The sequence below is a fragment of the Colossoma macropomum genome, unplaced genomic scaffold (genome assembly GCF_904425465.1).
Source record: "Colossoma macropomum unplaced genomic scaffold, Colossoma_macropomum, whole genome shotgun sequence".
NCBI classification, from domain to species: Eukaryota; Metazoa; Chordata; class Actinopteri; order Characiformes; family Serrasalmidae; genus Colossoma; species Colossoma macropomum.
This window is the reverse complement of record NW_023494788.1, coordinates 30,649,363-30,793,541: the sequence shown is the minus strand read 5'-3', so window position 1 is coordinate 30,793,541 and position 144,179 is coordinate 30,649,363. Positions and strand designations below refer to the sequence as shown.

The following is a 144,179-nucleotide window of genomic DNA, read 5'->3' as shown; positions in this document are numbered from 1 at the left end:
CCATCTTCACATTTTCTCCTTCTCTCTCCCGGACACCCGCAATCTTCAAGTTCCAGCGCCGCCTGTATGCTTCTAGGTCATCTAGCTTTTCCCATAAGCGTTTGTTTTCTGCCTCCAAAGCCACCACCTGTTTCTTCACCTTTTCAGCCTTTTTTTGTTGCTTCCTCTGATATTTTGGAAACAGCTTCCATCTTCTCAGAGAGTTCAGGAATTTGGTTAGAGTTAGAGACCTTTCAATTTGCAAGAGCTTGTCCATAAAGTCATCCTGCATTTTTCCGAGCCTCTCGAAAGCCTTGAGCAGAACGGCATTCGAAGGCTCTGCTACATGGCAGCGCATTTTGTGCATGGGGCTGCTTATTGGTGTGTCCGGTAAAGTGGAGAGGCCTTCCATAAGATTCTCTTCAGCAGGAGACCTTACATAATCATGTACCCACTTTATCGAGTCAAGAGCTGCAGCAGAATCCATCATTTGATGGCTAGTTGTTAAAAAAGGGTTGAGGGTCCGAAGAGAAGAAAAATACCTTCTGCCAGATAGCCAGCAACTAACTCGCACTACTCCGTGCCAGAATCAAACACAGGAGAAAAACATAGATGTTGTTGGTTTCTTATTCTTTTTATCAGATCTCAAGGGTGAGAGAGATGTTTTCTCAATACTTGTGTAGTGAATTAAATCATAGGGGTAATTTAAACAAGTTTTGCACCAATTACCACAAGAGCATTCCCAAAAACCATCTTTGACTGGCGCCATCTTGCCCAGCCTCCGCTGCAGGCTTTAGAGCCAGTCGCTGCCGTTGCTTCCCACGAGCTGCGTGAGCTGAAAGATGGCTTGATGACAACAGAGCTTAATCCTCATTGGCTAGAAGCTCTGCTGACACCTATGAAGTTTGTTTGTTTTAATTCCAAAATGTAAATCTCCACTATAACTATTAAAGGCCCTGTATTTACGCTAAACTCTCTAGTAGCATGACAGTTTATTTTTAATTATTCAACGTATTTCATGTTGAATAATTATCATTTTATGTCATGAAAAGACTTGTGCCTGACATTTCTTTAATCTAACCTATCTTTTTATTTTGATATTTTTCTAGAACTTTTAATGATCTTTCTATTATTTTATTTTTGAAGCACTCTGAATTGTTTTTACGATTTAGAACTCCTTTTTAGAAGCACTATTTTACTATTACACTTTGATTTATTTTTCTTTCTGCTCTATAAACTTTGTAAATGTTTTAAAATATGATAAACAAAAAAAGCTGTGTGAATGAGCATGGTGTTATGGTTTTTACAAGAACCAACACGAGACGGTAAGCTGTTCTGGAATATAAGAGCAAAACAATGTGGTGTTCAGAAGATTATCGTGTTAAGAAATTCATCTTCAATGCCTGAATAATTGCTTTGTCTGTGCCTGAAGAAGCAGACTTCTACACAATCACACAATGTACAAATAAACCCCATTATTCATTAGTGACTTATATCAGGCATATGTGTGCCTACTGAAGTATACTGTTACGCAATACATCCATAAAATAACATCCAGTATTGCATGTTATGTGATTAGTTATAATAGGTTAGTTTTATCCCCCCAATAATTGAATCATACTAATGTCATCACTGATGCTGAATTTATGAATATATGCACTTACAAACTGCAGTTTTATACATACCACTTAGGAGTAGGATAATTAACGTAAATGGCACACACAATGGCATTCACTGCTAATTGAGATGTGTTCAGTTTGTAGGGCAAAGACCACTCACTAAATCTAAAAGGCAATCACTGCTCAATGGAAAGATGCGTTTTGAGTGCCAATTTGGCATATTGTAACAAATTAAGAATGACAATCTACACATTTAGAACAAGTGTGCACTATTTCTCTATTAGATCTTTATAAGGCCACTGTTTTATGTTATACGTGCCATAACATCACAACATGGACAACATCCTTATGAATTTAAAGGACAGCCAAGGAAATATCACCTCATGTGTACCAAAAACTGTTGCAAAAGGCTGAAGAATGGTGAGTGGACAATAAGCGCATGATGCGACTGCAGTGGTTTTGGGAATACTTTATTCATTTTGATGTACTTTTCCAGATAAAGAGTATTTGGCCGACACAATGAATCAAATAAGAACTGCAGGGAATACAAAAAACTCTGGGCCTGCAGGTAGAAATGACCTCTAAATTCTGAGAAACTATAGAGAGGGATGACATTGTCGGTAAAATGTTATATTTTTGGAACAAGCCTAAAGAAGGGGAAATGTGATTAACTTTTTAGACAAAATACATAATTAGACAGTTTGGACCTAAAGCCACTTTGACACAAGATAATTGCAGTCTATTCAAACGTTTTTATGTGAAATGATTCAACAGACAGTCTTTAATTTAAATTGTTATTGACAGATCAGGAATATTTTGTTTAGCCTACAGACGATTATATTAACGTTGTTTCACCTTCGTTATTCATCATACTCGATTTCATGCATATGACAGAGGGATTTCTACTGCAGCCACTTCATGAGCCACGAAGAACGCTAGTTGTGGCTATAGGTGACCACAAAGCGTCAAACACAAATGGTTTTATTCATCATTCATTTAACATGTAGATTGGTGCAAAAAAGTTTTAACAAACTGTTATCCATGTTTATGAATAGCATTAATATTTGTCAATAAGAATTTAAATTAATAGACCTAAACTAAGTAGTCTGTTTTTAAGACTGTCTATTGTATCATTTCACATTAAAACGTTTGAATAAATAATTCCAAATATATTCCTTTTGTTCAAGGTAGAATGAGTGAATATTGATAAACAGTGTATATACAAAATTCTAGAAATTATTAAATGGAAATGATCAAGTGTACTCAGATCTTAATCATTAAGGTTGCGTATATGGTAGATAGACTCCAATTATATTGTGTCAAAGTGGCTTTAAGTCCAAACTGTTTAAATAAGCATTTTGTCTACATAAGGACTTTTAAATCCCTTTTTAGGCTTGTATCCAAAAATACAACATTCAGAGGATGCTGTCCCTCTCTAATAGCCTCTCAGAATTTAGAGGTCATTTCAGACTCTCCTAAGGACAAGTAGAGGTGTGTAGAGTATGTGGAGCCACATAACCATCCAAATGGTTTTAATGTTATTATGATAACCTTTTTCCTTTTACTTACTATTTAGGACCTGATAAACACCCTTGGCCCTCTTTATATGAATCCACAGCAGAAAAAATTGCCACTGACAAAGACTGTCCTAGCCTGTCTATGGACACTGTCGAAGCAGGAGTCATATAGGGGTATAGCAGAGTGTAATAAATACTGATTGTACCTGCAGGCCCAGACCTTGCCGTTCTTATTTGAATAATTTTGTCAGCCAAATACTCTTTATCTGGAAAAGTACATTAAAATGAGTATTCCCAAAAACATTGCAGTAGCATCATTCTTTTATTGTTGACTCACCATTCATCAGCCTTTCTGCAACAGTTTTTGGTATATAAGGTGATATTTCCTTGCCTGTCCTTCAAAATGACAAAGATGTTGTCCATGTTGTGGTGTTATGGCACATAAAACATGAAATAGTGGCCTTATATACCAAAAGGTCTAATGGAGAAATAGTGCGCACCTGTTCCAAATGTGTAGATTGTCATTCTTAATTTGTTATAATGCGCCAAATTAAAGGTTCTAGAAAGATATCAATATAAAAATATAGATATGTTAGATTGAAGAAATATCAGGCACTCATGTCTTTTCACGACATGAAATGATAATTATGACATTAAATATGTTGAATACTGTACGAAAATGAACTGTCGTGCTACTAGAGAGCCTGATAGTATTGGCGTAAATATAGGGTCTTTAAGAGCTACAGCGAAGATTTACATTTTAGGAAAAAAATAATTTAAAAATAAAACGAAACACACGTCACAGGTGTCAGCGGAGCTTCTAGCCATAAGGATTAAGCTCTGTCGTCATGAAGCCATCTCTCAGCTCGCGCAGCTCGTGGGAAGGAACTGCAGCGACTGGCCCTGATGCCTGATGTCTGCAGCCTGCAGCCGCCTCCCTCTCGCGACATTATTACGCCGTATGTCATCGTGACGCGCCGATGGCGCCGACGCAAGTCGGACAAAAAAAACTAACCGGCATGCACTGTACCGAGCCAGGCGGCGATCGGTCTGCTCAGCGCCGGGTTAAGTCGAACACGCCTTATAATGAAGTGAGATTTTGGTCGAGAATATGACGTCGATATAACATTGAAATGCGGCTTGTATTTTTAGGCGTTTTAACAGTTATGTGGAATAATGGTTGGGGTTTCAAATAAAATGCTGCTAAAGGTATATAGAGTATAAATCAGTATTTCTGTTGACACATTCCTAAACGTTATTTTTATATCCTTGCGTTGTTATCTACTTTGTGTATTTTCTGCCATTCACATGTAAAAGTTTGGTAAAATGAATCGTACAGCAGTTCATGAGCCAGTCGCAGTTGTTTTCATTCTTTTTCTGAAAACTAACGTTAGCTAGCTAATGTTAACCAACTGGAAACGTAGGTAGTTAGCTCGCTGGCTAGCTAGCTAGCTATATGTTTTACCTACATAGGTATAAATTGTCAGCTGGCTAAAATTAGCAGGCATTAGATAAGGTAATATTAACTTATTTTAAAGTTAACTGGCTAGCGAACTAAGCCCGCAATTAACTAGCTACCAGTTTCGCCTTTGATTTTTTTGTAACGTTAGTACTAATGTTATATTTGCTAGCTAGCTATTTAACCTAGCTAAATTCCATTTCTTTTTCAGTGTATCATGGCGAGCGAAACGGACCACAAAAAGGTAAGTATATATCTTTGCTTGGGGCTGGTAAAGTGCATATGTTATTTAAGATGTAACATTATTGGGGCAGCGTTTCCCAACTCCAGTCCAACTGTTTTGTGTTTTCCCTGCTCTAACATCTACACATAAAAGGCAGTTGATAATTAAGTTATGATTCAGTTGTGTTAATTGAGGGAAAGCACACAATTATGCAGAGGGGGGACAGAGACATAATTAATTAACTAAAGAAGTACTTCTCTGAGAATCTATAACAGGAGTACACAACTCTGGTCCTGGAGGGCTTGTGTCCAGTACAGTTTGGTAGTTTTCTTACTCAAACACACCCACTAAACCTGGCAATTAACAGATGAATGTAATCATCTGTTTGGGTGTTTGAGCAGGTAAATCACAAGACTGTGCTGGACACTGGCCCTCCAGGTCCAGAATTGTGCACCCTTGATCTACAGCTTGTGTGTCTGCTGCTTCCTATTGAACTGTACTGAATTCTCCTACACAGCATCTATATGTTTTTTGTGTGTAGAGGGTGAGTGTCAGGTTAAAAGTAGATTATTATGCTTCTGAGATAAAGATATTGTAATCTATTACTTCATGTTTCAATATGGTCATTCTGTGCCGGCTAACGTACATCTTGTCCAGTCATGGTAATGGATAAATGCCATTTTGAGCCTGTTTTTTCAAAAAGGTCGATGTGAGGTAGAATCGAGCAGGAAATCCAAACAGTCTGTGGAATCACATGCCTTTTGTAAAAGTGAAATATAACAAAACAGCAGACTTAACATTTTAGAATTTCTCAGATGTTAGATACAATGACAAGTAACGTATATGTGAACTGGCAACAAAGATGCAGGTTTGTTTACTATGCCACCTTTAACCAATGATATCTTAAGAAAACTAATCATAGCACAGCTTTGGAATTTTGTATGGTTACATGAATTAAAATTATTTTTTTTAATTTTTTAATTCTTATTTAAAATCCATGACATGACTGGACAGGCCCTAGCTGTGTTGACATAGAATGGCCATATGTAATGGTAGTGGTTAAGTGGGTTGCGCCATCAGGGATTAAGCTTAAACAAGGTTTACTTATTAGTTCACTTGCTTCAAACTTCAAACCTAATTTTAAAATAATCAGGGTCCATCAATTTAATCCTGGTTTTAAAGTCAGGTCTCTGTGGTGGCCAATTCATGTGTAAGAATAAAATCCTCATGCTTCCTGAACCGTTCTTTCACAGTTTGATCCTGATAAATCTTGGCATTGTCTTCCTGGAATATGCACATTCCTACAGTGAAGAAAAAAAATCCATTGATAGGATAACCTGGTCATTCATTACATTCAGGTAGTCAGAGGGCTTCATTTTATCACCATGTAATGTTGCTGAGCCTAGACCTGACCAATTGAAGCAACTGAAGTTTTTTTTTTTATCTTCAACCACATTTCTTGCACAGAGGTTCACCACTATTCTTCTAGGTTTTAATAATGCGTTGGACAGTTCTTAACCCAGTTCCAGTAATTTCAGCAGTCTCCTTAGTGTTTTCTTTGCTTGATGCAGGTCTAATAGCAGAGGGATTTTTACTGCATCCACTTCATCCGCTACAAAGAACGCAAAAGTCGCGAGATCCGCCATAGCTCACGTGGGTTTCATGTGGCCCTTCTGAAACACAGTAACATCTTTTCCACAACCTTGAGATATGTCTTCCAACATGGTTTTTAAGAAATGAGCAGTTACTCAGTGCAACAGTTAGGGTTAAAAGAGTTGTTGCTAGCTGAATCATATTAATTAGTGCAGTAATTATCCAATCACAGGCTCTTAAGTATTTCTTTATTTAAATCCAAATGGTGGGTATATGAAGGGAAATGGCTCCCCCTATTGCCAAGCCTGTGCCTAAGGAGACTGTTTAAATGTCTTTAGAAGTCCTTCTTTGTGTGTGAGAAGTGTTTTTTATGTAATCCTGTGTAGTTTTCACCCAGAAAAAGCAAAAATGATCAATACCTGGGGGGGTCACATGGGCTCTCGACGGAGATGGCAGCATAGAATGTCGCTCCCTGAAACCCGACACTGAGTTCACCGGAGAGGTCACTGCTCATACATCCAAACAACAAATTGAAGCTATCCAAAAGGAAATGTGGAAATTGATGGATCATATCGATGACTTGGATAACAGAGGACAACGTTCTAATGTCAAAATTTTGGGTATACCAGAGTTAAAAGAGGGAGATGATATGATTCAGTTTCTGCAATGGGAGATTCCAGCAATGCTGGAGCACCAGTTTCTGACCCTGGAGATACAGCGAGCTCACCGTGTTCCCACCGGCCCACCGAGACGAGACCAGAGGGAGGGGAGTCGGCCGAGGTCTGTCATGGTCAACCTGCTACACTATCAAGTGAAAGAGGAGACGCCTCGAAGGGCCCAGGTGAAAGGACAGGTTCTATGGCAAGGTGCCAGGATTATGTTTTTCCCGGACTACTCCAAACACGTCATGGATCAAAAAGTGTCTTTCAAACAAATCAAGACCGATTTGAGGAGTAAAGGCGTGGAATACACACTCCGTGTTAGATTTTTCTCAAACAAAGCAGGTTGTCATAATAGTCCTCATCCAGTGCAGGCTGACAAAGACTACACTTAATTACTTTTTCATTTAATATAACAGATAGGGGTTTAATAGACGTAAGATGTTGGGTGGAGGGAAAGTTGAGTTTGGGTGATCACCTCAGGTTTTTCAACCGTAGTGAGCCTATGTTTTGGTTCACGCTTTTGTGTGAACCACAAATGACTGGGTTTGTATATAGTTTGTTTTTCCCTGGTTTAGGTTTATGTGTTCGTAAGACCTGTTTGCCATCACACTGGATCACTTTGCTGATAATATTTATGTTTGTGGTACATATACGATCTATGCATATCTGGTTACACTATGGCAAACACAATTGATTTAAAAATGGCCAGCTGGAACCTTAAGGGACTTAATAACGTAATTAAGAAAAAGAAAATCCTGGTATATTTAAAATCATCTAAAGTTGGCATAGCCTTTGTTCAAGAAACACACCTAAATAAGAAAATCTTTAAAGCTGAGATGCTCATGGGTGGGAAAAGTGTTTTCAAGCCCAGGTACCGGCAGAGGGGTTTCTATTTTGATAAATAAGTCAGTTCATTTTAATGAAACAGAGATGTTAACTGATTCAGAGGGCCGATTTGTAATAGTACAAGGGCAACTACTTGATATACCAGTTGCTCTCTGTAATATTTATGCACCCAACTCTGATAGACCAGAATTCTTTCATAATCTGTCACAACCTCTTTTAGATCTAGGAGATGTTCAGATAATATTAGGTGGTGATTTTAATCAAATACTAGGTCAGGATCTTGACAGATCCCAGCCCAGATGCAATATAGAGACCAGGTCAGCTGTTGCCATTAGACAACTAGCCTCTGATTTGGGTTTAAGAGATATCTGGAGGTTGATGCATCCTGATGGAAGAGATTAATCATTCTTTTCACCCCCCCATAATGTCTATACTAGAATCGACTATTTTTTAATCTCTCAGTCACTGGTGGATTACTTGGTTAGTACTAGCATAGGTAATATAGATATGTCAGACCACGCTCCAGTTTTCCTCTGCCTAACTACATTCTCACAGACTCCTAGAAGTCGAAGATGGCGTCTAAACATATCCTTACTAAAAGATGTGTATTTCTCGAAATGATAACAAGACAGCATAAATTTTATAGTTGGTGTACGACAGACAGATAGGAACATCTCCACCTTGTCTAAGCAAATAAATGACAAATTTAGATCATTTTACAATACACTTTACACATCACAGGGTGACTTAGACAAACAAAAGATGGACAACTTTTTTATCAACCTTAATCTCCCACAACTCTCTGAAGATGATAAAAAAAAGCACCACTGAAACTAGAGGAGATTATTCAAGCAATTAAAACTATGCTGCTTAATAAATCCCCTGGGCTGGATGGATTTCCTGTCGATTTTTAGAGAGCATTTGAAGATATTATAGGCCCTTTGTTGCTCGAGGTGTATAATGATGTGTGTAGAATCGGCACGTTACCACAATCCATGCATACTGCAATTATCTCCTTCATACACAAGAAAGGAAAAGATGTTTTAAATTCATAAGGACCAATCTGGTTTTATTCCAGATCGCTATAGTTCAGATAATATCAGACGATTAATTAACCTATGGTACCTTGTATACGACTCCACCCACCCAACAATAGCTCTATCGCTAGATACTTCCAAGTTATTTGATTGTGTTGAATGGAGTTATCTCTTCGAAACGCTTGAAAGATTTGGCTTTGGGGAAAACTTCATTGCATGGGTCAAAGCCTTGTATGACACCCCTTATGCCTCTGTTCTGATTAATGGTCTTATATCTGACCCATTCCAATTGCACAGATCCACAAGAAAAGGCTGTCCTTTAAGTCCTGGGTTGTTTATACTTGCCTTGGAACCCTTAGCACTGAAGTTGAGGAATAATCTAGACATTCATGGATTCACAGTGGGTAATAGACAGCTTCTCCTATATGCAGATGATATGCTTCTACTGATATGCTTCTACACAACCCAAAAAATCTATCCCTATCTTATTAAACTGTATTGAGGAATTCACACTTTTATCAGGGTATCGTATCAACTGGGATAAGTCAGAAGCTATGCCTTTATCAGGTTACTGCCCTTCCGTTCTGTTCCATCAGTGGAAGTTCCGTTGGTCCTTAAAAGGCATCAAATACTTGGGTATTCTAATAACCCCTGATTACAGAGATATGGTCAGAGAAAATATCAATCTTTTACTTCAGAAAATTAAGTTAGACTTTGGCAGGTGGACTAAAATTCATCTTACGCTCTGGGGGGAAATACATTCCATTAAAATGATGGCTGCACCCGTAATCTACTATTTATTATCCCACCTACCCCTGAATATGACTGACCCTTATATTTTAGGATCTAGATACTCTTATTCTAGATTTTCTTTGAGGCAATTCACAGCACCGTTTAGGAATAAAGAAATTACAAGCACATACAAAGAAGAGGGGATTTTCCCTTCCTAACTTTAAATGGTACTATTGGGCTATTAATATAAAGTATTTGAGAATATAAGTTATGATTCAAGAGATAAACCAAGTTTGTTCCAGATAGAGACTGAAGTTAATGGTGGGTTAACTCCCTGGTCTGAATTATTTGGCACAAAGTCACTTCTACAGAAAGACCACCCTATTATCACTAATACTAAAGAAATATGGTATAAATTGCATAGAGCTGGTCATTGGGACTGTTTCAAGTCCCCCCAAGCACCTTTATGGAATAATAAGCGGATTCCAATTGGAGGCAAAACTGTTAATTGGCCACTGTGGCGTAATGCTGGGATTATTTATGCTATGCAGGTATTCGACAGCAATACTAAATATTTCCTAAGCTTTAATCAAATAGTAGACAAATATAAATTACCACAGAATCAGTTCTGGAGGTATGTCCAATTGCGAAGTACCCTGTCTGAATGGTTAGGGAGCCCCCTTAACTGTCCCACTGGTAGCCCAATTAAAGAATTACTGACTAAATCACCATCAAATAAAGGTATTGCACCCAAGATTTATCGATTACTGCAGGGGCAACTAAGCGACCCATTGCTCAAAGTTAAGAAACAATGGATAGGGGACATGGGGATGGACATTCCTACCAAAGACTGGGAGTCATGTTTAAATAATATCAATACAATGTATAAAGAAATGGGCAATAGGTTTATTCAACTGAAAATAATACATAGATGGCACCGGACACCACATCAATTATATAAATGGAACCTAATGCCAGTAGATTCTTGTTGGAGATGTGAAGGAGGTGGAGCCTCCATTCTGCATGTACTGTGGTCTTGCCCAGCACTTAAGGACTGATAGAATAATATTCAAGAGATTATGTTTGAAGTACTAAACAAAAGGTTCCAAATCTCTGCAAAACTGTCTATTTTAGGTTCAACCAGTGAACTTCAAGACTCTGACCTCTCTTTCTTCGAAAAGAGATGGATTATTTTGGCTCTTACAACAGCTAAGTGGATACTTCTGAGACACTGGAGGAAATGTCATCTGCCTCCTTATGAAGAATGGACTACAGCAATGGCACAGCTGGCTGCTTTTGAGAGAGTAACATACTCTCTACTGAACAGGCTTGATCTTTATATGCTTACATGGAGTCCCTTCACCAACTGGATATCAGCAACTTAAAGACTTATAATTCAGTACTACAGACATGCGGTAATCTGAGCCTAGAAGCAAATGTCAGTGTGGTGTTTTTTTGTTTTTTATGTTTTTTTTTCTCTCCTTCTTTTCTCAGTTTTGTAAGTAAATACTACATATTTGTCAGCGACTATATTATTTATATCACATAATTATATGTTTTAATTTTCAGTGACAAAATAAAATAAAATATTGATTAAAAAATGTTTTATCAATACCTCTGTAGAGTAACAGTGTTTGTTAATGTGTGTTTACTTAATGTTACACTGGCGAATCAGTCATGGTGGACAAATTTATTGCAGGTCATGTTTGTAACTGCAGATTTGTTAATCCTTGTTTAAAATTAAGTGGTGCAGCACAGCTGGACCTAAAATAAAACCTAGATTAACAATTCCTTGATTAGCTCTAAACTGTTTAATACTTGTTGGTGTAACCCACCCTACATGTCTTAAAAGAAATTGTACCACTTTACTGACATTTAGTTTGTATTATGTTTAACTTAAGTTATGGTACATTACAAGAAACACTGGAGAATAGTAGCTTCTGAAATGAGAGAGCTTATAGAATCAAGCACATCGGAGGATGAGGGAGAAAAAGCAATAAGTCAGAGCTCAGGTAGTGAGAGATACGTTTTCTTTGACTTCTTCCCTGTTTTATCTGAGTCCGATGAGGAAGCTGCAAGTTTAGGTTGTTCTGAAGACATTGGTGATGAAACTGGGCTGCTATGGTCAAACTTTCTGGTTCTTGTAAGGACTCTGGCTGCAGCGTTCTGGACTAACTGAAACTTGTTAAGGCCTTTGCTGGAACATCCAGACAGCAGGGCATTACAGTAATCAAACTTTGAGGTAGTAAATGCATGAACTAGCTTTTCTGCATTCTGTTGAAACAGTGCAATTCTTAATTTAGTAATGTTGCGGAGATGCAGGAAAGCTATTCTAGTAATATGTTATAAGTGCTTAGAAGGACAGATCGGGATGTTTCTCCTTTGTTCCTGTGTCTGTTTCTTGTTCTGTTTTATGGCCATGTGCTTTCTGCCATGTGCTTGTGTTTTTGTTTTGTTTTTGCTCCGCCCCTTTTTCCACCTTCCTTATTAGGACCCTCACCTGTCTGTAGTATCTGTCTCCTCCCACTCCCAGGTGTTCCCCATCTAGCCTTTATCAAGCCCTTTGGTTCAGTCCGTGTTTGTCTGGTCTACTCGTCACTTCATTAGATGTAGTTGTTGTGTGCGAAGCTTTTTGAAGCATCAACACAGTTGAACCAATTGTACCAGAAAATGGTTGTGTTTCGAAGCATTTGACACCTGACTCCATGCTGCCATCTACTGTCCAGTTATAATTTCCTACAATGGCTGTTTTCTACTGATGGTCATAAATGTTCATTGAAGCTTATTTGCACAAATAAACCTTTATGACAATACAAAGTGATAATTTGAACATTAAAGAAATATACCACTGACATATGATTTTCTATCTCATATCAACTATGGACAAAGAAAATAAAATTAAAAATAACTTTATTTGCCGATTACATTGGCTTCTCATCATGCATACATCATAAACGTCCTAAGTAATGAAGAGTCATATTGTAATATTTGTGGAAATGGAAACAATTATAATGCCAGACCAGAAGCTGTACATATGTAAATTGGCAAAGTTGCAGGATTCTATATAAGGTTGACAATGAATTTGTAACTGGTTGGTGAAATAGGGGTGCGTTGAAATCAACAACTTAGAGGTTTTTATTGAGAAACAAAATTTGTTCTGCTGTGTTGGGGTTAAGACGACTTCTCTTTTTACTGATCACCTCACCAGTCTTGGAGAATATACGGTCACATGGCACTGATGTTGCTGGAATTAATAAATATTTATGTGCCAGAGTAAACAGATGTGGATAGACAGATGAATGTTTTCAGTTTTTCAGTAGGCATCCCTCAGGTATCTTTTTACTTCTAGAGTGGCATTAGCAGTGGCACTTTGAACCCTCTGTGTTTCACTGACTAGATTGTCCAGTAGTTCCCACAAGTTTTCAGAATCTGAGGAAACAGCCTGTGCTGCTATTGTAACTGCAGCATAAGATGTTGATGGTTGTGGTGATGTGGACAGTTGATCAATGAAGCAAATTCAGAGGTGAGGTACTTCTCAGCTTCCTTGGCATTAGTGGGATTTCAAAATCCTAGGACCTTAAGCCTCGGGTTGAGTAGGGTTGCAACACACAAATGGATTCGATCCCATTATATTTATTGTAGATGCACTGCTGCAGGCTTGATCCCAAGACCATGGTTGTTGGATGTGTCATCTTTGTCATCTTCTCAGCTGTCTTATGCTGAAGCATTCGAACAATTAGGATAATTTTAGATGCTGACACCCGTTTTTCCTTTGACAATTAATTAGTAGCACACTTAATTGGTGCCAGAACTGTAAGACATTGGCTAATAGAATCACATTCGCTGCTTGTTAATGGTGCATTGTCAGTTTTTAGAGTGGCAAGTGCAGCTCCAATTGATTCTTGCTGATCGTAAAAACGTTGCAGCATGTCAAATGTGCTGTTCCACCTGCTTTCCACCTCTTGTACAAGTTTCATCATGGGCCTCCCCATCCTCACTTGTATTTCATGCAGTCTTTCCTCGGCATTTGAGCTTGATTTAAAGTAAGATACAATTTGTATTGCTTTTAAACAGATGCCATTGAGAGATCCTGTGTCTGGTCAACAGCCTTTTGGCTGTTGGCTGCATTGTCAGTAATAAGACAATTGATTTTTGTAGTTAAGCTCCAACTTGCAATGATGCTTGTCTTGTTGGAAGACAGTAGGTGGGGTCCAGTTTGTTCACAAAAGCCCTGAAGCCCTCATCCTCAACCACAGAGAATGGCTGTGAATCCTTCACAACCATGTCTACCAGGGCCTCATCCAGTAGCTCTTGTCGGCCTATGCAAATGTTGCATGTCACTGAGTAGTAATGGATTGAGAACAGTATTCTGAAACCAGATTTAATAATTGTAAAATTTTTGTGAACTATAGTTACTTTTCCTTTTTTTTCAAGCAGTTTAGTGTGACCATGACATGTGCCTTTTGATTGTCTGTATTTTATATAATTTGCAGCGATTCATGAAATACTGTAGCATAACATCAACTATTGTCTACAATCAGTGTGTGAGTTTTAATGCAAACTGTCTTACACAAGCATAGAGTCTTGGATATCCTGGACAAATTTATTTTCTTGTAAAGTTACCTTTGCTGGGTTGTCCAGCTTCTGTGAAAGAAGCACTGTTAGTTGCTTCAACACTGGGATGTTTGGCCCTCAGGTGTCGAAGCACTGAAGAGGTATTATTTGAGTACAATAGTGTTTGGTCACATATCATACATCTTAGTTTATTTTGGCTGTCTAAATGAAAGTGATCCCATACTTGAGACCTGGGTCTCTTTCTTGAGCCTTCCATGATAAATCTATTTAATCAGTGGAAAAATCTCTGTGTTGTTTTCTGTCCGTATATGTGTCACTCAGTCTTTCTCGAAGAAACTCGCGAGTTTGGGTTTTTTCACACACTTTTGAACTTCCTCTGGGGAAGTGGGCATGAATAGGTTGAGACACAAAAATAGACCAATTTTAGATATGTCTTTTTATTTGTGGATCAATGTACAAACAATGCATGAATAAGGTATAAACATCTGAAATATGACAACTGAAAACAACAGAAACCTTTTGGAGTTCACTAGTTTGACCCCATGTAAGAAGCCTGTGGTAGATGAATCGGTTTTATCACATGACTGCAGTGCCTACTGCTGGGTACCATTATTAGTGTTTACTAATAATGGTACCTAGTATATATATGTATGTATATATGTATATATATATATGTAGGTATATATATATATATATATGTATATATATATATATATATATATATATATATATCATATGCATGATATAGGTCCTAAAACAGAGTCTTATGGAACGCCATACTTTACTTTTGCATGAACAGATGAACACTGTTTACATTTATAAACTGATAGCAATGAGTCAGGTAAGATCTGGACCAGGAAAAGAGCTATTACTCCTACAAGGATTTCTAATCTATCAAGTAAGATAAAGTGGCCTAAAACCATACATGGGCATACATTTTCATGCATATGATTCCTTTGAAAATAGGAACTTTGTTGTTTTGCCACAACTTTTTCAGAGATCTTTGATATAAAGAGAAGATTTAGGATAGGTCTATAATTTGATATCTTGATCCCTGTGAACTTAGCTATCTCAAGAGCTCTAATTACTGCTAGTTTAAGAGTTTTTGGAATATAGCCAAGGCTAAGAGAGAAGTTTATTATTGATAGAATAATATTTCCACGACAAATTTATTTGGCTAAACTTGTAGGAATTGGATCTAATATGCAAATAGAAGATTTTGAGGAGGAAATAATTTTAACTAGCTCAGTTTGTTGAAGTAAAGTAAATGATTCCAACCTCTCTTCAGTAGTTACAATATTTTCAAGATCTGTGTTGGCTTTGCAGGGCAGCAGGTTTGTAAATTCTGAATTTTTGGCCTGATATTTTCAATTCTATTACTGATGAAATTCATAAAATCATTGCTGATGGCATCTAGGGTTCAGTAACTGTTTGGTTCTTAGTCAATTTAGAAATTGTGCTAAATAATAATCTAGGATTATTCTTATTATTTTAATAAGAGAGGAGAAATAGGTTGAGCATGCTGCAGTAAGTCAAGTCAAGTCAAAGTTTATTTATATAGCGCTTTTTACAACAGGTGTTGTCACAAAATCCAGGTCTGAGCCCCCATGAGCAAGCCAATGGCGACAGTGGCAAGGAAAAACTGCCTAAGAGCAAGAGGAAGAAACCTTGAGTGGAACCAAGACTCAAAAGGGGAACCCATCCTCCTCTGGTCGAACCGCATTAGCGAAACAGCATCAGTAGAAAATATTATAATACAAAACAGGGAAAACAGGCGGAGCAATGGTTAATTAGATTAGTTTTAGTTTATGCAGCAGCAGCAGCATCAGGAGGGTCAGTTCATGAGGGTGAGGTTTGCACAGCATTGTACAGCATGAGGCTAAATGGTGGTCAAACCAGTCCAGAAGGCTGGCGAGCAGTGGGCACCCGATCAAGGCAGAAAAGTGCCCTCCTATAGCCTATAAGGCTATCTCTTCAGGCGGACTGGAATACTTGTAGTTTAGTCAGGTGCCATTTTCACTCTAGTTGTCTGACAGTCTGTTTTAAAGCTTCAGTATGATTATTGTACCATGGGGCAAGCTTTTTCTGCCTTATTATTTTACTTTTTAGTGGAGCCACATTATCTAGAGTAGAACGAAAAGTATCCTCTAAGCACTTGGTCATAATATATAATTCAGTAGGATTAGATGGACAGCTCATAAAAGCTGAGAGTTGTGGGAGATTTCTGATAAAGCTGTCAGCTGTGGAGGAAGTTACAGTCCGCTTAACACGATAGCATGTTGATGAATGTATTTTAAGACTAAAGCAAATTTCATATGAGATTAGGTAATGATCTGAGACTGCTGTCCTCTAGGCGAGAACGGCTAAATGATCAATGCTTACACCAAAGGTCAAAATTAAGTGTAGAATATGGCTGCAATAATGAGTGCCCCCTTATATTTTGAGTGAAACCTACAGAGATAGACATAAATTCCTTAGTGGATCTTGTGGTTTATCAAAGTGGATATTAAAACTTGATAGAAAGTCAGAAAATTCCTGTAAGAACTGAGAATACGGCCCTGGTGGCCTATAGATTGTAATTGGTGAAAAGGAATTCTTCTTTGTTCCTCGATCACTTATATCAAGAAAAAGATTTTAAAAAGCAGAATTTGTAGTCTACTTTCTGGCTCACGCCTAAAGCTTTTGTATAAATGGTTGCTATACCTCCACCCTGGCCGAGGGCTATGTGCATAACTGTAGCCTGTGGGGGTGGCTTCATTTAGACCAAAGTATTCATCAGGTCTAATCCAGGTTTCTGTAAGGCACAGAGCTTCAAAATCACAATCACTTATAGCTTCATTTACAATGACGGCCTTAGATGTAAGAGATCTTATGTTAAGCAGTCCTAGTTTTAGACCAAATGCCCTGTCACTCCAAACTGGTTTAACTGGTCTGATATTGATCAAATTAGTAGAACAAACTTTTCGAGGATTTTTGATGTTTTGTTTTATTTGGGGAACAGACACAGTCTCAGTTTGGTGGAACCTATGTGGCATCTCAAGTAGGGGTGCAACGATTAATCGAGTTAGTCAACTAAAATCGACAACCAAATTATTTGGCAGCTAATTTAATTAGTTAACTAGGAATGTTTTGATATTACCGCTTACTGGAGAGTTGACAAAAGTGGGATGCCAGCCTCAAGAACAAAAAGTGTGGTAGCATTTCACACTTAAGTTTGAAAAAAGGTTGTCAGTTGTGCTATTTGTAAAGCTTTAGCTGGCATGGTAGCACATCCTCTATGTTGGAGCATCAGAAGAAGGAACACGTCGGCTCACTGGATGAAGAAGACATCTCTGTAAGATAGCTGTGCACATTCCAGAGAATGACGTCTTAACGTCGAGGACACAGGCATGTTCAAATTTGGCAAAGACAGAAGAGCGTTTGCTAACAGTTGCAATTTCAGGCGGTAGTTCTCCACGAACACACAGGGAAGCTGGACTAAGGGTTACTGTCAAAATTAAATGTTTACACAGAATTATTCAAATTTAACTGTTCATAGACAAGTTTGTCACAAACGTTTGCCACTTCGGCACTCGTTATGCTTATATTCATTGTGTTGTAACTGCCTCATACCACTTAGTGCAATACCTGCTCTCATGTAAATGCAACAAATCTGTCTTATATGCTATGTGAATATGCAATAGATATACTTTTACTCTCTCATAGTTTACTTAATTTATGTCTTTTTTTATTTCTGCAAAATATATGTATGTTTATGTGCAATTATATGTCTTGCTACTGTAACACTGCAGTTTACCTTCGGGATCAATAAAGTTTTGTCTGTCTATCTATCTGTCAATCTACTTTCCCCTCCGCTCCATCAGAGCGCATCTGCTCTGCAGTGGAATATCTGCTCTTAGAGGAGAGCGAGCCTCTCACAAGAGCACAGAGAGATGCAGCAAGTTTCAATAAAGACCTGTAATTGTAGAATTTAGTTACAGCAGAGTGTAGACAGATAGCAGAAAGCACAGACTGCACCATTAAAATTTAAATTTAGATTGATTTTTAATTTACTTGATGAAGGGAAAAATGAAGTTTAATTTATATTTGGTATTAGCAGGAAAGTTCATGAAAGTGTATTTGTCCTTAAGTTATTCATCTTTATTTCCTTCATTGTTAGCTAGCAAACGCATAAAACAACCTCTAGCTAAATCTAAAAGCCGATAGCTACATAAGAGTTATTTGGTAATTCAGCAGTTCAAAATCTGAATAATCGATTAGCAAAATCAGCAAACAAACGTCAGCAACTTCGAAAAACAAGAACTACGTCACATCTCAGCTACTCGTACAGTTAATGAGACAAAATATGAAGGACTAAAGGATGACCAACACCAACTGTGCAGCAACAGATTAGCTATCATCTCTGACTTTACATCTACAAGGTGGACTGACAAGGTAGGAGTGTCCAACAGAGTGGACAGTAAGTGGACACAGTGTTTTAAAACTCCAGCAGCACTGCTGTGTCTGATCCTGCTCTGTGGTGGTCCTGTGGGGGTCCAGTCTATTGAAGAACAGAGTGAAAGGGGGCTAACAAAGTATGCAGAGAAACAGATGGACAACGGCCTGTACTATAAAGTGCAACTATATAAATGGAGTGGATAAAATGAATAAAGAGTGTAGATATAAGAAGGTGTACTTAATGATGTGGCCGGTGTTTCTGATAAACTGGCCAATGAGTTTACATGCAAAGTAGACATACCTAATAAACTGACCTTTATCCTTATGTCTTTATACTGTATACCTACTTATGCCAGACCCCTCCCATGGCCAGATAAAATGTTCAGTAATTAGAAGGTTGTCAACTGTTTGCAAATGTACAGGTATCTGTTTAATCAGTGTCTCAATTGCAGAGGATAATGCACTCACGAGTCATTTGTGGCAAAAGTAAAAATAAATTTAAAACAGCTATTTGTCCTTTAATTTTAGTAATTATTCTGTTATTTTATGGCCATATCTAAAATGGGAAAGCTAATAGAGAACAGAAAATCCAAGCTTCACTTTGGCTTTGCCTTTTCTTCATGAAATGCATAATACATGTCAAAACTAAAATCAAAATGCGGTGTTTACGTTCTTATTTCTTTTTCATAGCAACAGGCTGCAAATCTGACAAACTGAAAATGAAATGCAAAATGGATAAATCAACAGCAAAGTGACAGTGATTCAGTTTTTGGCGTGGACATGCTTTAAGTGTCAGAATAAAAAGGCAAATGGAAACAAACACAGGCGCCATCTGTTGGAAAGAAGAACAATTAATATTTATCCATCATTCCCGCCATTCCCTTCCACAGAAAATAAAACCCACTCACTTGCTTTCGACATGTACTGCATAGAAATGGCAGCTCTGGATGAAAACTGTTCACTTGTAAAAGCACAGAAGTCATGTACAAAGCTTACTTAAAATTTATAACAAAAGATTTTATTCATCCATGGTTGTAGCATATTCTGCAGCAATCAACACTAATGTTAGAATAAATACAAATAATACAATAACTAGCGATTCACATTGTGTCAATATGTTTGTTTAACCATTTCCAAACCCATCCTCATGACAGCTTGGTATTAATTGTAGTCATCATGCAATACCTGGTTTGGTTATTTAATACTTCATTATATCAAATCAAATGTCCTGGTGATGGAATTTACCAAACCTATGTGATGGCTGAGGCCATCCAGGAGACATCTGGAAACAGATTTTGTTCTTCAAGCCAGCTTACAAGGTATCAACTTCTTTTTTCTAAATAAGAAATTATTGCACATTTTTACCATATTTATGTTTATTTGCGTCTAGTCCAATGGTATATTGTATAGTATAGTAAAAACACTCAAAAAAAGATTTGAAAATGGTTTAAAATGCGAAAATTGGTTTAAATTGGTTTTGAATAATGTGCTTAGGTGCCTAAGACTTTTGCACAAGTACTGTATGCAATAAACATACATAATTATTTAATTTTGTATAATGCCATCAGTGAAATAGAAGGCAAAAGAGTACCCTGATGCATTTCTGAAACTGTAATGTTTCCAGTTTCCATCCACTGATACTGCATGTATACAAGGTGTACATGCCATGCACAGTAAGGGATCTGTTTCTAAATGTTTCTCTAGATCAAACTTTGCATATGACCACTCCAGGTAAGCACAATGAAATGTGTCCCCCCATATTTTGACAAGAATTAAAACACTGAGGAACATAATAAGTAAGTTGCAAATGTCTTGTTTATAATCAAGGAAGACCATGTTTAAACAATCAGTTCATATTATGATTTCAAAATAAGCGCCCATGTAGTAACTGTTAAACCAAAAATAAAAAAGCCTTAGTACTTTCATCAAGCATCCCAATGAATGCTTGATGTGATAATCCTGGAGCTAGTACTTTTAAATCCACAAAGGAGTGGAAAAGGTTTATCTGGTATATAGTGTGGAAACTGACCATTGCTGACCAGTAACCACACCTCACCAGTTCAGCCAATCCAGTGGTCAAGCTTCTCTGGCACTGACCACAGCACATAGTTGGTAAGGAAAGGTTGTACCATCTTGGAAATAAAGAATATAAAAGAAGATCTTGAATGCATTAATATCTTTTTTTAACCTGATCAACTGCAGCCAACATTTGACAGAACCATCTTACAAAAAACAATAATGGCTATGTTGTACAAGGTGTGAGAACTACTAGAAAAATCCAATTGGAAGAGCAATGATTCTCAGATGTTTATTGATACAGACTCTTTAAGAAAATATAGTGGTAGTAGTGTAAGTGAAAACAAAAGTGATGCATTTACTTGTGTGATGTCACCAGCAGTGGATTTCATGCCAGATTGCATTCTATGTTGTGCAGCAAAGACACCTAAGGTCTTTGTACAATATTACATTTATTTTTCATGTAAATTCCACTTGGTAAAATCTGTTTTTCCTGATAGAAATACATTGCCACTTTACTGTTTTTCTAGTGTATTTATCTTAATCATATTATAATTTTTAATTATAAATTCACTTTGAGTAAAAATGCATTATAACATCTACTGAGTGACATAATGTACATGGTTCTCAGAGGGAGCTGCAACAACCGGCCTGAGAGCCACTAGGTTAGGTTAAAGAAAGAGTAAATGGCATAAAAAACCATTGAATGGCTTGAATGTCTAAAATCCACACTGAGGTTCCAGGCATACGATTTATCATGCCACACTGCTGTTCAAATGTTTGGAATCATCCGTCATATCAATGACTGTTATCTACAATAAAAACAGATAACGTAGATTTCAATTTTACCAAAAACCAAAAATCTAAATATGTTAGGTTGTCTGTCTTGAGATTTTACTCGTCAAATAAATTAATCAAATTACCTTTTATTCCAACCAGGATGTCTTCCTTCGCACTGAACACTATTTGTACACTGGGTGGAGCTGCACAAATTTGGTAGACTGATTGATAACAGCCGAACTAGACACAAATAAAAAATCAAACGAGACTGAAAATGGGGGAAATGAAAGTAAAGAATTCTCACAGTAGTAGTAGCTAGTAACATTCAAATGATTTTAGCTATGAGTATAAAAATGCATTGAGACCATAATATTGTTACACAAAAATGTGACAGTGCGCATCACAGAGGTGTTTAATGTCATCTAATGCAACTGCTGAAAGGCAATATCACCATAACCCACAGTAACACTCCTCGTTTCTCTGAGCCCTAATTTCATTAGTAAGCCATGCAAAAAAGGATACAGTGATGATTTTACTTATTTTAATATTTGTTCAGAATATCAAATCATGAATACAGTATCCTGAGTTGTATCAAATGACTGAGACTATCATTACACCCTATATTTTCACACAATTCAATGAAAAATATACTTACCTACCTCCTTGAGAACATATAAACTAGATAATGGATAACTGGATAATCATGTTTGGGCAGAGCGGGCGATAAAATCCATCAAATATGGACTCCCTGTTGTAAAGGATGTGGTGTGCATGGGGTTTGATGTCACAGTCCTTGCACAGAAACTGCTTTGGTAAACAGTCTTTGCATTGCACCACCGCAGGTTTAACCAAACAAAGCTCACAGACACATGTCTACATGTTCAGGCAAAAGCATACATATATAAAGTATGTTTTTTGCTTTTCCCGTGAAGTTATCATTTTGGATATACAAGGTTTTGTTCTGACAGCAGCTACATATATATATGGAGAGAGAGATAGAGAGTGAGATAGATATATAGACATAAACACATCATTTATATCAAATACTAAACGATACAGAAAACATCTCCGAGACACATTGTACCCCGTTCGCACCTCTTGTCCACTTATGTTCCTGCACTGTTCCTGATTTATGCAGGAAATAAGTACTGTGTTAGAAATTTGGCAGAAAGAGTCAGGAGACTGGATCTTCATATTTTGAGTTTTATTCACATGCATGCAGCGAGTCATGCACAGGCACAGCTTGATCATCAGTCTCTCACCTGAACACGCTTTCTAACATGGTTTAAGTAGAGAGGGGTCGAGGGAAGAAGCAAAAAGGAGGAGAAGTAGTTGATGTGGGAAGGATTACAAGGTTGGAAGAAAGTGAAGGGGGGTCTGGGGTTAGGGGAGAGTGAAGATATTCTCACCTCAGCAGGAACAATACAGTTAAAATATCAAAGGACACACAACTGAAGGCAATACAGCTGACACAACAAAAGGACAACATATGTTGGAGCATAGCAGTAAGCACATGTGAAAGACATATTCTCTCTTAACTGGCACTCAGTATTTCTTTTTAAATTTAGAATTATAAGGTTCTATCTGTGAATAAACCCACATTAGAATGGAATCTTCACCACTGTTCAAGAATCAAACTGTAGTATCATAAATACTTAATACAAAATACATAATTCATGAAATGCATGTATGATAATAAGAACAATGTTAATAATAAAAGGCAATTGGTTTCATACATTGTATTGCACTGTTTTTCGTTAATTTTATTTGTACAGGTATTCATACAGGTTTTATAAGCTGCATCAATATCATATGCATGTTTTTCTGGTATTGTTTATCCTTGTTGATCCTATCTGTCCATGAGCGGACACACAGTCTATATGAAAGGGTCCTTGCTGGTTGGGTTTATGTTTAGCCTGTGTTCTCATTGATGTGTAGTTACATAATCTTGATTTTTTTTTCACTAACTGCCCCAAAAATGTATTTCTGTTTACACCTGCATGGCCCACAACTTGAACTTCAACATGAATTTGAAATAGCTGAATATGTCACTACAAACTACCAAATGTCATTGAATCAACAGCATGTCTCCCACTGATTTAGTTTCAGTTGCATGTCCTATCCAGTAAAGATGGGATTTTAAAAAGAAAATAGAGTGTGTTATCTGTATTAAGATATTACACGTGAGTCATTCTGTAATTTGGAGTACATTCCATGTCCATTGATGATGATTAAATTTATTTTGTCTATTTACTTCAAATATGTTACATGTATTATCGAAAGCATGTTATAATATCACTCAAAAAATGTGAATGCTATGCTTCATTTAGCTTGAAATTTCTCACAATTTTCCTATATTGACAATATTTGCTTTGTCCATTTTTCAGTCGAGGTTGTCTTGGTTTCAAAATAATGAATAAAAACCATTGAAGTCAACAATATTTTTATTTATTTCAAAAGTTTAAATACTAAATCAAAGTAATATTTTTTTTAAGATTTTGTCATTTAAATAATATAAATATCTTACATTATCTATGCTCGCAAAAGTTCTATCAACTATGTTACTAGCAGAACTCCCCCCTGCAACTCAAAAACAGTTTGTCCCAAACCATGTGACCAGCATCACATGAGGTCATTTTCCTCTGTGGTGGGTATATTGAACATACAGTGGTGAATGTCCTCATTTTTTTTCAATATTTTATTTATAATAGCACATTGTCAATGATAATATTAATTGACTATCAGCTATGTTACGTACATTTTTATTGGTTACAATTCTGAATGATTTAAATTCATGTACATGTTCAAATTAGATATTAACCTGTTCAAGAAAATGACATGTGGTCAGTAGGTCAAGGCCTACCACTAAAGATATGGGTTAAAACAGGGAAATTGTCAACTATTTTACCTGTCAACTAAGTTACCTAGTAGTCTACATCATCATTATCGCATCAATATCATTGTCAGTCAACATATGTCAGAACACATATTATTCATATGGGCACATTTTCCCTTTTCCTTTATCAACACATTAAAACAATAGTTTTATTGGATTTCAGCAGCTGAGAAACAGCTAAGATACATGGGCTTGTCAGGATGCTAATCCTGCAAGAAGGGCATTTACATACATGTTAATTTTTATGCATAGTAGTTAAATTCTGAAATTACTGTACTAATATTTAGTTTTTAGGTCAGACTTTTAGACCCATGTGCTGGTTTGAACCCAATACAAAAACTCTACTTTAAAAACTCTGTTTCTCTGGGTTTGTTCATCTGACTTATTAGTCACTTTTGATAAAACTGTCATGTTTGACAATGTAATGTAAACTATTTAGACTGTTCTGTGTGAGCTGAAATACTCTAAATGAATTCTGAATGTATTAATTAAAAGCACCAGTTACTGATAAATGAGAAAACATTAAATTCGTACAAAATACTCAATAAGTTTTAAATTCACACTGTGTGAAACATGTTTCTGTAATAATCCTGTGATAAATCATTTAAATTTATTTGTATGAGTATTTTGAACTCTTCATCTATTAATTGAAAGTTTCAGTAGAATTTTGTGCTTGTCAACTATATTACAGCTTATTGTTTCAAATGTAAAATATTTAAAATGGTGCTTTTGATATATATATATTAAAGTGTACGGCACATCTACACAGTTTTGAGTTTTGCAAGACATCACTTAAAACTATTAAAATTATCCGTATAATAGTTTAATAAAAAATATTTCTGTCCTTGATGACAGTGCTGAACACATCACATGTATATCTGGAAAAATAAAATTCTTAAAATTATTTTTAAAACATCATTGTATATATGGCAGTATAGACTACACAGTAAATGAAATATTTAGAAGCACACTTTTATTGATTCTATACAATAAGAGTGATAAGAGTCTCATAATGAGTTTTTCATACGATGTCAAATACAGCGAGAAGCTAATTAGCAATAGAGGCAGCTCGTGTCTCATAACGACTCTGTTTGTCCTTTTCCATTTGACCTTTTCAGAGTGCCTGCCATTAATCGTCCGATGACTTTTGCATGCTAATAATGTGTGAGGTCTCACAATTTGCCTTATTTCTGTGCGTTATAGTAATTAAAGTATTTTACTTCTGCTGCTAATCTGTATTTGTTGTAAGACATATCTTACTTAGTAAAAAAAAAACATGTTTATGACTGGTTGACTTTTTATATAGTTGAATCAATAATTTTGTTTCAGTTTGTATTTTGTTCAGGCAGGCTTACTTCGCGTCTATTACGGGGTCCGAGTGTGTTTCATAGCGTGTCACCAAGCCATGTGGTGTGTTGGATAGTTCTAGAAGAAGTACATTGACGGAGGGCTGAAGGATTAAGTCACCAATTATTGTCGGCCGTGTGGAGTTAACTGGTGTCATTTAGAAGAAAATTACTTTTTCTTTCGTTATTCTTAATAGTAATACAATAGAGGAAATCGGTATTTACGATACGTAAAAATGTTGAACGTGGGAAAAACAGTTTTAAGAATTCTGTCCAGCTCCTCAAACTGCGCAAAAAGTGTACTACCTGTAGTTAAAAAGGTACGTTGACTGATGTAGATATAATTAATTTTAATGTGTCCTCCAATTAATAGATTCTGTCAATGTATGTGTAGCTAGTTTTGACTTCTGTACCGGTAAGTTGCCTAGTGTCATTTAAGCTAAGTAGTCACTGCTAGCTAACGTTACTAGCAGTGTAACGATGAAGCTAATGCTACCTAACTAGCTACTATTTCAGGAATAATACCCTGCACTCTAATTGGCTTTTACGAGTTATTTGGTTTTCATTGTTCTAATTGCGTACTATTTGATAAAGGGTCATTTTGCTTGTTGGACTCTAGCGTTAATTTGTTTGCTAGGTATTTTGTGAGATAGCTAGCGTTAGCTAGCTAGCTAGCTGGCTAGTGGCTAGGCCGTTTCCCCCAGCTATGATAGCTAATGTTAATTCACGCAGTCTCTGTAAGTGGCCTATTTAAGCTAATGATTTAGCAAGCTGGGTAACAACACTTTCACATGTTTACTTCGTTTTTGTATATGTCTCCAGTAAAGTTATTTGATCGTTACTTGTCCCATGTAGTGTTTTTCGATGTAAGCGGAGAGCTGTGTGCAGTTTGTTGCAGTGTCCCTCTTGGGTGAATATATTGTCCATGATTACATGTTAATGTAATATCAATTCTTGGTTGGTAGCAGATAAGGTTTTACTTACTTTTTTGCTTACTTACTTACTACATCACTTTTGGGCCCGTTGTAGACATTAGATCACCACCTTTAAGGCAGTAGAGGCGATTGAATTTTCATACTGGGTTAATCTCGTAAACGACCTTTTTACTCGATGGTTAATCTGTTTTAATTATTAAGTAGGTTTCCCGTCATAAGTGATATGGAAAACAATCAGCCTGGTTTGAAAAAATTGTCTTTTATTGTAATGGGTTTACTCTTGTCTTTTAGGTAGACTGTAGGATGTCTTGTTAAGCTTATTGTTGTATAGCTTGTTGTTAGCTTGTTTGACCCCAAAAAGGTTTTATCGTCATTGTGAATGTTGTCAGTACTGTATTTGCATTTTGTAATGGCAGTGCTTGATGTTAAGATTTTTGGGCACTTGTGAATTTACTTGTTCATAAAACATTTTACTTGTTCAGAAGTCAAATTGACAAAAGCTCAATGACAGCATTTGTAAATGACCTCTGCGTTGTGTACATTTATTAAAATGATACAGTAAGATACATTTTCTCAGTTCCTTACAGCAGTCTTGTCACTAAGCCTCAGTCAGTATTTTCTTTCTCTCGCTCTGTCTCAGTCGCACACATTTCCTTTCTCTCCTCCCACTGTTTCACAAACTCAGATGATTTTCTGAGGTAAATTAGCTGTCGCTAAGTGACCAACTGGAGGGTTAACATTAAATAAAGATCACTAAATTAAAGGAACAAACTGGTATTAACTGAGCTCTACCTCATAATGCTGTATAAATTTAAAAAATATTGGAAGTTCACTTGAATTGTGAGAGTGTGTCCTATCTTATGTAATGTTTTTATGATTACTTTGGCAACTAGCTTCTATTTGTCAGCCAAGTTGGGTAGACACAGCAGGTAATGTAAAACATCCCTTGTTCTTCGTTCTAGCCCACCCTGTCAACTTCACCCTCTGGGAACAAAGTTTTGTTCTTCCTACAATAGCTTTTCTTATCCTTATTGAATATTTTAATCCATACATACACGTGTGGCCATTGTTCATCGGAGTTGCGTAAAAAGCACATTTATGGTGAGCCATTTAGCAAATGCTCTTAACCAGACCGACTTATAAATTGTGCAAAGAAGCAAAGAATTGGCACAAAATAAAGTAAGGAATGAGGTACAAACTACTTTGTGTCTGTTTCATGGAGCTGCCATACAACTTTGAAACGTGTAGTGATTTGAGTGCAGTTGACGAATCTGGTTTAGCTGAATGAAAACAATGAAATTAAATCTGCCTACTGGTCCCTTTTTTACATATCATTTGCAAAAGACATGCCCCAGTTTAACTTCACGTTCATATGCATGTTATTAAAGCAAAAAGCCATCAAATTCATGCAGGTGTTTAGAGTGAGCCAATAAGGAAAGTCCTCATGCAACATGAAAAGCCCTTATATGCAGCTGTGTGCCAGTAATATGTTGTTTTATGGTGCTTCCATCCACATCACACATGCCAGTCTTTTTAACATTTCAACTTAAAACAGGGTTCGCTTGTGGAAGCATATTTGATGAGGTTTACCCTAAAATTAGCAAATCATGAATGTGCACCAGCCATGTGTCGTATTGTAGCATTTAATGCAGAAACCCTTGCTGTGTAAGTTGTCTTTTGTTTCTGTAACTATTATTGCTACAGTAATGCTAGTGCCTCTAAGATTTGCAATGTTAGCACAAAGGTAACTGTGGTATATGTTCCACACTGAGTTTATTGTTTAGTGTTAAGTTTCTTTCTGTGTACGAGTGTCAAAACTATACCAAAACTATATCAACCAACTATGCCAACCAATTAGAGGTACCCATTTAATGCAATTTCTGGGCCTAATACATAACTAATAATTAACACCTTACTGTGACTGATAGACATCTTAAATTATTTTAATTAAAAGTGGAATATAAGTATAGTACAAATTTTGTTGTTTTTGTTTATTTTAAATTGATAAGTGATAAGGAGGCTAAATGCAGTCATTTCTGTAGGCTTGCTGGCATGGATTGATGGAACAACCACTTCTGATTACAGCCAGACGTGAATATGCGTAAGTCAGTTATTTTAAAGCCTTCTTATAGATGTGGCTGTGTTTTGTCATTGGTTTCAGTTACATTTACTATGTAATGCTGATTTTTTTGCAGTTCAGAAGCAATCAAAGGAGCTGTGATTGGCATTGACCTCGGCACCACAAATTCCTGTGTTGCTGTCATGGAGGGGAAGCAAGCAAAGGTCAGATGCCTTACAATTTTTTAGTAGTTAAATTATCTTAATAGTTTTTGTGCAGAGCGTGTGTGTATGTGTGTGTGTTTATGTATAAACAGGCTTGATTATCTGGCTAATGCAGACCTTATCATAATGAGGTTTCCTTAGAGAACATTTTGTAAAGTTTCTAAAGAGGTCACCATGCCAATTGCAACCCTTTCAGGGGTATAATGCATTGGGCCATGGAGCGGTGAGACTGCGTTCTTCGGAGTGATGGAGCACCATCCAGTACCTTTGGGATGAGCTGGAGTGGATTTTGTAATCCAAAAGTACTTATCCAACATAAAACCTAACCTCACGAATGCTCTTGTGGCTGACTGCATTCAAATCCTTACTTCAGTGTTCCAACATCTAGTGTAAAGCCTTCTCAGAACAGTAGAAGTCCCTTGAATACCCTTACTTACAGAAGAAACATTTGGATCCTGGAAATGCTGGCATGACCCAAATTGGGAGTGACAGCACTCACAGAAAGCCAGTTAAATTTTGTTAACTTTAAAAATGTTCACTTACTACATAGTTTAAACGAATAAATAAAGCAAAAAAAAAAAAAACTCTTGGCCAGTGATTGTGAGAGTTGAAAAGCCTGGATTTTCATCATATGACTGTGACCTGAAGCAACTTAAAATTGTGTAAACTACATTTAGGATGGTTTAATCTTTGCTTTATCTCTTCATTAGCAGCTTTGTCAGTTAAAATGAGGTGATCAGGGAGTTGACTCCAGTTCCACTCTTGAGCCCTCATGTATTCAATTCAAACATCTTCCAGTTGAATGAAACTGTTTAAATAACGGTTGTTTATTGGAAATTTAACTAACTTTTTAAAGCATTGGTTGAACATGTATGTATTTGTCAGTTAATGGATAATTAGTTCATCATTAATATTTCTAGCTGGGTTATGGTAATAATCCAATTTGGGTGATTTATAACCAGGTTAAAAAGTGTTTTGTTTTTTTTTTGGGAGAGAGAGTTTAGTACATTTGATAAGGTTTGCGTAAATGTATTATTTAAATAAAAGGTTAAGTAGAAGCAGGGTGGGTGATGCTCTGTAGTACACTAAAAGAACAAAATTGTGATGTTTTAAGTTTGTTTAATTTTGTTTATTTTGGAATATCATTATATTGCAGTACATGTAGTTTTTGTGAAAAAACTGATCTTTGTTATGCGCTGTGATAGATTTCAAAATAGTAAGACATTGAAATCACTGACCTATGCTATTCCCATGCTCATACTAAAACGCTTGGTTCAATCTGAGAACAGGTCCTTGAAAACGCAGAGGGAGCAAGGACAACTCCGTCGGTCGTAGCTTTTACAGCTGATGGAGAGAGACTGGTGGGCATGCCAGCCAAAAGGCAAGCTGTCACTAATCCTAAAAACACACTCTACGCTACCAAACGTCTGATTGGGAGGCGCTACGATGATCCAGAAGTTCAGAAGGATTTGTGAGTTTTATTTTAAATACTTCTAAAATAAATGATTGAAATTACACGTTTCTGCACACAGGGAGGTAAGTTCTTCTGCAGTAGCTTAGTGGTGCCTTGTAATTTACAGGAAAAATGTCCCATACGAGATAGTGCGTGCATCCAATGGGGATGCTTGGATAGAAGCCCATGGAAAGTTGTACTCCCCTAGCCAGATTGGTGCTTTTGTCCTGATGAAGATGAAGGAGACAGCAGGTAGCTATGAAATATTCAGGCATCTCTTGACCTGCATTTAAAAAAAAAAAAAAATGTTGTAATGAACAGTGCTTATGTGCATGTGTGTTGTCTGGGTTTAACTCCTGTGTTGCAGAGAGCTACTTGGGCCATACTGTCAAGAATGCTGTTGTGACTGTGCCAGCCTATTTTAATGATTCTCAAAGACAGGTAAAGAATGTACAAATGCACAATCCATCTGTAAGTTAATCAGTGTTTGTTATAGTGGTTAGGAAGTAGAGGGCAAAATTTTTTTTGGTTTTGTGTTTTTTTGTTTTTTTTAAACGTTTTTTTAAAATGTTTTTTTATTTAAAGCATTTAGTTTTTGGCAAAAGGTTGTGTTTTATTCTGTCTGAAATATCTAAATATGGCAGTCTGAGTCCTTGCAAGCCAAAATTGAATGTATTTCTAAGATGCCATTTTCATTTTGTAAGAAAATCTCTGCTTTAGTTTTGCGGCATGCTCTAGATTTTGCACAATGTGCATACTCACAGTGCTCTTCTTGAGGTGTTTGAACAAATCTAGGTGTTATTGTCCTGTACTGGGATGACCACTTGAGTCGTGATTGTGTTCTCATTTAGAGGTTTTGAAAACGCTGCTGTCGTAGACAAAATTGTTTGTGATGTTTTTAAAAATGGACAAGTAAGTTTGGATAAGACTTTAGTAACATATAGGCATGGCCAGAAATATTCAGACCCTCGCAATTTCCAGGTAATGCACCCGTTCTTCCAGATAATTGTTGAAATTTAAAATGTTTATTCCTTTAAAATGTGTATTTCCTTTGTTTGCATTGGAACAACTCAAGAAAAGGAGGACTAACTTGTGAAAGACAGCTTGGACTGAAATTTTACTGTGTCATGTATTTTTGACATTTATGCTGACATCTTTAGAATGTTTTACAGAGCTCAGTAGATCAGTACATATGAAATGAAGCATGTATCATATTTGCAGACCGCTGCTCAACAGTTATGGCAAATGAAGACCTGCAGGTTGTCTCTTGCGGCTATATTTTTAGTCTATTTTCCATTGACTTTTCCTTTCATTATGCACAGGCATTTTGAGGCATGCTGAGCTTGCTAGAGGAAGCAAAGGATATGTTAAATGCAGTTATCACTTGAGTTGCAGAAGTTATGAAGAGCTTCTGGAACTTATTAATTTTTATGAGTTTATATTATGAAGTTATATTGCTTACAGGCAACTAAGGATGCTGGTCAGATTGCAGGCCTTAATGTGCTCAGAGTCATCAATGAACCTACAGCAGCCGCTCTGGCGTATGGACTTGATAAGACTCAGGACAAAATGTAAGCATTTGACTTGGCACATCATTAATTTAGAATTTTTGGAGACAATGAGTGCCTCCTAGGTTAATAATATGTTGCAATTCCATCTGTTCTTGTTTTGCAGTATTGCAGTGTATGATCTGGGTGGTGGTACCTTTGATATCTCGGTCCTGGAGATCCAGAAGGGAGTTTTTGAAGTGAAATCTACCAATGGTGACACATTCTTAGGTGGAGAAGATTTTGATCAGCACTTGTTACAGCATATAGTAAAAGAGTTCAAAAGAGAGGTTTGTGTGCCATTCTTTGTTTACTTGTTTTACTAATTGCTTATTCCTTTTTTGTTTTTTTTGCATTTTTGTTGTGTGTGTGTGTGTGTGTGTATATGTGTATATATATATATATATATATATATATATATATGTATATATATATATATATATATATATATATATATGTATATGTGTGTATATATATATATATATATATATATATATATATATATATATATATATATGTATATATAGTTCCACCTTTTGCATTCAGTCAACATTACGTTATCAATGAAAATTTAGAAAATCGATTTTTGACATTTTTGTGAATTGATTTAGCATCGTCCACGTCTGCATCGCGATGCATCTAAGAACTTTTCTTTCTTGGATTATTTTAATTGATAATGTAATGTTGACTGAACGCAAAAGGCGGAACTTGGAAGTGCAGCGCCCGGATAGTCTGTAGCGTGCACACTACATTAAAAGCTAGTGCAGGGGTTGGCAACCCAAAGGTTAATAAGAGTCGTTTTGTCCTTTCAGCAAAAATCAAACCACTTTAAGAGCCACACAATTTTGAGTCCATTTTACCATCTTGGCTGTGCATATGTCTCAGTACGTGCTATATTCCTGGTGTATGCTAAAAATATAACACAAACAAAAATGCAGACTTTGCTCTGCTTTAAGCTTTAGCTCTACTGTAGCCACTTTTCTTGTATCACCATCTCGTTGCAGATTAAATGTATCAGGAGACCAGCTGGAGTGATTTTATAAACGTCTGTTTGTCTCCAAATGATCGATGTTCGTCTTAAATCTTTCTCTTGCCTTCTCGTTACCTACTAGCTAAGTGAACTAGCAGTTACAGGCTACAATAACTACAGTGTTTAAGACCATTTATTGTTAAAACTGTGTCAGCAGAGCTTTATTTTACTGCAAAGGAGGATGATTTTATTTTTACTTAGAAATCTAATTCTGATGTGGAGCCGCACGTTGCCGACCCCTGAGCTAGTGTGTGGAAGCGCTTTGGCTTCTATGGAGTTGAAGGGGAAAAAGGACCTGGACAAGAGCCACACTATATGCAAGTTGCCTGCGTATGTAAATAATCGGACTGGGCAATCAATCGAAAAGTAATCGAAACCGACATTCAGAACCTCTAACCGACGTAATCTTGCCCATATCGGTTATTTGCTGTGTTTTTTGTTTTGTTTTTTGTGTTTGTTTTTTTTTTTTTAAAGTCCTGTTAATCCCCTTTCTCTGCCACTTCCAGTCTGTAACAAATCTGATTTTCTCACCAAATCCGTTTTTTTTTCTGTTTGGCTGTTTACGATATCTTTTAAAAGTGATCTATATGCGATATCAGTCTGAACAGATCAGGTCCTAAACTGACCCACATGCGCAAAAGAACAGCGCGTCACGTTGATTCACATGGCTCATCCAGAGGTACACAATCATGACCATGAACGAATGCCAGCTGCTCCCGGAGCTTTCAGTTTCATCTTTGCCAGCATCACAGGAGGATCATGAAGCGTTTCTTTCGAAATCTCTTCAAACACAGAGGTGCTTTGGATAAGTCTCTTCTAATTTTTGTACAGAAATGTTGCCCCAAATGTTTATTAGGTTTCAGCAGCGTGAAATTATGATGAATGTCAAGTTGGTAAAAGCTGCGAGAATTCCGATCTCGCTGTGAAAACGATTTACATTGATATCACCCAGCACTAATATATGATTAGGCTTTAGGTTAAGCTGACATTTTTCTGTTTGTAAACAATTCATTAACTGTGTGTGTGTGTGTGTATTAAAATCACACCTTAAACCAGATAAAAAGAAGAGAAGTTGACTCAGTCTTTGCATTGTGTGTCTGTGTGTGCCACACTAAGCATGGAGAACAGAAAGAGGAGAAGAGAACTGTCTGAGGACTTGAGAACCAAAATTGTGGAAAAATATCAACAATCTTCCATCTCCAGAGATCTTGATGTTCCTTTGTCCACGGTGCGCAACATAATCAAGAAGTTTACAACCCATGGCACTGTAGCTAATCTCCCTGGACGTGGACGGAAGAGAAAAATTGTTGAAAGGTTGCAATGCAGGATAGTCCGGATGCTGGATAAGCAGGCCCAATCAAGTTCCAAAGAAATTCAAGCTGTCCTGCAGGCTCGGGGTGCATCAGTGTCAGCGCGAACTATCCGTCGACATTTGAATGAAATGAAACGCTATGGCAGGAGACCCAGGAGGACCCCACTGCTGACAGAGACATAAAAAAGCTAGACTGCAGTTTGCCAAAATGTATGTGAGTAAGCCAAAATCCTTCTGGGAAAACATCTTGTGGACAGATGAGACCAAGATAGAGCTTTTTGGTAAAGCACATCATTCTGCTGAAAACGGAATGAGGCCTACAAAGAAAAGAACACAGTACCTACAGTTAAATGGTGGAGGTTCAAAGATGTTTTGGGGTTGTTTTGCTACCTCTGGCACTGGGTGCCTTGACTGTGTGCAAGGCATTATGAAATCTGAAGATTACCAAAGGATTTTGGGTCGCAATGTAGGGCCCAGTGTCAGAAAGCTGGGTTTGCGTCCTAGGTCATGGGTTTTCAGCAGGACAGTGACCCCAAACATACTTCAAAAAGCACCCAGAAATGGATGGAAACAAAGCGCTGGAGAGTTCTGACGTGGCCAGCAATGAGTCCGGGTCTAAATCCCATTGAACACCTGTGGAGAGATCTTAAAATTGCTGTTGGGAGAAGGCACCCTTCAAATATGAGAGACCTGGAACAGTTTGCAAAAGAAGAGTGGTCCAAAATTCCAGTTGAGAGGTGTAAGAAACTCGTTAATGGTTATAGGAAATGATTGATTTCAGTTATTTTTTCCAAAGGGTGTGCAACCGAATATTATGTTGAGAGTGCCAATAATTTTGTCCGGCCCATTTTTGGAGTTTTGCATGAAATTATATCATTTTTGGCTTTTTTTCCCAGTTTTTTTGTGGTGTTCCAATACACACAAAGGAAATAAACGTGTATAACAAAATGTGTAATTGCAATAATTTTCTGGGAGAAATAATTTTCTGGAAAAATTTCAGGGGTGCCAACAATTTCAGCCATGACTCTGTGTGTGTGTGTGTGTGTGTGTGTGTGTGTATATATTTTGTCTTGCTGTTTCATATTGCTGGTTTTAATTGATTTTCAGCATTCTTATTATTCTTATTCATACATTTCTGAAGAGATTTACATATGTTGCCATTGAAACCTATTTTTTGTATGTTTGATGTATTTTTGTTTGTTAAATAGAATCTTCATTTCCTAAAAAAAAAAAAATAATAATAATTCTGATTTCCTTATTAAAAAAAGCTAATTAAAATAAATTTGTGTGTACATTGGCACCAAACTGTAGAGAAATGTAATTTTGGTCTCATCCTTTTCTCTGATTTTTAATGTTTTGGCCCTGAAGAATAAGTGCTACCTGTCTATCTGCCTAGCTGTTTTGTTGACATTGCCACTGTCTAAACTACATTTCTGTATTAAAACTATACTGTAAATTTTGTTTTTATCATTATTATGATGAGTTTCTGCAGTAAACATTATTGTTAAGGGCTGCAATGACAATGGATCAGGTTACCTCACACATGCAGCAAAGTGACAGCAAAAAAAGAAGTGATATCAAACGCTCCTTTTGGTCATTTAATTTCACAATTTACTACTTGTATTTCATGTACTGTTTTATTTCATATTTGTCTAACATATCAATTTCATATAATATTTAAAATAAATTTGAGCATTGTTTCGCAATGGTTTAGTGTTGTGAAATGTATTGTTCACTTGGTGACTTTGACCTGCCACTGAACTGAAGCTTTCTTTTCACATCGTTATTGTATCCGAAAGTAGTATCCTACGATTATTCATTTTAGTAACTTTCCACAGGTTTGTTTATTTATTTTTAAAAACCAAACCTTTCCTTCAGGGTAACAGCATATCTAGTCATGAACTCTTATGGATACTCTATCAATATTAGTCAGAATTCACATTTTTCATAATAGAGTAGTAGTAGTCCTTATTTTGCTTATAAAACACCCAAAACCTTTCTTTTTTCTTTAGACAGGTGTGGATCTAACCAAAGACAATATGGCATTGCAAAGGGTGAGAGAGGCAGCTGAGAAAGCCAAATGTGAACTTTCTTCCTCGCTGCAGGTGGGTCAGTTTTGGGGTTTATTTTGCTATTTATTTATTTTTTTTAATACAGGTTGAGATTTCCTTTTTTTTCCAGGCTTAAAGTGAAAAACGTGTAAGTAGTGTAACATTCCAAAAATTGTAACAAAGAAACGAAAATACAGTCTCAGTAAGGAAATTTTGTTGTAAAACTGTGATTTTACTTAAGTCAGCATGGGGTAATCGACCTACAGAATTCCATATTATGATATGTCCTCTGTCAGCATGTCTGCTTAAGACACATGCCTGTCATGCATTAAAAAAATCTTCTATTAGTTAAAAATTATATATGATTACATGTGTTATATATGGCAACTTCTATAGTTGTTGTTTGTTTAGTTTGTTTAGTCCTAAAGAAACTTCAGTGTCTATGCTTCTGTAAATTTTAGTGTGTGTATCAGTGGCTTGAAGGGTTTTCTTGAATATAGAATTTAATTTGCTCTTGTCATACAGACTGACATCAATCTGCCTTATCTAACGATGGACAGCTCTGGTCCCAAACACCTGAACATGAAGCTTACCCGATCCCAGTTTGAAGGCATTGTGGCAGATCTGATCCGCAGGACTGTGGCTCCCTGTCAGAAGGCCATGCAAGATGCTGAAGTCTCCAAGAGTGACATTGGAGAAGTGCTGCTGGTTGGAGGAATGACTCGTATGCCAAAGGTAAGGTCAAAAGTCTTGAGCTATGCAACCATACAGGGCTTTCGCCAATCCGCATTCTGATTATGCAGCCAAGCTGATGTAACACAGGCAGAATGTGGCTTGGTGTTGTCATGATGAAATCAAAGTGCCCATAGGGGTCCTAATGAGGAGTCATGGAGTAGGTTGTGTTTGATTTTGTGGATAAAGTGCTTTTTTGGCTACTCATCGTATTTTTACATCCATCACATAAGTGAGGAGTGTACAGATGTCTGTCAGGGTCAGTTTCAGCGAGTTTCCAGCATGAATAATGACACTTAAAACTGCTAAACAGAAGCCCTCTGAGACCTGTAGCCAGTCTAAAGTAGATGCTATGCTCTCTGATGAGAAGGCAGATGAGGGTTTAATAGAAGGGCAGAATAATAGTTTGGCTTAATTTGTTTGCATTGAACAAACCCTTCAGGCTGTGCAGGCAATGCAGACTGAGTTTGCAAAGAGGCTTGACACAGTAGCAGAACAAGCATATCAGCAGGAGACTCGAGTGAGCACACTTGAAACAAACATGCATCAAGTTTTTTTGCAACGCAAGATTGACTTGGAAAACAGGTTGGCGTCAAAATAGCATTAGGATTATTGGCGTTCCCGAAGAGGGCAGGGTGAGGGACACCAGCAGAATTTGTATGGATTTTCCACCAGTGTTGCTTGGACAGGAGAACTTTACTTCGCCTACCATAGATGACCGAGCTCACTGGAGTTGCTTGAATTTGCCTGTTCCAGACAAAGGAGAAAATACTATGTCTCAAGAGAGCACCCCTGTCTCAACTTTCAGGGTAGCCCAGTTTCTATCATTCCTGATTACTTGGAGGCCGTTCTACAGAAGCGTAGGCAGTTTTAGGATCTTATGGAAGAACTCAGGAACTGATGGATCTCACACACATACATACACACTCACACACAGAGCGTCAGATTAAAAAAGAAAACAAAAAAAAAAACATGCATAACAATGATTATTCTCATCAGAAACAAGATGCCCAATAGAACAGGCAATAGTAGGGAAATTATGTATGTTCGTCTCAAAAGACAAACACTACCAGTAGAATAGTTCATACTGATGAGCTCTTTAAAACACTGTGGCACTGTCATAGGATGCTACCTCTGCCACATGATGTCAGTTTCAGAAATTTCTGTCCTGCTAGGCCTGCCTCTGTCAACTGCAAGTGCTACAACTGTGAAATCCCCTTTGGGATGAACTAGAACAGAGATTGCGAGCCAGGCCCTCTCGTCCAACATCAGTGTCTGACTTCACAAAAGCTCTACTGGATCTATGGGCAAGAATTGTGGTTCCTACCATTTTAGGGACTTTTTTCGGTGCTTCCAATGGGAGGTGAGCTGACTGGAGTGGGGGGAGCTGGAGGTTTGTGTTTTGGATGTGATATAACTGGGAGGGATTATTTGGTTCCTTTGTTGTTTATTGATTCTATGTATTCTGTGGTTCATAAGATTGATTCTAGCACTAGCAGCATCTCAGTTGTCTTTTGAATGTCAAGGGATTAGGGCACCCGATTAAACGTGCATGAGTGTTCTCTTATCTTGAATCATTAGAAGCGGACTTTATTTTTCTTCAGGAAACACACATGTCCAGCTCATCAGTAAAACTTAACTGTTAATTGGATATTCCAAGTGTACATCTAAAGCCAAGGTTGTTGCCATTGTTTTCAAAAAGAATATTCAGTTTTGTTTGGTTATAAATGAAAGCAGATCCACACGGTACATTTGTTGTGATGTCAGGTTAGATTAGTTGTTTCTCCTTAACCTTAGTCAATATCTATGCCCCTAATTTCGACAATCCTGTTTTCTTTGGCAAGGTTTTTGATCTTATTCCTGACACATCATCAAGTGTTGTTATAGGTCATTTTTTACTGTTTCTTCGATCCTTATCTAGACACTCCCTTAAGACCACCCCATCTTGGCCAGTTAAGATGATAAACATGGTTGCATATGAAGGCTACAGCATCCAGCAGACAGGGATTATTCGTTTTATTCTTATGTGCACAAATTCTATACTAGGATTGATCATTTTTTCCGATTTCTTCAAAGTTAATATCCGGTTTCCAGCACTAAATATCACAACATACTGATTTCAGACCATAACGCAGTCACACTTTGTGTCTGATATTGTTCCCAAACAGGCTTGCAATTGGTGTTTTAATCCTCGATTACTTACTGATCCAAATTTAATAACATGCATCAGTTCAAAGCTGGATGACTTTTTAGCTTTTAATGACACAAGTGAGGTGTCAGACTCTGTACTCTTGGAGACACTTAGTGGTTACGCGGGGCAATATTTTGCCATTCGAATTCTTCAAGAAAGAAAAATCAGATGAATAAAAGGTTAAAAGAATAAAGAACTACTTCCACTGCTTGAACAGGCTTATAGAAAATCTTTCTTGTAGTCAAGACTACAACAAATCATTGCATCTTAAAAGGGCTGGGCGATGAAACGATAACAATTTTCATGATATAATTTTCCTCAATAGAACTTTAAGAAATGTTCAATAAATGTTTGATATAGACCATTCTCACACTTCCATGTTATAGTGATGCCCTGGTGCCATTTTCTACTGCAAGGAAAGTGACACTACTCTGCTGTTGCCACAAAAGTGCACACTTCTGAGTTTTTCAACATGATTAGAGAGAGGGGGGGCGAAAAGTAAAATATTTTGGCAACGTTTGAAACGTGAGGTTATACATTCCCTGAGTGGTGCAATCAGTGATCTGTTCTCCTGTGACCAAGCGTGAGTGATTAGTGGCATAACTGTACTGGCCTACAGGGAACTCACTTCTAACATCTTAACAAGCTTTAGCAGCTTTCTATCACTATGTTGCAGAGTTCAGTCATAGTGAAAAGAAAAAAGTGGGTTCACGCTAGTTAATCAGCAAACAAACTAATGAGCAGAACAAGCCTCGCTGCAAAGATATTTAGCTCTGAACAGCTCTCAGCTGTTCATTATTAGAGCGAGATGAAGGTGAAAAGAACGTGCTCTTTTCTACTGTTTACAGGCTTCAGCTTCTGTTCAGTGCTGCTGCCCTGGTAATGCTGAATGATGGCGCACGTGCAGTGAGAAAAAAGCACATAATTCCTATCTGATTATTCACGTTAAGGTCGCATGTCCACAAATTGGATACATATCCGATCTAGGACCACATATAAAAAGTGGCTCAGATCGGATTCGAAAAGATCAGATTTGCATGTCCACACAGCCCTGTAAACATCAGATCTGAGTCACATTTGGGCAAAAATTAGGATTTGTGTCACTTCAACCTGGTAATGTGACGTAGCCTTTGTTGTTTGTACTACGATGACGTTGTTGACAAACTAAACAGTTTACTACTTGTAACCAGATAGCCTACCACTCTCACTAATAGTAAAAATAAGGTTTTCTTTTTATAATTATGAATATTAAAAAATCTTGGCTGTACTTTCTCACACTATGTTAGCAAGTGTTTGTCATGTTCCGACTATAAAGGATAGTTTAAAACCACAATTAACCACTCGGGAGCAAAAATCAGCCTTAACGTTTTGACATTTATCGTGATTATCAATATCTGCTGATATGAAATTTGTGTTAATATTTTAGAAATATCGTTCAGCCCTTGTCTCAAATATGAGTACTATTCCATTTTGAGTAAGCACGTTGAATCTTTTATTGCTCAAATTAAAACAAGTACTTCAGATTTGGCAATAAGCCTGATGATTTATTGGCCAGACAGCTGCAAGGTGTTTTAGCAAAACAGGCTATTTACAAAATAAAGTGAAAAGTCTTATTACTGATCCAAAAGGAATAAATGCTGCTTTTAAAGAATTTTGTTCAGATATCTATTTTACTAAATGTACAGCTTTTAGATACTGATTTTGATAGTTTCCTAAAAAAAATTTCCCATCCGGCAAAGCTGCTTTCTTTAGTAGGTTTGGTTGAGAGTTTTGTCAAGGTTTTTCTTCTAAGCTTGCTCCGCTGATTTTGAGAATGTTGACATTCTTTGGAAAATAAAAAAAACTTGTATGAGGCAAATATAGGCCTCATCTTAAAGAACGGGAAGGATGCTACTAGCTTTATTGCTAAAGATTCTTTTATTGAATATTGACCAAAAATACTTTCCAAGATTCTAGGACATATGACTAGCAAAACCTCTAATGTTGTACATTTAGACCAAACTGGGTTCATACTTAATAGATTTTCATTTTGTAATGTCTCCCTTTCGCTTATTATCCTCTATTCAAATTGCAGTGTGGATTCAGCTGAAGCCATAATCTCACTTTATGCTCAAAATATTTGGTGAAATAGGATAGCCATGTTTAATATTCTTAATTGATTTGAATTTGGACATTTTTCATTGCTTGTGTGAAGATGCTATCTGTCCCCAACTGTATTAACCAATGGTGACTGCTCCTTCCCTTTTAAGCTTCACAGATGCCTGTCTCCCTTGCTTTTTGACATTGCTTTGTCATTGGAACCACACACAAATACATGGCATTAAAGTGGAATGTTTGGTTAGTCTCTCTGCCTATGACTTACTGTTGTATATCTTGGATCCAGCCTCGTCGGTTCCTAAACTTTTGAACTATATAGATTTGTTTAAGTTAAAGATATACATTTTATTGGACTAAGTGAGTTTTTGCCCCTCACTAGAAACATGGATCCACTTTTATTAAATGCATTGCTGTTTAAAATGGTAGACAAATATTGTACATATACAAATACATTTTCAATTTCTTAAGCATGTTAGATAAACCTAGGGCAGATATTCAATGTTGGCATCTGCTTTGTCTGATATGCCAGGTCAATACAATTAAAATGGTAATGTTACCAAGAGTTTTATATATATATAATTTTCAAAACCTCCCCTTTTTTTTGTTCCTGCTGCTCATTGGCATGGGCTTAGAGAACAGCACATATTTCTAAGGTTTATTTACAAAAACCCTATGTAACTGAAGGTTTGGCTGCCAGTGTTTAAATGTTACTGTTGGGCTGCAAACACTAGTGGTCTTATGCTTTGGAAATTTGGTTCCCCGTGTGACCTAGTTTCAAAGGATAGTCCGTGAGTCTGTCCATGATTTCATACTGCTCCAGTAATTCACAGTACAGGTTGATATAATTCAAGGTCCTGTACAGACTTTATTATAAAATGAGACTATAACATCTATGGACGGGTATCTCTACTTTGTGGCATGTATTGGTAGTTTTACTTTGACTCATCTATTCTGGTTTTATCCAGCTTTGCTTAGTTTATGGTCCAATATATTTGCATTCTATTCTGATTTACTTGACACACATTTGCCCCCTGATCCTGTTATAGGAATTTGTGGTTATTCAGAGTCTGTAGCTGAGTTTGGGAAAACTCAACAGCAGGTTCAGTGTGGTTGCAGCTAAGAATATTATTCTTCCTGTCTGGAAGTCCTTTTGGCCCTTTGTTTTATAGAATGGATATCTGAGACAACATACATTCTTCAGATGGAGCAGTTGAGATGTAATGATAAAGCTTGGTGGGATTATCACCCTGATGTGTTGTGTGGATTTGTGTTTCTGTCTGATATTTGGAAATAGTCTAAGTGAAATGAATGGTCCTCTTCTTCTTTGGCCCAGAACCACAGTTTTGTTTGTTTCCGTAAACAATCTGAAAGGCTGTCAAAATCTGTTTTGACATATTTTCATCTCTGATTTCATATATGCCATAACTTGTGGCCTACCTGACATTCCCATAACCTACTGATATGGAAGTACCATTTATTTATTTATTTATTTTATTTTTCTTCCTAGCATAACTGTTGCAAGATAGATCCAGTTTCTCTGCCATCTATAGATATCTTACAATGCTTTTCATTTATGGTCATCATTTCTGGACATCTCTGTAAATGCTGAAAATTGGCAGCATTCCTTTTAAAAGTGCTCTCATCTCCTCTTCAGTCTAGTTTACCTCTCTGCCATGTTTGTGTTTCTTGTGAGAAGTGCATGAGGGGAATCTGTAATGACACTAAATTTATGCATAAATGTTATTTTTTTCTGAAAAAAAAATCCAGTGTAGGATTTTGTGACATTTTCAGATTTCAACAGATAATTTTTTTTTTTGACTTTCTTTAAAATATTACCAATAAATTCCATTTGTGTAGCCTAAATCGCCAAACTTTTTGTAAAAAGCTAGTTTGGATGGAAGCTTAGCTACAGTTACAGCTAGAAAAAACAAACCGTAAGGTCAAAGCTGAGTCTGTAATTTGCAGAGCTCGTAGTTGTAATGACAAACCCAGAGTGACCTAACCTTTATCTTGCACATCAAGGTTCCTTTTCCTTAGATTAACCTTATGTTTTACTTCAAACGATAGTTGGAAAATCTATCAGCAGAAGTAAAAAAATATTTTTAAAATATTTTTCCATGTCCACTTTTTAGGTTCAGCAGACAGTCCAGGACTTGTTTGGCCGTTCTCCTAGCAAGTCTGTAAATCCAGATGAAGCTGTAGCTATTGGTGCAGCAATCCAAGGAGGAGTACTAGCTGGGGATGTGACAGATGTGCTCTTGCTGGATGTCACTCCACTTTCTCTGGGCATTGAAACTCTAGGAGGTGTCTTTACCAAACTGATCAACCGGAATACAACTATTCCCACCAAGAAAAGCCAGGTGGGTCAAGATATCTTTCACAAACTGATAATAAAAGGAATTTGTGGATTGGTGTTTGACCTGTGAAGTGCATGTAATGCGGGCAAAAAATGCAGAAGTTGTCATTTAATGCTTGAGTATTTGATCAAGTTCTATTTAAGCAGGACCCAGAATTGATTATATTCCATCATTACCATATTCAGCTTTGTACAAGTAATATCCAACTTTATCTGAATGGTCCAAAAGCATGCATGACTGTCTTTCCGTTTTACTTTGTAGGTGTTTTCTACAGCTGCTGATGGTCAAACACAAGTTGAAATTAAAGTTTGTCAGGGTGAGCGTGAGATGGCAGCAGATAACAAGCTCCTTGGACAGTTCACTCTGGTAAGCTTGAATTTGTAGGTAGATTGTTTGCATCATTACAAAAAAAATGTAGTGTTATTTATGATCTTTTTAAAATCTTTTTGTAAGCCGATTTTTAAAAAAGATTTTTGTAATATATAACTTTAGTTTTTTATATTTTGATTTGGTGGTATTTTTTTAGAAAAGTAAGTTTTAATTAGGTAATTATCACTAATTTGTGAAATCTATGGCTGTTGATAGGTTGGCATCCCTCCAGCTCCTCGTGGTGTCCCACAGATTGAAGTCACCTTTGATATTGATGCCAATGGAATTGTGCATGTTTCTGCTAAAGACAAAGGCACTGGACGTGAACAGCAGAGTAAGAGGTCAAATTCTCCCATACAACAACAAATACGTTGAAAATATGTTAGTGTATTTGAAAAACAAACGATGTATTTATTTATTGGAATATACTGACAACATATAGAAGTTTTTCAATTCATTTTCATAAGGGTTCAAGTTCAAGTTTGCCCCAGACATTTTTTGTTAGTTTGTTTCAAGAGCTCAAGTAGACTATTCTCATTTGTTTCTCAATCTGTATGCAGTTGTCATCCAGTCCTCTGGTGGCCTCAATAAGGATGATATTGAGAACATGATCAAGAATGCAGAAAAGTATGCAGAAGAGGACAGAAGAAGAAAGGTTATTCAAGCTTTTCTTATTGGTTTTACTTTTTAGTTTTGTTTTTACAACCCCAATTACAAAAAGTTGGGATGCTGTGTAAAAAGTATATAAAACACAAAAAAAATAAATAAAACAATGCAATGATTTGCAAAATTCATAGACCCATATCTTATTCACATTAGAATGTAGAACATACATTAGATGTTGAAAGTGAGACATTTTACCATTTCAGGAAAAACATTTAACTCATTTAGAACTTGATGGCAGCAACGCATCTTAAGGTTGGCACAGGGGCAGCTAATGGCTGAAAAGTAAGTGGTCCTAATAAACAGCTGGAGGAACAATTTGCGACTAACTTATGACTGGGTATAAAAAGAGCATTTTAGAGAGGCAGAGTCTCTCAGAAGCGAAGATGGGCATAAGTTCACTAATCTGCGAAAAACTGTATCTAAAAATTGTGGAAGAATTTCAGAAAAATGTCAAAATTTGAATTTCTTTTTGGAAGCCACAGACGCTAAGTCCTGCAGACTCAAGAGGAGAGGGACCATCCAGCTTGTTATAGCGCACAGTTCAAAAGCCTGCATCTCTGATGGTATGAGGTTGCATCAGTGTCTGTGGCGTGGGCAGCTTACACATGTGGAAAGGGACAATCAGTGCTGAACAGTATGACAATGCTAAACCAAATACTGCATCCATCACAACAACATGGCTTTGCAGAAGAAGAGTCTGGGTGCTGAACTGGCCTGCATGCAGTCTAGACGTTTCACCAATAGAAAAATTTGCCGCATCATGAAATTAAAAATCTGGCAAAGACGACCCAGGACTGTTGAGTAGCTAAAATCCTACATCAGACAAGAATGGGAGAACATTCCTCTCCCAAAACTAAAGCTATTGGTCTCCTCACTTTCCAGACGTCTACAGAAGAGGGGATGCTACACAATGGTAGACATGGCCCTGTCCCAACTTTTTTGGGATGCGTTGCTGCCATCAAGTTCTAAATGAGTTAATGTTTTTCATTAAATGGTAAAATGTCTCACTTCCAATATCTGATGTGTTCTATGTTCTGTTGTAAATAAAATATGGATCTCAGATTTGCAAATCATTGCATTCTGTTTTTATTTACATTTATTTACGTTACACAGTGCCCCAACTTGAATTGGGGTTATAAAATAAGTTATGCTTTGTTCAGACAAGCATCACAGATCTGATTCAACGGCATATGCAGTTCAATTCAGACATACTAGGTAAATCCTCTTGTGGGTCACGGAAACTTTTGTGGTCGTTTGTGTTGGCCGAGAATTGCAAAAGGTTGGGAACCCAGAGAACGCCATTCGATAACCTGTCCGAAAGCAATGGCGAAGCAAGTAGGTGTTTAGCCTAGATCTAAAAATTGAGACACTGACTGGGAAAATTATTCCAAAGCTAGGGAGCTTTGCAGCAACAAGCTCTTCATTCTTCTGTACCTTTCATAGTTCTAGGTTTAATAGGCAGCTAGCGCCCTGTGATTTAAGAAAGGCATGATGGTTCATACTAGATGTGTTCATTTACTGAGAGGCAAGGCCATTAAGAGCTTCATATGTCAGTTGAGTATGCACAATGATATCTGGATCATATTTGTACTAGAGATGAAAATTAAATTTCTCTTTAATGCTGTTCCAGGTGGATGTAGTCCCAGTTTCTGTAGTTCATAAATGTTTGATGCTAATAAACAACGTGAGGAGATATGCACAAATGGTGGGGCATTGGCCTACACAGATGTCCCAGCTACTCAGAATTGTGTAAATTCAAGCAAAGCTTACATTTTTTTTCTTGAGATAAAAGTATAAGCCAAATAAAAATCACAACCCTCATTCTGCTAACGTGCATGCTAAGAACATTAGAATTATTTACACAGTTAACGAACATTGCTCAGCGCTGCCCTTTAAACATTTTAGAGCTAGTTTTTTTGTTTTTCATAAGTCCCATAATGTCTGTTACTGCTTTTTTTATTTATGTTAATTTGTGTCAACCCAATACACCCAATTTTCACATTTTGCAGCCTCTTCTTCACTTTTCTCCCCAGTTTAGTCATATTCATTTCCACCCTCTAGTTAGGAACCTTCTGGTCACACAATACCACCAGCACTAGGAGTGTGAAGGCAAGCACAAGCTTCCTCCAAGTCACGTGAAGCCAGCCACTGCTGACCTGCTGCTAATGCAACGTCATTGGACCAGCTAAATGCGCTTGGAGGAGAATGCCAGCCACCAATTTTGTTAAGAGAGGCCTCCGCTAGTTAAGATCATGCTGAGTGAAGAGGGAAGAGAGAGGGCCATTCTGTCCACCCAGAGAGAGCAAGTCCAGTTGTCCTCTCTTGGACTCCTGGCTACAGATGACTGCAGCATCACTGGGGATCGAACTTGCAATCTCCTAATGATAGGGCCAACGCTTTCACAGTTGCACCACTTAATATAGTTGTGAAATCCAATGTAGAAAATGATTGCGATCAACTGAAGATGAGTCCTGAATATTGACTGGAAAGTTATTCCAAAGCTGGGGGACTTTATATGAAAAGGGATATTGTCTGCATCATCTGCGCAGCTCTAAAGAAAATCTCGGATGACCAGGGTGGCCTCGGAGAAATACGCATACTATGGCTTTAGTAGAGGCCAAGCCGTAGTCCGTGATTACAAGAATTACCGAAGTTGAGAAATGGATGGAATTTCTGGAGTCGGTGTCATTGTGAGTGTACTGTTGTTGGTTCTGTTGAATTTGCTTTTAATTTTAGTTCCTCTAAGTTGTATTTGTCCTGGGAATTATAAGACATGGATACCAGACCGGGCTAATTTTTAGCACCGGTGTTGCTGAGATGCACTGCCTGTCTCAAGAGGAGAGTCACAGCCTCTTTAGGTTAATGGTAGGAGACTTTTCAAAGGGAAACGTGAGCATAATGTTAGAGTTCAGGCTCTACTGTATTCCTTTTTTTCTTTTATGCTAGGGTTCTTTGGGTCGTTGTTGAAGTATCTTATATTTTTTTTTTCTGGCCTTGGCCTGGTTTGCAGTTATGTTTTTATACTTGGTACAAGTATCAGAAGAATCAGCAAGACTACATTAAGGTTGGGTTGGACATGTGTTCCACAGTGTAGGATCTAGTAAGAGCAGGAGAGTCATAACACTAATAAATAAGCAGTTACAATTTAAATGTTGAGGGGGGAAGAATTGTGATTATTATTCTGATTATGTAAGATGCATGCAACGGGGATGCACAATATTATCCTTGGGGGAGACTGCAATCTGGTAATGGATCCAATCTTGGACTGTAGCAGCAAAATGGCATAGAGATCCCCTAAAGCCCTATTAACTGTCCAGAGGATGTGCAAAACTCTAGTGACAACTGATGTTTGGCAAATCATGAATCCAGCTGGGCGTGACTCTTCTTTTTTTATTTATTTATTTATTTTTTAAGTGCACCTGATTGTACTTGTTTAATCAGTTGGTCTTAGTCTTCAAACATTTCATCAGATGACAACCAGCTTTGTTGGAGTGAAAATCTGCGGCCACATCGGCACTTTGCGGATAAGACTGGACACCACTGATTTAAAAATTAAGAAAAAAATGCACCGGTGATAAAAAAAAAAAAGTGTAAGACTGGACACCCCTGGTCTAAATCTACCGAATTAGCTATTATGACCAAGTGCTTAGAGGATACTTTTTGTTCTACTCAAGATAATGTGGCTCCATTAAAACACCGGCCCTCTGCGGATAAGATTGAACAGTCCTGTTCTAAATATTTTAGTTCCGATCGTGCTTAGGTAATTTTGGAGTTAATACCTCAGATTGCCAGGTCTCATACAGGTGGAGATTTAACTCACTGCTTCTTCAGGACTCAGAATTTTGAGAGGCTTTAAGAACACAAATTAACTCTGGGAATTAATCTGGCTTCAGCATCTTCTGCAGGTGTAGTTTGGGAAGCAGTTAAAGCAGTTCTAAAGGAAATATTTTTCAGTATGCCTCACATATTAAAGACATAAGTGCAAAACATTTTAGACTTGGAAAATAAAATTAAAAAGGTGGAAACAGACTTGAAATGTCAGGTTTCACACAATGGCTTGAGGGAGCTAATTTATTATTATTAACTTATTTAAAAATATCAATATAATGGTTCATTATCACAGTTTTAGTTTATAATAGTTTATTATCCCAATAGAATTCTTTCTGTTCATGACAAAGCAGACATATTTTGAGTCAGGGGATAAGGCAGGAAGGCTGCTTGTTAGATACATAAAGAATTATCATGCATTATTCCCACCATTAGGTCTCCTGGAGGCACCATTTTAACTGCAACAACAGATATCAGTAATGTTTTTAAAAATTTCTATGTTGATCTTTATCAGTCAACTTGTGTCTCCACTGCCCAAACTGACACAGCAGAGAAAAACTGTCTGGGTTTGCCCATAACAGTAGAAGGGATTATTGAGGTTATCAGGGCTGTGTCTTCTGGTAAGGCTCCAGGACCAGACGGATTTACTAGAGTGTTTTTAAAACCTGTGCATCAGAACTTGCCTCACTCTTGCTTGACATGTATACAGAGGTTTTCGAGACGGGTGAACTGCCCCCTACTCTGTCACAAGCACTGATTACTTTCATTCTTAAGAAAGATAAAGACCCCTGTGAATGCATAAGTTATCGTTCACTATCTTGAATTTCATTAGATGTTAAAATTTTTCCTAGTGTAGCATTCCGATTGGACAGAGTGATTACTTCTTAAGTACATACCGATTTCTTAATTCGTCAATTTTGGGGGAAAGCTATTTAGAAATATTGGTTATATGTGCATCGAAGGACAGATCAGGATCAGTTGTGTCACCAAGATTTTTTTACAGATGTACCTGATGCAACCGAGAAATTATTAAATTATTATTAGCCAGTTTGTTTCTAGCAGCTTTTGGACCAAGAAGAAGAACCTTTGTTTTGTCTGAGTTGAGTAAGAGGAAGTTGTATGGTATGGTGGTATGGTCAATATATCCAATTTTTTGTCATCAGTGTAGCAGTGGAAATCTGATCAGTCAGGTAATTATCTGAACCAGGAAAGAGCTATTCCTGTTACTCCCACAAGTGTGTTTTATATATAGATAGTAAGATAGTGGTCTATCATATACGCTGCTCATGTGCTGCTCGAAGATCAAGCGGAACCAGCAAAGAAACATTACTTGGTCAGAGGATAATAAGAGATTATTTACAGTTTTCTCTAGTGCTGTCTCTATACTATGATGAGGCCTAAAACCAGACTATAATTTTTATGTATGTGATTTCTATTCAGATATGAACTTAATTGTTGTGCCACAGCTGTTTCCAGAATCTTTAATATAAATGGAAGATATGAGATATATAATATGAGGTATACAATTTGACACTTCACAGGGATCAAGATTAGAATTTCAGAATTTCTTTGAGTAAACTTGTAGGAATTAGAGCTAATATACAAGTAGAAGTTTTTGAAGAGGAAATCATTTTAACCAGCTCTGTTTGTTTCAAGTAAGGTAATACAAAATAATAATCTGGGATTATTCTTATAATTTTCAATCTGAGAGGACAGAAGTTGAGCGTGCTGAAGTACATGCCCTTCTGTAGTCTATTAAGGCTGTCCTTCAAGGCAAACTAGAATACGTCTAGTTTAGTCAGGTGCCATTTATGCTCTAGCTGTCTGAAAGTCTCATCAGGATCATCGTTCTGTTAGGGAAAGCTTTTTCTGCCTTATTCTCTTACTTTTTTAATGGAGCCACATTATCTTGAGTAGAGCGAAAAGTATCCTCTAAGCACTTGGTCGTAATAGCTAATTTGGTAGGTTTAGACCAGGGGTGTCCAGTCTTATCGGCAGAGGGAGATTGCACACCCCTAGTTTAGACAGACATCTGATAGAAGCTAATGGATCTTTGAGGTTTTTGATAAAACTACTAGCTGTGGAGGATGTTATAGTCCACTTAACATAATAGCGTGGTGAAGATCATATATTGCAAATAAAGCAAATTTCATATGAGATTAGGTAATTATCTGAGACTGCTGTGCTCTGGGGAAGAGTGTCTAAATGGTCTGTTTACACCAAAGGTCAAATTAAAGTGCGATTGCAATAATGAGTAGGCTCCATTAGATTTTTAGTGAAACCAACAGTCTGAGATGGATACAAATGGCTTACTTGGTGAATCCTGTGGTTTGTCAAGGTGGATAGAAAGATCTCTGACAGAAGTGCTGTCATTGCAAATTGGTTTAACTGATTTGATATTCATTGGATTAGTAGAACAAGCTTTTCAATATTTTGTGAAATTTTGTTTTATTTGGGGAACAGACGCAGTCTCAATTCAGTGTAACCTGTGTGGCATCTCAAGACAGCAAGCAGATGGTCGGTTTAACCTGTTTGTGTGTGTCTGTCTGGCCTTGGCCCTGATTTGTTAGCGTCTGACTGTCCTACACTGATGACTCTCTGAGAAATTACATGCTGTGCTACAAGTTGGGACGGGGGGTGGATATCATCCAGACTCAAAAGACCTCAAAAGTAGACTATCTACAAAGTCCATGTTGTTTTCTGAGCGCCACTTGGACAACCAGCAAATTAGCGACCATAATCTGCCGTAGATTTTGGTGCCATGTCGAAACTGGGATAGGGCCAAACCATTATTATGGCATCAGTAATCGTCTAAGCCAATTTGCAGACCTCTTATTAGTATTATTTATTTTTGACTGCCGAACAACAATAGTAGCTACATAAATGACTATCTTAGAATACCAACAGCTAGCAGCTTCAGGTTTCCTCTAATGTCTGGTGCCCTGGCTCCTGATATACAGCTAACTGCTACTGGCACCCCTAAAAGAGAAGCTGTTTTCTTGTGCTGTAAAATAGCCTCAACTATAACTTCAACAGGCGTCTCAGAGAGTGTCTGAGTGGGGCAAGCCTGTTGGAGGAGTGGTGTTTGTGGGGGGAAGCTTTAGTATTAGCTTTAGCTTTGTGACTATGCCGCCAAGACGCCACCCGTTCGCCCTGCTGTGAAGGCTCAGGAACTACTGTAAAGTCAGTTTATTTATATAGTGCTTTACAGCAGGTGTTGTCACAAAGCAGCTTTACAGAAAAGTCCAGGTCTGAGCCCCCATGAGCGTCGCCAGTGGCGAGGAAAAAGTCCCTAAGAGCAAGAGGAAGAAACCTTGAGAGGAACCAAGACTCAAAAGGGGAACCCATTCTCCGCTGGTTGACACCGGATAGCAAACAGCATTAGTATAAAATATTATAATACAAAACGGAGTGGAGCAGTGATCAATTCGATTAGTTTTAGTTTATGCAGCAGCAGCAGCATCATCAGGAGGGTCAGTTCATGAGGTTGAGGTATGCACAGCATTGTACAGCATGAAGCTCAATGGTGGTCAAACTGGTCCAGAAGGCTGGCGAGCAGTAGGCACCCAATCAAGGCAGAAGAAGCAACAGCATCAGACCGCACAGGATGGGGACGTGTTCAACTCGACAAAGAAAAGGAAAACACAGAGTTAGTTCTGTAAAGAGTGACTGATCACAGATTACAGTATTAACAGAGTGCAGCACAGAGTCCGGCAGGTCTAGTTATTACAACCTAACTGAAAGGGAGTAACCAGAAAGGTAAAAGGGACATAAGGGCTCCCTGAGATGTCAGCGCCCCTCCGCTCCACCGTCAGCAAACCTGAGTGAACGCGTGAGAGCAGCGGGATGACGGCACCAACACTCCCAGTTTACCATAATACTCTATGTCCATGAACCCCCAGATCTGCACCTTTTATCTAACGGGGAAAACTAATTACCAAAGGCTTGACTAAACAAGTAAGTTTTTAGCCTAGACTTAAAGACTAAGGCTGTGTCTGAGTCCCGAACACTGACTGGCAGATTATTCCAAAGTTAGGGGGCTTGGTATGAGAAGGCTCTTGCCCCTGATACAACTTTCTTAATTCTAGGTACTAATAGTAAGCCAGCACCTTGTGATCCAAGTAGGCGCGATGGTTCATAGTGTGAGAGAAGTTCACTCAGGTACTGAGGGCCGAGTCCGTTTAGAGCTTTATATGTCAGAAAAGAATTTTGTAATCAGTGTGAAATTTAACTGGCAACCAGTGTAGGTTTGGTAAAACTGGGCTGATATGGTCAAACTTTCTGGTTCTTTTGAGGACTGCAGCTGCAGCGTTCTGGCTAACTGAAGCTTGTTAAGGCTTTTGCTGGAACATCCAGACAGCAGGGCATTACAGTAATCTAGCTTTGAGGTAATAAATGCATGAACTAGCTTTTGTGCATTCTGTAGAAACAATGCATTTCTTAATATAGCAATATTGTGGAGATGCAGGAAGGCTATTCTAGTAATATTCGTTATATGTGCGTCGAAGGTCAGATCAGGATCTATCCTGATTTTTTACAAATGAAACCTGAGGCAACAACTGAGAAACTATTAAGTTTGTGTTAAATTAGACAGTTTGTTTCTAGCAGCTTTTGGACCAAGAAGCAGAACCTCTGTTTTATCTGAGTTAAGTAGGAGAAAGTTACTCGACATCCAGTCTTTAATGTCTTTCATACAGTCCTCGATCTTGCTGAGTTGAATTTTATGATCTGAATTATATATACTGTGTGTCATCAGCGGAGCAGTGGAAATTGATGCCGTATTTACTGATAATGGTGCCCAGTGGTGACATATATAATGTGATCAATATAGGCCCTAAAACAGAGCCTTGTGGAACACCATACTTTAGCAAGGACAGATGATTCACTGTTTACGTTAAAAAAAAACTGATAGCGATCAGTGAAGTAAGATCTGAATCAGGAAAGAGCTATTCCTGTTACCCCTACAAGGTTTTCTAGTCTATCTAGTATCATAGAGTCGTCTATCATGCCAAATGCCGCACTAAGATGAAGGAGGACTAGCAAAGACACATTTCCTTGGTCAGAGAATAATAAAAGATCATTTACAATTTTCACTACTGCGGTCTCTGTACTATGATGTGGCCTAAAACCAGGCTGAAATTTTTCACGTATATGATTCCTATGCAAATAGGAACCTAATTGTTGTGCCACAACTTTATCCAAGATCTTTGATATAAAGGGGAGATTCGAGATAGATTTGATAGTTCGCAGGGATCAAGGTTAGTTTTCTTAATCAGAAGTCTAATTACTGCTAGTTTAAGAGTTTTTGGGATACAGCCAAGGCTAAGAGCAGAGTTTATTATTGACAGAATAGGCTTGGTTATTTCTGGCAAAATTTCTTTAAGTAAACATGTAGGAATCGGATCTAACATACATCTAAGTAGAAGATTTTGCGGAGGAAACAATTTTAACTAGTTAAAATTGTACTCCGCTGTACTCAGAATTATCTACCTCTTGAATACATTCTACAATGGAGTAGTTTTCTGAGAATTTAAACTTTTTTAATACTGGAAGTTTGATGTATGTAGACATTGAAGAGGAACAGAGCTATGACACTTACTTGATGTGCTGTGGTGCTGCTCCCCACTGTCTCTGACACTTCTTACACACTTCGGGAGCCTCACAACTGTGGCCAAGTAGTCCACATTCCAGGAGACAGCGGGGCATAAACCTACATTGCCCTGAGCTTGTTTCCCAGTCAAAGAGGTAGGAGGAGGAGGAGGAGGAGGATGAAGGCACTAGAGAAAAAAACATTATCCTTACGGTGGTGTCACCTTTGTTCAGGTGTGAGTGGGCTCTGTGGAGCATGTTGTCCTCAATGGGGGTCGTCCCCTAGAGTGCAGGAAGGGGTAGTGATGAATTTTGAATGTTGCTTTGTTAACTTCACAAATGAAAGCATTTGCTCAACTTGTAAATGCAAATAAGTTTATTTATGCTTTCTTAGCTTCTGTCTTGTACGTTCTAAATTAAAAATTAGTTTTCACCAAATACCAAAAAAAAATTTTCTATGATGTACTTATGAGATTTTAGTACTTAACGCAACAAATTTAATTTTAAACACAACCTCATTCACATTCACCTTCATGTAAAAACTTTTCAAAGGGAATATTTAATCATTGTTTAATCTGAAACAAACCTATTTGAAGCGGTTAGCCGATTGTTTGGCATGTTTTTCTGGACTGTTTTGCTGCTCAAAAAGAAGGAACTTCACAGTGCCCTTTTAGATAAATTTATTTAATTTCCCTAGGACCGTGTTGAGGCTGTCAACATGGCTGAAGGCATTGTCCATGATACAGAGTCAAAAATGGAGGAGTTCAAGGATCAGCTACCCACGGAGGAGGTAAACAGTGTGTATAATTATTTGTTAAATGCTGTATACTTATTTTTGTGCAAAGCTCATGAAGTAATGTGCTCTGTCTTTCTCCAGTGTAACAAATTGAGAGATGAAATCACTAAAGTACGAGACCTGCTGTCACGGAAGGATACAGAGACTGGTGAGACCATCAAACAGGCTGCTACAAGTCTACAGCAGGCATCTCTAAAGCTCTTTGAGATGGCTTACAAGAAGGTAATTACATTTAGACAAGTGGTCTTTCTGGTCTTCCTTTCCTACAAGATAAAGCAATATAATATAACAAGACAAGCAGTAACAAGCAGTATTATGTTAATGTAAGTATGCACAGTATTCATAAGGTCCAGTCGCTTTAGTAAAGTTCTGTTAATATGGGTCGCCACTCATTTACTTGGCTAGTCACAAGTTTTAATATATCTATTATTACTTGTGATCTTTTCTAGATGGCATCTGAGAGAGATGGCAGCAGTTCAAGTGGAACAGAGACTGGAGAGAAAAAGGAGGGACAACAGTAGAGCCTTTACAATTGTGAAGGAGCTGAAGTGCTTGGGAATGTAAACTGTTGAGTTGCATTCATGTTCTCATATGCTGTGTTTTTGCAGTATCACATAAAGTACATTTGTGTTCACTGTATTACTGCCCCCCATGGAACTTAATTTGTATTCGTCTGGCATAAGAAGTCCTGGTTGCATGAACAGTAGTAATTACAGTAGTAATCTGTCTGTGATTAAGTATGTGCTGTCCTATTTTGCTTTTCCACTTACATGAAGTTTATATTAAAATTTGGTTTATGGAGATAAAAATCCTGCCTACTGATGTCTAAACAGAAGTATGAGAATTTTCTTAGGATGCTTGTCTTTTAAGATATAGCAGTATGAGATACTTTGTTTATTTTAGCATTTTATATGTATTGATCGCTCACTGTGTAGGACTACTCAGAATGTATCCAGAGCTGGCAATATATTAAAGTATTTCAGTGGAAACTAATCACTTTCAAATATTTATATACAGTGAAACTTCATATTGTAGCACTTGCAAGGTATTTTAACAAGTCTGGTACTGTGGAGCAGAGGTGGGGTCACACCTCCAGGAGAGTAAAAAAGGATTTTTACTCTCCTGGATGTTTTCAAATCAAAAATATTTTTACTTCTACTCAAGTGATAAAGGAATCTTTTTACTCTGTTACATATTGCCATTTATATTTAGTTACCAATTCCATTTTTTTGTTTAATTTCAATATGTTTTGAGCTTTGTATTTTAGACCAACAAATCCCAAAAAGAGAAGAACAAAGCTGCACAATTTTTGTATTTCTCAAGTTTTTTGGGAAGGTATTTTTACTTGTGTAGTTATTTTCTGCAAGTATCAATATTTTTACTTGAGTATTGATTTATGCCACTCTACCCACCTCTGTACCTGATCATGAAAAGTGTCCGTGTTTTTATTAATGCTGCTTCAGTAGATGCAGCCTCAGATAGCAATATTTCAATCAACCTTTATTTAATCTCGGAGAACATTGAGGGTGACCCTCATTTACAATGTTGGCGAGTTAGTACAGAGCAAGGGATTGATAAAGAAAATATCAAATAGTAAAAATAAATTTAATAAATAAAAGATAAAGCAGGTAAGTATAAAAAAGTGAAACAATAATAAAAATACATAAAATATAATAAAAAACAATTAAAACAGCTAAAATGTAAAGGTTAAAATCAAAATAAGAGGAGAATAAGATCAAAAAGTAAACAAAGAATTTATTAAAATGACAAAATAATCAAAATAAGAATAAATAAAATAATCAAAAGATAATAATGGAAAAGAAATCAGGTAAAACAGGTGTATGTAAAGTGGAGGTGGTTAGAGAGTAAAGGTTTAAAATGACCAAGTGACACCAGCGAGCTGAGCTTTAGTGTTTCCTGTAGGGAGTTCCAGTTCGCTGGTACTCTGTAACTAAAAGCATTTTTTCCCAGTTCAGTAAAAACCCTCGGTACCTGTCATGTGATCCAACCACTGGAGCGAGTCTGATAAATACCATTATTTACAGATGTCATTGGTTTATTTTTATTTATAAAACACTCTCTGGCCATATGCCAGAATATATTACTTCAAAGTGTTTCCCACCGTGTTGCTAGTGAGGGCCATCCAACTTTTTCATACAGTCTGCAGTGATAAGTGTTATACGGGTCTCCAGTAATGAACCTCAGTGAAGAGTGATAGACTGAGTCCAGTGGTTTTAGGGAACTGGCAGATGCGTGTTTATAAATTACATCACCATAGTCCGTGACTGATAGCAAGGTTGCCTCAACAATTTTTCTTGCATACACGGGGAAACAGGGTTTATTTCTATGTAGGTAACCAAGCTTCTGTCTACATTTGCCAACCAATTTATTCATATGGGGTTTAAAAGTGAGTTTATCTTCCAGCCATATGCCAAGGTATTTATACTCTGTGACTCTTTCGATGCTGGATCCTGCCAGGGTAGTGATATTTACAGTATTAAAATCAGTATTAGTAGATCTGGAAAACAGCATGAACTTAGTTTTCTTAGCATTTAAAACCAGTTTGTGTTTACTCAAAGCAACCTGTAGAGCATTAAGTGAGCATTGTAGTTTTCTTATTGCAGCATAAACAGAGTCAGCTGAACTGTATAACACTGTGTCATCTGCATACATGTGTACTTTGCAGTCTGAGGCAGAGGCAGCAAGTTCATTTATTTATATATATATATATATATATATATATATATATATATATATATAGATAGATAGATAGATAGATAGAATAAAACTAGGCCCAAAATTGAAGATGCAGGAAGTATGGGTCCAGCCCATCTTCACCAGTAGTTTTTCATGGATTAATAGTAGTAAGAGATTTAGCTACTATGATTGGAGAGAAAGGCTGGAGTGTGAAGAGACCATGGCTCTGGGTAGCAGTAGAGTTGTTGTCAGTTTTACCTAACTGCAGATTTGAGTCGGTATTTTCAAAAATGTGCCCAGCTGCAGCAAAATGTATGTTAAAAGCTCTACAGATTTCCTTCTGATCAGATATCAGCTGATCATCAACTATAACGCTGGTTGGAAGGGTAGAGGAATTGGTTTTAAGGGATTTTACAGTTTTCCAAAAGTTGAGTGTTTGTAGGGCTGGTAATCAGGCTGAGATAATAATCTGATTTGGCCTTTCTAACTCTCTCCCACGTGTGTGTGTTTACCACCGTTGGAAATGATTTAAGTCAACATCTGGGATTTTTAGTCTATGGTTGATTTCACTCATTGCTAAGTCAGATAGAAAAGCTTGTTCATTAAAATGTTTAAAATTTCTTCTAACCACCATGTGAGAGCCTGTTTTGTTCTTGTAACTGTTTCTAATGCATCCAATGGGGCAGTGGTCACTAATGCCAAGGTCAAAGACTGCTGAGGCAGTAATTCTGTCCATTTTATTGGACAGAATTAAGTCTAGCAGGGTAGATTTGGTGGGATCCTTCAAATTTGGGTTTGTTGACTCCATGACCAATTGTGTGAGGGTAAGATTTCCTCCTCTTGATTCTCTGTCTGTTCTATAAAGGTTAAAGTCATTTAAGGCCACGTCTTCATCACTTACAGATTGTCTAAGCCAAGTCTGTTAGTATTAAAATATCTGGATCAGATTGTGCAATCAGGACTTTAAGTTGATCCATATTATCCTTCTGAAGTAGGCTTCTAATGTTAAAATGTATTATGCCTAAACCTTTTCTGTTTTTAAAACTCTCAAGGTCTGTTATAGCATTTACTGCAGGGTTTTCTTGTGAGTGTAAAGTAATTGGAGTTGGATCAATAAAAATCAGTTTGTCTGGATAAAAAAAAAACATTAAAATTTTTCGCTTCTTTGTTATTTCTTTTTGATGAAGAGCTAGTCCTGGGTCTTCTACCCAAAACAACAGAAATACTTGAGTTTGAGTTTGAGGTATGTAATAGTCATCTGGAGTTAACAGAGTAAAATATATTGTGGCCTAAATCTGTGAATCCAGCCTATTGGGAAGAATCCCATCAACTCTGTAAAAAGAAGGGCGGTTCCAGAAAAGGTTAAAATTGTCAATAAAGGTCAAGACTTCGCAGAGGCAGGTTTTTGGAGCCAGGTGTGAAGGTTTAAAATGCGGCTAAAACGTCCTGAACCTCTTCCCAGTGACGGAATTGGTCCAGAGATGAAAACAGATTTACCACCGTCTTGTACAGAAGATAGCAGGCTTGTGAAGTCATTTCTCAGCAGTTCTGTGTTTTGATTTCTGATATCGTTACATCCCACATGTATTACCTTCTTCTTCACTGAGTCGTATTTCTTTAGAAGACTGGGGAGCTGCTGTGTAATGTCAGAGACTTTTGCACCAGAGATAGAGTGAACTACGGCTGTATGGTGCTTAATTTTTATGATGATTGAGTGGATGGAGGAGGGTAGCGGGTCAGTCGAGGCTGAGGCGGGGATGGGCGATGGGTTCGTGGCTCGATAACCAGCGGTGGCGGGAAACGAGGGGTCAGCGCGGCAGAATTCCGGTGCGGGGAGCGGCGGTCCGGCTGTCCGTGTGGGAGCTGTGAGGGAGCTCGGCAGGGTGGCCGTGTGGAGGTGGAGATGGCCTGGGGAGGTAGGAAGCGGTTTGGCTGTCCGGCCGCGTCCAGCTGAGAGGTGGAGTGGCGGGCCCGCTGCACAGTGGGGTTTTCAGATGGAGCAGGGGTGAGGTTTATGGCTGGAGAGCTCACTCGGATTTTCTGCACTGACGACTGTTTGTCAGCAAAAGTGTCTTCCAGCTCTTCCAGCACCGAGAATGTGTTGCTCAGGTGAACCTTTCGTGGAATCGCATCGGAGCGCCTACCACCACGAAAACCCCCACCTGCAACGGACCATGGCTCAGCCTGGCGCGGTGCGGAGCAACACACCTTCCTGCCCCTGGGTTTAGCTCCAAGCCGAGGCCAGTGATCCGCAGCCGCTCGAGGAAGACTGCCGTTCTGATCGCCTGCGTTGTAGCCAGCAAGGAGTCGAGGAGATCCTCATCGTCTTTGATCTGGTAGAATACAGAGATTCTTCCTTCAAGTTCACAAATCTTCTGGCTCAACCGCGCACAGCCATCACATCCAGCTGGAGAGCTGTGGGGAGGCATGACCAAAAAAACAACTCGTAGATTTAAACTAGAAAGGGGAAAGTTCATGAACGAACTTTAAGTTGGCTTGAAAAAGCCAGTTAATTTCGTTAAAACGTTAAAATGGTTTAAAACTGTTGATAGTTGTTAAAATGTGCCAAAGTGTTGTTTAATTGTGTGGAGTGTGTGTGGTGTGTTAATTGTGAGTGTGTGTGTGTGTGTTTGTTGAGTGTGTGGTCTGAGGAGTGTTGAGTTTGTGTGGTGTGAGCTGTGTTGAGTGTGTGTGGTTTGTTAATTGTGTGTTGTGGGGTGTGTTAAGTGTGTGTAGTGTGTTTATTGTGTATGGTGTGGGGTGTATTAAGTGTGTGTGGTGTGTTGAGTGTGTGTGGTGTGGGATGTGCTGAGTGTGAATTGTGGGGTGTGTTGTGTGGACTGTTGAGTGTGTGTGGTGGGGGGTGTTTAGTGTTTGTTTATTTTGTGTGGTGTGTTTATTGTGTGTGGTATGGAGTGTGTTAAGTGTGTGTGATGTGTTTATTCTGTGGTATGTTGAGTGTGTGTGGTGTGGGGTGTGTTGTGGGGTGTGTTGTGTGCTTGTTGTGTGCTTATTGTGTGTGCTGTGTTGAGTGTGTGTGGTGTTAAATAAATGGTGTTCAAATAAATCCACTGGTACTTGTTAAGTTAAAAAGTTGTATATTTTGGACTTATGGTTATTATGGTGTCCCAGGCAGATGGTGGATGACTGATATGATATTCCAGGTTGTTACTAGGAAGTTGCTAAGCAGATACAGTGGTATCTAAGGTATTTTTTGTGGTCTTACTAAATAGTTGATATAGTATTTCTAGATGGTGATTTAGATCATTTTCGACAAGTAACAAACCCTGCACGTGCTGTCTTTCATACTAACTGTGATAGAAGTGACCAGGGCCCTTCTCCCCGCTTTACACATACAAAACTTACACGCCACTACACAATCACACTCTGGTTTTAAGCCCTGTAAACTGTCTTCTCCTCTGGATCCCTGAATTACCGCATCGTATCTGACAGTGAAACTACACCACTGCTGCTGAGGCAACGCCGCTGTGCTTCGTGCCTTTCTGGAACCAACCGGTTCAATCTCCATGGTAACAGCGACGCCCCTGATTGGTGCAGCTCGCTGTAAGACTTGTGGGTAATGCATTTTATTATGAGGAATGAGGCAAGAAAACGCGATTTACAGACTCACAATCTTGGTAAGTCTGCGCTAGCTAGATAAAATATTACAGGTAAAAAAATTAAAATCCCTGAGGTGATTATGAATGGGATTTTACTTCCAGAACCAGACCGTTCAGCTCTGCTGTCTGTAATCACACAAAACACTGTTGAGTTATGCGCGCGCAGCTTCTGCCTTCGCGGGGCATATATATTTCAGCAAGTTGTCACTGAGATTATCAGTTCGTCAGTCCTCAGGTCATCGGAGTAAATAACCAAGCCTCAAGTAAGTAGATTATGAAAAAATGAAATCTACAAACTGCTGTGTATACATACATAAATAACTATAAAATAAAAACAAACTATAATAAAAATAAACTAAAATAAAAATAGTTGTTTTTTAAAAAAAAGTTTTATTGATGGGTATTCAGTTTAGTTGTGACAGTGTAAAAATTCAACACACAGTTTTCTTTCTTTGCAACCATTCTTAATGCAATTCAAGATTTTTAGTGATTTTGTGACTAAACATGTATGTGTAACAAATTTATTTAACAATTTTATTTGTCCAGTTTTGAATCCTTGTTTGGCACGACCTGCTTTACTTAGCTAACTAGCTAACATTACCAGAGCCAGTTTATCTCTATAAGTTCTCTGTAGTTACCAAAGGAGGGCTTTATAGATTCCGCCTACGATTAGCCAAGCATACATTTTGTCACAAAACAATAAAAGTATTAAAGTAAATTAAGAACAGCTAGACGAACATCTTTACACAGATTTTTGCATTCCATGACTAAAAGGTGGCTATTCAAATCTCCACAGAATTTTTAGTCAGATTAGCTACTGGGCTAACCACCAAGTTTATTCTCCTCAAAGTCCCCACAGTTTTTCACTCTTCAGGGATCGCCATGGTTACTGTTGCTACATCAAAATCTGCAAAGTGCTATTTGATTGGTCAGTGGACAAACCAATCGCAAAGCTACCTGAAGCCTGAATTCTCGATCAGTGGTGCCGCCAAAAATATTTTTCGGGCATGCTGTATTGCAAACTAATGTTAACCGATTAATAATTAAAAGACAAACCAACAATATAAACATCTCACGACCAAATAGTAGTTAATGTCGTCATACATTATGCAGGTAACGTCTGAAAAACAAGTACACTGCCCATGAGTCCTCACATTCCACACAAGCCATTCCAACAATGCATTCCATAATGTCAAGTTCAAAGCAGACTACAAATCTTGTATTATAGAAATAAAATGTAATGCATCTTAACAATCTAAATAACCTTTTTATTACATATTTCATCTAATATTAGAGTGAACTAAGCAAAAGTGGGACACTTTTTTGGTATGTGCCAGGAGTTCAAATTTCGACCATGCCTAAAACGATAATGCCAAGCCAATTACAACACCCAATACCAAGACATCGTCACGTCAACCACTTCAACGTTACGATATATCAAAAATATTGTCGACTAATGTTAATTCACCGAACTAAAACATTACCATTAACTATTTTACACGATGCTAACATCAAAATATGAAACCCTTCACCATTCCATTATCCATTAGCATCTCAATACCATTAGGGGTAAATTAAAAAATGAACTCACCTTAAAATGAACTCTTATAAGGTGCTTCCGAGCGATACTCAAAAAAATGTGTACACTGATAAATAGAATGATCATTGTGCTCTTTCTTAAGCACAACGCCTGATTTGACCTCCACTTCATTTTAAGTACGTCGTTGCACCAAGCACATATCCTTGTAAACACGATGTTCAACGGGAAATCAGTAAACTGGAAGTAGTGTGCCCCCTAATGGACTGGCACCACTGAACAATTTCCTTTTCCGTCTTACGCACACGCTGACACAAATATTTTTTGGCCGATTTGAACAGTTCAGTTTGATCAGTTTTTTTCTGTTACGTTTTATATACAGCCTTATAGAGCTAATGACACAGCAATAGGCCCACTTTGTCTCAGTGTATGAGAACAATTTACTACACCATTTACTACACGGCCATGGTTTGTTCGCCAACCAATCAACAAGCGAAATATTTGCATATAAACAGTTTAATTGTAGGTAATACAATAAATTCGGTAAAAGAGTATGAATAAAAGAGTATGGCCTGAATGTATTCTTAGTTTGACTGTTTTGCTCTTTTGTTTCCTTAGAATGTTTTCGAAACAGGAAACGCAATACTCTAGAGCAGCTCCTGTCCGAGTGAAATGTGTGGCGAAATACACCATGACCAGGGCCGAAAATCATAATATCGGGAACGACGGGGTGGTCATAAAAACCTTTAGGTGATTTTTACTCTTTCCCGAATAATCTGTTTGTACGTTATTTTTATAGTGATTAAGTACCGTCAAATGGTTTCTGATCCCTGGCGATAATATAGATAGTTTTCCTCCAGAACATTCTTCTCATCTTCTGTTTGGGTCTTGATGCTTCTTAAATGGCTCGTTCACCATTCTTCTGATTCTCAGTTGTTTATATGCCTTCGTTGAGCGCAACGAAGCTGCAACCCACCAAAAGTGGTCATGTGCCGCTCCAAAACGGTACTCTGCACTGTACAGGGAAACGGCTTGAAGTCTCGTGCCGGAGAGAGGTGGTTCTTGCCAAAATAATTCTGGGTGAAAGGAGGACCATCACTCACCTGCGTGTTAAGCGGGAGGTCAAGGTAGTTTTTAAGTCTTATTTAACAATAATGATACAGATGTAAACAAAAACCCATATACTGAAATTTAACAGTAAAACATTTTATATTTGAATTTTTATGATTTATACATCCTTAAAAATGTTGCTAAAACAAATTCATGCGCATAAATGCTCGTTTTAATCATGATTAGAACGATTAGAAGTAGTTTTTAAATATTAATAATATACTTTTCATTTAAATATTAAGAATTTCTTCATCATACATAAAATCATTTATTTTTGTATGTTTGAAAACATTGCAGTAAAGAACATGATTGCGTAACAAAGTTTAGCCTATTATTATTATTATTATTAGTAGTAGCAGTAATAGCAGTAGTATTATATTACACTGTTATTAATTCTTGCCATTTTATGAAAATAGCTTTAAAGAGGTTTTGAAATACCAAACTTGGCAAGTATTTTCTTCTCTGTCCATATAATAAACATAATCATTAGCTCAGGAATGAGGAATTGATCAGGACTGGGTGTCCCAAAAGCATCTTAGCACGAAGACCATTGTTAAATGGTAGCGCCAACATTACATTAATCGTTCTCTTGCAGTTAAGATTATTATAAAGCTTTTTGGTAAACTGGGCGCTGACTGGCTATTGCGGCAGCACACCTAACCACGCCTGAGGGATGTATTCACTTAGCCCCGGTTTACAGCTGCACCGCCCCACACGCCCTTGCGCCGCAGTTTTACAATTTATTTTTGTGCTTGTGCTGTGATCAGAGGGTACTTATGTTTAGAGCTTACTCTCATTAGTATGTCTTGTGCTTTTCGCAGAAGACGGAGATCTCGAGAATGTGTTCGGAGGTGGAGATAGTGGGCGTCTCCACTAAGCCGGACACAAAGGAACCAGTCCTCCTGACTTCCACAATAGAGGAGCTTACTATTCCCCTCGCAGTGTGGAGAGGGGACATTGACGTGACTGTGGCTGAAGCTTTGCCAGTCAAAGTCACAATCACAACAGAAGGAGGAGTAGTACGTGACCTACAAAGTCCTCTTTTTTATGAGGCTTGAGAGGTTTTGTTGTTCTGTTTTGTTTGTTAGTTTGTTTTTTATTAAATATTAATATGCTCTCTTCATATGTGTTTGAGACCTCTTAATAAAAATACATAGTTTCTACTATCCTATCTAAAAAATCATAGAAACCATCAGAAGTTTCTGTTTGTTCCTGCTGGTTTTATAATATTCAGTTATGGTATTCCGTGTTTTTTTCTGATCGGTCGGTATCAAAATGTAAAGAACTGTAATAGTTTAATAGGTAACGTTTTAAATAGGTAACCTGTGTCTGACTCTAGATGGATCTGATGGTTTTCTAATTGGATCTAAAGGTGTTTACAGAAAGCGTCATCTCTAATGGAGTTAAGCCAATTCCCTTTAAAGTGTCATTACATGCTGCACACTAGAGTTTTTCCTAATTGCATTTTTTCAGCAGGGATGGACCATGTCGTTTAGAGTCATATCTGCTTCTGCTTGCGCATAGCCATTTTCAGACATTTAATAAAAAAAAATTGATAACACAATATATGCTACGTAGGTAAGCACTCTGATCTGCACTGATGGACGGGAGCTATACTGGGCTGGAAGGAGGTTTAATCTGTGCTGCACACAACGTTTTGATGTGGAGAAATCCTCAGAAAATTATAAATAATGAAATATACATAAGGTGTAATATAAATCCAAACCGAAGAATGAACCCTAAGGTCAATTATTAGACAAAAACAGTATTTTCTAATGTGTAGTTTTTGTTTCTAATATGTAAACTGATTCAAGGGCAATAGTAAATTAGAATTTTAATTGAATTTTAAAATTATTAAATGTACATATAAATTTGAGAGTTGGTCTGTAGTTGATTTCGCCTGTCCAGTTACTTTATAAATAATAAAACTGAACCGATGGAGTACTTTTATATAGTGGAAACCACAAAAAACAACACCAGTAGATGGCAGTATAATGCTGCGCAGTGTCTGGTCTGACCTAATATTAGAAGGAAGCAGCTGGAAGAGGCTATTTTCACAAACCGGCTCTGCTATTATAATAGCTTAAGGGGGGAAAAATATGAGTGCGTGAGAGTCGGAGTTGTTCTCTAGTACCATTAAGAATTTTAAAATAAGAAAATAGATGTAGAAATATGATAATTCTAAATAAGACTTTATGTCTGTTGAATATCGTTATATGTTGTAAATGAAAATGAATTTAACAAAATTAATAAAATGGAGCTAATAGTTGGCTAATTTAAGAGCTGACTGAGAAATATTTGTCAGTGTTACTTGTTAGCTATAGTTACGTTTTGGGCAATAAATGTTATAAGCAAGTTTTTTCTAATATTGTATTTTTAATTAATATAAGCTAGGGATGTGGTGGCTACTGTAACCTGGTCTAAAGACTTGTATTACCAAACTATTATCTGCTCCAAGCTAATAATGTATTCACAAGTTTCATGTGACGTTATATGATAGCTATCTGGCATGTTTTAAGCTGCGCTACCAGATTGGTTTGTCCTGTAGTAACGTTCGAATGAAGAGATGGTCACTGATCACAGTCAATCAATTAAGTCAGTCAAGTAATCAAAACTGATTACTTGTAACTCAGTTTGCACAAACCACCGATTGCATTTTCTTTAGAAAATAAGTAAACAAAATTGCACAAACACTTGGGATGTGTAGAAGCTTTTTTTTTTGGATTGTTGCACCATTTCCTAGCATTTCTTTAGCCGTGTCCACTTAAGCCCTGGTTAGTTATTATAGTAATTATATCACAGTCATGCAGTAGCCATTCTTATGTATTGTAAACAGACGGTTATCTTTTCTTCATTATTTAGGAAAATTAGACGTTAAGGGGCCCATATAAGGGAAAACGTAGAATAATTAATTTTTGTTACATAAAACCATACAAATGTTATAAGTGGGCTTCATGGGAAAAAACAACACACAACTTTATTTTGTGCTTCTAAGGTATTGTTGTCATTGTTACTGTCACTGAGGTGAGCTATTTATTTTTAGTAAAACATGTATTCGCAGCAGGATTCGACTCTGAACCGACTCCACAGACAGAACTGTGAAGCTGCTAGGAGTTTGATTCAGATGGCCGTGTGAATCGGTTCGACTGATTCACTGAAAAGAATCAGTTCAAAAAAAGGATTCGTCGCTCGCGAGACGAGAACTGACATTCCGCCTCTGCTATCTGAGGACTGATTTCTGTAGCTCTGATAAATGATGGCTTTAAACTACATTTTACTGAACACATGAACATAAGTCACATTTAATTTGATGTCTAGGACATAATTCGGTATATTTTGATATCATTTGTAGCGTTACTAGTGGTACAGTTTGTTGTAAAGCTGCTTATCTTTCGTTAACTGCTAAGCTAACAAGCTAACCGAGAGGCTGCTAGCTAGCGTTAGCAAGCCGACTAACTCCGGACTGCAGTTCCTGACGGTTATTCTGCAGAATCTGCATGAAGCTGACCGCCTGTTTAAAGTTTAAAACAACACGGAGAGTTTTAGTTTGTCTTCTTTTGCTTTTTAACCACATTCATTGTAGCCTATACACAATATAACGTTAGCTAACATTAGCATACATACGCTCACTTTACTTCACACACTAGCTAACCTTAGCTAAGTAAATCACTATGTTAGTGTGTCCTCAGCCCCTAGGTTTCTTAGTCAATTATTGGCTATTGGTTAGGACTTACGTAGTAAATATTAGCATTTTTATTAATTTTTTTGAAACTGGTATGTACATCACATAGCTTGTTATGACAGTAAATAAGGTAACTCTCAAAATATGTGCACAATTTATTTAACTTACTGTGATGTAAACAGAGTCACTCAAAATAGTTCGAGGTAAAACGTTTTTGGTAAATTGTACCAAAAAAAAACTGACTCCTGGTTTCTTTACAGTGGTGGTGACAGGAACCAGAAGTTGGGATGTGTACAATACAAATATAGTTATTTTACATTTTGTAAATGACAGTAAACGTACACATGCCTTCTGAGTTTATATGGAATGTTGATGATGGTAAAATAGTGGTAAATCTGAAATAATAAGTTTTCTTTGGGGACTGTTTTGCCTCACAACACCCTGCATGTATCGCTCCACCATGAATGGACAGATGAAGCAAATTTAGAGGCATTGAACTCTTCAGAAGTCTGGTTCCTGTCGCCATCACTGTTAACAATTCAGACTCAGTATGTTTCTCTAGAATGGAGCATCTCACACCAAACCTGAATGACTCTGTTTACATCTCAAACATGTACCAATGTGCCTGATCCAGCTCATGAAGGGCTCCATAATCAGTTGATGGGCTGGATCAGGTGAAATGAAATATATATTGAAGGAATATGACCAGGATGGAAAAAAAACATGGTCTTAGACAGTTCATTAGATGTACTGTTTATATTTTGTTTTCTTGTCTGCTTATCTTTATAGCAGAGCTACGATACTACTTTGTTTTAGTTCTGAAAGTTTGTCTTAGACAGCTTACTCTGTTCTTCCATAAAGCACACATGAATACTAAATTAATGATTTTTGTGGTGCTCAAATCAAATTGCTCTTCATTTACAATAACTTGCACACTGTGACATGTAAATGTATTTGTACATCATGCTATTCTGCATTTATTTATATTTAATGAATTGTCTTTTGATTTCTGTGTGTTTTTCTTTACAGGACGTCTTTAAGTCAGACAGTGCTGTTCTGTGTAAGTTATTTTGCTTATCAGTCTAACAAAGTTGCTCTTTATTCACAAAACACAGGCATCTCCGCATGTATAGACAAAAGCATGTCTTCATGATATGTATGTGTGATGTTTTAATTACCTTAATCAAGAGGGAGTGCTCCAGTGTTGTCCAGAAAGCAAGCTTAGTTTGTTTTGGACAGTATGTTGTATATATATGATTAATTGTCTTCTTTCTGTTTCTGTGGCTTCACAGACAGTAAGTGTTTAAAATGTCTATCAGACGATTCATTGAGGTACTAGGCAAGCCTACCACACATACCATGCTAATATGTGCATTTCAACAGTGAACATCTCAGAAAGCAAAAAAGAAAAAAAAAACCTTTGCCAGACACATCACCAAAACAGCAATGCATAACGAAATTACTGATTTGTGTAAAACTACATTTTCCCTTTTACTATAATTCTTGAATCATATGACTGACTATGGAGATTGAACTTCTCACGATTCAGTTTTCATCAAATTTTGGTGATAATAGGTGTCAGTTTGTTCCTGCGCAGCAACATGCATATTTCTCTGCTTACTAGATGTACTGTTTATCCTTAATTGTCATCTTGTGTATTTGTCTTTACAGATCTTCATAACAGACAGTGCTGCCCTGTGTAAGTGTTATCCTTTTCTCTCAGTCATGATTTTAAGCTCTTGCATAAAATTAGTAATACATTCTAAAAGTTATTGTTGCTCCATATTCTCAAAACCTCATATATTGGTATTTGACGCCAGTATTATGCTACTGTGTTACATATGTAGAATGTTACATATCTTTTAATGCCATCAATCCAGTAGCAGTAAATGAGGCCAAATTTCTTTTATTTTAGACCATTTTTGTATGTTTTATCCTTCTCCCTGATCATGGAGCTTTGTTTTTACAGGAGTTCTTCTTCACAAGCCTCGCTGCTCTGTGTAAGTTGGGAACATTTTTCTGAAAGGGGAATTGCACTGATTTTTCAAATTTAATAAATTACGTAAGTATATTATTATACGTCCAAAATTTTATTGCAAAACTATTTTTTATTTTTTAGAATAGGTTATTAGATAAGTATATTCTAAAGAGAAAACAGAGTACTTAAATGTGCAATGAAACTGTTGACATTTAAACAAAGTCACAGGGGTTCTGGAGATCCTTAAAAAGTGTTGTAGATGTTGAAAATTTAATGACTTAAAATATGTCTGTGTGTGTGTTGGGGGGGGTCTTTTTAAAAAGACTACTACTTGAAGTGGTCTTGGGGTATTTAGTTCCTATCACTACTGCTGTGAACAATTCAAACTTTCTGGTAAGGTTTTCTTCAGTGAAGCATTTGACATCAAACCACTCTGAAGGACTGTTAATGTCTTAGTGACATAACTATATAGACATTTTGAAAAATCATTGGAATTCTCCTTTAAGTCTAATAGTGCAGTACTAAAACAAACTTGAATGCCTTTTCTTTTGTTAGCATTGCTGTAGACTGATGTCTTTTTTTGTTGTTGTTTTTGCTTGTACTGTTGTTTGCAAACAATTGCAAGCCCATGGACAAATTATAGGTTTTGTTGGTTTTCTAAAGTGAAAATGGTTAACACAATCTGTACCAGGAACACACTTAATATGGCATTTCTGAACATTTTACTGCACAATTTATATTTACAGTTTAACAAAAACGACATCAGTCTGAACAGATCAGCTCCTAAACCGACCCGCATGCGCAAAAGAACAATGCTTCACGTGGCAGCTCATCTTTTCAGTTTCAGGAGCTTTCAGTTTCGTCCTCGCCAGCATCACAGGAGCGAGTTATAAAGTTCCAGTGGTTGACAGCTGGACTCATCACCCAGAATGTGTTTGAGTTCGCCGAAAAAAGGGCAAGTTATTCGGCCACTTCCTTTTAACTGTTGTCTGACGCTGCAGCCTCGGTCTCCTCCGGCCGCGTTCGGCCGTTTCGTTTGAACACGGAGCGGCTGCTCTGAGTCTCTTCTAATGTTTTGGTACAGAAATATCAACCTATATTTCTGAGTCTCAGCAGCGCGAAATTATGACGAATGTCGAGTTGGATTGACGTAAAAGTCGCATGAATTCCGATCTGGCTGTTCAGACTGAGTCGCATTGCCGCGGATCGGATACATATCGGATTTCAGAACCACATATGAAAGCGTCTCAAATCGGAATTAAAAACGCGTTTTCAATGCGTTTTTTGCTGTTCACACAGCCACACAGATGACACATCTGTGTCACATATGAGGAAAAAGATCGGATTTGGGCCACTTTTACCTGCTGTGTAAACGTAGCCTTAGTGACCTACTGACCTTTGATGAGTTACCAAGTACAATACAGACAGACTCACAGTGTTACAGCATTATTAAATACCCACAGAGATTCGGGTTTTTAAAGGACTATGCGCCGCAGGGAATGGACGAGTATGTAATCCTAGAGAGAGCTCTCAGCTGTCTGAGAGGTGATGTCACTGACGCGCTGCTGCTGACTGGAGCCACATGCATCGCCGTGTTCAGAGATCGCGCAAGCAGATTCGGGTTTTTTGATCCTCATTGCAGAACACCTGATGGTTTAACAGCTGATGAGCACATGGGCACAGCTGTGATGCTTACTTTTGCAAACTTAGAAGACATGATTGAAAGGTTGCTAATTCTGTATCAAGTATGCCTTGAACTGAAGGACAATCAGCAATATGAACTCCTTCCTGTATCCTTTGTGAACAGAGATTGGGCCACTACTGCAGACACTCATGGCAATCTATCTTGTGAGATTCCAACAATGGTAGACACATGTTCCAGTCTATGCTCTGACCTTTGCCAGTTTATGGAACAACCCATGGCTAAATAAAACAAAACACAAAGAATGAGGCAATATTTCCAAAAACGCATTAAGAAAAAAGAGCAATCCATCCAGACAGAGGGCAAAAAGACAGGGTTAAATTGGAAAAACAGATATGCAAATGATCCTAAATTCAAAGAAAAGATGAAACAGCACATCCCAGTACATTATACTGAAAATATAAATTACAGTACGTAATTATAAATGTCAAAGTTAATTACATGATTAACACAATATATAGAGTAAAGCAAAAACAGTATGTCACCAATAGCTACAAGAATAATCCAGACTTCAGAGAGAAGCAGAGATGGTACGTTACCGATAGCTACAAGAATAATCCAGATTTCAGAGAGAAGCAGAGATGGTACGTCACCGATAGCTACAAGAATAATCCAGATTTCAGAGAGAAGCAGAGACGATACGTTACAGATAGCTACAAGAATAATCCAGATATCAGAGAGAAGCAGAGACGGTACGTTACCGATAGCTACAAGAATAATCCAGATTTCAGAGAGAAGCAGAGACGGTACATTACCGATAGCTACAAGAATAATCCAGATTTCAGAGAGAAGCAGAGACGGTACATTACTGATAGCTACAAGAATAATCCAGATTGCAGAGACGGTACGTCACCAACAGCTACAAAATAGATGACGCTTTCAGGCAAAGGCAGAAACAGTATTTTATAAAACGGTATAGACATGATCTGAACTTTCGTGAACAAAAGAAACAACAATTTAAAAGACTACATCGGACTGATTTGCACTTCAGGACCAATCACAGAGAACACTGCTTACTTTGGTCAAAAAATAGAGCATCTAGACTTAAAATCCTACACAAGATACGCTGTGCACAACATATACAGAGGAAATACAGAGAAACACAACAATACAAACACAACAAACACCACAGGAGAACAATGAAACCCTGAATCCCAAAGTGCTGAAGGCACTGGTCCACTTTAAGGAGATAACGAAAGCTGGTCCAAGTTATATTTGCACAGTATGTCACAGAGCACTGTTTTCTGATCAGGTCCGTCTGTGTGATCGTACACAGAATCCAGTGATGGTTTCAGCTTGCTTGACAGGAGAATATGTTCACAGCTGTTCTCCTAACTGTCCTGATAACTGTGTAACAGAAGAAAGGAAAAGTGAGTGGATCTGCCACAGCTGCCATGATAATTTATTAAAGGGAAAGATGCCTCCCATCACCTCTGCAAACAAACTCCAACTTGCACAGATTCCACAGGAGCTCTGCAATATAAATATACTGGAAAGACATGTTATAGCCAAATATGTGTGTTTTGCAAAGGTCATCAGTCTTCCCAAAGGTCAGCAGAGAGCCATTAAAGGTCCAGTTGTGTCAGTTCCTTCAGATGTTGAAACCACAATGTTTTACCCAGACCGAGGAGTGAATCACAGCTACTCACAGTAAAACTGAAAAGACGACTGTGCTACACAGGCCATTATCACTTTCAGACAATATCTATGCAGAAAGAAACACTTGCATATTCATAATCCTCGGTTTAGTCCACATAAACACCTCACTAAAACTTTTAAGCTGAAGCCTGGAAATTTTAAAAATAATTGGCAAAATATGAGACACCTACAAGAGTTATTAAAGGGCGACTCAACCACTGGACAAATATGGACCCCTTTGGCCAATAAGATTTCAACAGGCATTTGGAGGGCTTAGCATTGAACAATCATCACAAACAATAAATGATGTGTCCATATAGGCATTCTCTAATAGCTTATGAAGTTTGACCTCAATTGACCATGCAGTGGTGCTATTTAACAAAATCAAGTCTTATAAATCTCATCTTGGATAAAAATAAACTACAACATGCCTTTCACTGAGACTGACTTTTTTCATATGAAAGTCTTCAAATTGTCTTAAACTTAAAATAATCTGTGGAGTCTGTAGGTAAATAATTATTAAAAACATTTTGACTTTAATGCACAGAGTGGCTGCAAGACATCAAACGCTTCAGTCTGGCTTTTTTGGACATAAGAACCTATAATTCCATTAGCAGTTCTCTGATTGAGATATAATTTGAAATCACTATACAAGCCATCACCAGATGAAGCATGCCAGGTTTCATTGAAAGTGGTCAACAAAATCCCCTCTAATGCTCAATCTAGTGCAAATTTATTCAAAATGTCAGTATTTCCTTTTAGGAACAGGAAATATGGCAATTTCACTTGAACACATCTTGGCCACCAAATCAGGAATGGCAGCAGTAACTGCATATTGCAAACTTCAACTTGACAAACAGTCATATGCTTTAATATATCTTGTGGCACAGAAAGTTTCTGAATGTTTTATACTACACTGAGCCTGACAATTTTGCACATACAAGTCTTTAAAAAAATAATAATGTTTTCCAGTAAATCATCAAAGTTTGAAGTGATATTTTCAGATTTTTATTGCATCCCACTAGTGTCTTACCACAAAAGCATCTGCCATTGAAGGCTAAGGTCAGAGGTGTAAGTAACGAATTGCATTTACTCTCGTTACTGTAATTGAGTACAGTTTTCCCCTTAACAGTGCTTTTTGGAGTAGAATAAACTCATAGTACTTTTACTTAATTTTTAATGAAATACTGTTACTTCGCTACTTTATTCATAACGTTACAGAGTAAAAATAAATTATTGGTGTATCAGTTCAGAAACCTATAGGAACAGAGAGCGGTTAAATTTAAAAATTCACCAATCAAAAACAGCAGCTCCGACAGGAAAAACACTAGATAGATGTCCAGTTTAGTGAAGAAGGGCAGAGGAGAACTGAACCAGACCGCGTCCAAACGGTCATCAGTATTCGTTTTCACATGAACTAAAGAAAACGGCGTTATTATCAGCGGCCAAACACGAAACCTGCTGAGATCCGCTTTCACAACTCTACACCAGCCTGAGGGAGCATTAACCGAGCTAGCTGATACGAGCTAAATAGGTAACGTGTTTACGATTTTCTTCTTTCTTTTATAATGATTCTATTACACTGAAAAATCGTTTGTGTATATTTTATTACAGTATCTGTCAGCTACTTTAGTTAACAGGTGTCGCCCATGAATTTTACCCATTTAAAATTCAGCCTAGTTTAGTTGCTGTTTTGGAGATAAACGGTCGTGAACGGCTGCGAGACAAGAGATCTAGTCTAATACAGGCCCTTCATCAACTCTGCACAGTGATTCTGTCACACTGTCATTGACTGGCCTGATCTGATCCCTCCCCACCTCTCCGGCCTCTCACTCTCTGTCTCTCCCTCTCTCTCTCTTCCCCTCTCCGTGTTTCTCTCTTCCTCTCTCCCTCTCTCTGCCTTGGTGTTTGTCTTTAACTGTGAGAGGCTGTGTAGCTGTTTAACTGTGAAATACAGTAATAAGTTTTAGATTCTGTATGAAGTGATCAGCATGATTACTAGTGAAATACAGTAAAAATCAAAGTTGGGTAAATTGCTGATGTTGCTGCTGATTTTAATGGTGTAAATGTTCTGAACTTAATTAAACAGTAACAACCTCTGCACAGTCTTTCAGGGATTCTAAAATACTTTACTGGTAACAGATAAACTAGGACGTCATATATAATTATCTAACCTTGAAACACATGCAATTTAATGTAAACCTTGTTCCTTATACAGTTCACAGAAAGGTGTGTAAATATTCAGTAGTGTACTGTGATCAGTCTCAGCTTTTAGAACTTTAGCTTTAGTGTTTTTCTATACAGATTATTTCCAGTGATGTAGCAGAGTAAGCTCAGAAATATGTTCAGGTTGTGACAGCGGACTAACTCAGCACTAAAGTTGTTTTTGAACAAACTACTTATTTACTCTTACTTGAGTAATTTTACTAATACTTTTACTTGTACTTGAGTAAATTATCACTACAGTAACAGTACTTGTACTTGAGTAGGGATTTTCAGTACTCTTTACACCTCTGGCTAAGGTCCTTGGTTCAATTTCACCATCAGGGATAATGGATGGATGTATAAACCGTACTGCATATATCACTTAAGGGTCATAAGAAATGTAGGTCTTTCTTAAAAATCTGTCTTCTATGACCAATGACAGCTGAGGGTGTAATTGAATTCATTTTCTATTGTACTAATCAATAATCACAATAATTGAAAGTTGGGAACAAGTTCAAATATGGCACTTCAGTCTACAACCCCAGCCATTAAGGCCTGAACTGACTGAGGTCTGCTCCTTCTCAAACAAGCTGAAATGTAGGTAAGTAAAAAATTTCAATACATGAACAAAAAACTTTCCAAAAACAACACATTTGGAATAATTATTTTTCATTATTTTATATTATTATTTTTCAATTATCTACATTAGGAAAAAAACTGCATGAGTAAGACTAAAATTAATCTGTATCAGTAAGAGTTTGTGGCATGGAAGGGTTATGAGCTCCATTACAAGGGCCTAAATAGGATTCATGAAATCAAATGCAGCACAATGATCTAGGAAAACAATAATATTCTCTACACCAGAGATCAGGGGGTTTGAAAATCAGTGAAAATCAGTGGGTAACAAATATAGTTGTATAAAGTATTACATTTTGTAGATTTCCTTATGAATCCAACCCAGGCTCCAAAGAACACAGACTATTCTTCTCAGAGGGAAAAATATAGTTTTACTGATGTGTCATTTTACAGTTGTACAAGAAAAAACAAAACACTTTTTTACTCACACCTTTGCACATGCTCACCCCAAGCAATGAACCCATATCTAGTCATTTAACTTCCCTTCAAGATGATCCCAAGTTTACTTGAATAGTGACATCTATCAGTTTCTGTTTATTTATACCAATGCTTGTTGCAAGGCAGAAATCAAAACTATCAAAGATCCAAGATTTTTTATTCTGAAGATTGTGTAACTATTTACAAAATCCCAAATTTAATTTAGTAGTGAGTGGGTCGCACTCTGTTCTAAATGGAAATTAATTTAAAATGAATGAAGGAGTGAATGATGAATGATCACATAAGAATGAAAGAAAATTTCCTCTCTGTAACTAAATCAATCAAATTAAAAAAAGGAGTTTTGGAAATCTAGCTTTGGATCAAAGATACTAGACCCGTAAAAAGACTAAACTAGTTCTTTCCTAAACAGTTTGCTACAACTTTTCATTAAGTAAGCACAATTACTTAGTAAAATAAAGACAATTTCAGAAATACATTTTCATGTACACAATCAATAAAAAACTCAGGTAACTGATTTTAAAAATACTTGTACCTCTTTCTTTAAGATAATGATCATATTATAATTTGAATAAGTAGAAATTGAGCGGTAGCAGCAGTAAACAAAATAAACTTGGTGACAAAAAAAAGCAGCACAAAACACACTGAAAAAATTCACATATGAGGGGTTTTGTACTCTAATAGTTTTACAGTATTAGATCAGCTATCTAGCAAACCTAAGCCTATACTGTTTTTTTATGTTCATTAAAGTAACTTAATATAGACTGTTATCCATTGCAATAAATAAAGTATTTTAAAGAGAGGACACAAATGAAGTGATGCACAAAGGGACAGGCTGGATACGGACAGCCTGGAGGATATAGTTTTTACATATTCTGTTTTGATTTTTTTTTTTTTTTGATAAAGTATAGTATAATAGCCTTCTGCAACTCTTATCTCAAAGAATGACTCTGGAACTTAAACTGTGATGTATAATTGTAAACAATTATTTATATAACAAACAAATATTTATATAACATTTCAAAGTACAGCTACACAGGCACTATATGTCCAAAAGTATCCCCACACCTCTTCAGTTAGTGAATTCAACTAGTTTACTAGCACTCATTGCTGACACAGGCAATGAACTGCTCACATAGCTTGTAAAGCATAGCCAGTAGAAAATGACACTTCATCTATCAGTATATTCAGTGGTCCACGAGAGCAGCATAACAATCCATTCACAGCACAATGTTTTTAGTGACTTGGCACATTAATACAGAATTCAACTGTTGTGAAGCATAGGTGTGCGTATATGGAGTGTTTTGCAATGGTTTTGAACATGTTTCAGCTAATCAAATTTAAAGACCAAAGGAATCTGTCTTATAATGAACTTTTGGACATATAGCATACTGTTGCAATATCATAGGCCTGTTGAGTACATCAGAAATCTCTCTCTTCAAATATAGGATCTATGGCTACTAGTGCAATTTTACTTTAAATACTACACTAATACCGTACTCATGTTGTGTGGTTGGTGTAGTGTAGTGGGTAACACCTCTGTCTTCTACGCTGTAGACTGGAGTTCAATCCCCGCCTGGGTGAGCACCCTACACTACACCAATAAGATTCTCTGGGCAAGACTCCTAACATTAGCTTCGCCTACCTGTGTAAAATGATCAAATTTGTAAGTCGCTCTGGATAAGAGCGTCTGTCAAATACCATAATTGTAAATGAAAGCTGAAATTTATAACAGATGTTGTAATAGGGTATTTATTAGGGGTGTAATGGTTCAGTGGACCCCTGTTTTTGGGTCATAGTTCAGTTCATATTGTGTGGTTTAGCTAGAATTATTTTGACCAACTCAGAACCGAAAATGTTAGTCATACAAATTTAACACAAGACGTACAAAATGAAAACAAAACTAAAGAAATTACAGAGTGCTATCTTACAGAGTGCTATATTTCTTATAAGGTTCTCTTTTAAAATGGTTGCAAAGCAAAAAAAATGTATCTTTATTTTTTTCAAATATCTCGGCCCCCCCATGTGTGCTAATTTTCACTCATTCTGACTTAAATGCATTTCTCATTTTGCCAGTTTTTGCTTTGTTTCTATTTGCTGATTTTGCTGATATATTTTTCGCTTCTGGAATTGCTCTTTTTCTTCTGACTTTTGTCACTTTTTAACAGGGGGCACGTCTTAGAAGAGGGTGTTTACCTGCTGGTCAACTGATTTGGAGTGATGGGTCTTCTGAACACATAGCCACACCCACTCAGTGAGCCTGATCTGGTGATCTGTTTAGAACATGGCGGAGCCTTTCATACTCGGTGTAGTACTGCCAGAGAGGATTGCGGCAACATATCCGACCTTATGAGCAATGTTTGTTAATATATTTGTTAATGTAACGCACACTCGGGGTCCTATGTCACCCTGTGTAAAATTGGAAATTGAAGTATATTACGTAAACTTAGCTGTGTGCAGCTTTATTTTGCTAGCGCTACCCAGCAAAGCTGTGTCTGCTAAAGAGCTAATAAGCTAGGTGAACTTTGCAGCTGTTAAATCTGAGTTTATTGGCCCTGCTTCTGGAGACCTACAGCTTCACATGGTTTCAACTACTCCTTATATCAAAACACCTGATCCTGCTCATCAACTGATTATCAAGCCCTTCATAAGCTGAATCAGGTGTGTCAGGTCAGGAAATCTGTGGTACTGTGAGGTCGAGGGAAATAATGCAGCGCTAACCTAACCACACTAATAAATGGAAAATACCGATTACTGCCAGCTATGACTTACTGCTGCTGTGAGAGCTGATAAACAGTTTAATCACTACAAAATGAATCAAATCAATTTCTCCTGGTTGGCCGTAAGTTCTGGGGTTATGAAGGCTGTTCTGTCAGTCTTATGTTGCTTCTACCCATAGAATCCCTCAGTGTCAGTCACTGAAACAGGCTTCCTATCTCAGAACACTAGCTTACAGAATGCTACTGCTCCAAATTACTAGTCTTTACATTAATACAGCAAACTAACTTTAGGTATTTAGGCAATTATCATTATCAGCATGAATAGCAGAGTTATCCCTAGCGGACAGCTTCGAACTTTAAAGGTGGTGCAGTTTCGTTCATTCATAAACAACGTTTGTTAAAGATGGTTAAGATGGAGCATTTGAGCAACAATAAAAATTGTTTATACATGGTTAAATGTAAAAGAATACATTCATTTCCTCAACACAGAACAGCATAAAATATTTTAACACCACTGTTATATTTTTCATGACATGAGTGAGCAAAAATAGCCAATGAGCTGCAGCACTCACCAACCAGCACTCAGTAGCAGTGAGTGTAGCAAAACCCTATTGCTGTAGAAAAAGGAAACATACAGGTAAGTTTTTTTGCTTTTTTAGTGAAATACATCCTTATACTTTCTAGAATGAAAGTTCTGGGCAAGAAACTATTTTAACTTTTTGTTTATAGACATTTAGCTCCATTTACTCACATTCATTGAGAACTCACTTTCAGTCATGTTTTTGATATAACGGGGGAAATAGGAAGAGGACAGGCTCCTTATAAATCTGCTGTATTTTTTAGCAATTTTCATTATTTTATTTGGCCATGTAATATAAACTTTTCCCTACAACAGTCATTTTTCAATCTTCAATCTCTTCTGAAATAAATTATAATTTAAAGAGGACATAAACCCCTAGACTGCTGCGTTTTTTCTAATAGAAGAATTAGGCCAGTGTGAAGGGTCAGCCTGTGCCGCCAGTCGCCAGCAGGGGGCCGAAGTCCAAGAATCCCCAGCGCTAATTAGCACACCTACTGGTCTCAGCTTAAAAGCCCACACCAGCTACAGTGCTCTGTTGCACCTTTTAGAGGGGCTAATGGTACAATACTCTACACCAAGGTTTGTATCTGAGAAAATACCAGAAAAGACAAAACAAGAAAAGACAAGAAGAAAAAAAGGGAAAAGAATCCTGCTAAGAACAAAGAAAAGACAAACTTAGGCTATGTTTACACAGCAGGTAAAAGTGGCCCAAATCCAATCTTTTCCTTCATATAAGACACAGATGTGTCATCTGTGTGGCTGTGTGAACAGCAAAAAACGCACTGAATCTTACATTTTCAATTCCGATTTGAGACGCTTTCATATGTGGTACTGAAATCCGATATGTATCCGATCCGCGGCAATGCGACTCAGTCTGAACAGCCAGATCGGAATTCATGCGACTTTTACGTCAGTCCTACTCGATGTTCGTCATAATTTCGCACTGCTGAGACTCATAAATATTTAGGCTGATGTTTCTGTACCAAAAATCTAAAAGAGTGTTCTAAGAGTTTTCGAACGAAACGGCCGAACGCAGCCAGAGGAGGCTGCAGAGAAAAAAAAGTTTAAAGAATCCGAGGACACGAACCAAAGAAGCGGCCATGGCCGAATAACGTGCTCTTTTTACGGCGAACTCGAACACACTGTGGGTGATGAGTCCAGCTGTCAACCATTGGAACTTTATACTCCTGTGATATGGGAGGCAAATCCAGCCAAAAAAGAAATTAAAATTAAAACTATAAAATGAAAATGCAAACTTCTTTTTGCCATTTCTTTTTCCAAACATCTGCGCAAATATCCTGCCAAAATTGAAAATGAAATGAAATGTCTACATTTGCAATTTCATTTTTCACATGAGCACGGGACAAAAATAAATTTAAAACAGCTATTTGTCATTTCATTTTAGTCGTTATTCTGGTTTTTCATGGCCAAATCTAAAATGAAAAAGCTAATAGAGAAAAGAAAATCCAAGCTTCACTTTGGCTTTGGCTTTTCTTCATGAAATGCAGAATATGTGTCAAAACTAAAATCAAAATGCAATGTTCACGTTCTCATTTCTTTTTTCACAGCAATCGGCTACATATCTGACAAAATGAAAATGAAAATGCAAAACTGATAAATCAACAGCAAAGTCACAGTTTGTGATTCAGTTTTCGGCGTGGATGTGCTTTAAGTGTCAGAATGAAAAGGCAAATGCAAACGAACATCGGCGCCACCTGCTGGACATTTACTTTACATTTTCCACTTTTCGATTTCGTTTTCAAACTGACCAACATGCAAATATATGTTAATTAGCACTAGGCGGGGCTACGGTACATTTTAGAACATCCTCAGACCTCCGAGTCAGTGCCTGTGTTTTGGCCATTGCCCCCCTAAATGCCTGTGCACTTTCCAGACTTCATAAACAGCATTTGTCCACAGAGATGCTAGTCAGTGCAAGGTGTCTTTAGCTTGAGCAGAAGCTGCAGTACAGCCCACCTGTAAGGTCTGAAATGCTGCCTTCTGCTACCAGTCTCTGAAGAAAAACTGTCTCATGGTCCACGTTGTGCATGGCCTGCTTCAACATGGTGGTCATAGGTAGATTTTCATAGTAATGCAGTGGTGTCTCCTTCTGGCTGAGGTTGTAGCCGAAGCCTGCTAAGCTGACCTCATCACACAAATAGGTTGCCAAGTTCAGGGCAGAGACACCTAAGGTAGGAATATTCTACAGAGAAACACAAGACCACAGAGAACAAGAAAATCAGAACAACATTGTAAAGAAAACAATTCCACAATTTGACATGAAAAATTAACAGCTTATAATAACTACTGAATAGCAACTAGTCATTACTAGTCATTATATAGTCATTGCTGAAGTGTTTCCTAATGATATATATTGCTATAAATGCATCGCAAAATGCTGAAATATGAATTGTAAACCATTTACTTAATGGTATACAAATGAAGGGGATATGACAATCCACACACTCCTATAAAATGGCAGGTTTTGTGATGTAAGAAAATGAAAACAATCATGTCAGAATTTTTTCCAACTTTAATGTGGAAAACTATAAAGTGAAAATCAGAAAGATTTTTGGGTTAAAAAAAGAAAAAGAAAAAATAATCCAGTTGCACTGCCTTTTATAATTGGGAATGTGGCTATGTTTGGAATCAACCCATTACTTTCAAACTCATTAATTAGTAGCTAGTACATGTCTGTTATCAATTAAAGTAACTAACTAAAAAGTTAACCCCAAATAAAGTTCAGCTGCTCCTGTAGGACTTTGTGACACTTTCTTGGTTGCATACTACTGCAAAAGCCATGATCCACAAAGGATGAACGAGACCTCACTGTTGAAAGATACGTATCAGGAGAGGGGTACAAAAGAATTTCCCAGGCATTAGATATACCATGGAATACAGTGAAGACATCACTATGAACATGTGGAGAAAAAATGGCACAACAGCGACATTACCGCAAACAGGATGTTGATGAAAAGACGATGACAAAACTGGTCATGAAGGCTGCCAGGAGGCATAAGGTAAAATTAAGGGAGCTGCAGAAATTTCTGGCAAGTACTGGTTGCTAGGGTAGGTTGGCAAAACAGAAGCCTACACACACAAAAAAAAACATCACATCCAAACCCAGCTAAATTTTGGATGAAAATACATCTATGTCTCCCAAAATCATGATGGAAAATGTGTTATGGACTGATGAGACCAAGGCTTAGCTTTTCTTCATAATTCATAAACCTTCATAAAAGGTTTGTTTGGTCCAAAAATAATGCAGCATATCACCAAAAGAACACCATGCCCACAATGAAAATGTTTTTTTTATTTTTACAGGGGTGTGTAGACTTTTTATATTGACTATAATTACTATTACTATTTAATATTTATTTAATTAATATTTATTAGAATTATAGATAATTATTAAAATTATAGATGCCTAATCATTAATAATAGATTGCTAATAATAATCATTAATAATAGATTGCTAATAATCATTAATAATAGATTGCTAATAATAACACCAGTATTAAATTTCTAGTTTTACCTACTCTAAAGTTGTCTACAGTTAATTTCAGAGTGTGAAATCTGCCAAAACAGGGTATTGGCTATGAGTGTTACAATCAGTTAATGCTCCTTAAGTGTTGAAACTGTTTTGGGCCCATTCCCCAGTCTTATTCACAGCTGGACAGAAAAAGCAAGAAACCAGAAGTAGTACTGATTAAGACAAGATACTCATTTCACAGAATAATTTTGGCAATTGGTTTTTATCAAATATACAACAAATAGGCATACTGACAGTATTAGGTAAAATATTTGCCTAACCATCATTAGCTTGCCAGCTTCTTTCAGTCACCATTTCACAGTGCCATTAACATTAGCTAACATTAATCAACCAACCAATTAATTAATCAACTTTTATTTTCACTTGGAAATACATTAAGGGAGACCCTCAATTTCAATGCAGCTCAACATTTACAATGAAAAGAGATTGAAAAGAAATTAAAATGAACAGAACTACATGAAGAAATTAGCAGAAAAATCAAACTAAATCTAATAAGATAAATAGAAAGAGAAATTAAGAGAAGAATTATGAATTAAGAGGAGGAACAAGTAAAATAAAAATATTTTACAGCTAATAAATTTCAAATGTAAAGCAATTAAGTAAAAGAACTGTAAAAAGGAATAAGGCAAAATAAAATAAACAGTTATACAATTAAGATCAAATTAAAACAGGATTTTAATCAGTTAATAAATAAATAAATAAATAAATAAATAAGGAAAAACTCAACTAAAACAGTTACTGGCTGTCTGAACGTGGCTAGAGATTATTATGATTGATCGACACCAGCGAGATGAGTTTTTAAGACCCCTGTAGTGAATTCAACTTCGCTGGTGCCCTGTAGCTAAAAGCAGATTTTCCCATTTCAGGAAAAAGCTCTAGTTACCTGACAGGTAATTTTCACTAGAGCGAGTCTGATTATTACTGTTACCATTATTTATAGAGATCAAATATGACATACAAGCTGGCATATGGCCGGAGAGTGATTTATAAATAAAAATAAGTCAGTGTGTTTCCTGGCATGCTGCTTTTTTATACAGTCTGCCGTGGTGAGTGTTGTAAGTTGTAAATCTCAAAGTGGAGTGACAGATTGAGTGTAGCGGTTTGAGGGTACTGGTGGATGCATGTCTATAAACTATTAAAACATATGGCTCTCATTCTTACACTGAAAACAAGCCTTAAGTTAAAAGAATTACTACGATATTCCTAGCTGAATGATTAAATAGTATTAAACTTCAAAGACAATGCAAAATTACAGGCAAGTTGGTCTGTCTATGTTTATGTGTACTTCATAGCCTGCTAGCTACTCAGCACACTTTGTAATGTTTACCAGTCTTTTGTGACCTGGCAAGCCCGTTAAATGTGGTAATTTCACTAGTTCACATGGGAAACGCTGTCCGTTTCAGGTCAACATTTGAGGTCAACTTTCTTAGTTTAAACTGTCCCATCATGTTGCCTGAACAGTTATCCTACATATTTTTAACACGTGGTTATTATTATTAAACCAACTCTCATGTTATTTTCTCATGGTCAGTTTTATGATTTTATGATTTTGACCCGTTATTTTGACTCTCCGGCATAAATATGCAAAGCTGGACAAAACTTTTTCTAAGCTTTGCCATGGTTGACAAACTAACAAAGTCCCCTACATACAGTGGTGTGAAAAAGTGTTTACCCCCTTCCTGATTTCTTATTCTTTTGCATGTTTGTCACAGTTAAATATTTCAGATCACCAAACAAATTTAAATATTAGACAAAGATAACACAAGTAAACACAAAATGCAGTTTATAAATGAAGGTCTTTATTATTAAGGGAAAAAGATATCCAAACCTACAGGGCCCTGTGTGAAAAAGTGATTGCCCCCTCCATTAAAACATAAATTAACTGTGGTTTATCACATCTTTGGAAAGCTGAGTTCAACTTCACCCAGGCCTGATTACTGCCACACCTGTTCTCAATCAAGAAATCACTTAAATAGGACCTGCCTGACAAAGTGAAGTAGACCAAAAGATCCTCAAAAGCAAGACATCATGCTGCGATGCAAAGAAATTCAGGAACAAATGAGAAACAAAGTAAATCAGCCTGGAAAAGGTTATAAAGCCATTTCTAAAGCTTTGGGACTCCAGCGACACACAGTGAGAGCCATTATCCACAAATGGCGAAAACATGGAACAGTGGTGAACCTTCCCAGGAGTGGCCAGCCGACCAAAATTACCCCAAGAGTGCAGCGATGACTCATCCAAGAGGTCACAAAAGACCCCACAACAACATCCAAAGAACTGCAGGCCTCACTTGCCTCAGTTAAGGTCAGTGTTCATGACTCCACCATAAGAAAGAGACTGGGCAAAAATGGCCTGCATGGCAGAGTTCCAAGACGAAAACCACTGCTGAGCAAAAAGAACATAAAGGCTCGTCTCAGTTTTGCCAGAAAACATCTTGATGATCCCCAAGACTTTTGGGAGAATACTCTGTGGACTGACGAGACAAAACTTTTTGGAAGGTGTATGTTCCATTACATCTTGCGTAGAAGTAACACAGCATTTCAGAAAAGGAACATCATACCAACAGTAAAATATGGTGGTGGTACTGTGATGGTCTGGGGCTGTTTTGCTGCTTCAGGGCCTGGAAGACTTGCTGTGGTAAATGGAACCATGAATTCTACCTGTCTACCAAAGAATCCTGAAGGAGAATGTCCGGCCATCTGTTCGTGACCGCAAGCTGAAACGCACTTGGGTTCTGCAGCAGGACAATGATCCAAAACACACCAGCAAGTCCACCTCTGAATGGCTTAAGAAAAACAAAATTAAGACTTTGGAGTGGCCTAGTCAAAGTCCTGACCTGAATCTGATTAAGATGCTGAGGCACGACCCTAAAAAGGCAGTTCAGGCTTGGAAACCCTCCAATGTGGCTGAATTACAACAATTCTGCAAAGATGAGTGGGCCAAAATTCCTCCACAGCGCTGTAAAAGAGTCACTGCCAGTTATCACAAACGCTTCATTGCAGTTGTTGCTGCTAAGGGTGGCCCAACCAGTTATTACGTTTAGGGGCCAATCACTTTTTCACACAGGGCCCTGTAGGTTTGGATTTCTTTTTCCCTTAATAATAAAGATCTTTGTTTATAAACTGCATTTTGTGTTTACTTGTGTTATCTTTGTCTAATATTTAAATTTGTTTGGTGATCTGAAACATTTAAGTGTGACAAACATGCAAAAGAATAAGAAATCAGAAAGGGGGCAAACACTTTTTCACACCACTGTATATGACACTAAACTAGGATCAATTGAGAAATGTAGAGTTTGCATTCTTTTTAACACTAAAATCCACAAAATCAGACGAGTCATTATTGCATCTATATCCAACAATGACCCCAAGTCTTCTTTACCATGTAAAGATAATTGCTAAAATGTCCTAGTTTAGTGCTATCAATAATGAAATTTGAATAGTGAGAGTCATCTTAAATCATCTACTTGCAGGCTTGACATGTTACCAATCAACTTTTTAAAGAAGGTGTTTCACTTAATAGCATCGGACATACTTCAGATTGTTAACATATTGGGTGATTTTCCTAACATATTAAAAACTGCAATTGTGAAGTTTCTTTTAAAAAAGAAAAATCTAGAAGCAACTATATTAACTAACTATAGACCTATTTATAGACCTATACAATGCAGAGGTGTGTCGGCCATGAGAAGCCCATAACATCCAGAGCCTTAAGCATTTCTGGGTGAATCTTATCTTACTGAATGGTTGTCCAGAACCTCTTTGAAGCCAACCAAAAGACTTTTCCATGGCCTCTCTAAACTTCTCACTTGTTACGGATTTTGCTTCTGCCACTGCCGCCAGTGCTGTTTTTTTTTTTGCCTGTTGGTGCCTATTTACTGAATCGGGAGTCCTCCAGGCCAACCAGTTCCAAAAGGGCTCCTTCTTCAGCTTGACGGCCTCCGTCACCACCGGTGTCCACCCGCAGGTTTTTGGGTTGCCATCCTGACAAGCACCAACAAGCTTTTGGCTACAGCTATGGCTGGCAGCTTCCACAATGGAGGTTCTGAACAGGGTCCATTCAGACTCCATGTCCCCTACCTCATCCGGTGCATGAGAAAAGTCAGTTCCCAGTCGTTCCCTGTACACCCTCACTGTGTGCTTGGGTCTACCAGATCTGACTGCCAGTCATCTCTGCTATCTGATCCAACTCACCACCAGATGGTGATCGGTTGACAGCTCAGCACCAATCTTTACCCAAGAACACATGGTCCCAAGTCAGATGAAATGACAACAAAGTCAATCATTGACCTCTGACTCAAGGAAAAATCATAAAAACAAGTGCACAGGGACTTTAAAAAAATTAATTGACAATGACTAACTTAAAGAACTTTGGTACATGGCCCAGGGCTGAGTGAAGAAATTACATCTAAATTACATTTAGTAAAGCCTTCCCAATCACTGGTTATAAATTTAGAACTAAAAGGTATTTAGTCAAGTACATTTACATTTACAGCATTTAGCAGACGCTCTTATCTATCCAGAGAAAGTATCTTCGCTAAGTACACATATGGTAATGAATGCAGAATGTAGAAATGGAAGAATGCAAGAATGTAGATGCTTCATGTATGCCTGTACTGTAAGGAGAGAACCTTTACCTGATCCCAGCCCCAAAGCCGCTGCTTAGGTTTGGGGTAATGAAGCAGGTCCAATGCTGTCTCCCTGATGATTTCTGGATTCAGGATAAGGAACTTTGAAGGATCCAGAGGAATGCTCTCTGGCACTTTCTGCCAGAAAAATATCTTGTCCCAGAGTGACTGAAAAGAAACATTTACATTATTAGACATAGCTGTGGTGTTTGCTTTCTCATTCAACTTCATTTTAAGTAGGGGTTTAACATTTCTCAACATGTAATATTCATTAGATATTGATACAGCAAAAATAATGAGTGGCTGAAATACTGAGTTAATTTTGTGCCAAAATATTTGAGAGAAGATTATGATGTTTGAGAAAGGAATGTTACCCTTTGGGAGGACAATGGTCATCTGAGCGCACAGCAAATGAACTTGAATGTACTTGTCAGCACAAAGTACAAACAAAACACTCTGGTTCCACTCAAAACCTGAAAATCTGCATAACAATGCATCTCCCTCTCAGAACTCATACGTGTAAAACACGTGAGATAAAGGTATATGTTCCAGTTAAAGGTCTTAAATAAAATAACAGCTAGAGAAGCGTTCATACTACATATAGCAGCATAGTTTACACTGCAGAATTTTAGTTAAACAGCTAGGAAAGCTAAAAGCAGGTTATTCTTATCTACCTTCACTGTGTATCTGTTAGCTTTAAAATCTGTGCTTATCAAGTGCAAACAGGTAAGGAATTAGACTGCTGGCTACTGATAACAGACACTTTTCAACTGGTCTATTTTCTATAATCTCTGTAATTGGACTGTATTCTGCCCTCATTATAGAAGATTTACCAGGAGAGATAACAACAAATGATCAATTCTGAACAAAAGCAGAATGTATCAGCCTTAATAAAAAAAAAAAAATTAAAAAAATAAAAAAACAATATAGTAACTTGATCAGATAAGGATAAAAAAAAATAAAAAGCATAATTAATTAAATAAATAAAGAAACAGAAGATGTAAGATAATAAACTGGCAATAAAAAGAATAAAAAGGATAATAAAAGTACAACCTCATTCCAAAAAAGTTGGGACATAAAAACAGAATGCAATGATGTGCAAATTACAACCCCAACTCCAGAAAAGTTGGGACGCTGTGTAAAATGTAAATAAACGTAAATAAAAACAGAATGTAACGATTTGGAAATCTCATAGACCCACATTTTATTCCCAAAGAACATACTATGTACAAACAGGATACAGAAATGCCGCCACCTCCTCTGGGCCGAGCTCATTTAAAATGGGAAATTATGGATATGCAACAATTGAAAAATAACATTTCTCAACAGAAAATAGCTCTTGCTTTGCTTTTCACCATCTACAGTACATAACATAATTAAAAGATTCCGAGAATCTGGAGAAATCTCTGTATGCAAGGGACAAGGCCAAAAACAGTATTTGCTAGCCATGATCTTTGGGCCCCCAGGACATGATTCTGTAGAGGAAATCACTGCATGGGCTCAGAAACACTTCTTAAAAACACTGTCTGTAAACACAGTTCATCACTGCATCCACAAATGCAAGCTAAAACTCTGAAAACGCAAAGAAGAAACCATATATAAACAGGATCCAAAAATGCTGCCACCTTCTCTGGGCCCGAGCTCATTTAAAATGGACTGAGAGGAAGTGGAAAAGTGTTCTGTGGAGCAACAAATCAACATTTGAAATTCTTTTTGGAAATCATGTGTCCTCCGAGCTAAAGGCCACTCAGCTTGTTATCAGTGCACAGTTCAAAAGCCAGTATTCATGATGGCATAGGGGTGCATTAGTGCACATGGCAAACATATATACATGTTTTGGCAACATATGCTGCCATCCAGACAACGTCTTTTCAGGGAAGGCCTCGCTTATTTCAGCAAGACAATGCCAAACCACATTCTGCATGTATTACAACAGCATAGCTCTGTATTAAAAGAGTCCAGGTGCTAAACTGGCCTGCCTGCAGTCCAGACCTGTCATCCACTGATATCATTTGGCACATTATGCAATGAAAAATACAACAAAGGAGACTCTGAACTGTTGAGCAGCTGAAATCCTATATCAAGCAAGAACAGAAAACATTTCACTTTCAAAACTACAGCAGTCGGTCTCCTCAGTTCCCAAACACTTACAGAGTGTTGTTAAAAGAAGAGGTGATGGAGTACAGTGGTAAACATGCCCCCGTCCCAATTTTTTGCAATGTGTTGTTGGCATCAAATTCAAAATGGGCATATATTTTTTCGAAAAACAGTGCAATTTCTCAGTTTCAACATTTGATATGTTGTCTTTGTAATATTTTCAATTATAGGATTTCAATGATTTGCACTTCATTGCATTCTGTTTTTATTTGAATTTTGCACAGCGTCCCAACTTTTTTGGAAATGGGGTTGTAAAATAATAGCTAAAACATACCAAAATTGTATTAAAAGTAAAGTATCAAGTAAAACAGCTGCAGGCTGACTGGAGGTGGTTAAAGACTAAAAGTTTAACATGTATACGTGACACCAGCGAGCGCAACTTTAGAGTTTCTTGTAATGAATTTCAGCTCGCTGGTGCACTGTAGCTAACAGCAGATTTTTCAAAAACGCTCTCCGCACCTGAAGGGTACTAGTTTTGTAAAAAGCATTATTTACACTGAGCATTGTTGTGATGTAAAATGGCATATGGCCAGTAAGCACTTTATAGATAAAAGGAAGCCATGTGTCTCCTGATGCACAGCCAGAGACAACCTTTTCATATAGTACACAGTGATGGGTATTGTATGGGTTACAAGTAATGAATCTCAAGGCAGAGTGGCATACAGAGTCTAGAGATTTTAGAGTAGTTGCACACGCATTTCTGTACATCACATCACCATAATCCAGAACAGGTGATAGCATTGCTTCAACAATCTTTTTCCTCATGTGCATTGGGAAACATACTTTCTTACGATACAGGAAGCCAAGTTTTCTGCCTCAGTCTTCATGTAAGCTTCTTAATAGTGTTTATAAGTGCATTTGTCATCTAACCATATGCCAAAGTATTTGTACTCACTAACTCTTTCAATGTCAGATCCCTTCAGGGTTGTGACTTTAAAAGTGTTAAAATCAATGTTATAGGCCCTGGAAAACAGCTTAAATCGTTTTTTTTCAACATTTGAGACTAGTTTATGATTGTAAAAAGCAGATTGTAGGGCATTAAAAGAATGCTGCAGTTTATTCACTGCAGTACTAATTTAGTCAGCTGAGCAGTACAAGATGGTGTCATCGGCATATAACTGTACTTTGCAATCAACAATTGAGGTGCCAATGTCATTAATATAAATATTAAATAACACTGGTCCGAGGAGTGAACCTTGAACCTTCACTCCAACAAAGTAGATCACCTGATGAAACGTCTGAAGACTAAGACCGCGTTGATGGTGTTAAGATCTTTGGCTACTACGCGAGGAGAGAGGGTGAATTAAAAGAGACCATGTCTTACAGCAAGGTGTCTATCTATTTTATTGAGGGGTGCTTCCACATTAGTATTATCAAATAAATGTCAAGAAGCTGCAAAGTGAGTAATACATGTTTGGCAGATCTCTCTCAGTAATCTGTTGATTATTAATTACAAAATGGGTTGGAATAGGCATTGATTTGTTACTAGGCAAATTAACGGTCTTCCAGGATTTTGAGGAGTTTGTAGCTGAAATTGTAAATATATGAAGGTAGAATTCTGCTTTAGCTTTTCTGTAGGAAGTACATTTATTTCTTACTGCCTAAAGCTAAGCCAATGGTCTTTGTCACCATTTCCTCTTGTGAGGGCCCATCCTTTATTTCTTGCATTGAGAAAGAGCTGAACCAGGGATTTGATCTATCTCTAATTGACGTTTTTATAGTGGGCATGCTTGTTTACCACTGCCAGGAAAGTTTAGCTAAAATGGTCTAGCGCTAAATCAATATCTGGGATTTCAGAAGTGTAGTGGTTGTCACTCAGCGCAAGGATTTCCAAGAGCCTGACTTTATTATGCTAATGTTTCTAATGCATCCAATAGGGCAGTGGTTACTAAAACCAGGGTCAAATACACCTACAGAAGTAATTTTACCAGGTCTGTTGGATAAAATTAAGTCTATTAGTGTTGACGTGGTGGGGTCATGTAAGTTGGATCATGTTGGTTTTGTAATTTGGATCATGTTGGTTTTGTAATTAGTTGTGTTAGTACACAGTTCAAGTGATTCTTCAAGTACTTCTGAAAGACTCAGCCTCTCTGGGATGCTCTTTTTATACCCAATCATGTTACTCACCGGTTGCCAATTTACTTAATTAGTTGTAAGATGTTCCACCAGGTGATTTTTTTTAGTATTACACAACTACCGGTCTTTTGTTGCCTCTGTCACAACTTTTTTGAAATGTGTTGCTGGCATCAAAATGCAAAATGGCCTTTCCCAGTTTCAATGTTTGATATGTTGTCTTGGTACTATTCTCTATTAAATGTATGGTTTGAATGATTTGCATATCACTGCATTCTTTTTTTATTTGCATTTTTCACAGTGTCCCAACCTTTTTGGAAATGGGGTTGTAAACTGATGATGTTTAAGGTAAAGTAAACTCAGGTTTGAGGTGTGCTGATGTCTCAGGATACTTTCATGTGTCCTGGTTTCCCCAGTTCTGTGCGCTCCAAACATAACTAACAGTCCTGTTGTGGTATTCCTGCTTTAGTTCTGCCACACAATGTGGAAGACACTGCAGCACACTTGACACAATAGCATGGGGATGAACATATAAATGAGGTGGAATTCACACGAGACAGGGTAATAATGAGTTGTCATGATAATGTAATACCATGATGTCATGTAATGATCATGGTCTGGGGAGAACAGCTATGGTATTCATGTTGACAAAGATCAATATTAAATCAAGGGTGTGGTTAGAGTAGTGACAGAGCCCCATTATAATTTGATATTCAATTCAGACTTACAGGGAAAGTGCACATTAATAAACTTTTCTGTAAATGGACCTGTTTAGCCAATTTGCCTTATTTTCAAATGTAGTCCCTGGCAATTATAAAAAAACAATTATTGCTTTATCTGTAGAAAATGTTCATATAAAGTCAGCAAATTCTTGTAATAATGCTAATAACACTAATGCTCACCCCCAGTTATAACATAACTGTTCCTCTGTTACCCAAGCTCTCACACAGATTCAAAGTCTTCAGCCAGAAAACACACACTTACAAAAAGCTAACATCCTGCTGCCATGGGCTTGTTTTACATTGCTGTGTCTATGCAATGGCCAATTACCTTGCAGTCTAAAATCTTTAATTACTAATCATCTAGTCACATATCTTTAGTATCAAATTTTTAATATTGGCAATTAATTTGACAGCCTCTTTAAACATTCAATAAAGATTACCTAGCACTAGCAAAAGGTTTATGCATCACCAAGTAGAAAGATAAATAACTACTTGCTATTTGACTACTTTGTTATTTAACTATTTGTTCTTTTGCATTTTTTAAGTTAAGCAAAAATAAACTTTCATTAAAAAAAAAAATGCAGAAAAAAATGTTTTAAAATAATTTGCAGAGCTTGCATTTACTTCTTTTCATTCTCACAAAATGAATAAAATATGTAATTGGGCCAGGGGTGTAAAGCCTTTTGCATACAACTGTATTTATTACATTTAACATACAACCCCAATTCCAAAAAAAATTGGGCTGCTGTATAAAATGTTAATAAATGTATGTTTCAGGGCCTTCCATGGAAGAGACGTTGTCGGGATGGTAGCATATGTTGTTCTAAAACCTCTATATACTGTTCTGCATTGATAGTGCCTTTCCAGATGTGTAAGCTGCCCACGCCAAAGGCACTAATGCAACCCCATGCCATCAGAGATGAAGGCTTTTGAACTGTGCGTTTGTCCTTTGCATACAGGGATTTCTCCAGATTCTTGGTATTTTTTGATGATATTATGTACTGTAGGTGGTGGGAAATCCAACGTCTTCTTTACGTTAAGGAACATTTTTCTGAAACTGTTCCACAAGTTTTAGAGGCAGTTTTTTGCAGACTGGTGAACATCTGCCGATCTTTGCTTCTGAAAGACTCTGTGTCTCTAAAATGCTCTTTTTAAACCCAGTCATGTGAGTTAGTTGCAAATTGCACCTCCAGCTGTTTTTTATTAGTACCACTTACTTTTCCAGCCTTTTGTTGCCCTGTCCCAACTTTTTTGAGATGCGTTGCTGCCATCAAGTTCTAAATAAGTTAATGTTTTTCATGAAATAGTAAAATGTCTCACTTTCAACATCTGATATGTGTTCTCCGTTCTATTGTGAATAATATATGGGTCTATGAAATTTGCAAATCATTGCATTGTGTTTTTATTTACATTTATTTACATTTTATTTATTACAGCATCCCAACTTTTTTGGAAATGGGGTGGTTGTTTTATGTATTTAGCTCCTCTAGTTCAAACAAAATAGAATTGTAAAGAATTATTTGTGTTTTGCATAATGTCTAATTTGCTTGTATAAAAGCATTAACCTTGCTCAATTGCTTTCAAAATTATTCAACAAAAAAGTGTTTTGCCCCATTCTCCTAATTCTTCAGAATGACTATGAATTGTTTATTCTCAACTACATATATGCTTACTATTTTAAGTTACATAATGTATTAGCTGTGCATATCAAATAACTAAATCATTAAACAAATCTAACGCACCACTGCATTATGTATATTACCATATTTTCTGAAAGAATATACACAACAATAAAAAGGATATCATAAACTCACCACTCTTGTTCTTGTGATCACAGCATGAAGCCAGTTGAAGTCCACGGATTTGTATATAACAGCCACAAATTGAAGCTGAGGATCTACATCTTCCCAATGCTTCGGGCTGCCTTCAGGATAACTCATTCTGATGGTGGTACGGTTCCCCACATCTCTGCTAAAGTCTCTCACAGGACCACTGTTCAATCTGTCGAATGTTAAACACACATATTTACCCACAGGTATTGTTTCACAACGTGCATCAGCATCAAACAGCAAGTTCTATGGGTTTCTATTCAACTGTACAAAAAAACATACTGCCCCAAAATATTTCAGATTTTAAATAAAATTTAATCACTGTAGTTTATCTGGCTAGTTAAATTAGTGTTATCTGTTAGCAATGCTGATTGACACAAACACACACACACACACACACACACACACACTTGACATTTTAACCATCCTGCTGTATATGTTTTCCAGCTAGGCATAGTTTTGTCTTGTGCACTAATCATTTGCATTTTTTTTTTAAACAGTGGCATATGTTGGTTGATATTATTAGTCCGTAAAAGCAGGTAACAAGTGATGCCACATTTCTTCTAGGGGCTGTATTCCCTGCATAGGGGGTCATCATGCCCCACTACAGGACATAATAAAGAAATTAAATACAAAATATGAAATCTTTATCTGAGACCCTGCATACCAAAGAAGACTTCTATGGTAGACACCCAAATACATGTGGTATCAAAAAATTACATAAATTGCTTGATAAAAATCTTCCTACATCCCACAGAAATTGTTCAGAAGTGTATAGGGTTATAGGTGGTGTAAAACTATAACACAACAAAACAATTTTGATTTACACAAAGTAAAATAACCCAGCAACTCTTTTGGAAACACAGGCCATGTTTGTTTTATTTCATAGACAAACTCAAAACTTTAACTGACTGATTATGTACAATGCTTAGTTATAGTGGCAAGTCTATGACAATTAGATGCAACAATAGCTCCCCTGTTAGTGTGTTGGCACTTTCCTGCTGTTTGTGTCTATGCCTGTGTTCGAATCCCCTCCTGAAGTTATCATTGGTTTAACTGCTGTATAAATTCCTGCTTTTTGATGTATGTTTGTGAAGCATTGTAGCATATGTGGTTTTCTGTGTAACTTTGTCATGGTTTCTTTTCACACTCACAAGTAGAAAAGGAGATATTTTAGCATGATTTTTATTCACATGTTGACATGAAACGGTCAGTGCACCTCATTCAACCCCAAGAAATACATGTATATCCCCTTTCTTCTAAAATCCTGCTTGCCTCATACAAAAATGAAAATCAATAATAGTTATACCAAAAACAAATGTAATAAGAATAATATCAATGCTGTCTAAAATACTTCAAAAAAATATTGAGGGGACAGCTTAAAAAAACAATATCTTCTCAAACTTTGCACCGTTTCCATTCACTTTAGCAGTTATCAGTGTATATCTCTATGTCACTGTGCGACAGATATAGGCAGCTAATCACACAGTTTAAATGTTCTCCTACAAAGTTTACCTGGGACACAAACAAAGAATAAAGAAGCAATGTCTTTAGAACCCTTTAACGTGTATGTGAGTTCCTATTGTATTAAGACATTTGTTATCAGTCAGTCAACCCTTATTTCAACTTGGAAGTAAACTGAGAGTGACCCTCATTTACAATGTAGCCAAGCAAGTTTAAATGAGGTAATTTGACAATACATCCGGTTTAGTGAAAGTTTAACAGCAGATAAGTAGACATATGTTCTTACATTAAGCTTAGAACATTCACATTCCTCAAACAAGGAATTTGATGATGAAGAGAGGCAAGGTGTGGATGTAAACACTTCCACTTGTTCTGCCTTACTTATTCTCTTTTAATGGGTAAAAACTGACCACACACTCACATACTGCCTCTCAGAGAACAGAGTGGGAATCACACTGAGAAATGTGACTAAATGTCACACACCTCATTGGCCTCCTTGACCAAGCTGTAAAATATTTTAATGTAGTTACACGCTGATGTAAGAAACATGCCGATGCTGGTGTATCTAACAAAACTACTATCTGTCGTGCTCAGGCTGTGCAGATTGGAAACAGTTCCACATATTTACTTAAGTATTTGCCTATCATTAGTAAAGGTGTGTTGCATTACCTGTTTTGTGGAAAAGTTCCTATAAGATCAATGTCTATTGTACATCCAGGTTCAACTACGGGTGTGGATTGCAGCGACCCTGAAAGTTTGGACAATGTTGTTTTGTGACATTGACAGATGCACTGTTGGACTGCACCCATAAGGCTTTACATATTCCAGGCCAATAGGCCCCATTTTGTGAACTCACTTGTTGACAGGTTTGTCCTTGCGGGCTGTTAGACAAGCTTTGGAACACATACACATTATGCTCTACATAGTGTAAAAGGCTGGGACTTTTTTTTATTTTGCTGCGTCCCGTATGGGTTGAAGGGCAGGACGTTTTTTATTAATGCTTGCTAATCTCTTCCCACCCACATGAGGGTTCGAATAGTGGCAGAGGTCACTATTGTCACTATGTTCACTATTTTCACAAAACAGTTTTGTTGTTTAACCCTGTTGTTTTTACCAGCTATTACAAGACAAGAGTCTTTTAACTTCATATGTGTATCATATGTAGCATTTTTAAGACGACCATACAATGTCCAAAAATTCAAAACTAATAAGTTCTTATTCAGTATTTAGCCATTACTGCGTTAGAATAAGACGATCCACAGCCAAAGCCAAAGAAGCTTACAAGAGACTTGAAATTTACATAAAGAAAGACAAAGCTCTTCAGATTAAAAAAAACAAACACTAAAAACAAACACTAATAGTCTCTTATCAAAGCCAACATTATAGCCTTCTTTTTTCAGTTTATAAAGAGTTAGCTAGCTGATACCAAACAAGCTAACTCATGTTAAAAGTTTTATTTAACTAAATTCATACTGTGTGTATAAAAATGATTTTTCTACATAGCAGTACTGTATCTGCTATGAGATGCTGCATGTGCGGTGGCCTTTAGAAGCTGACAAGAATGAAAATGTATTTCGTCACTAGCAGGCAGGTTTAGTGGGTCCCATATAAACTGAAACTAAAATTGTTTTTCTGGAAAAAGGGACAAAAACACATGTAGGCCAGAGATAATGTTACCCATTACATTGCCTTGAACTACCTAAATGAATACGTTATTATTAATAAAAACATATTGGTTGGCATATGGCATGGTTACTAGCAGCATTTTATTTTCTCTGTCTCTCCATGGCTGTTGCTGATTTACAGTGAAAGGTATCTAAAATTTCTCAGCAGTTTGAGATGTCTTCAAACTTTAAATAGTGTGAAAGCTAAAGCATGCCGATGCACGCTCAACAGCTGCTTTAATCAGATGCATCATGACAGTTGAAGAAAAGGCAGCTGCACAGTTTATTTTTTTTGTCTCCTCTCCCATTTTCTACACATTACACCTACAGGAGCTTTTATGACATCCCATTCTAAATCCACAGGAATTAATATGGAGTTGGTCCCTCCACTCTTCTGGGAAGGCTTTCACTATCTCAGGGCAGGCCCCCAAGCACGAATTCACTGTTGTTCTGACCCACACTCATCTGTTTGTTGTTTTTTTTTTCATCCCTCGTTTCTCCCATAGACTCCTATTCATTTTTGCCACCCCACACAATCTATTACTTCTTTGCCTGACAGCCACCAAAATGCACATACTCACTCAGGGCAGGTCCCCAAGCTCTAAATCACAGCCACACTGACCCGCACTACTCTATCTGTTATTTCTTCATCCCTCGTTCCCCGCATACAGTCCCATTCATTTTCACCCAAACCCCAGCCCTATTATTTCCTTTGTCCAACAGATAACAAAACACATGTACTAACTCAGGTCAGATCCCCAAGCTCTAATCCACAACCTTACTGACCCGCAGCCCTTTTTTTGTCATTTTTTCATCCCTCTTTCCTTCCAAAGGGTCCCATCCATTTTTGCCTAAACCCAAGCCCTATTATTTATTTGTCCAACAGACACCAAAAAGAATGTACTACTCAGGGCAGATCCCCAAGGTCTAATCCACAGCCATACGGACCAGCACTCCTCTATTTGTCGTTTTTTCATCCCTCGTTCCTCCTACAGACTTCCATAGTAACCGCTGCGCAACCATTCCGAGTTTCCTTCAGTAAATGCACTTTTCTAGTTCTTTTTCTTCTTCTTCTATTTTATTATTATTTTCTACCGTTTCTTTGCCACCAAACTTGTCCCGCAGTTTTTTGAGATATCAACACTGTTCCAATTCCAGATTGTCCAGTCTGATTGTGTGATGCGTGCTTGTTTACAGTTTTTTGATCGGATGCATGGATTCCGTGTAGCTATGGAATTTTGCAGCATTTGTTCCCATAGAGAATCTACGGTACTTCTGCTTGCCTGAACGACACTGTTTCACATACACTCTCAGGGCAGGCCCCCAAGCACGAATTCACTGTTGTTCTGACCTGCACTCATCCATTTGTCGTTTTTTTCCATCCCTCGTTTCTCCCATAGACTCCTATTCATTTTTGCCACCCCACAACATCTATTACTTCTTTGCCCGACAGCCACCAAACTAAATATCCTCACTCAGGGCAGGCCCTCGAACTCTAATCCACAGCCATGCTGACCTGCACTCCTCTATGTGTCGTTTTTTCATCCCTTGTTCCTCCCATAGAGTCCCATTCATTTTCAGCTAAACCGTAGCTCTGGTTTTTCCTTTGCCCAACAGCCACCAAAATGCACATACTCACTCGGGGCAGGTCCCCAAGCTCTAAATCACAGCCACACTGACCAGTACTGTCATTTTTTCATCCCTCATACCTCCCATAGAGTCCCATTCATTTTCGCCCAAACACCAGTACTATTACTAACTTTGTCCAACAGCCACCAAAATTCAAGTATTCATTCAGGGCAGATCCCCAAGCTCTAATACACAGCCACACTGACCCGCACTCCTCTATATGACGTTTTTTCATCCCTCATTCCCCGCGTAAGGTCCCATTCATTTTCTTTCGCAAAAAAAGACCTAATCTGTCTTTTTCACAACTGCCATCAAAGTACATGTACTCATTCAGCTCAGGTCTCTAATCCACCGCACTCCTCTATGTGTCATTTTTTCATCCCTCATTCCTCCCCTAGAGTCCCATTCATTTTCACCCAAACTGCAGCCCTATTATTTACTTTGCCCAACAGCCATGAAAATGCATGTAGTCACTCAGGGCAGATTCCCAAGATCTAATCCACAGCCATACTGACCCGCACTACTCTATATGTCATTTTTTCATCCCTCGTTCAATCCGTAGAATCCTATTCATTTTCGCCACCACCCAAGCCTCATTATTTCCTTTGCCTAACAGCCACCAAAATTCATGTACTAACTCAGGGCAGATCCCCAGTCTCTAATCCACAGCCATACTGACTCGCACTCCTCTCTCTGTCATTTTTTCATCCTTCGTTCCTCCCATAGAGTCCCATTCATTTTCGACCAAACCCAAGCCCTATTATTTCCTTTGTCGAACAGACACCAAAATGCATGTACTTACTCAGGGCAGATCCCCAAACTCTAATCCACAACCACACTGAACCGCACTCCTCTATATGTTGTTTTTTCATCCCTTGTTCCTCCCGTAGAGTCCCATTCATTTTTTTCACAACAAAAGCTAATCTGTCTTTTTTTCCCGACAGCCACCAAAGTACATGTACTCATTCAGGGCAGGTCTCCAAATTCTAATCCACAGCCATCCTGACCCGCACTCTTCTATGTGTCGTTTTTTCATCCCTTGTTACTCCTCTAGACCTCCATAGTACACGCTGTGCAACCATTTTGCGTTTCCTTCAGGAAATGCACTTATCTAGTTATGGTTGTTATCTGATTGATATTATTATTCTTCTTTTTATTATTCTAATTTTTCTGCCGTTTCTTTGCCGCGTAACCCGTCCCGCAGTTTTCGAGATAGCCACACTGTTCCAATTCCAGATTGTCCGGCCTGATTGTGTGATGCATGCTTGTATACAGCTTTTTGATCGGATGCACAGATTCCGTGTAGCAATGGAATTTTGTGGAATTTTTTTCCGATAGGAATGAATGGGGTGAAAAATTGCATGCCAATCTACTGTACTTCTGCTTGCCCTAACAACAACGTTTCACATACACTATCTCAGGGCAGGCCCCCAAGCATGAATTCACTGTTGTTCTGACCCGCACTCATCCGTTTGTCGTTTTATTCCATCCCTCGTCTCTCCCATATACTCACATTCATCGAAATGTTGGCAACATGCCATATGTGATGTCACAATGAGCCCCTCTCTCTCACACAAACATACAAACTCACGCACAGAGCACAAAGTCTCACATGCTCACAGCCTAATGCTCAGCAGTATCAGCACACATAATGATTTTTTTAAGTTGGAATTGCATTTAGGTAGCACTGAATTTTAAGGTGGAACTTCTTTTAAGGTAGCACTGAGTTTACACTGACACTGAAATTAAGGTGGAACTGTATTTATGTTAGCACTGAATTTAGGTAAATAAACACAACACACACTCAACACACCCCACACCCCACACAATAAGCACACCACACACACTCAACACACCCTGGATCGGATGCACGGGTTCCATATAGCTATGGAATTTTGCGGAATTTTTTCCCATAGAGAATGAATGGGGTGACAAATTGCATGCCAATCTATGGTACTTCTGCTTGCCCGAATGACACCAGGGGAGGCCCCCAAGCATGAATTCACTGTTGATCTGACCTGCACTTATCCATTTGACGTTTTATTCCTTCCCTCATTTCTCCCATTGACTCACATTCATTTTTTTCTACCCCACAAAATATATTACTTCTTTGTCCGACAGCCACCAAACTACATATCCTCATTAAGGGCAGGCACTCGAACTCTAATCCACAGCCAACATGACCCACACTCCTCTATGTGTCGTTCCCATAGAGTCACATTCATCTTCACCAACACACAAACTCTACTACTTTTTTGTATGACAGCCTCCAAACTACACATCCTCACTTAGGGCAGGTCCACAAGCTCAAAACCAAAGTCATACTGACCCGCACTCTCCTTTTTTCACCCCTCGTTCCTCCCATAGAGTCCCATTTATTGTCTGCCAAACCGTAGCCCTGTTTATTCTTTTGCCCGACAGCCACCAAAATGCGCATACTCACTCAGGGAAGGTCCCCAAGCTCTATAACACAGCCACTGATCCGCACTCCTCTATATGCTGTTTTTTTCATCCCTCGTTCCTCCCATAGAGTCCCATTCATTTTCACCCAAACCCCAGCCCTATTATTTCCTTTGCCCAACAGCCACCAAATTTCAAGTATTAATTCAGGGCAGATCCTCAAGCTCTAATCCTCAACCACACTGACCCGCACTACTCTATATATTGTTTTTTCATCCTTCGTTGCTCCCATTGAGTCACATTCATTTTCTACCCCAACAAAGCCTAAATCTGGCTTTTCCCGACACCCACCAAAATGCAAGTACTCACTCAGGGCACCACTACAAGCTATAATCCACAGCCATACAGACCCGCACTCCTCTATTTGTCGTTTTTTCATCCCTCGCTCCACCCATAGAGTCCCATTCATTTTCGCCACCACTCAAACTATATTGCTTCTTTACCCGATGGCAAACAAACTACATGTATTCACTCAGCACAGGTCCCCAAGCTCCAATCCAAAGTCATACTTACCTGCACTCTTCTATTTGTTGTTTTTTCATCCCTCGTCCCCCCCATAGAGTCCCATTCATTTTCGCCACCACTTAAACTCTACTACTTCTTTGCCTGACAGTCACCAAAATGCATGTACTCATTCAGGGTACATCCCCAAGCTCTAATCAATACCCACACTCCTCTGTTTCTGATTTTTTCATCCCTCATTCTTCCCATAGAGTCCCATTCATTTTTTAACCCAACAAAGCCTCAATCTTTCTTTTTCCCCACAGCCACCAAAGTACATGTACTCACTTAGGGCAGGTCCCCAAGCTCAAATCCACAGACATACTGATCCACACTCTTCTATGTGTCATTTTTTTTCAACCTTCGTTCCTCCTATAGACTTCCATTCATTTTAACCAACAAAAAGCAACCACTTGGTAACTTCCTACGAAAAACTAAATCTAGACCCCTTACACCATTACAATGCCTAGCAGTACTTTAGCAACGGCCTGCGATACCATAGCAACTGCCTAGCAACACTATAGGTATACCTGGGATAATAACTGCTGCACAACCATTCCGCGTTTCTTTTCTAGTTATGGTATATACAACTATATTGTTATCCGGTTTTTATTATTCTTGTCTTTTATTGTTATTATGCCGTTTCTTTGCTGCGTAACTTGTACCGCAGTTTTCGAGATATCAACACTATTCCAACACCAGATTGTCCGGCCTGATTGTGTGATGCGTGCTTGTATACAGCTTTTTGATCGGATGTACAGATTCCGTGTAGCTATGGAATTTTTTCCCATAGAGAATGAATGGGGTGAAAAATTGCATGCCAATCTACTGGACTTCTGCTTGCCAGAATCACACATGCGCATACACTATCTCAGGGCAGGCCCCCAAGCACAAATTCACTGCCACCAAAGGACATGTACTAACTCAGGGCAGATCCCCAAGCTCTAATCCAAAGTCATACTGACCGGCACTCCTCGTTTCTTCCACAGAGTCCCATTCATTTTTACCCAAACCCCAGCCCAGTTTTTTTCGTGTGACCAACAGACACCAAAATGCATGTATTAACTCAGGTTCCCAACACTGAATCCACAGTTATACTGACCCGCACTCCTCTATGTGTCGTTTTTTTCATCCCTCATTCCTCCTATATGGTCCCATTCATTTTCGCACAAACTGTAGCCCTGTTTTTACCTTTGCCCAACAGCCACCAAAGTATATGTCCTCACTCAGGGCAGGTCCCCACGCTCTAATCCACAGCCATACTGACCCAAACTTTTCTATTTTTCATTCTTTCATCATTTGTTCCTTCTATAAAGTCCCATTCATTTTCACCCAAACTGTAGCCTTGTTTTTACCTTTGCCCAACAGCCACCAAAGTACATGTCCTCACTCAGGGCAGGTCCCCAAGCTCTAATCCACAGCCATACTGACCCAAACTTCTCTTTCTTTCATTTTTTCATCCCTCATTCCTCCCAAAGAGTCCAATTCATTTTTGCCTCCAACAAAGCCCTAATATTTCTTTTTCCCCACAGCCACCAAACTACATGTACTCACTCAGGGCAGGTACCCAAGCTCTAATCCACAGCAAACTGACCCGCACTCTTCCATGTGTCATTTTTTCACCCCTCGTTTCTCCCATAGAGTCCCATTCATTTTAAACAACACGTAGCTAACACTTGGTAACTCCTTATGGAAACTAACTACACACCCCATACACCATGGCAACTGCCTAACAGTAATTTAACAATGGCATGGGATACCATAGCAACTGCCTATCAACACTAGGTCATCTAGGAAATCGTAATAACCGCTGTACAACCATTCCGCGTTTCCTTCAGGAAATGCATTTTTCTAGTATTATTTTTCTTATTTTTCTGCCGTTTCTTTGCCGCATAACTCGTACCGCAGTTTTCAAGATAGCCACACTGTTCCAATTCCAGATTGTCCGGCCTGATTGAGTGATGTGTGCTTGTTTACAGCTTTTTGATCGGACGCACGAATTCCGCGTAGCAATGGAATTTTGCGGAATTGTTTCCCATAGAGAATGAATGGGGTAAAAAACTGCATGGCAATCTACTGTACTTCTGCTTGCCCAAACAACACCGTTTCACATACACTATCTCAGGGCAGGCCCCCAAGCACGAATTCACTGTTGTTCTGACCCGCATTCATCCGTTTGTAGTTTTTTTTCCATCCTTTGTTTCTCTGCAGTCACACTAATGTTTAAAGTTTAAAGTAAGAAAGGTTTAAAGGCTCCCTCCATTTTGTGACGTTACGGCCGCGAGCTCTCTGCTTCTTTTCAAGGGCTCTATGATTCAGAACGAAGAGAGCGGGTTCACATCTGCTCTGCTTATGTAGTGTACAGACTTCACTGTGCTCTTTTAAATCCACTACAACTGCCCACAGTAATAGTGAAAACCAGACAGTCAGCTAGACAGCGTGGCTTTAGGTTCTTTAAGGGCAGAATGAGTAAGATGGTCGTTGTAATCGCCGTTCAATGTTGCCCCTCCGGCTCAGTGCACGAGCGAGAGAGCCGCAGTGGTAGAGCGAGCTAGAGAGTAAATGAGGAGAGGGAGCGGTGCTAGCTAGAACAAAGCAGTGAATTAGAGAAGTTATTATAATAATACTTTCCTGATTGTTTCATGACGGGTACATTCTTAAAGAAAAAAGCAAGCTATTTTGAATGGCTCTCGCACTGGAACTGAGATGTAAGTGCTGATTTCTCTTTAAGGAGCCGTTATTCCCGTCAGTGTCCATGGACACCTTCTGAGATCAGGCAGCAGCGCTATTGGCTGAGGAGGCAAATTCGCGTGTCAATCATGGTGGTAGTAAACTCGTGGACGAGTCGTTCTGTTGAACCGATTCTTCAGCACTGTTTGAAGTCTCAGACCACTCATGACTACTTCTTAATGATCAAGTTTAGTCAGTAAAGTACTCTTTAACAGTAATTTTGGGATCATCAAAAAGTAGTAAAAGCAGTCAATTTCAAAATCCTACTGTATTGTTTGAATTTATGTTGCCATAGTATTGTACTGTTTTCTTTTCCAGGACAGCCATCCCAGAAAAGTGAGATCATTCAATTAACAGCTTTAAAAGTTGAAGGCTTATAATTTTAGAAATAAAATTGGGATTTTTGTTTTTTGGTAGAACACTTTTACATTCACAAATCTTGTAATAGTATTGTACAAATATTGATAATACTGGGTTGTTAACCTATAAAATGTTTCATATTTTATAGTAAAAGAATTAGAACTTATGATCATCTTGAAATGTCCACAAATACCTATAGTCATGTCATTAACACACACACACACACATTAGCTTGCATGATTAATTTTTGCATGTCACCATTCTGTCCCCTTTCAGACATGCACACAGATGTTTCATGGGTATTCATACATTCCCTCTCTTTCTCTTTCGACCTCATATTCTCTCTCTCTTATCAGTTGTTAGACACATTGTCACACATCATATAAATACACATTTTTTCTGTTTTTTCTCACACACATTTTCCCTCATGTAGTAGACAGTGTGTATGTTTTTACAGGTTTCTGGTTTCCTGCTACATTGGTAAAGGGTAGGTGATATTGGTAAGTAGGCTTGGTAAGTAGTTTTTTTCAGCATTACTGACTAAATTACTAAGGGAGAACTGAGAAGTCCAAGTTTGACCATCAAAACTTGTGCAAGAATGCCCAGAAAGTCAAAGAAATCCCAAGCCAAGAAGGTGCAGTGAAAGCTGCTCAGCATGGCTTCAGAAAATGAAATCCACACGAGGCATTCTGAGGAGAGTATGGAAAGGACTGAAAATTCAGCACATCATTCACCAGGAAATCCACAACCGGTGCAAAGTGAGATTGTAGTGAGAGCATCATTCAGCCAGGATGACGATAGATTTCCTGTCGACAGCAAAAATAAACAGTGTGTTGCTAATTCCCTTATGTTTTTGGCCTACCTGAATGAAGTGCATGAAATGGATGGGAAAGGCTTAGATTGTGTTTTGATGGAAGGTGATGAAATGTATCATCAAATAAGGCGTGCAGCAAAGACAGTACCTGAAAGTGGGTATCTGAATTTTGATGAGCTGCCGGATACAACTGCTACCAACAGGGGCCAGTACACTGTGGTCAGGTCAAACCCAGTGAGTTGATTATTGATTATACAGTCACTGAACCACCACCAGGAATGGACACGTATGCTCAAAGTCACAAGGCTGGAAATGTAATGGTAAGCTGTAATGGTGACTTTCAGCCAGGTGAATGATCTAACAAACAGAATTATCAGGAAATTTCGTAGGCCATCAGACAATTCTCTTGATCAACAGCATGATCTTTTGCCAATCCTGTGTTTTGAGAGAAATATCCCCAAGGACAATTTAACTGCAGGACAGGCAGAAAGAAATGAAGAAGATGGAAGTAAAGATTGCGAGAAAAAGAAAAAGATGCTCATGTGACACAGTGCACATCATTTACCACAGATGCCATTAAAAAAGAGCTAAAATTCTAAGACGAAAAACTGCCAGAAAACTTAAAAGATTACAGGCAATGGAAGGAAAATGGGAACAATTCAAAGAAAATGAAGATAAACTGAGATGAGAGAGACAGAAGAGGGAAATTGAAAGACAGAGATATAGACTTCAGTCATGTAAGAAACTGACTGACATGAGAGTTAAGTATAGAGAGAACCGTGACTTTCAGTCAAAGCGGAAGTCACACATCCGAGCTCGGTACAGAGACGATACTGGCTACCAGTTAAAACAAATACAGTATGGCAAAAGTCTTTATATGGATGATACTTCTTGCCAGAAGAAAAAAAAATATAACAGAAAACGCTACAGGGATGACGCTGCTTTTCAGAGAAAACAAAAAGAGTATGGGAGAATGTGCTACAGGGATGACGGCACTTTTCAGAGAAAGTAGAAAGAGTTTGGGAGAAGGTGCTACAGGGATGACACCGCTGTACAGAGAAGAAAAAAAGAATATGTGCGTAAACGCTACAGTCTTGATCCCACTTTCTGTTCTAAACAGAAAGGTTATGCAATGTTTTACTTCAAAAAGAAATATGCCATGGATGAAAGATTCCACATCGCCCGTTGTATAGCCATAAAACGCTGTTTTCTTTCACGGACCATCAGTGATTTAAAAGCACAGCACATTGTTAAGTGTGCCAAACGCATTAAAACGAAATACAGGAGTACTCTCAGTTTCTGTGGAAGAGAAGAAAGAAGTGCCAATTCGCTAATTCAAGAATCTGATCTCCTAATGAAAGAAGCACAGGCTCTCTTTAAATTGCATTCAACAAGGTCCCACCTATATGTGTACTGTGTGTCATGGATGTCTTTTCCCTGAACAGGTGAGGATATACGATGTCTCAAATTACACCAAAGATGCTGATCTTGCCTCCATTTGCATTACTGGAACATATGTTCATGTTTGTGGGGAAAGCTGCTCAGACCATGGATCATGCACAATGCCTGAAAGGCAAAAAGAGTGGATTTGTCACTCCTGTCATAAAAAACAAAAGTATGGACACATGCCATCTATTGCAATGGCAAACAGTTTGTATCTTAGTCCAATACCTGAAGAACTAAAAGGATTGAATGTGCTTGAGAGGCATGTTATTGCAAAGTTCATACCTTTTGCCAAGATTGTTTCTGTCCCAAGAGGGCAACAATGAGCAATACATGGAGCTGTAGTATGTGTTCCCTCTGAGGCAGAATCTGCTGTTCAGTCTTTGCCCAGAGCCCCACCTGAGTCACAACTGTTACATGTGAAGTTGAAGCGATGTCTGCACTATAAAGGGCATTACCACTTTCAAAGCTTGGACACGAAGAAGGTACAGGTGCATCACTGAAACTGAAAGAGATTCATCCAGAGTACAGAGATATATCTCTCAGATCAGAAACAGAATGTGAATCTTTAAAACCATGGCATGTGATGAAATGAAAAATGGTGAAGGTCCTGCTGATGGCAGTAACCCAGATTTAGAAAACTTGCATGAGGAACAGCAGGACAATGAAGAGCAGAACTATGGGATCAGTTTTGATTCATGCTTACAACCAGCTCATGTTGGCCAAGAAATATTGTCATTTGGAGAAAACATTTATTCAATTGCTCCTGCTGAAGGAAATCAACCAGCAAGCTTTTTTAGGACCCCTAAACTAGAAGCCATGGCATTTACAGTACAATTTAACACAGGCAAAAATACACTTGATGAGCTGGACCGACCCAAGAAGATTTCTCCAAGCAGATACTTCAATGCAAGACTGTTCAGTGCTGATAATAATTTGCCATGCACACAACATACATCTTCTTTGCTCAGTTTGTCACAGTGGTGCACTTAGCAATGTCCAGTATGTCTATTCAGTTGCACAAAGGCAAAGTATTCACAAAGGATGGCCGCAAGATCAATACTTCATTGCTAAAACATCGGCGTGAGGTGGAGAAGCCATAAGATTCATGCAGCCTCTTCGAGGAACCCCTGCATACTGGGAGAGAACAATGAAAGACCTCTTTGCCATGCTGAGGCAATTGGCAATTCCTACATTTTTCTGCACAATCAGTGCAGCGGAGATGAGATGGCCAGAGATACTAACAGCCATCTAGAGGCAGCAAGGTGAGACTGTTGACTTTGATGAGCTGGACTGGGTCACTAAATGTGAAATCATTCAGAGCAAACCTGTGACAGCGATACGACTTTTTGAAAAAAGGGTAGAAGCATTGATGAGAGATTTAATCTTGTCGCCTGCTCAGCCAGTAGGTGAAGTAGTGGACATGTTTTATAGAGTTGAGTTTCAAGCCCGAGGATCTGACCACATCCACTGCCTTTTTTGGATCAAAGATGCCCCAGAATATGGAAAAGATGATGATCATACAGTATTCAAGTACATATCTTGCCAGCTGCCAGATGAACAGACAGATCCTGAACTCCACAACATTGTAAAAGAAGTTCAGTCCACTTTCATTATGTGTAATAAACCCTAACTGACTTTTTTCAGTTGCCTCCAGTTGGAAAAGGAAAAGCACTCTGCATTTTTGATGACTGATTCCAGATCATAACATTGACTGAAATTATGCGTCAAAAGGAAAACGTTGCATTTGCTGAACTGCTCAACCTGCTCCGTGTCAAAAAGAAATGTGAGTCATTGTGTGATGGTTACAGAGATCTACTGGCCACTCGTACCTATGTTAACAAAGCCGAATCGATCTGTTGTATTGGTAAAATCCAGATGGAACTGGCGGCACTGAGTACACATTAACGGTACCAGTGGGGCTCGGTATGGCCTTAGTCGTCAGGTAGGCCAGAATCGATCTGTTGTATTGGTAAAATCCAGATGGAACTGGCGGCACTGAGTACACATTAACGGTACCAGTGGGGCTCGGTATGGCCTTAGTCGCCAGGTAGGCCAGAATGGATCTGTCATTTTGGTAAAATCACTATGGAACTGGTGGCACTGAGTACGCATTAACGGTACCAGTGGTGCTCAGCATGGCTTTAGTCACCAGAGAGGCCAGATGGATCTGTTGTATTGGTAAAATTTATATGAAACTGGTGGCACTGAGTACTGAGGTGGTACTGATCAGGATTCTTCTTATATCTGATGGATGCACTGATGGTTCAAAAATTGGTATGTACTCGCTATAGCAAAAAGTTGTAAGTATATTGTAGCATCTACTAGTACAGACCATATATATAGCATTTTTTCCAAAAGTAGTGGAATATTAAATCACTCCACAAACACAAAATGCTAAATTTATGGTAATGATTAATTTGTTTGTAGAGCAAAAAGTCTGCTCCACGCCCTAAGCAAGCAGCCATCAAAAAACAGTTCAGTTTTGTAGTTTAACATACCTGGTTGTAACCTGTAAATCAAACCATGCATGTCTGAACCCAACTATGTCCGGTCTGATTGTGTGATGCGTGCTTGTTTACAGCTTTTTGATCGGATGCACATATTCGGTGTAGCAATGGAATTTTGCGGAATTTTTTCCCATAGGAATGAATGGGGTGAAAAATTGCATGACCATCTACTGTACTTCTGCTTAACCGAAAGACACCATTGCGCATACACTATCTCAGGGCAGGCCCCAAGCACAAAAAACGTAAATTTTGCATCCCTCGTTTCTCAGATAGAGTCCCATTCATTTTTGCCCAAATCCTAGCCCTGTTTTTTTCTTTGCCCATCAGACACCAAAAAGGACATACTAACTCAGGGCAGGGCTCCAAGCTCAAATCCAAAGTCATACTGACTCGCACACCTCTATGTGTCTTTTTTTCATCCCTCGTTCCTCCCATAGTGTCCCATTCGTTTTCGCCCATACACAAGCCCTATTATTTCCTTTGCCCAACAGCTAGCAAAATGCATGTACTCACTCAGGGCAGGTCCCCAAACTCTAATCCACAGTCATATTGACCCACACTCCTCTTTGTGTTGTTTTTTTCATCCCTCGTTCCTCTCATAGACCCCAATTAATTTTCACCCTCAAACGAGACATATACCTTCCTTTGACTGACAGCCAACAAAAGACGTCCTCACTCAGGGCAGCTCCCCAAGGTCTATTCCACAGCTACACTGACCCACACTCCACTATCTGTCATTTTTTATCTGTCACACACAAACACTCCAAGATGGAGGGGCACGGCGCTTCGCAGAGGAGTGAACTCGTACCAAAGAGAGGTGGAAACATCAGTTCATTGGTATGGAACTGGTACGAAGACGAAGGCAAAAAAGGTGAGATGTGGCGCTTTTGCATAATTTTCCCATCGATCTGAGTGTTTACATTAAGGTCGCATGGCCACGAATCGGATACGTATCTGATCTAGGACCACATATGAAAGTGGCTCAGGTCGGATTTAAAAAGATCAGATTTGCATGTCCACACAGCCCTGAAAACATCAGATCTGGTTCACATTAAGGGCAAAAAATCGTATTTGTGCCACTTCAACCTGGTAATGTGAACTTAGTCTATAACAATGAAAATACATTCACTTGTCAACGAGGCTACACTCATTTTGGCTCACCTTAAGATGACACTGAAATTATTCAGTAGAGGTCCAAGCTCCAGTCCTCTAAGTATCCCTCCATTGCCAACCACAACACAACGGCGGCATCCATGTCCTCCAATCTTCTCTGATGTAGAAACAGGCATGACATTCAAGACTTCCTTTAGCTTGTGCTGCATGTCCAGAAATCCAAATGGTGGAGGATATTTAAACATTTGTTCTGTTAAGTTGCTGTTCTTTTGTAAGAAGAGCTCAGCTACAGTTGATAAAGTAGGATACAATGCCTCTATCTTCTTCCTTGTAAAAGATGGTCTGCATTCTCTGGCTAACACACTTCTGACATAGGAATGGACACGCTGTAATATAAAAGACAAAACATCAGTTTAGAATTATAAGGTTCTATCCATGTTCAGTGCAGTTTTAAGATACTGTGGCTCTCACTGCAACCTCAATACTTCTGAAATTAAATGTTTAGATGTACTATGACATAAGTTTAGCTAGCTAATATATCTGGCTACTCTGTTAGATATCTTGCTGCTTTGCTAATCAATTTTGCCAAGATATGTTGCTAATTAAGCTGCATATTAGTCCAAGGCTGATCAATGACTGATTCTTGATTCTTGATTCTTTTAGCTGTTAGCTCTGTTTTGTAGTGAGCTCAATTTAGTTATTTAGTTCTATCTAACTGGCTACTAAACTCAACAAGCCACCACGGTTAGCGAAAATTAGTTGTTACTAGCTAAATAACTAAATAAAATGCTTTCTAAAAAAACACTTGAAAAAAGCCTACATATAAGTTGGTCAGTTGGCAGTATTACCATCCTTTCAAATTACCTTCCACTACTATGATTTCTTACTAAACCATTTAATTAATAATGTAATACCTTGCTTAACAATGTAAGTCTTACCTGACAATGTAATTATATTTTACTGATAACTTGATACTTTATTATATAATTGGATATTTATTACATTTTAGGTTGGCCATATATAAAATCTTATTACACTATTGAAAATTCATTATATTTTCAAGCTGTTTTTTTTTCCAAATGCTTTATTTAATACTTTAATAAATGTAACACTATGTCCACATTCTATATTTTAGGCTCTGTTCAAAGTTGTGTAGCATGAGTGAGAAGATAATACTGAAATTGCACACATCAGTATTCAGACCCGACTTATTGATTGAGTCAAGCAATGCAGTAGAACCCAATATATTACTTATTATATGTTTTTTTAGAAATGCATTTCTGGAAAAGTTGGGACATTTTGTAAAATGCATTAAAAACAGATTTTGTGATTTTTTTATTCTCTTGAACCTTAATTTGACTGACAAAAGTATAAAGAAAAAATTTCCAATGTTTTCACTGACCAACTTAATTGTATTTTGTAAATATAAACATTTTGAATTTGATGCCTGCAACACACTCAAAGTCGGAAGCATGTTAACCACTGTGTTACACCACGTTTCCTTTTAATTACACTTATATACTAATAGTTTTGCAAGTGAAATTTTTGATATAGGATTTCAGCTGCTCAGCGGTGTGTCGTCGACTTTGTCCAGCTCTCCTCCTCCTGATGTGCCATACATTTTCAATAGGAGACATGCTGCAGGCAGACCTGGCATTGTTTTCCTGAAATAACCATGGACCTTGTGTGATAGAGTTTCAAGTTGCATTTCTTGATGCAGTGATGGACCGTGTTAAGTGCCAACTCCCAAGCATATGTAGCTATATTTAAAATAGTAGCATGACTGTTTCTCATGCGGTGTAGTCCGAGGGCTCAAAGGTCATGCACATTCAACAGTGGTTTCTGGCCTTGCCCTACATAGAATGAGATTTGTACGGATTCCCTGAATTTCATAATATCATGTATGTATGTTATTCTTTTTGAACTCTGGCAATTCTCTTATGATGTTTGGCACAAAATGCTGAACCACAACCCAGCTTGCAATGACTAAGCCTTTGGTGGATGCTCCATTTATACCCAATCATGGTGTTACCAATTCACCTGCTTATTGTGAGATGGTTTCAAAATGGTGTAACTTGAATCTTCTATAAACTTTTCACTCTTTTTTCTCCTGTTCCAACTTTTCTTGAGTCTTGAGAGAATATTTGTTTATATTTACAAAATGCAATCAAGTTGGTCAGCCAAAACATTAAAATGTTTCATAAAATGAGTTTGCCAGGCAGCTTGACATAAGCTTAACCCTACGTTCACACCAGCAGTGACTTTTCGCCTCTTGTCACCCAAATCGCTGATCGCTCATCGCCTGTGGGTGTTTCTGAACTTGAGTGGACCGTTGTTTGCCATGGTTTCACTGACGCCAAGCACAAATCAGATGCATTCCCGCTAGAAACAAAAATCCTTGTGAGAAATAGCTTATTTGTGTGCTTATTTTTATTTAATCCCCATGTCTGTGCGGTCAGTATGTGAGGACAAACAGTATTTGGTTTTTGCGATTGTCTATTTGCGTCGAAAATAGACCCTCAACTTTGTTGCGTCGCTGACTCCACCCACTTCGCATCGCCAATGTTCGCGCCGCTTCCTGTCGCCGGAAATCACTAGCTCTCATTGAAAATTAATGACCTGCGGCCGCTTTGTTGCATCACATTGCTGCCGGTGTGAATGCAGGGTAAGAATAAAATGTGCAATGCATCGGCTAGAGTAGTGTAAAGTATGCCAGCCCTGGACTATGGAATAATGGAAACATGTTATCTGGAGTAATGAATCATGTTTCACAGTCTGTCAGTCTGATGGATGACTCTCAGTTTGGCAGCTGCCAAAAGAACTCTCTCTTACAATATTTCAATAGTTAAAATATGTTGGACCAGGATTCATCACACACTTAGAATCTTTTATATGAAAATGTCTGAAGGAAACAGACTTTGTCTCTTTTGAAAGCATCTAAAACTTTAAAAAAAATACTCCTCAAAACTAGTATCTATCTGCGTTCTGAGCAGTTTTGAGATATGTAAAATATCATTTTACATTTTTATTCAAAAAAGCATTGATTGCTTCAGTATAATGGTCAGTGCTAAATATTTTGTCCAGTGTAGAGGTCAATTTCAAGTAGGAATCATTAGTTTAAGTTTCCTTAAGGTTAGGCCGCAACCATCTACTGTGATAAACTTTCCCAGCAACTACGTGCAGCAGGTTAGTATAAAGACAGTATCAGGTTTTATATCAGAAATGTTGACCCTAATGCACCAAAATGCCTTATTTTGGGAGAAAGGAGGAAAAAAACAGACAGATGAATTAATTAAATTAATGTTTATTTTGTAGTTAAGACCCCATTGATTCAAATGTATAGTATTTAATGGACAGTGAACTGTTAAATCCTGTTAACATTCCCAATTAAAATGCTAACTTTAGCTAATATTTGAGGTGAAACAAAACTTTAGCTAGAAGTTAATACTTTAATCACCTTTAAGGCTTAACATTTATCAAACATCAAAAATAGCAAGAAGGCAGGCAACACTTCAGCAACGTTTTCACGTTTTATAAAGTTTTAGAAACTTTTCCCACAGTCACTCAGCAGTGCAGCAACAAAACAAAGAAGCAGAACCTGATTGGTCCTTTTTGTGTCTATTCAAAGTGCTCACTGGCTGACAAACAGAACCTGATAGAACTAAGCTAGAGTTTGACTTCGGAGACAGGACCTTTTTGTTTTCTATATAAAGAGTTTAAAAATGCATACAACTAAGTAAAAACACCTCACATAATGTTGTCACTTAAGAAGAAAATGTAATTAATTCAATTTTGACAAAAATGTCAGATAGAATATAACACACTCACATAAAGGGGGGGGTGCAACTGTACTGAACGGTAAAACATGCTGTAAAACGTGCTCATAAAATTCTTAAATTTCTATTAAAAATGTTGATAATGATTGTGTCACATAGAAATAATGATCTTACCTCTCGATGACTGGGATCTACAAGTATCATGACAGGTTTCGGATTAGTGTTGAACAGAGGCAGTTTTAGAAACCCAATCGAAATCAGTCCCAGAACCATAAGTGGGACAAGGAATCTCCTGCAGGAATAAAAACATCATACCACATTATTACCAAGTGCCAGGTTTTGGTTCCATTTTAAGCAAAGAAAAATGAAATATTTCTGAAGTGTCTATTTACACCCAAGCGCAAGTGGTATTTGTCACAGTACAGCTATTTGCACTAAAAATTAATAAAGTGCATAAGTCTACTCACAGCTCACCAATAAAAGTCATGAGTGCAGCAGAAAATGTGAAATTTCTCAAGTTTCTCAAGAACAGAGATTGATTTGGAATTGTGTTTTAAGCTGATGTAAAAAAAATACTTTTGTAATCATACGAGTAATTTGTAAGTTTTGTAATCATTCCTTTGACACTTTATTTTTATTAAAAACTCCAAGTCTTTTAAAACTCTCTCAAAACCTTTTAATAGATATTTTCTAAAAGGAGCTTTTTATCAATATCACAGTAACAGATTTTCTGCATTGTAACTAAAAACGTTTACTTGAGCAGAAACATCACAAACTGATCTTACATGGCACTCCAAGACATGCTGTTTTTTTCTCCTCTAATAATAAAGCAAAAATAAATTACAAAGCTTCTGTGTCGTCCATACTGTAATAAAATTTGATATTACAGATTACAAACTAACAGTCTAGTCATCAGTGTCAGACAGAGAAACCTAAAGAAGCTGACAAAGTAAAATGGCAATAACCAAGCATACAATGTCAGTGTTATCAAATATATACATTCCTACCAGTCCAGGTCTCAGTGACCTAAAGCTCCACTTTCATGTGGACATGAGGCTACAATCCAGAGAAGAAATTAAAGACATCCAAACTAGTCTGTATACATTAGTGTACATACAGCTCTGACTACCATCAAGTTTAGCCAAACAGTGCAGACCAACAGTTCTCAAATTGCAGCTCCCTTTAGCCAGTGCTTATTCCCTCTACAAAACTAAAATAGCTGAAAAAGCAAAGTGATGCGCTTTTTTTTTTTACTTTTGACTGGTTTTAATAAGACATTAACAGCATTCTATTTTTATTGTCAGAAAGATGACAGATATTCAAAACCAGTTTTTTAACTCTATTTTTACACAATACCAGGTTCTACATCAGTAAATTATTCTGATCTGGACGTGAACGATTTTATTCTCTTTTGTTGCTTTGTGAAATTCTACAACTAGGTTTAAATTTAGCTTTTGCGCATGTTAATGTGCCCGATTTTAATGCTGAAGTGAGGTACTACTAACTACCAGTTTAGAAACATAAAAAGAAAGCTAGTGTTGTTTTCTCATAACATTTTGTTTCTCCAATGGTTTTTGAATGATGGGTGAAAAGTGTTAACATGTGTAAATGAGAACTACTTGTAACAAAGATAATCAGCTGCCACATGGCGAACTCGCTGATTAGGGAGCGTCTGCAAGCATCTCCATTTATGATTACTGTTGAGGGGTCTCAAAAACCAAAAGATTTTTATATGGTTGATCTTTTGCCTTCAGTATGGTAAGCAACAGATTTTTAACAAATAAGGCAAAATACCAGGAGAGCAGTATAGATTTTAACTACACTGCATTTGCAGGTTGAACTGGATCATTGTTCAGCGATTATATGTTTCCCTGTATTCCTTTTTAATCTTCCTTCATTTCCCTGTCCTGTTTTTTCTTGGGGAATTCTGTCCTGATTTCTGAACTTTCTCATCTTTTTCACGAGTGTGTACGTGTACAAATTTGTCATATTTACATTAAAAATATTTCCACATATTTCTAAACTTCGGCTTTAGGTTTTTTTTGTGAGACCAATGACTATTTGTGTGAGGCACAATATTTAAGTCACCTGTAATCTGTTTCATAAAAAGTTTTTTTGGTTTGCTTTGTGTTTGCTTTGTGTTTTTTTTTAATTTTTGAATGATTTTAGTTTAAAACGGTATGTAATCCTGAAGTAATGAAAAGTAATCAGATTAGATTATTTTAATATAGTCACCCTCTGGATTAGGTTACAATTACATTTTTTTAACAGGTAATCAGTAATCTGTAATGGAATACATTTTTAAAGTAACCCTCCCAAGGTTAGATATTACTATCTTAACATGCCAAGGTTCTAATGCAAATGCAGTGTAAATTCTCAATCGACTTAGGCCTGACAGTCACGCTGCCCTCTAAGATTGTCCATACCATATAGGAAACTGTCTTTTTAGATGACGTTAGAGTGAAATTTTCAGATATTTTTTTCTGTTTGGGTTGGTACCGTACTTCAGTGTCTGTTATTCTGTAGTCCCCTCTTTTAATCACGTGATGAAAATGAGACGCGTAAACGTCATCAAGTCAACTAATTAATAAAGTGATTTGTTGCAAACTATTTTTATTTCTGAACAACATTATCTATAATGTCAATTAGTTTTGGCAGCTATAGTGTGCATGTGGTGTAAGTGGTGTCAAAATAAATGGTGCTAATGCATTTTCACTCTTAAATAACCGTAATTCAGTTGTGGTTGCTTTATGACTACAGCAAAAGCTGTAGGCTTCTGCTAAAATTTCATCATGGTACTGAAATGATTAACTTGATTTGATTGCTCATACTTAACCGCAGTTTAGTATTGTTAGCGATTACAAAGTAGAAAATATCTACTCTATCACTGCACTCTGCCACAGTTTGTTTATTTAATGTGATCTGCAACAAGAATTCATGACAGATGGCACAGTTGTAGCTCCCTGTTAAAACTGGGCTTCAATGCAAGTTAATAGCAGATTCAAATACACGCTATTTAAGTGGAGCAAACACTGAAGCTTATTAGACAACAAGATTTTACAGCGTCATTTTGGGTCCCATCTAGATGCCATCACTGGGAGTCTAAGAGGCTATTGGCAGTGACTGATTTTTTTTTATTAGACCATTTAATTTTAATTTTAAAATGAATAATATTCAACATCTTTAAACATTTTAAACAAACTTCATGTTGCTGTTTTATTCAGTAATATAACTAAATTAATTGATAATACATCCTTAGCTTGTAATTTTGTATTTATAAGCTCCTGTTGTCTCTCATAATCAATCATTGATGTATTTGTAGACCATTAAGAAAGAATAAGCCAGGTGGAAGCTTGGTAGAAAGCATGACTTTCAGAAATAACTGCAACACAGCTGCAATTTTTGAAACAAATAATTTAAAGGGAGCAACAAGGAATGATGCACCATTTTAGGACAAAGTAGCAGCATTAAAAAGTTTCATGTTTCTGGTCATAGAAAGCAGCAAATTACTGGATTTTTAAGAAAGACCCTTTCTTAAGATTAAGATAAATAAGGGCATATCCACAACAACTTGTACAGTACCGTCCAACATCTATGACAGGAATCAAACCCATGACCTTAGTCTTCAAAGGCAGATGTTTTCATGGTGAGCTACAAGATGCCCATGGCAAAGGTTTTACACAGTGTATGGTATGGAGCAATAAGGAACCAAGCACCATTTTGGGAAATAGTTCCCACCTTTTAATTATTGTGATTAAGTGGTACTATAATTGGAAATTAAATCATAATATACTCTCAGTCATTTTGTACGCTTGTTTCAAAATGTCAGACAATTACTGATGTAATTTTAGCCATTTAAGGCAGAATAAGCCAGGTCACACCAATTTATTCAAATCTTGCAGCTACACTGTGCTTAAAAGTCATGACGTTTTTAATCATTTAGATTGCTTTAAGAAAAATGTAATTCGATTTTAACTCATGAAGTAGTAAGAAAATGTTAATTTTCCATCTTTTTTCAACTGTGCAAATAAGTTTTTTTAAGACTTGTATTTGCACAATTGGCTCGGTGGAATGCATAACATTCAGAAACGCTCTTTGGCAAAGACAAAGAGTGTAAAGCTTTCAAGTGATTGTATATTTCATTTATTCATTTATTCATTCATTCAACATTGGCTCCCTCTAGCGGCCTAAAAAAAAATAATATCTGACAATGTTAAAAAGATTTGATTAAATTAAATTACAGGATTTCCTGTAAAGTTAAGCAACATACATATATTTGCAAAGTGTTAAGGCTCATTATGATGTATAATTTGAAACAACTGTCATGTCTATTATAATCTTAGACAGGAATAATTACATTTTGGATTGTTGGCAGTATATTGAGCATTGTAACAACACAATTCAGCATGCAAAATCGATCAAGCAGTTACTGAGAAACAGTTTTTTTGGATGTTATAGCGCCCCTATTAAATATTTGGTGTCAACCTTGGTGGACTTCCTTAAAATATCTTGACCTTCAGACTTCCCTGAACAATTTGAGACCAATATTGTGTAGATATCTTGAAAAACCTCAGACTAGTAGAAAAATGTAGATGACACATATTTCGCCAAATATGATGGAAAATTTGGGTGGAGCCAAATAGAACCAGTGGGGTATTTCTGTAGAATAAATTATGGATTAAGGAGAATCAAGAAGTTTGAAAGTAGTCCTCACGGTTCAGGAGATATGGGCCAAAAGGTAAAATGTTGCTCTATAGCACCACCATCAGGACAATCAGTTTCATTTTAACTGCCTTAGTAGAGAGCATGATTGAACACCTACCCTCTAAGTTCAGTGTTTGAATGACTTACAGTGTCTTCCCCCCTATCAGTTTTAGGTCAGAAAAAGAATAAGAAAGACGTGAGCAAAAATAAAGGTGTTTGGACGCCTAAAAAAAGAAAGACATATATTAAAACTGTTTACCCAAGAGCATTCATCCACCAAGCATACTAACAATTCCAAAATTGTTCTATACATGCATGCAACAGTTTGTTGTAGGGGAAAAACTGGATACGTTTGATGAGTGTAAAGATGTTAAAACAGTTCTGTATGTAGAACAGGACAGCGCGGATGCAATCTTGTCTTGTTGTGCAAATCAGCCTCTCAGAGTGCTTCATTACAGTAGAGGTTAGTGCCACTGGTCTGAAGTCCCAATGTGTGTGTGCTCAAAACAATCCTGGAGTTGCACTGAGGCCCGCCCAAGCCAAGTCTTTACAATTATCATAGTTGCCTTTGTTTCTTGGGGGGTATCTGTATTCATTCCTGATGTTTCTGTTAACATTGTTCAGTGTGTTTGACCTCTCATGAGACACGTTACATGTTGGTGGAACTTAGGAGGAACAGTGAACAGATTTCTGTGCCGCAATGATCAACTCTAGCTCCAATATATTACTGAGTGATGGGGCACTGGCAATGTAAATGCTGGGTAGCATAGATTTGTGGAGAGCACTCTTTAGCCTAGCTTGTATTCCAGCCTGGCAGCCACACTTCTACGTCCTCTCTCTCCTCTGCCACCTTGACATCCTTGCTGATGATTCCTTAGAAAATTCAACTCACTGCACACTGTTCTGAGCTCTTCACGACTGTATGTAGTATTTGCTGAAGTTGTAATAAGTTGCAAAGACAAAGTAACTCCTACGTCCACCTGTTTCCCTCCTTTCAAATATGAAGCAATTAGCATTTTACAGCAATATCATTAAACCTATAGCTATTAACTTGTTCAATAAAATATCATGGTCAACAGTGTGAAAAAACTTTCTGCAGATCCAGCATTATCACCCCACACAGAATCCCTGTTTTGCTCCTAATAAAATCATTTAAATAAAGTAAACATATCAGTACAGTGAGATTTTCTGCATCACTGCGGCGCTTTCTGCTGATGAGAATCATCAATGTTTACTGGAGTGCAGGCTTTTACAAATGTAATTTCTGTAGTGCCTGGAAGCTGATTGGTCCAGCTTTCAAAGGGGTGGGGTCTCAAACACAATACCGCCACTGTAATGCACCTGACTGACTTCATCTCAAATTAAGAATAGTCTACCATTTAATATGTGCACAGAGATGCAGGAGAGTCCTTCAGAAACTAGCATGTGTGTTGTAAGTGTAATTCAGCAACTATTTCTGCTTTTTGAAGCAGCAGGGAAGACACTTCTAATGTTGTTAACCATATGTTACAGGATTAGCTACAAAATACATTCACATTTAAAAGTTTGGAATAAATTTTCAATAAAACAAAAATCCATGTGGTTTGTCTAGAAGGATGAATAGAAGTATAGACTGACAAATCTCTATAATATCAAGAATGAAGCTGTAATAAATTTATATCTAGAAAGCACTGTCAAAAGCAGTGCTCAAATCTCAAGGCAGAAAACATCAGAAAATAACTAATCATCCAGCATTCACGATTTTATGTTTATGCTGTTTTTTTTTTTTTAAATAAATACAAACCAAATTCCCAAAAAGTTGGAAAATTATGTGAAATGCCAATAAACAGCGATTTGTTCAGGTTGGCAGGTACTAAAATGAAAACACTACAAAAACACAATACTTAATGTTTTACTTTCTTGTTTTTTTTGTAAATATATACTCATTCCAAATATGACACCTGCAACACGTTCCAAAAAATTGGGACAGGAGCACATTCACCGCTGTGTTACATCACCTTTCCTTTTAACAGAACTTAATAAACATTTGTGGACTGAACACACCAATTGATCCAGTTTTGAAAGCAGGATTTTTCAGTTGTACAAGTCTTAAGCTGCACAACCATATGGGACCTCTGTTTACCTTTTTGCACTTCATAATATGCTACATTTTCAATAGGTAACAGGCAGGCCAGTCTACTACCCACACTCTTTGATTATGCAGCCATGCTGTTATAATAATTTAATAAAACAGTATAATATAATAAAATATTTTTTTGCCATTGTCATGTTGAAATAAACATGGACATCCCCGAAAAAGACGGCATCTACAAGGCAGCATGTTTTGCTCCAAAATGTGTATATATTTTTCAGCATTACTGCCTTCGCCAAGGTGCAAGTTTTCCATGCCACTGGCACTAATACACCCCCATGCCATGACCAACTCTTGCTTTTTTCCTTTACTTCTTTGGCCCAAAGAACGTAACATACATTATTTCCATAAATAATTTAAAAGTTCATCAGACGACAATGCACGTTTCCACTGTGCATCAGCCCTTTTCAGATGAGTTCAAGCTCAGAGAAGTCAGCAGTGTTTCTGGACATTGTTGACATGTAATTTCCCATGCATAGCACAGGCTTAACTCGTATTTGTGCATATAGCGACGAACAGTGTTTACTGAAAATGGTTTGCCGAAATATTCCAGAGTCCATGTGGTGATATCCAGCACAAACTTAACTAAACTTTGAGTGAGATGTGTCACAACTAGGGCTGTCAGTAAATACTCTAAATTCGATATAATTTAATTGTTAAATAAAAAACAAATAAATAAATAAATAAAAACCCAGACATTCAATCGTGAAAATGAATATTCTACTGTGAAAAAAGCAACATTACCACGGCTGTCTGCCTCATGAGCTCATGAGCCAGTGTACTAAATGGGCTGCATGACAGAAAGGAGTCACATATCACTTTCATGTTTTAAAATTTATTGTGGTAATGATGGCAGAGGGTACACAACCCAATTCGGCCGCAGAGAGAGAGATTTGCACTCCAAGCAATCTAAGTAGCCCATTTGGAAATACTTTAGGGCTTAATGGTAAGAAAACAGCAAACTGTGAAAACCTGAGATGTTGTATGGAAACTATGTAAGCTACAGATTATTATTATTCCACCACTAGCAACCTGCAGGAACATCTCAAAAACATGCATACAAATGAATCTGATTCAGTTCATCCTCAAAGTTACGTTCCTGCTGATAAATCATGGTCACAGGCGTGTGCATACACACAGCACTGAAACAATGGAAACCGAAATGGGTGAAAGCTTTGCCTCAATTTAATAATCCCATCAGCAGCAAAGTGAATATTCACACCTTTTTGAACCTTCTTTACATTCTGTAGTTGCAGTTTTCGGTGATGTTTTCTTCTTAATGAACGTGTGCTTCTGAGGACATCATTAATGAAGGAGAACGTAAATTTAAGGGCCAACTGAATGGGATGCAACACTTACCTTTTTGCACTTCATAATATGCCACATTTTCAATAGGTAACAGGCAGGCCAGTCTACTACCCACACTCTTTGATTATGCAGCCATGCTGTTATAATAATTTAATAAAATAGTATAATATAATAAAATATTTTTTTGCCATTGTCATGTTGAAATAAACATGGACATCCCCGAAAAAGACGGCATCTACAAGGCAGCATGTTTTGCTCCAAAATGTGTATATATTTTTCAGCATTACTGCCTTCACCAAGGTGCAAGTTTTCCATGCCACTGGCACTAATACACCCTCATGCCATGACCAACTCTTGCTTTTTTCCTTTACTTCTTTGGCCCAAAGAACGTAACATACATTATTTCCATAAATAATTTAAAAGTTCATCAGACGACAATGCACGTTTCCACTGTGCATCAGCCCTTTTCAGATGAGTTCAAGCTCAGAGAAGTCAGCAGTGTTTCTGGACATTGTTGACATGTAATTTCCCATGCATAGCACAGGCTTAACTCGTATTTGTGCATATAGCGACGAACAGTGTTTACTGAAAATGGTTTGCCGAAATATTCCAGAGTCCATGTGGTGATATCCAGCACAAACTTAACTAAACTTTGAGTGAGATGTGTCACAACTAGGGCTGTCAGTAAATACTCTAAATTCGATATAATTTAATTGTTAAATAAAAAACAAATAAATAAATAAATAAAAACCCAGACATTCAATTGTGAAAATGAATATTCTACTGTGAAAAAAGCAACATTACCACGGCTGTCTGCCTCATGAGCTCATGAGCCAGTGTACTAAATGGGCTGCATGACAGAAAGGAGTCACATATCACTTTCATGTTTTAAAATTTATTGTGGTAATGATGGCAGAGGGTACACAACCCAATTCGGCCGCAGAGAGAGAGATTTGCACTCCAAGCAATCTAAGTAGCCCATTTGGAAATACTTTAGGGCTTAATGGTAAGAAAACAGCAAACTGTGAAAACCTGAGATGTTGTATGGAAACTATGTAAGCTACAGATTATTATTATTCCACCACTAGCAACCTGCAGGAACATCTCAAAAACATGCATACAAATGAATCTGATTCAGTTCATCCTCAAAGTTACGTTCCTGCTGATAAATCATGGTCACAGGCGTGTGCATACACACAGCACTGAAACAATGGAAACCGAAATGGGTGAAAGCTTTGCCTCAATTTAATAATCCCATCAGCAGCAAAGTGAATATTCACACCTTTTTGAACCTTCTTTACATATCCCACCATCTACAGTACATAATATCATCAAAAGATTCAGAGAATCTGGAGAAATCCCCGTATGCAAGGAAAAAGGCTGACAGTCAATATTGGATGCTTGGGATCTTCGGGCCCTCACGCAGCACTGCAATTAAAACAGACACGATTCTGTACTGGAAATCACTGCATGGGCTCGGGAATACTTTCAGAAATCACTGTCTGTGAACACAGTTTGCCATGCAATCCACAAATCCAAGTTAAAGCTGTATCACGTAAAGAAGAAGGCATATGTCAACAACATCCAGAAATGCCGCGTCTTCTCTGGGCCAAAGCTCATTTAAAATGGACTGAGGCAAAATGGAAAACTGTTCTGTGGTCAGATTAATCAAAATTCGAATTTTTTTTGGAAAATATGGACACCATGTCCTGCGGACTCAAGAGGAGAGGGACCATCCAGCTTGTTATCAGTGCACAGTTCAAAAGCCTGCATCTCTGATGTTATGGGGTTGCATTAATGCCTACGACGTGGGCAGCTTACACATCTGGAAAAGCACTATCAATGCTAAACAGTATATAAAGGTTTTAGAACAACATATGCTCCCATCCAGACAATGTCTCTTTCAAGGAAGGCCATGCATTTTTCAGCAAGACAATACTAAACCACATTCTGCATCTATCACAACAGCATGGCTTTTCAGAAGAAGTGTCCGGGCGCTGAAGTGGCCTGCCTGCAGTCCAGACCTTTCACCAACAGAAAACATTTGGCGCATCATGAAGCAAAAAATCCGGCAAAGAAAACCCAGGACTGTTGAGCAGCTAGAATCCTACATCAGACAAGAATGGGACAACATTCCTATCCCAAAACTCCATGAAGTCTCCTCACTTCCCAGACGTTTACAGACTGTTGTTCAAAGAAGAGGGGATGCTACACAATGGTAGACATGGCCCTGTTCCAACTTTTTTGAGTTGTGTTGCTGCCGTCAAGTTCTAAATCAGTTAATATTTTTCATGAAATGGTAAAAGGTCTCACTTCCAACATCTGATATGTTCGACTGTGAATAAAATACAGGTCTATGAAATTTTCAAATGATTGCATTATTTATTTTTTATTTAAATTTATTTACATTTTAAACAGCGGGTCGTGGGGACGGGGTTGTGTGTGTGTGTGTGTAGATTTGAATAAATTGGCGTGACTTGGCTTATTCTGCCTTAAAGGCTAAAAATACATTAATTATTGTCTGAGTGACGAGTACCAAATTAGGAACAAAATGACAAACTGAGAGCGTATTATGATTTAACTTTCAATTATAGTACTCAATAATCACAATAATTGCAAGTTGTGAACTTGTTCCAAAAATGGTGCTTGGTTCCTTATTGCTCCATACCAATATATTACATGGCTCAATCAACAGTCATGGCTCACCATGAGAGAATCTGCCTTTGACAACTAAGGTCATGGGTTCAGATCTCCATCTTGGGCATTGGGCAGAGTTGCACAAACTGCTGAGAAAGCAAAATTGCACTTCAGAATGAAACTTGAAAGTGTGTAGATTTAGTGCGCCAGGACCTTCGACCATATGACGTGGTAACTGGCCAAGGATTTCAACAGCACATATTTAAAAAGAAATTAAACAAACAAACACACCCACCCACACACACACACACGTAAACACATTACCTATTAGGGGTGGGGGGAAAAATCGATTCTTAGATGCGTCGCAATGCGGATGTGGGCGATTCTGAATCGATTCACAAATGTCAAAAATTGATTTTCTAAATTTTAATTGATCAGGTAATGTTGAACACAAAAGGCGGAACTTGGAAGTGCGGAAGTGCAGCGCCCGGACAGTCTGTGGCGGCACATAACAAAAACACAACTGGATGAACAAGAAATTCGACCGGCACCCTCTGCATTAAAAGCTAGGTTAGGTTAGGAGTCGATAACCCAAATGCTAAGAAGATCCATTTTGTCCTTTCAACAAAAATCAAACCACCTTGGGAGCCACAACATTTAATGTCCAATATGTCTTAGTATGTGCTAATGTCCTAGTATACATTCAAAAATATAACATTAAACGAAAACGCAGACTCTGCTTTAAGCTTTAGCTATAGCCGTTTTTCTTCCCATCTCCGCTAGAAAACTTTTCTTTAAAAGTAGAAGAGTTTCTTGTAAAATATATCTTAACGTTCAACTGTTTTACAAGGATGAAGTCAGCTTTTTATTCTCCAGCTTCTTGTTCGAATTTACCCGTTCCACCTTAAATTCTGCCTGAGGCACCAGAACGTAAATGCGGCACCATTTAAGGTGGAATGGGAGAATTTGAAAGAGAAGCTTCATCTTCGCAACTTTTTAGTGTTTGTCTCTCATTGCAGATTTAACGTACTAGGAAACCAACTGCGGTTCTTATAAATGCGAATAAGTCCATTCGTCTCCAAAACATTCATCTTAAATTCCTCTCTTTGCATTTTCGTTAGCTTAGCTACTAGCTAGGCGAGACTCTCTGCATCGGTATGTAACCTGCAGTCTGCACGCCAGCCTTCAGGGTTATAGGGTGGTGAATTAGCAGTGTTTAAGACCATCTACTGTTAAAACAGTGTTAGCAGCTGGACAAAGGCCATACTATATGCAAGTTGTGTCACACTGAACTAAAATATTTTAGAAACAACAAACATTAGAAACCATATTACATGTTTCCACCCGTTTTCCGTCCGGTTGTAGTTGCTGCCAACCAGAGAACCATCGAGCAAGTGATGTCAAAGCTTCCACCCAACTCGGAAAGGGTGAAGCGAACTACAAACTCTATCGCAACTTTTATTGCCAAAGATTTGAGTCCATCCTCAATCTTTGAGAACCAGGGCTTTCACACTACGCTGCACACTTTGGAGCCGAGATACAGCATCCCGTCTCAAGCATACTTTACTGATGCAGCGACCCCCCAACTCTCCACAACGAGACCAAAACCGAAGTTATAGAAATCACTGAATAAAACGGGTAGAATAGCTGTAATGTGATTCGTGGACACCCAATGCCACAGAATTTATGTCACAGTAACAGCGCATTTTATCACAGATGAGTGGCAGCCTGCGTCTCATGTGCTCCAAACAAGAGCAGTGAATGAGAGCCTTCCAGTTCACTTGCCACATCACTTCCATTTGTTTTATTAATAAAAGATATTGGAAGTAAATTCATTATGGATCATTACCAATACTTTGCTTTAAAAGTACCAAGTCCTCACACAGTGAGAAAAAAGAAATCCTGTATAGAAAAAAAGATGCCTCAAGATGCATCGATAATCGTTTAATAATCGCAACGCAGCCCTCTGAATCATAATCGAATCAAATCGTGAGGTGCCTAGAGATTCCCACCCATATTACCTATGGTCACAACTCAAAAAAGCTACAGAATAAAAGTGAGTCTTCAGGTGCTTTTTAAAAGAAGATGTGGACTTAGAGAGTCTGATATCGAGGGGAAGACTGTTCCACAATTTAAATTAAAATTTTTAACTGTGCAGTCTGTGTTTTGTGCATTCTGCTGTCTGTCTACACTCTGCTGCAACTAAATTCTACAGTCACAGGTCTTTATTGAAACTTACATCTCTCTGTGCTCTTGTGAGAGGCTCGCTCTCCTCTGAGAGCAGATATTCTGCTGCAGAGAAGATGCGCTCTAAAGGAGGTGGTGAACTTTTGTGGCAAACTTGCTCTCTATGAACAATGAAATTTGAACGTTTTTGTGTAAACATTTAATTTCGACATTAACCCTTAGTCCAGCTCTCCTGTGTGTTCGCAGAGAACTACCTCCTGAAACTGCAAGTGTTCGCAAACGTTCGCGGAGAACTCAAACAGAAAACTGTTGCCAACTGTTAGCAAATGCTCTCCTGTGTTCACCGAATTTGAACGCGCCTGTGTCCTTGACGTTAAGACAATGATGCAGTGTTTAAAACTGTAAACGTTTTCTGGAATCTGAACAGGGTCGCTGTGAATAATAGTTACTTGATTCTCTGTTCAAACCCCAATAACGATTCCAGAGAACATGCATTTCTAAACAGGACGTAGGACGGCTTTTAACCTTAACATTAGCCAACTAGCTCGCTAGCACAGCCATCTCACCGAGATGAATCTTCTTCATCCACATCATCTAGAATAGCCGTGCATAAATTATTAAAACAGCTAGCCAAATCAGTAATATATGCAAATTGTGACATCTGTGCAGATAAACCATTAGTTAAACCAAATAGTTGAAAATTCAGCAGCTGGCTCTTTAGAAATCGAGAATGTATAATATGTTTAGGTTTACAGCTTTAGATTGAAAGACAGACTCAAAAATAATATCTTTATGATCAGAAACACACGTCTTCCAAATGAAGAGAATGAAGGGTAAGCCCCAGAGTAAAGACCAAATCCAAAGTAACATGTTGCACAAAATTAAAAGATTCGACAATATATAAAAATTCTAAGGTAAATCCATTAGTAGTATCACCTACATGGATATTAAAATCCCCCACTAATAACACTCAAGTACAACAGATGACAAGTCTGAAATCTCAGATAAAAACAACCATGTAATTTAGGAGGATTGTAGATTACAGGACAAAGCACCGGTTTTTCAATTTGAACTTTAAAGGCCAGTAGCTCAAAATTTGCAAATGCACCCAGAGACACAGGGGAACAGCAGCAAGGCCACCTCCTTGCCCATTTAATCTTGGACAGTTTAAATGTCTATAGTCCAATGGGCACAATTCAGAGAGCTGACAACTCTCTCCTGGCTTAAGTCAGGTTTTTTACATAAAATCCAGACCATTCGAGGAAATAAAGTAATTCAGCATAAATGTCTTATTCGAAAACGATCAAGCATAAATTAGTGCTAGTTTCACAGCAGAGCAATACTCCAGCTCCAACGGAGACACACAGGAGATGTTTTGCAAAATATTCCAGTTAATACTTCCAGATCTGAAGAAGGGTTTCACTGGAGAAATGCAGGGAAGTAGATCAGACTGAACAGGACGCAGCCAAACATACTGGGCCACCAGAGAACGCTGCAGAATTGAGCAGCTGAGCTGCCTGAGCATGACTGTCGATTAAACAGTTACTTCAGCCGGATCAAAGAACCTCCTCTTCTCCCTCGTTTTCTCCGGAACTGATTTTGCGGTTTAGACTGTCGCCCACAGCCGTGAAGACAACAGATATCCGGGGGGACTGTCAGCTTCAGTAATGGTGGGGAAAAGTCCCTTCTTGGGATTTAATCCCATGCACTGAACCGGATAACAATGCAACATGAGCCCTAATATAAAGCAGAGTCTCCCAATCATGAGTAACGGCTGTATACACTTGACAAAACAGCGACACAAACAATAAAAACATATACACAACAGGTAGGAAAACACCGGTCTGTTTACTGGTGGTCTATGTAAATAGTGATTTAAGTGTGCCTTCTGCTTACCTGCTTAGAGAAAAATGGCACACTGCCATTGCTTTCCTCATCCTCCCAGTTAACAGCTGGACCCCACTTCTGTCCTGAGCAGCCTTTTCCCTATTTCTCATGTGGTGATACCTATAGCAAAATAGAATAATAAAAATTAAAAAAAGGGACAGTAACAGATTTCAGGAGGAGCCTGCTATTCTCTTAGTAAAAAGTTTAACTTAAAGTCTGTCTCTGAATATTCTTGGAGGAGCCTATTAGCAAGCTGGTAACCAGGTGAGTCTACTCTTTCATGTTCTATTCATGCTGAAGTTGATAAAGTGCAATTGTTGTGAAATACAGAGTGATCATTCTGTCACTGAACTATAGCTGTTAGGTCATGGTGACTGAATTGTACAACTAGACGGCATGAACAAATCAGTAAATCAGGGAATACTGGTGCTTTACACATTAGTCCAGCATGATTTGGTGACTTTTCTGTTCAAAAACATTTGCTAAACCTGGTAATAAACCAATCCATTGAAACATATGGGCAGATATTTTTTCAAAAAACAGTGCAATTTCTCAGTTTCAACATTTGATATGTCATCTTTGTAGTATTTTCCTTTAAAAATATGGTATACATGATTTGTATATCATTGCATTCTATTTTTATTTACATTCTGCACAGCGTCAACTTTTTTGGAAATTGAGTTGTATTATATGAATGTCGCAAACATTTGCTGCAAAGCACTATGCTGTTCTCCCAGCCAAAATCCTTACTAAAAGCCTCTTTATATAGCATACTTCAAGGTGCACTCTTTTTTGCCACTTTTGGGTTAGGGTTTATGAAACAACCATCTTTAAAACCCAGTACCCCAAAAAACAGTACCCTTTCACAATTTTTTTTTTTCTGTTTTGTCCCAATTAGGTAATTCCCAGTTCCTTGTAAACAACTCCTGCCATTGTAAAACCCCTACACAGGAGGACACACAATCCGCACATTAGCCAGGAAAAATGTAGGCCAGAACAAATGTCTTCTGATATATGAATGGCATTGACTTCTTCTTGTACACAAGATAGCAGTGGCGTTGCTAACAATGTTGTTAGCTACTGTTCCGATAATACTAATATTTACTAGCTTCTAGCTACATCACAAACATGTTACAACACTGTACAAAGCTAAATAATTTGGTTCCGGAAGCAAAAATTCCACTTAAATCGAGAAGAGAATTCGATTTTTCGCCATAAAACTTTAACTCCAACACAGACTTCCCACAAGCTACGAGACTGTGAGAGGGAAAAAAACAAAAACAAAAAAAAGGGGTTATATACCACCACTCCATATAAAAAGAAATACACTACCCACAGTCCTTATTGGTAAAACTCGGTATAAGAGAGATCCTTGATTCCCTGTTAACGTCAGGTATGTGGACGACACAAACATCCCAATACATTTGTATAATATTGCAAGGAAGGGTAAAGAGTTTTCAGGCATGACAGGGAGACTCTCTCACACACACACACACACACAAAAAAAAAAGGGGGGGGGGGATCTTTCACACTTTCACAATTGCACATCACTGGCATCTAAAAAACAAATTAGCCTAGAAAAGTTGGAAGTTAAAAAAAAATAAATTGGCTAGTTTAAAAAAAACAACAACAAAAAAAAACACTCACTATTCTTTACCTACAGTCCTACAGCAGGCTCCCCATATAGATTCTAAGCACAAATATTCTCTTTTCTTAGGTAAATCACACATACTAATACAGCATCAACGTTTACCCACACTTCAAGTTCCCTTTCGGGAATAATATTTGTCTATTATGACCACTTTAATGAGCAAAATGTTTGCAGCCACCCTTGGAATATATGCTGTCTAGCACTGCATTAGCATGACATTAACTTCTCGCAACGGGGATGTCAGGCTCCCAAGGTGAGATGGTATATATTTCCACATTTTAACAGTGCAATGGTGCAATGCAATTTAAGAGAAGCATAAATATAGTACAAGAATATGCTAACAAAATCTATTGTGGGATTGTCATGCCACATTGTAAGTATTTCAGTTTTTCAAAGAGGAGAAATGTTTATGCTGGGTTGTCTTGGGTTAATTCATACAAGGACTTATGTTGAAGAGCCTGAATATGGACGGAGTGGTGGGTTTCCTGGAGTAAAAGGCTGCATTTTTAAGCTGTTAGTGCTAGAGAGGCTTCTCTTCTCACTGTGTTTGGTGCTGAATTTAAAAAATAAATTAATTAAAAATTAAAAATAAAGCTGCATTATGGAGCATTGGAAACACAGTGGAACATTTTCCAATAAAAATGTTTAATTCAAAATAACATGCTGCATGTCCAAGAACTGAGCAGACACAATGAGAAACTGAGCAGCTTTGCTAATTTGTACCACACTGTGCACTATAACTGAAACCATGCAGTCACGTACATGGTAGGAAAATACGGTCTCTCTACGGCTTGTTTTACAAAGACAATTTTTAAAATATTACTATATTTAAGATATAGATACTCCTTTCAGTCAAACAGAGTTGCAGACAGTCACTCGACTTTCTGGCCTCCCTTTTGCTAGCCTCTGCATCTTCACCCCTATTGGGGAAGTGGCTGCGATTGTGTTTGTGTGCCTTTAAAAACGGGCTAAAATCGCACAGTGTATGTCTGGCAGGAACATGCAAAGGCAGAATGTTTAAAGTGAACTGTGTCCGACTAAACACTTAGCTTATGTCAGATGGTATGAGGTGATATTAGCTAAGAAGAGCTAAATTAGGGTAAATTGTTTTAGCATGACATTTCCAAGATCTCATTAAAAGAGTAATGTTGTCCAATAATGTTGAGAAAAAATAAATACAGCAACATCACCTTATTAGAGGTGAACTTGGTTATAGCAAGTATGTTGCTCCAGACTTATTTTATAATTAAAAATGTGTTTAAAGTGTTCTTGTAATACTTCTCGTTATGACTGAAAGGTAATCAGCATTGTTAGTTTGTTACATTAACCTATCACTGTGAGGGTCTTTATTTGGCTTTAGGTGATGTGCTGTATGCTGTGAGTATAATCTGTACTGTTCACATGCCTGTGTTTTACACATGCACTCAATGCGCAGACAGATTCGGCACAATATCAGAGGCTGCTTTATTCAATTACTTGTATATTTTTAGGGGTCATTTTCAACACTAAAGTGGGATTATGCTGATAATATACTAAGCATTTTTTTGCCTTATCCAAGAATTGTTTCATGAGTGAAAATGACATACCGCTGGCTATGTTACAGATTATTGATCCTGCTGTTTCCTGCTTAATTGAAGCCCAGATATAATGGGACAAGCACTAACAATTAATAGGACAATGTAGGCCACTGCGCAATATCTCCGAAAAGACTACACAAAAATAAAAATTACACTTAACATTTCTCATTTAAGCATGAAACTACCGACAGGATACAACCATGTAACTTTCAAAGAAATGTATTTCACCGAATGTGTAGCAGTGGAAATAACACCCCCCAATAATATTTGCGCTGGACAAATAATCTCTTCTAATCCACCTTATTCCTGCACCCCGGGAGTCTTTGAATGACTTACAGACGAAATTTTCTGCAAAGCATAAACTCAAGCTGAATGCTTATTAACACCCCAACATGAAAAAAAACGTGAGACTAAATAAAATATTGAAGTGTGTTCAACAAAACATGTTAGTATTAGGTTATTTATTCACAGGTTACAGTGAGACTCTTATTGTGAAGAAGAGGCTAATTTTCCCTGGGTGGCATATGTGTGTAAATGCAGAAACAACTGAGAGTCAGGCAAGAACAATGGCCCACTCCGCAGAAAAGGCTTTGTCTAACAGCATAGTGGCCAAAAAGTTTATAGCTACTCTTACGTTAGCAGATGAAGTAAGGAATAGAAATATAGCCACTTGTGATGCTTCATGTCTTATAAACAACCCCATGAGAGTGTACAAAGATATTAAGTGTGTATATACACATACACACACACACACACACACACACACACGTACACAAATGGCAGAGAATGAGTGCAGAAGGCAACAATATGTAATTGCAAAGAGAAGAAGCATTTTCATTTTGAGCTCAATATTCCATATATGAGTGGGAAATTGAAATGCAAATATATAAACACACCGCAATTTTACATCTTAAATTTTGATCTGTTTCCATGGTTTATAGCCTACACAAATTATTTACGCTACTGAAGTCATTTCATTTAAACATCCTAATTGATTTTACTGAGAGTCATGTAAAAACATAGAACCATAAAGCAGTGCCATTACACAGCAGTGAGTGCGTTTACATGCACTTAATAATCCAATTACTGCGGAAAATCAGGTTTTGTCAGTAATCCAATTAACACATTTATATGCTCTTGAGTAATCAGATAATGGGAAACTCCGAATCTACATGATTCAGGCAGTAATCGGATTTCTGCTTTCCAACCAGCCAATAAACTCACAGAACACATGATGTAAATGTAACGTAAAACTCAAAGTTCATGCCACGGCTTTTCTAAACATCACACCACTTTACCTGAAAATATGAACATACATCATCAAGAAGATGAAGAATACTTAAATTCTTCATTTTGTGTTTGGTTTCAATGCCTCTCAAAGTATTTTGCTGCCATCTTGCGGAACAGCCATCTGTTCTAGCGCATGCGCAGACTGAATCCGACAGAAATCAGAGTACGAGTATACATGCACTAAGAAATCTGATTACTGAGCTAAAATCCAGCTCTCTTTATCAGATTCCTTAATCGGATTTCTAGATCGGAGCATGGTGTTTACATGACCACTTAAATAATCAGTTAACTGCAGAAATCCGATTATGATTATTGAGTGCATGTAAATGCACTCAATCTCTAATGTAGAAATCTGTTTTTAAAACCAGCCCTTCAATAATGCTTTTCGTAATACCACCTTGGTAGTTAGCTATTTTAGCATCAAGCTAGCAAGGTTAGTCTGTTACTATATGGAATTTTATGTCATCCCTGGCCTAAACACAGACATTTTAAGCTCATAACAAGCATGTAAGTAAAATTCTTTACTTTGCATATGTCAGTTCTTAAGCAATGCTTTATTTAAAGGCTTGAACTTGATGTCTATATTTTATTACTGTGGCGTTACAGATAAGTTAGCTATCAGCTAGATTTCTGCTACCTGCTCACCCTACCCATGAGGACAGAACACAGTTTTAAAGAAAATATAACATGTAAAAAAAGTTAATTCGAGTCTGTTAAGAGCAAACAGTAATATTCAACTGGCAGTTCGTCAAACCATAATGAAGTTAGTTTTATTTTCGATATTCATCTTTTTGGCGCTAATAACATTTGAACAGACTACGGAAGCTAGTAAAGATTTACATATTCACGACAGTACAACCACAAAGAGAATGCATGCCTTTTCTTTTGCGGTTTGGGTGACATTTGTCATAGCCCTCTTTTTGTGTTTATACTAAAAAACAAAGACTTCCAATCGGAATAAAATGCATGCACTGCTAGACCATACCTACATCTGTGCACACATATTTGTTATCCTCCAGATCATTGCAGTGCTTTTAAAAACATGTACTTGCCCATACTTATTCTAACAGTGAGCATACTGTAATACCTGTAAAAAGTGATGTTACCTGTATACTGATATACAGTTGGCTTGATTATGACTTTCACAGTCTTTAAGGTTGAACAGAACTGTTAACTGTCTAGAATGTTTGTATTTAAAAAGGTTGTTTTCAATCACATGAGAGTGCAGATGAGAAAATGTCTTATTTAAGTGGAATTCAAGTTTTAGAAATCTACAAAACACTCAGTGTGTCAAGTTATAGGCAGTCTTCAAATAGACAGCTTGAAGATATAATAGCATATCTGCAATTCTTGGAACGAATAACACTAATATAACATTTTACATTAATGTAAACTTTTATATTCATTTATAAAATAATATGGAAGTAATCAAACACCTAATTTAAATTTTTTTATGCACTGCGGTTCAACCACATTAAATACAAATGTTAAACACAACTACAAATGGTGCAACTAATCGGAAATTATGACAAACAACATTATTTTAAATGCAATACTTTACGTTATTTTTTCCTTTTTGAATTTCAATAACATTTTAGCTGCATTCTATTTAAGAGTGAAATAAACAGTGTTTGTTCCAGACAGGTGTCAGTAATGATGCACAAACTTTTGCTTTTAACTTTGGGTGTAATGCAGCTGATTTTAGTGTTGTAAGTAATGCAGCTAAAATCCTTTTGAAATTCAAGGTGGAAAAAAAATAGTAGTTATTGAATATAAAGGAGTTATTACCTTCAAAATCCAGAGGTTGTGTATCATTACTGCTACTTAACTACAATGTTTACTACCAATTTTAGTGTTGCATATACTGCAGCTGAAATGCTATTAACATCAAAATATACAAAAATGAATATAAAGTAGTTTTTGCGTTACATCCAAATTTCAAAGGTTGTGCATCGTTGCGGACAATTTGCTGCACCATATACATTTGTTTTCAATGTTATATGTAAGGTGGCTGAAATATTATTGAAGTTCAAAATAAAAAATGTAAATCAGGTATTTGATTACATCCATATTATTTTTTAAACGAATATAAAATATTATGTTATTCATTCTAAGAGAACTGCAGATGTGCTATTATATCTCCAAGTACATTTCAGCTACCAGTTAATTAAATATCCTTTTTTTATTAATTAATTAATTAATAAATTAAATTAAAGTGGCGTGCAATCCTTACCAAAAATCAAAGTAAACAACACAGTTACTCATAAGTGTATGGACACAGTGGTTATGGAGCTATTGACCATTTTTGTCCGACGGAATCTATTGTTATAGGAAACAGTAAAATATGTTTTTATAAGGTCTGAAACAATTTGGAGGAAAACAAAACACGCGTGCACAGATGTAGGTGTGGTCTAGAAACGCATGCATTTTATTCCGATTGGAAATTTTGTCTCTTTTTTTTTTTGTATTAACACAAAAAGAAGGGTATGATAAATGTCTCACAAACCGCAAAAGAAAAGGCGTGCATCACTCTTTGTGGTCGTACTGTCGTCAATACGTAAATCTTTGCTAGCTTCTATAGTCCGTTCAAATGTTATTAGCGCTGAAAAGACAAATATCGATAACAAAACTAGCTAACTTTACTGTGCTAGTTCGTCATCTGGTTGCATTTTATGGGCAGATTTCCAACTGGGCTTTTTCAAGGAGTCATTATGAAGCCACATTCACATGTCTGCTGAAGCTCTGCGTTAATGGTACTTAGTTATGCGTACACGTATTGCTATTCCTGCTGTAATTTCATCTGCACTTCATTTCAAACTGCATTTTGTCCCAAAACGCCTCAGACACATTTAATGCGACCAAACAATAACCTCAAAAGTGAGAATCCTTTATTTGACATCGCTAAAAACGGTAACTTAACCTAGCTAACAAACGACACTTCCGTTCCCTAAATGAAGCTTTCAGCTATCGAAACACGGTTGTCTCACGTGAACAATTATTTACTTAAGTTAGCTAGGTTAGCTCAGTTAAATCTACTGTTTCACTAACTTTAGAAATCATGCAGATGCGCATCCTCAAACATTTTTTATCAGAAAATGTCGGACCTTTAGCCTTCGATTCTTTCTGAAGGGCCTTTTCTTGTTCCTCTTCTTTTTCTGGAAGTTACTGTAAGTGAGCAGCAAACACAAATGTGCATGCAGAATAGCTACATCAGCTACAGGCCTTGTAACACCGGTCCGTCAGCTAGAAAAAAGCTGTGCTACAGCCCCCGATCAGTTGTCTTTCCCTTCTTCTTCTGTTAGTGTCCTTATTCTTATTCGGCGTTTATGACGGTTGACAAGCCAGCTTAAGGTCCCATTACTGCCACCTACTGAAATGGAGAATTGCGTATATGTTAATAATATTAGCAAATTTATTTTAAAATGCACGTATGTTAAAATTTATGGGGAAATATTACACATAGAAATGTACTATAGAAAAATACATGTATTTATGACGTAAATTTGAAAATGTATGAAAATTGCCAAAATACTTTGTCTAATGCACTTTACCTTTTGAAATGAATTTGTATCTTTTGAAATTAATTTGTACACCAGTATCTTAATTATAAATGTTGGTAAATGGAGCTACTGTGGAGCTACTGTGAAAACGTAGTTTTGATATCTTGTTTATTTGGCATGTGCCTTACTTCATACTTAATGCAACGTACAATGCAAAACACACAAGTCAGTACTATTCATTCAGTTCATGTATATTTAATTACATATTTAACCTTTATTAAAATTACATGTAATTGAAAAATATAATAACAAATACAAATAAGTGCATTTTAATATATATATATATATATATATATATATATATATATATATATATATATATATATGTGTGTGTGTATATATATATATATATATATATATATATATATATATGTATATATATATATATATATATATATATTTAAGAAATATATTTTTGGCCATTTTCATACATTGCAAAAATATATTTTAGAAATATATTTGAAATGACCACATATTTTGTTTAACTTGACAGGCAAGGATAATTAAATATTGTATTGATATTCTGTTCTGTAGGCTTATTGCAAATCAATGCGTATTTTGTATTTAAATAATAATAAAGGACAAACTTAAAATGTGTATGGAAATAATAGGGAAAGCAGTTCAGTTTTATTGTAGAAATTCCAACATTAAATATTTAATTGTATAATGAACATTTCACCTGTCCAGGGTGTAGCCTGCCTTCCGCCCAATGACAGCTGGGATAGGCTCCAGCACCCCACCGTGACCCAGAAGGATAAGCGGTTTAGATGATGGATGGATGGATGGATGGATGGATGGATAATGGACATTTCATCTTCTAGATGCTTACGATCCTTGTCTTATAAATTAGTCCAAGTTTTTTGCATTTCCTTTCCTACTTTCTTTCTTCTTTTGCTATAATTGCTTTGATAATGCTTTGGTGAAAATTAATTACTACATTTATTAACATTAATAAATCATCAACATTAATATTAAGACATAAATAATGTTTGCAAAGTATTTAACACTTGTATTAAATTATGTTTGTTAGTGTCAATTAAATAAAGACCACTTGAATTATATCAAGTTTATTCTATGACTTTTTATTTATTTATTTATTTATTTATTTATTACTGTTATTTCTTGTTTATTTATTTGGATTTATTCATTTGTCAATAACTCAATAGAATTGCATATACTCAATATTTACTATTTCATTTAATATTTAATGTTTAAGAACTATAACGCAAATTCAACATTTCTTTATGATGCCTTTTTACAAGTATCGTGTATTTTTTCACGCGTTTAAATCTCTCACTTCATTCTCAGTCTCAGCTTTTGAGAATGGGGCTTCCGACGTTGGTCCCCCTGTCAGGACAAAAGGCTATTCCCTTCAACTCCAGGCCTCCAACATAATATTATGAATAAAGAGAAATCTTTTACTACTGGCTAAACACTTTCACTAATAACTGTTTATACTAAAGTCTAACTTCTCAAAAGATGTCAAAAAGTTCCAGAGTTCCAAACAACAGTGTATACATCATTTATCTGGGGTAATTTGATATCCCCCCGCCTTACTTCTCAAATTTTGATATTAGCTCATTCTCTAATAGGTACATCTCTTCGTCCATCAATTTGGTCATCACATGTTGTGCTCACTCCCAAAAACTGGTTTCAACTGGTTTTTACCAGTCTGCTGTACCATTCGAGGTCAACTTGCCCCTCTCTTCCCTGGGTCAGTAGGTACACACAGGCCTGTCTGTGAACCCAGGGGCTTTCTAGTGTCTAAGGCCTACCCTTTGTGAGAGAATTAATATTCTCTGTTAGCCAGTACTACCTATTTGGTTATTAATTACAATATCTAATCTATTTGATTACTGATTAAGGACATATTTATTCAAAATCTCTGTCATTTCCCCCCCTTGTCATGGTTTACCATGAACCTTATAATTGATTGTGTTCAACATACCAAACAGTGAGTAATGCTGAATAACATGTCATAAATGTTGAATGAGTAAAATAATATCAAAATAAGTGAAGAAAAATGAATAAAATCAAAGAGTAAATTGTTAAAAAACAAAAACAAGCTAAAAATCAAATCAATTAGCAACGTAATTCAAAGTAAAAGAAAAACCCAAAAGAAAAATAAAAACCCATTCATTTCCCTCCTTAAATAATCATTGTTCGTGCATTGGGAACCTGTCACGCATTGTCAGTTAAACTGCTAAACTCAGTACAAATTTATTAGCCCAATTATCAGTTTGGTGAGCTTTTTGCATAGGGAGTGAGCATAGCTGCATAAGGCATGGCAAATCCGGGTCTCCCTGGTTATAAAGCTCCTCTGGGCTATTATACAGGCTCTTTAAGTCCCAAATACCAAGTGTCCCAAGAAAGCCAATTAACCCAAAAAGCCACAATTGGACCATTTCAGTCCCAGCTCTCAACCCCAAAAAAGCAACTGGTGTCTTGAACCCAACTTCTTGGATGTCAGTAGCCAGCATCAGCCTAAAAGCAAACCAGACCCTTGAAATAGTTAAAACAAACATATTTATTTGGCAATGTATTATAGCCTTTCCCAAAACACAAACTAATGTCACCGAAGGATAGAATGAAACACAAAATATTAAGAAAACTCAGAAAAGGATTCTCAGTCTTGAATAGGTAAATCTCTTTGTCCATCAATTTGGTCATCGCATGTTGCGCTCACTCCTAAAAACTGGTTTCAAGCGGCTTTTACCAGTCTGCAAGCAACCAGCTGGTTGTCCCATGATGTTTATCTTCCACCCCAGTAACTTTACGTTACACTGAGGGGCTAGGTGAGAGCTGAGAAGAGGTCACCTGTACGTCACTCAGCCCTAATTAGGTGTCCTTGAGCTGGTGCAACATGGCATGTTACACGAAAATTGCTATTGGTTGTAGGAGTTTCAACTTGTAACACAGGAAAATATCCCATAATATTCCCCACAATTTTGACAATCATGATGCATACCAAAGATGTAACACAACACCTCAAAATGAATAAAACCACAAGAATAACCAATAGAATCATACCCATTCTTAATAAGATAGCTGTCCACTGACTAGAGAATAACCTTTCAAACTATCCTCCAGCAAATAGAGAGGGACCCCTTTGATCCATTACTTTTGTAAAATTACCTTCTGCTGCTGTATGCATTGGGATGTAACTACAGCATTCATCCCCAAAAAGAACACAGATGCCCTCATCAGGAGCTCTCATAATGTCAATTGCAAATCGATTTTGTAGTGCCATACGAGAAGTAGCATCTTATTTCTGACCCAACAATTCTAAGGCCTTGATGGTGTAATTCAGGAACCTTTGTTGATTATACCAAATATAATTTATCCACTTGGCATTTTGTGATGTTTGAATACTTGGTAAAAACATAGATAAACACCCTAAGCTTGCATCTGACATAGCTTTAAACTCTGGTGGTACAGGAACACCTGCCCAATTTAGTGTTGGTTTGTTTTCTTAGTAATGTCCCTCTTATGTCTAGTTGTTATTTCTCCCCATGCAAATATAAGAACATTCCCTTCCCACTAAGAGTAACTGAGCCTACCCAATTATCTGATGAGGATTGTAGTAGTTCCTTTCCTTCTTTACAAATCCAAAATATGTGTGCTACAGGGTTAGATCAGTACAGTAAAGTCTATGTCAAAAGTAACATTCCCTTTATTGTTTATTTGAATGGTGGCATTTAATTTTCTATCACATCTGATCGCAATGCTATTAATCTCATTACCTTCTTCTTGACAAAAAAAAAGGATCATTTAATCTACCATCCCTAATTACCAGAGGTGGAGCTGTAACAGGTTTGCTCATAGCTGTACAATTGTCTAAACCCTTGTTTCAAACAACCTTTGGGCTTAAACTATCCAGTAAACAGAGTAAAGACAGATTGTACACTTTCCCAACACTCTTCTAATCCTCCTATTGGTTCACACTTAAATCCTTGACAGAGGACTAACTCACACCTTGCTCCTACTGTCATTCTTATTGGAACTTTACATTGATCAGCTTTTGGATCCCTATTCCTCTTATTCTCCCTTTAATGTCTTTTAAATAAGCTTTGGTACCCATGCTCCTACATATTACATAAGAATCACCTGCTGGCAGTGAATGATTATTTCTAAGGAGTAGCAAAAGAGATAACACACATTGTAGCCATTTGTTTTTCCTGCTAGGTATGACACTTGGTCCAACACAATTAGGCTCTTGTGTACAATTGGAAATACCTGGAAACCATTGGCAATAACAAGATTGATTTGCATTTGCGTGTCCCTTTTGTCACTGTCCATTCATGCAACACCTTGAATTAATTTGGTGTCCCACGCAATCCTTGGCAAACTTTTTGGCTGGTAATTGGACAGTACCATTCGCAGTGCACGCCATTAGTCAAGTTCCAGGTTTGTCGCACAAGAGAGTATTCCGGTTCCGCTCTTTTCATTCACTCGTGAGAGTTCTGGATCTGATTGTGTGCATGTCTGTCATTTTTCAGACAGCGTGGTTGTATCTCATGTAGAACATGCACACTGTCAGTCCCAGCAAAACACAAGTGATCACGTCATCACCGTCCGTCGGTGCTGGTGGCGTCTCTCAGCGGGCTTGTGCTCTTGTTCTTGGTTTGGAAGTTTAACTAGGTCCAGGCTCTCGGTAGTCATCATCCTCATGGACGTGTTCTTCTTGTTGTGCTGGTGGTTGTTCAGTAGCTGGTCTCAGTGCAGGCATCTATGTATCTTGGTCAGACATTTTACATATTTGTGTAACTCAGCTTGTAATTGCTCGAGCTGAGGACCTCTAGTAGGACCTTGGAGATATGTTACAGGCATGGGGCGCCCTGTGAGTATTTCATGAGGGGTCAAATGAGTGATTCGATTGGTAATCATTCTCATACTCATTAAAGCTAATGGTAGAGCATTTAGCCAATTCATTTTCTGTCTTATGCTGCACTTATTTTAGCAATTTTAGCTTTAAGAATTCCATTTTGACGTACAACTGTGCCCTGCAATTATGGATGATTACACATCCCAATCTATGTTTAATTCTTAATATCTGTGTGATTATGCCAATAACTTTATTAACAAAGTGTTGACCATTGTCAGAACTAATTTTATCCAGTATGCCGAATCTAAACATGATCCATCCACAAACAAAATTAACTCACTATCCGATAGTGGTTCACTATAGAAATCTTCCCTAGGTTTTAAGAAGGTTGTGGTTAACAATTCACAATCATGGAGTGTACCTTCTTCGGGCATAGCTAACCTCTCTGCTGGATTCACTCTGGAGCATCTCTGTATTGTCAGTTCAGGGCTGAAAGAATGATGTCACATCCTGTTCATCTAGCATTTGTCAACACAAAAGAGTTAATAACATGTGTAAAGCACAATTTGTAAACAACTCAACCTGATGTCACATTGTTATGGATGTCGCTTTTTCATATGCGAAGGCTGCCGCTGCTAAGCCTTGGTAGCATGGTGGCATTCCTTGTTCAATTTTATCAAATTGAGTAGTAAAGTAAACAATTAGTTGGCTTTGACCATCATTCCCTTGTGTCAATACAGCATTAGCATACCCATTTTTGGTAGCTACATAAAGCTGAAAAGCTTTAGAATAAAGTGGACTTGCAAGAGCTTGGGCTGTGCATAAGTCTACTTTGATATTTTCAAAAGCTTGTTTTGCCTCATCATCCCATTCTAACCTTCCTTTTAAATTTTTCTGACCTGCACTTCATCTTAACCTTCTTAATGGGGCTGTTTTTAAAGCAAATTCACAAATTCATTGTTTCTTCAAATCGGCTTATTTTATTCCATTTTTCCATGCAGTGTTTTAATTCTTTCCTTGATGCAATACCTTTAGCTAACATTAAATTGAAAGGTGTTACTTCTTTCTTTTATTATTACTTAGCTAGTGTATTTCCCATTACATGTCTACTTTCGTTTAATTAATAAAACCATCTATATTGTAGCCTCTCTGTGCAGACTGGGAGCTGTTTGTTTATGTGTGTGCGTTGACTGTATGTGGATTGCACTTGATTAATTGCTGTCCTTGAAGTGCTCCCATGTAAGTAATCTCGTGGTCCCCTGCTAAGAACGCCCTTTTTCTCTTCTCTCTCTCTCTCTCCGCTGCAACTATTTTCCTGCCAAGACAACAGGTTAATACTCATGCATTGATAATTTCCCTTATCTTCCCTTATCTTCTCATTTGTCATTTTTTTCCTTTTACTTTTACATATCAATAGCTATTTTAGAGTCAAATTCTTCACCAACCAATCTATCAAAGCCAAGAGCTTTATTCATATACTGGCTCAGCCACGCTTTGTATATGT

At 37.6% G+C, this 144,179-nt stretch overlaps 2 protein-coding genes across 3 annotated transcripts; one reads left to right on the top strand and one right to left on the bottom strand.

Moving 5' to 3' along the window:
• The first annotated feature begins 25,756 nt into the window (after window positions 1–25,756).
• On the top strand, window positions 25,757–55,946 carry hspa9 (heat shock protein 9). Its single transcript, XM_036569161.1, has 17 exons — window positions 25,757–26,037; window positions 28,695–28,753; window positions 28,848–28,935; window positions 30,225–30,406; window positions 30,516–30,640; window positions 30,756–30,829; window positions 31,853–31,959; window positions 32,063–32,225; window positions 36,290–36,382; window positions 36,854–37,063; window positions 43,481–43,708; window positions 43,967–44,071; window positions 44,291–44,408; window positions 44,635–44,729; window positions 54,855–54,947; window positions 55,035–55,175; window positions 55,403–55,946. Exons 1-17 carry the CDS (start codon window positions 25,954–25,956, stop codon window positions 55,472–55,474), a joined length of 2,037 nt encoding a protein of 678 aa, XP_036425054.1. The 5' UTR covers window positions 25,757–25,953; the 3' UTR covers window positions 55,475–55,946.
• A 14,962-nt stretch (window positions 55,947–70,908) lies between these two features.
• Window positions 70,909–137,606, bottom strand: st3gal5 (ST3 beta-galactoside alpha-2,3-sialyltransferase 5). 2 transcript variants are annotated; one of them, XM_036569159.1, is made up of 8 exons: window positions 137,395–137,606; window positions 129,782–129,892; window positions 115,093–115,210; window positions 111,191–111,528; window positions 94,440–94,626; window positions 87,683–87,841; window positions 81,471–81,696; window positions 70,909–72,626 (listed from the first exon to the last, which is right to left on the bottom strand). In XM_036569159.1, the coding sequence occupies exons 2-8, from the start codon at window positions 129,880–129,882 to the stop codon at window positions 72,571–72,573; spliced, it is 1,185 nt and encodes a 394-aa protein (XP_036425052.1). In that variant the 5' UTR covers window positions 129,883–129,892; window positions 137,395–137,606; the 3' UTR covers window positions 70,909–72,570. The 2 variants fall into 2 exon arrangements, with proteins under 2 accessions (XP_036425052.1, XP_036425053.1); XM_036569160.1 differs by lacking the exon at window positions 70,909–72,626 and having other exon boundaries at window positions 81,169–81,696.
• Between the last annotated feature and the right edge of the window lie 6,573 nt (window positions 137,607–144,179).

Excerpts from the sequence above, each read along its gene's own strand:
- st3gal5 (XM_036569159.1), bottom strand. The coding sequence starts at position 129,882 with ATGAGAAATAGGGAAAAGGCTGCTCAGGACAGAAGTGGGGTCCAGCTG. Across the intron at positions 115,211-129,781 it reads TGCCATTTTTCTCTAAGCAG|GAGATTCCTTGTCCCACTTA; the intron begins GTAAGCAGAAGG and ends TTATTCCTGCAG. Across the intron at positions 87,842-94,439 it reads TGATCACAAGAACAAGAGTG|TCACTCTGGGACAAGATATT; the intron begins GTGAGTTTATGA and ends GTTTCTTTTCAG.
- hspa9 (XM_036569161.1), top strand. The coding sequence starts at position 25,954 with ATGTTGAACGTGGGAAAAACAGTTTTAAGAATTCTGTCCAGCTCCTCA. Across the intron at positions 28,936-30,224 it reads TGGAGGGGAAGCAAGCAAAG|GTCCTTGAAAACGCAGAGGG; the intron begins GTCAGATGCCTT and ends ATCTGAGAACAG. Across the intron at positions 44,072-44,290 it reads TCCTTGGACAGTTCACTCTG|GTTGGCATCCCTCCAGCTCC; the intron begins GTAAGCTTGAAT and ends GGCTGTTGATAG.